Source organism: Arvicanthis niloticus, chromosome 14 (assembly GCF_011762505.2).
Source record: "Arvicanthis niloticus isolate mArvNil1 chromosome 14, mArvNil1.pat.X, whole genome shotgun sequence".
NCBI lineage: Eukaryota > Metazoa > Chordata > Mammalia > Rodentia > Muridae > Arvicanthis > Arvicanthis niloticus.
In genome coordinates, this window is record NC_047671.1 from 54,882,688 (window position 1) to 55,004,583 (window position 121,896).

The 121,896-nt window shown below is 46.1% G+C and overlaps 1 protein-coding gene and 1 long non-coding RNA gene across 24 annotated transcripts; one reads left to right on the top strand and one right to left on the bottom strand.

Annotated features, from left to right (window-relative positions):
* Positions 1 to 41,559: 41,559 nt before the first annotated feature.
* On the bottom strand, positions 41,560 to 100,108 carry Bin1 (bridging integrator 1). Of its 22 annotated transcripts, none has more exons than XM_034518128.2 (21): positions 99,760 to 100,033; positions 72,503 to 72,583; positions 65,654 to 65,708; positions 65,417 to 65,511; positions 64,915 to 65,010; positions 63,801 to 63,908; positions 63,071 to 63,163; positions 58,166 to 58,251; positions 57,947 to 58,022; positions 56,308 to 56,390; positions 54,996 to 55,040; positions 53,356 to 53,503; positions 51,945 to 52,073; positions 48,937 to 49,044; positions 48,515 to 48,538; positions 47,073 to 47,180; positions 46,173 to 46,244; positions 45,823 to 45,933; positions 45,463 to 45,564; positions 42,764 to 42,895; positions 41,560 to 41,793 (listed from the first exon to the last, which is right to left on the bottom strand). In XM_034518128.2, exons 1-20 carry the CDS (start codon positions 99,841 to 99,843, stop codon positions 42,788 to 42,790), a joined length of 1,812 nt encoding a protein of 603 aa, XP_034374019.1. In that variant the 5' UTR covers positions 99,844 to 100,033; the 3' UTR covers positions 41,560 to 41,793; positions 42,764 to 42,787. The 22 variants fall into 22 exon arrangements, with proteins under 22 accessions (XP_034374019.1, XP_034374018.1, XP_034374017.1 ...); XM_034518127.2 differs by lacking the exon at positions 41,560 to 41,793 and adding an exon at positions 42,282 to 42,659; XM_034518126.2 differs by lacking the exon at positions 41,560 to 41,793 and having other exon boundaries at positions 42,282 to 42,895.
* Positions 100,109 to 100,136: 28 nt separating this feature from the next.
* Positions 100,137 to 121,381, top strand: LOC117719812 (uncharacterized). Of its 2 annotated transcripts, none has more exons than XR_004608234.2 (3): positions 100,137 to 100,357; positions 109,960 to 110,040; positions 115,828 to 121,381. It is a non-coding gene; the product is annotated as an uncharacterized LOC117719812 (long non-coding RNA). The 2 variants fall into 2 exon arrangements; XR_013103798.1 differs by having other exon boundaries at positions 100,201 to 100,357; positions 115,831 to 121,381.
* Positions 121,382 to 121,896: the final 515 nt, after the last annotated feature.

Consider the following 121,896-nt stretch of genomic DNA (forward strand, 5'->3'; position numbering starts at 1 on the left):
GGGGAAATGACTGAGATAAACATAAAAGTTTGTGAGAGTCTGGAGTAGCCTGGCCTTACTGATAGCACAGAGGTCAGCTAGGCTGTTATAAAGTACATGGGACATTTCCCATGAAGATGGGTTCTGTTGACTGAGAAACAACGCTCAAGATAAAGGCCTAGGAGAGGAGAGTATGAGATAAACAATCCTAACAGTCTGAGGGACTCAGGTGAGGGCTGGTTCTACAGAGAGCACAGATCACCAGGCTATTAACTATATCTATTCCCAGATTTCCAGGTGGAAAACAGGTATACGTCTCCTCCCTTGAGAAAATGCCTCAGTAAAGCAGCTATAAACCAGATTCGACCAGATTAAAAATAGATAAAGGCAGGTTTATCATAAAGCAACTCTTGCACAGGTTCACTAATCTCACATATGGAGGTCAGTGAAGTCACACATCCAGGCTAAAGCAAGGGAGTTTTATAGAGCTTAGGAGAGGAATGATGATGTGCCAGCTAGGAGCTACGTTTGTGTCTATACATGGTCAGAAACTGAGCCCCTGGGTGCACACACTGTGGTAGGTTGCCGGAAATGGGGAGACAATGAATGATAATGATAGCCCAGAGTTTTCTCCAAGCAGGCTGGGGGAGTTTTCTTTGTGCAGGTGGGCTTGGGGAAAAGAGGAATGGGGGAAGGAGGGTTCCCAGTTTGTGTAGGGAATGAACAGGGGTTCCAGCCTAACAATGCCCCTGTGTGGTTAACATTCCTGGTTTTTCCTATTATTCATCTGTGAGCACAAGGACTTCGTGCCCTGCACAGATTCCCTTCTCAATGCATTTGCCATTTGTACACATGAAAGTTAGGGACTTTTGTATGTGGATGGTGTATCCTGAATGTGTTTATCAGGTGTAGGAATTGTCTGGTATAGTCCTTAACATATAAAATCATATCTCAAGGAGAGATGCTTTTCACTTCTTCTCTTCCAATTTATATTCCCTTCATCTCCTTTGCTTGTTTGATTGCTCTAAGTCTTCAAGTACTATGTTGAACAGGAGCAAGGGGAGTAGACATCCTTGCCTTGTTCTTTATTTCAGTGGAAATTCATTTAGAATGATGTTGGCTATGAGATTTCTACATTTTGTCTTTTTATATTGAGATATGTCCTCTGTATACCTAGTCTTCCAGAACTTTTGCCAGGAATGGGTGTTGGATTTTGTTAAAGGCCTTGTACTGGTTCACTTTGTGTCAACTTGAGAGAAGCTGAAATTATAGAGAGGAGGGAGCATCAGTTGAGAAAATGTCTCCATAAGATCTGGCTGAAAAGCACTTTCTAGATTAGTGTCAATGGGGAAGATGCTCAATGGAGAAGGCCCACCCTAAACTTACCTTAGTTAGGGTTACTATTGCTGGGATGAAACTCATGGTGAAAGCAGCTTGGGGAGAAAGTTGCTTGTCTATTTTGCTCACAGTTCTATGTAACAGCTCATCTCCAAAAGCAGTGAGGGCAGGAATTCAGGCAGGGCAGTAACCTGGAGGTAGGAGCTAATGTTGAGGCCATTTAGGAGTGCTGCTTACTGACTTGTTCTCAATACCTTGCTTAGCCTACTTTTTTATAGACCCAGGACCACCAGCCCTGGCATGGCAATGCCCACAAAAGGCTAGGCATTCCACTATTCACCACTATTTTAGAAATGCCATTCAGTCAGATCTTATAGAAGCATTTTCTCAATTGAGGTTGCCTCCTCTATAATGACTTGAGTCAGAGACAGTAGAATTTTGGACTGAATCTATATGACTCTGGGCATTTTTAGTTGGGAGATTTTTGACTATTTTATCTCATTGGGTGTTTTAGATCTATTTAAATTATATATATAATATATAAATATATATATTGCATTTATTTCTTTTAGGTTTTCAACTCCGATAGAATGTAGATTTTTTTAAAATTATATCAGTGTGACTCTGAATTTCCTCAGTGTCTGTTATAATATCTTCTTTTTCATCTGTAATTTTATTAATTTGAACTGTTCCTCTTTCCTTTGGTTAGTTTGGCTAAGTATTAACTCTTTGTTTTGTTGATGTTTTTGTAATGGTTTTTTTTTCATTTGTTTCTTTAATTTCAGCTTTAGGTCAGATTATATCTTCCTGCTGGCTCTTTTTGGAGGTTTTAGGGCCTTAGGTTGCACCATTAAGTTAATTTGAGATATCACTTTTTTATGTAGACACATAACACTATGAAATTTTCTCTTATGACTGCTTTTATTGTTTCACAGAGATTTTTGTATGTTGTGTTTTAATTTTTATTCAAGTCTAAGAATTTTTAATTTCCTTCTTATTTTCGTCCTTCCCCCAATTGTGGTCTAATGGTGTGTCTTTAGTTTCCATGAATATGTGTACTTTTTGTTGTTGTTGTTGTTGATATCCATCTTTAATGTATGCTGATCAGATAGAATGCAGGATATGATTTCAATTTTAATTGTTGAGACTTATTTTGTATACTAATAAGTGAACTATTTTGAGAAACTTTCCATGAGCTGATAAGAATGTGTTTCTATAATGTTGGGTGGGATATTCTGTAGATATCTGTTATGTTCCTTTGATTTATAGTGTCACTTAACTCCAGAGTTCATCTATTTAGTTTCTTTTCCAGATGACCTGCATATTGGTAAGAATAGGGTATTGAAATCACCGGCTGTCTGAACCAATGTTCTATTTCTGTGAAGAGACACTGGACACAGCAACTCTTATAAAGTAAAGTGGAACTTACAGTTTCAGAGGTTTAGTCCTCTGTCACGAGGATGGGAAGCATAGTAGATAGGGTGCTTCAAGCTCTGCATGCAGATTCACAGGCAACGGGAAGAGAGAAACTGTGGGCTTAGAACGGGCTTAGTGAAACCTCAAACCCAATGCTACACTTCCTCCAACAAGGCCATACCTCCTAATCTTTTCAGATGGTACCACTATCTGGTGACCAAGTATTCAAATCCATAAGCCTTTGAAGGCTAGTCTCATTTAAACCACCACTTTCCACTCCCTGACCCACATACGCTTATATACATATCATAACGCAAAATGTATTTTGTCCAACTTCAAAAGTCCCCATAGTCTGTTACAATCTCAACACTTTTTAAAAGTCCAAAGTTCAAAGTCTTTTCTGACACTTAAGGCAATCTTTTCACTGTAACCCTAAGTAAATTTAAAATAAAAAGCAAGCCACATACTTACAACACACAATGGCATAGAATATACTTCACTATTCCAAAATGGAAGAAAGGGAGCATACTGTGGAAATATTGAACCAAATCAAGACTGAAACTCATCAGGGCAAACTCCAAATTCTGAATCCCCATGCCTGATGTCAAACACTGTTCAGATCTCCAATGCCTGTCACCTTTGTTGACTGCAACACACTTCTCTTGCTTGGGTTAGTTCCATATCCTCTCAGGAGCTTTTCTTGTCAGGTATCCCATGACTCTGGCATCTCCAACATTTTGGAGTTTTCAAAGTAATTCAGGCTTGACCTTCACAGCTTCACAAAATGGTCTTTCTCAACCTCCATGCAGATACAACACACACACACACACACACACACACACCTAAGCAGGTTTTTTTAGCCATGGAGGGAGATTCCACAACCCTTTTCTTGTATCCTTGATCTAAAGCCAGAATGCTGAGGATTCCAGGTTCTGCTGCTTGCTGGGTGTGGAACATAGTTCCTTTGTTCAATTACATATGCAGCAAATTTCTATTGTTGATGATTTCCTTTGCTTAAGACTTTCTTTAATTCCTTTTATAAGTTAGAAGTTTAGCTGGGTAGAGTCTTGGCCTGAGGTTACCACTCCCTTTATTACATTTAGCATAAGATATTTCCTTAAAACTTTTAATCTTTGAGCACTGTACTTATCTCTATTACATTTTCTGGTACATTTTTTTCTTCTCAAACTGTACTTTCTGTATTTTTCTTTGCTCAGCTTGTTCCTTTTCATTATAGATCTGCATAAGAATACCCACTGATAACAACTTGACAGAGTCAATCCTAGACTGTCTTGAAATTTCCTCTGCCAATGACATTGATCAAAAACTCTTTAATTTAGCTTGAATCGTGTATTTTTGGACAAGGGTAAAAGGAGCCACATTCTTCATCAAATATGACAGTAGTCTCTAGGCCACTTATTAATCTTACTCTCCTCTGAAATCTCTCAAGCTTGGCATTATAACATACACTGCTCTTAGCAACACTGTTTCCACATACTATGAGAATGCCCCATTAAGCCCCACTTGAGGCATTCAACTGTTTTCCTTTTTTTATTTTTCTCAGTAGAATGCTATTTATTCCATCCTTGGTCAAAGATCAGAAAACAATATATTTAAAGGGAATTTTGAAACCTTACTTAGAGAATTTTTTAATTTTTTTCCCAATCTCCTTTATACCATTTTAATTACATGCAAGTATTAAGGTCAGTTCTAGGTTGAGGAACTAGCAATACAATAGATGCAAATAGTCAAGGAACAAGCAAGACACTGAACACAAATAGTCAATAAACAAGCAAGGCAATAAACAAAGTCCCATGATCACTACCATGATCACTGTTTCTAAGAGCTTATCAGAATGACCAAAATATATGAGCCTACTTCCCTGTCCTAGCCCAAAGTCATTTTCATGCCTGAAGCCTACTTCTTTGTTCTAGCCTAATATTTAGATTCCTGCCTGAAATTACTTCTTTGTTATGGCCTAAGGTCAGATTCCTGCCTGAAGCCCATTTCCTTGTCCTTGGCCAGTGTCCGATTATTGCCAATAAACCCCAAAAGATATCCACATCTCCCACTTTTTTATTTCATAAACAAGAGTGAGCCTATCTTAAGTCATTCTGATAAGAATGCCTTCCTTACTCATCGTGGAATATTTATTATCAAAAACAATGCACTTCTGTTTTAGGTTGGTAAGGCTCTGTGCAGATTCTTACCCTTCCTTGGCTTGCCAGCCTGTTAAACTAATAACTCTGCCTGGGGGTCCATTTTCAGTTTCAAGCCATGTACTTTGGCTGCCAACATGTTGATGTTGTTAAAGACAAGCTTTACATGATGGGCAGGAATAAAAGTATTCCCAGGACAAGAAGGGCTAGCATGATTAATCAAGCTATATATGCCATTCTTAAAGCTTGACCAAAATGGAAATACTGACCTTAAGCCACGAATAATTTTATCAGCAACATCAAAGCTCAGCAGAGCAGCATTCTTTAAACTCATAATCTCACTAGCAAAGTTAAAACATCCAGAGAATTATGCCAAATACCCTGCAAGTGTCTTTAAACATTTTCCTAATTATAATGACTATCATTGTAAATTTTAAAAGTAACACAAATCCATTGGTAATTGGCATGACACTCAAGATGGCTCCTTACTCTTAAACTCTGAACTTCCTTCCAATAATTTGAATAGGATAAAGAGCATCAATCTGTTGTTCCAAACACCTATCTAAATCCTCTTGTATAGTCAACACATTAGTAACATTTTTTGCTAAATGATTAACAAAAGTCACTGTCTTAACTTCTTGTGTCAAAGCAATTGCAGAAGCAGTGGTGCTAGCAATTAATGTAATTAAAGCTGTTATACCAGCAATAATCAGGCCCACTACCCTCTTGCTTCTGTTTAAAGCCTAACTCACTTCTCCCAATACTTGCAAGCTTTTTTCAGAATACTAAGGTTCTGTGATACTCAGGGCAATAAAACAAAAGCTGGTTGATAGATCCCTGTAATAGACATGCCAGGTTCAAGACACTAACCCAATTAGAAAGTGTACAGTCAATACAACTTACATTAAATACTGTAGAAGAAACAAAAGTAATTTTAACATGACAATTAAAAGAGACTTAACACATACACTAACACTAGTTTGAAATCCAGATCCTATCCCAACTTATCTCTTGCTAATATAACATCGTAAGAGAACTGCAGCTAACTTCCAAATATGTCTCTGAAAATCTCCAGAACAAGCCTTCCAAATGAAGACTGCTATTTCCAATATTGTATTGATTTCTAGACCAGTCCATGATTGAGTCCAAATAACTGATCACATTTAAGAAAAATACAAGAGTCATTATAACTTAACTTTTTAATTCGCTGTCCCACAAAGTCTAAAAACTTGAGGCAAGACAGCTTGTCTCACCTGGGATATAGGCAAGCAAAGGTGGGTCAGGAAGATATGTCCAATACAGCTTCCCAGTCACAATTGTCAGGACACTCAGCAAACTCACAAGTCAGCATCATTCTTTGTCCCAGAACCAGCATGTCTCACCAATCACTCTGGAAGCCACCATGCTCTTGTAGCATCCTGCAGAAAAAAAACACAAACATGCCCTCTTCCCCATATTAAATACATGATTGGGATCATCCCACATGCCAGTAAGTGGGTCCTTCCTTTTCACATAGGCATAAGTATGCCTAGTTGTAGGGTGCCATAGACAGCAGAAAGTTTTTTGGCATCCAAATTTTTAAAAATTAAAAAAAAAAAAAAGAACATGATTTAAATAAATCTGTGGAATATGGGGATATACATTCCCCTTTTTTTATTTTATGAAGATATTGTTTTAAAGTTTCATGGGCCTGTTCCTCAATATCTTGTCCTTGAGGATTATAAGAAATTCCAGTAATATGGGTAATAATAAATTGATGACAAAATGTCTCAAATGCTCGACTGCACTATCCAGTTCCATTATCTGTTTTAATCTGATCTAGAACAGCCAGAATAGAAAGACAATGTAAGCAATAACTAATCACATTTTTAGTTGCTTCTCCTGTTAAAGCAGTTGCAACTAGAAAGCCTGAGAGGGTGTCAATAGTCACATGTACATCTTTTAATTGTCCAAAATCAGAAATATGAGTAACATCCACTCAATATAATTGATTAGGTATGAGTCCTCGAGGATTAACACCATTATGTGGTGCAGGTAGAAGCTGAGGACATTCAGGACAAGTCTCTACAATTTGACGTGCACATTCTCTAGAAATACCAAATTGTTGTCTCAAGCTATTACTATTTTGATGATGTAAAGAATAAGATTGTTTGGCTAACTAACTGTTCCTGTGTAAGACTTATAATTAGCCTGGTATACAAATCTGCTGTGGCATTGCCCTAAGGGGTCCAAGCAATCCAGTATGAGGTCTTAAATGTCCTACCTGTAAAGTTAAGGAACAGTAAGTTCTCTTAAATTGAGTTGTATTTACATAAGTAATTGCAAAATTAGAGAATTAGCAGTATCTAAAGAAGGAACCATTTCAAGTAATTGTAAACCATGAGCTATGTATTGGCTATCAGTATACAAATTAAAAGCTTTGACTTTTCAGCATTTCTTTTTTTAATTGAATATTTTATTGATTTGCATTTCAGATGTTACCCCTTTCCTCATCCCCCCCCCAAAACCTCCTATCCCATGCCTCCTCCTCCTGCTTCTATGAGAGTGTGCCCCCAACATGCACATTCCCCCACAATGGGGCATCCAGCCTTTATGGGACCAAGGATCTTCTCTCCCACCAATGCCCAACAAGGCCATCCTCCCCTACATATACAGCTGGAGCCATGGGTCCCTCCATGTGTGTTTCCAGGCATACTGTTTAGACCCTGGGAGCTCTGGTTAGTTGGTATCATTGCTCTCCCCATGGGGCCACAAAACCCTTTAGCCCCTTCAGTCTTCTCTCTAACTCCTCCATCAGGAACCCCTTTATCAGTTCAATGGTTGGCTACAAGCATCTGTATATGTCAGACTCTGGCAGAGACTCTCAGGAGACAGCTAAATCAGGCTCCTGTCAGCATGCACTTCCTGGTATCCACAACAGTGTCTGCGTTTGGTGACTGTACATGGACTGAATCCCCATGTTGGACAGTCTCAAGATGGCCCCTCCTCAAGTCTCTGCTACACACTTTGTCTCCATATTTCCTCCTGTGGGTATTTTGTTACTCCTTCTAAGAACAACTGAAGCACCCACACTTTGGTCTTCCTTCTTCTTAAGCTTCATATAATCTGAGAGTTGTGCCTTGAGGATTTCTAGCTTTTGGGCTAATATCCACTTATTAGTGAGTGCATACCATGTGTGTTCTTTTGTGATTGGGTTACCTCATTCAGGATGATATTTTCTAGTTCCATCCATTTGACTAAGAATTTCATGAATTCATTGTTTTTAAAAGCTAAGTAGTACTCCACTGTATAAATGGACCACATTTTCTGTATCCATTCCTCTTTTGAAGGACATCTGGGTTCTTTCCAGCTTTTGGCCCACATACACATGGAAACTGAACAATGCTCTACTCAATGATGACTTGGTCAAGGAAGAAATAAAGAAATTAAGGACTTTTTAGAATTTAATGAAAATGAAGACACATCATACCAAAACTTGTGGGACTCCATGAAAGCAGTAGTAAGAGGAAAACTCATAGTTCTAAGTGCCTACAAAAAGAAACTGGAGACAGCATACACTAACAACTTGACAGCATGCCTGAAAGCATTAGAACAAAAAGAAGCAAATACACCCAAGAGTAGTAGACAGCAGGAAATAATCAAACTCAGGGATGAAATCAATCAAGTAGAAACAGAAAGAACTATACAAAATATCAACAAAACCAGGAGCTGGTTCTTTGAGAAAATCAACAAGATAGATAAACCCTTAGCCACACTAACCAACAGGCACAGAGACAGAATCCAAATAAATAAAATCAGAACTGAAGAGGGAGACATAACAGAAATTGAGAAAATTTCAAAAATCACCAGATCCTACTACAAAGGCATATACTCAACAAAATTGGAAAATCTGGATGAAATGGACAATTTTCTAGACAGATACTAGGTACCAAAATTAAATCAGAATAAGATAAACCATCTAAACAGTCCCATAACCCCTAAAGATATAGAAGCAATCATTAAAAGTCTCCCCACCAAAAAAAGTCTGAGACCAGATGGTTTTAGTGCAGAATTCTATCAGATCTTCCAGGAAGAACTAATACAAATTCTATTCAAACTATTCCACAGAATAGAAACAGAAGAAACACCACCCAATTCATTCTATGAAGCTACAATTATGCTCATATCTAAACCTCACAAAGAAAGAGAACTTCAGACCAATCTCTCTTATGAATATTGATGCAAAAATACTCAATAACATTCTCACAAACTGAATCCAAGAATACATCAAAACAATCATCCATCATAATCAAGTAGGCTTTTTCCCAGGAATGCAGGGATGGTTCAATATTTAGAAACCCATCAATGTAATCCACTAAATAAACAAACTCTAAGAAAAAAACCACATGATCATCTCACTAGATGCTGAGAAAGCATTTGACACAATTTAACATCCCTTCATGGTAAAAGTCTTGGAAAGATCAGGAATTCAAGGCCCATACCTAAACATAGTAAAAGCAATATACAGCAAGCCAGTAGCCAACATCAAAATAAATGGAGAGAAACTTGAAGCAATCCCACTAAGATCAAGGACTAGACAAGGCTGCCCACTCTCACCTTACCTATTCAATATAGTACTGGAAGTCCTAGCCAGAGCAATTAGACAACAAAAGGAGGTCAAAGGGGATACAAATTGGAAAGGAAGAAATAAAAATTTCACTATTTGCAGATGATATGATAGTATACTTAAGTGACCCCAAAACTTCTACCAGAGAACTCCTAAACCTGATAAGCAACTTCAGTAAAGTGGCTGGATATAAAATTCACTCAAACAAATCAGTAGCCTTCCTCTACTCAAAGGATAAACAGGCTGAGAAAGAAATTAGGGAAATGACACACTTCACAATAGTCACAAATAATGTAAAATATCTTGGAGTGAATCTAACCAAGCAAGTAAAAGATCTGTACACAAGAACTTCAAATCTCTGAAGAAAGAAATTGAAGCAGATCTCAGAAGATGGAAAGAACTCCCATGCTCATGGATTGGCAGGATTAATTTAGTAAAAATGGCCATCTTGCCAAAAGCAATCTATAGATTCAATGCAATACCCATCAAAATTCCAAATCAATTCTTCATAGAGATAGAAAGAGCAATTTGCAAATTCATTTCTAACAACAAAAAACCCAGGATAGCGAGAACTATTCTCAACAACAGAAGAACATCTGGGGGAATCACCATCCCTGACCTCAACCTATACTACAGGGCAATAGTAGTAAAAACTGCATGGTATTGGTACAGAGACAGGCAGGAAGATCAATGGAATAGAACTGAAGACCCAGAAATGAGCCCACACACCTATGGTCACTTGATCTTTGACAAAGGAGCTAAAACCATCCAGTGGAAAAAGGACAGCATTTTCAACAAATGGTGCTGGTTCAACTGGAGGTCAGCATGTAGAAGAATGCAAATCATTCCATTCTTATCCCCTTGTACAAAGCTCAAGTCCAAGTGGATAAAGGACCTTCACATAAAACCAGATACACTGAAACTAACAGAGGAGAAGGTGGGGAAGACCCTCGAATACCTAGGCACAGGGGAAAAGTTCCTCAACAGAACACCAATGGCTTATGCTCTAAGATCAAGAATTGACAAATAGGACCTCATAAAATTGCAAAGCTTCTGTAAGGCAAAAGGCACTATCAATAGGACAAAATGGCCACAAACAGATTGGGAAAAGATCATTACCAATCCTACATCCAATAAGGGCTAATATCCAATATATACAAAGAACTCAAGAAATTAGATTCCAGACAACCAAATAACCCTATTTAGAAAAATGGGGTACAGAGATAAACAAAGAATTCTCAACTGAGAAAATTTGAATGGTTAAAAAGCACCTTAAGAAATGCTCAACATCCTTAGTCATCAGGGAAATGCAAATCAAAACAACCTTGAGATACCATCTCACACCAGTCAAAATGGCTAAGATCAAAAACTCAGGTGATAATAGATGCTGGCGAGGATGTGGAGAAAGAGGAACACTCCTCCATTGTTGGTGGGATTGCAAGCTGGTACAACCACTCTGGAAATCAGTCTGGCAGTTCCTCAGAAAATTGGACATAGTATTCATTACCTGAGGACCCATTTATACCACTCCTGGGCATATACCCAGAAGATGCTCCAACATATAACAAGGACATATGCTTCACTATGTTCATAGCAGCCTTATTTATAATAGCCAGAAGCTGGAAAGAACTCAGATGTCCTTCAACAGAGGAATGGATACAAAAAAAAAAAAAAAAAAAAAAAAAAAGTGGTATATTTACACAGTGGCTATTACACACTCGGCTATTAAAATAATGAATTCAAGAAATTCTTAGGTAAATGGATGGAACTAGAAAATATCCTGAGTGAGGTAACCCAATCACCAAAGAACACACATGGTATTTACTCACTGATAAGTGGATATTAGCCCAAAAGCTTGAAATAGCCAAGATTCAACTCACAGACCACATAAAGCTCATGAAGAAGGAAGACCAAGTGTGGATGCCTCGGTCCTACTTAGAAGGAGTAACAAAGTACTCAAGGGAGCAAATATGGAGACAAAGTGTGGGACAGAAACTAAAGGAGGGGCCATCTGGAGACCATTCCACCTAGGTATCCATCCCATGTGCAGTCACCAAAGGTAGATGCTGATGTGGATGTCAGGAAGTGCATGCTGACAAGAGCCTGATATAGCTGTCTCCTTAGAGGTCTGCCAGAGTCTGACATATACAGAGGTGGATGCTCACAACTAACCACTTGTTGCCTCCAGCAGCAACAGTTGAACCGGGTTCACCTGCAAGAGAGGCTGAGGATGGGAGAAGGGCGGAAAGAGATGACGCTAGGACAAAGTTCTCTGATCAAGGCTCAAAGTTTAATGTAAGACCATCAAATAAAAAGGGGGAGACCCCACCCCCACAAGAAGAGTCTCTTCAGCACTTCAGCTCAGCAGTGTGGGTGAGGGGTATGCATCCTTAATCACAGGCTGAGGTGTATCAAGCAAGCTCAGCAGGCAATCTATTCAACTCAACTCCTGTGGCAGACTTCGGGTCTCCAATGCAGGCAGCTTCCCAGGTCCTTTGTTATTAGGTCTTTAGTGGTAAACAGTGTGTTCTGACCTGCTCAGCCTGACAAGCTAGCAGCTTGGGGGAAGGGTACAGTTCCCCCCTTAACTTTTTAAGATGGCAGTGCCAATAACTGGGTGGGGCACAATATTTCATCCCGTCTAGTGTCTCAAGTGGCCGGGCAACCGTGCCTGGCTTAGGTCGGCATTTATATTGCTCCTATAATTACCCATCATCCAGGAAATCATACATAGCATATTGATGTATGCCTCTGCCTTAGGTTTATAGGAGCTCAATACACTCTTACCCATCATTGACTATCCGGCCATCATTGGCACACTCTTTTAGAACCAGACCACATTCAGACCAAGGAACCTGTGGGAGTGGCCTAGCTGCAATTCTTCACCATGATGTGTAACTGCCAGGAGGAGGTGGCTGAGCTTGCTGAAGGCGATCCTTTGTGAGGGTAATCAACCTGCTTAAAATACAAGGTTCAGAGGTTAAAAGCAAAAGAATTATCCGAGCAAGTCTTGGAAGTGGAAGTATTCCAGTATCTCATTCAACTGCTAATTATCAGGGTTCAGACACAGGTCTGGCCACCAGGTGGGTGGCTTAAGAACAATTATTTGCTCTCCAGCAAGAGTGGAGACTGTTAAATCAAGTTAAATCAGCTGGCTGTTTTTGAGCCATCTTCACCATTAGAATCATAATTATTAGGCTCAAGATCCATGTCCACTTGATGGACCAATCTTTCAGGTAGCCATCGGGCTCCATTCTCTTTGTCTGAAAAAATACAGACTGAGCCACGGCCCCAAATTAAAACAGGGTCAGGACCATTCCAAGTATTAATTAATGAGTCTCTCCACAAGATCCTGGCAAATGAGCTGGAAGTAACTGGATGCCAGTGACGATCCACTGCAGACTGACCCTTAGCATCAGTTTGCAGAAAATTTAAAACAAATAAAACAAAAGCAAGGTGTGCTTTTGGTGACCTTGGGGGGGGTATAATTCCCCCTTTCTAGTTTTAACAAGCCAATTTTTTAAAGTGTGATGTGCACATTCTGAAAGAAAATTTTGAAATAGGCCCAAACTAATAAAATAGCAGGGCCCTGTGATTCCTTTTCCTAACCTAAATAGTTAAAAATGCCTGTCAGCAGGTTTGGGCCCAATTAATTAGTTACAGAAAATATAGAGTTATAGGACCAAGGACGAAGGCCTGTTGAGCCTCCCAAGGACTTGGCCAGACACATAGATAAAAAGTATACAAGGACATCCTTAGAAGAACAGAGAGATGTCCAAGTGAGTAATGGGCCATCTGGTGTTCCTCCAGACCCTTTCCCCCTCCCCTTGAGGTCTTCTCAAGGTCCAAGAAACTGCAATTAACTAGATACTATGCTAACTTAGACTGGTACAGTCTGCTGATGTAAAACAACCAATCGTGTGTACCCACGTAAAAATCTCCCAATCCCCCCACCCCTTGGCTATATAAGTCCTAATTCTTAGAGCCTCGAGGTCAGTCCCTCTATCTCCTATGTGAGATATGGAGATATGGACTGGCCCAGAGCTCTGATATAACACTGCCTCATGTGTTTACATCAAGTTGGTCTCTCGTGAGTTTTTTGGGTGGGCGCCGTCCTGAGACTTGAGTGAGAATCCCCCTTTGAGTCCTTTCAATTCAACAATTCCTTGTCCCATTGGGTTATAAGGAATTCCAGTTTTATGTTCAATGCCAAATTACTTACAAAATGATATAAAGTTGTTTCCAGTATAGGCTGGCCCCTTGTCCATTTTGAGGACTTTAGGCAATCCCATAGCATTAAAAGCTTGTAAGCAATGATCAATTGCATTTCTAGAGGCTCCTCCTGAATGTAGAGAAGCAAAAAGGAATCCTGAGCAAGTGTCAATACAGACATGTATATATTTCAATTTTCCAAATTCTGCATAATGAGTTACATCCATTTGCCAAATATGTAGGCAAAAGGCCTCTTGGATTAACCCCTAATGGGGAGCTGGAGATAAAATAAGACAGTTAGGACACTGTTTTACAATCATTTTAGCCTGCTCCTTAGTGATCTTATGTCAGAGCCTTAAAGTGTGACAAGAGAGATGAAATTTATTATGATCTCGTCTAGCCAAAGCAACAGGATCCAAAATTAAGGCTTCTCCTATTAAAGCTCTGTCAATATGATCATTGCCTGCAGCTAAAGGTCCAAGAAGGCCAGAGTGAGCTCTTATATGGCCAATATAAAAGGGGTTTTTCCTGGTAAGAAAGGGGTTTTGTAGTCAAGGAAACAAAGATCCAGCTGGAGTGTTGAATTGCAATATACCACAAGTTTCTAACAAAGGTACAGACTGAGCCACATATAGGCTATCAGTAAAAAGATTAAAAGCATCGTTTACCAGTTAAAAAACATTTAGAACTACTGTCAGTTCTGCTAGTTGAGCAGAGAGTCCAGGCGTCTCTATGACTACCTGTTGATTATTTAAGAGGTACCCTGCTCGTCCTTTAGAGGACCCATCAGTAAAGATTAAAAGAGCATTATGTAAAGGCTGCAAAGAAGTCATGTTAGGAAATATAACCTCATGTACATTTAGAAACTGTATCAATTTATCTGGAGGATAATGATTTTCTATAATGCCATTAAATCCTATTTGAGCAAGCAACCAATCTGTACTATATTGCTTTAACCAAGTATTCTGGTCTGCATTAAAAGGCTGAATAATGACATCTGGCTCTTTGCCAAAATAAGTCAATGCCTGTTTTCTTCCAAGTACAATCATATGGGCTACCGCCTCATAATACGATAGGATGTTACATTTAGGGGATATCTTTGAATGTATCCACATGAGTGGAGCCTTTTGCCACAACAATCCTGTAGGAGTATAAGTTGTATTAAAAATTAACAAATGCAAAGGCAAGAAATAATCTATGTAAGTGACAAATTGTTCCTCAATGGCTCTTTCTACTCGTGGTAATGCCAGCAATCCTTCTGGGTTTAAGGATCGAGGGGAGGTAGGATCAGCACTTCCTTTGAGGACATCAAATAAAGGTTTCAATTTCCCTGTTGTAAGCTTTAAATAGGGACAAAGCCAATTGATATCGCCTAGCAACTTTTGGAAATCATTTAGAGTTTTTAAACTGTCCCTGTGGGTAATTATTTTCTGGAGTCAAGCAGCCTGATCTGTAAGCCTGAAGCCTAAGTAATTATAAGGCTCCTGAGTTTGTACCTTTTCAGGAGCTATCTGCAATCCTTTATCAGCTAATGCCTATTGTAAATCTCTGTAACATAAAAGTAAGTCCTGAGGATCTTTCCCTCCTAAAAGAATATCATCTGTGTAATGACAGATGTACATCATTGGCCATTGCCGTCTTACAGGCTCAATGGCTTGTGTTACACATTTTTGACATAATGTAGGACTATTAGCCATGCCCTGAGGCAGAACTACCCATTGATACCTTTTCATCGGCTCCTTAAAATTAACAAAAAGAACACTGAAAGCAAATCTTTTGCAATCCCGAGGATGCAAAGGAATGGTGAAAAAACAATCCTTTAAATCTACTATTATTTTATGAAACCCTTTAGGAATAGCCACTGGAGATGGCAGCCCAGATTGTAGAGCTCCCATAGGTACCATGGTTTCATTAACCTTTCTTAAATCTTGTAACAACCGCCATTTTCCAGATTTTTTCTTTATAACAAATATTGGAGTGTTCCAAGGCGACTGAGATTCTACTATATGTTCTGCCTCTAATTGCTCCTGCACAAGCAATGAATCGGCTTCTATTTTTTCTTTAGACAATGACCACTGATCAACCCACACTGGGACATTATTAAGCCATTGAATTTTATCAGCATGGGATGCAGGCAAGACCATGGCCATTATGGAAAATACCCCAAACCTCTATTGTCAGAATGAGGCTCAGGTACTTCAAAAGTCTTAATACCTTGCTTGCCCTTCTTTTCCTAGTCCTTGGCCAGGCAAAAATCCTTGTTTTAACATTTGTTTCTTCACAATTTCACTAGGACTACACATCATAATACCCATCTGTGACAAAAGATCTCTTCCCCAGAGGGTGACAGGCAAATTCGGCATCACATAGGGCTGAATTTGTCCTGAATTGCCCTCTTCATCTCTCCAATTTAGGAGTTTAGAACTCCGTTTCGGGTTATTGGCATAACCAATTCCCTGAAGCTGAGTGAGTGTATCAGACAAAGGCCAAGCTGAAGGCCAGTCCTGTCCTCTTAGGATCGTAATGTCAGCTCCCGAATCCATGAGACCCTCAAAACTCTTTCCTTCAATTATTAACTTAAGAGTAGGTCTCTTATTAGTAATAGATTGAACCCAATACACATCAGAAGAACCAAAGCAATCCTGTCCTCTCTCATTCTTAACAAACTTGGTAGGGAGCGGATGCAATGGAACCAAGACAAGCTGAGCAATTCTTTTGTCAGCAGGCACAGTTATAACACCCTGGAGGGAAGCAGCCATGATCTTAATTTCTCCTTCATAATTGCTATCAATAACTCCTGGATAAATTTGCAATCCGTTTACAATACTGCTGCTTTGGCCCAAAAGTAATCCCCATGTCCCTGGAGGCAAAGGCCCAAAAACTCCTGTGGGAAGCATCCGGACTCCCATCTCCGGAGTCGGCACTGTATAAGTCGTGGAACTGAGGTCCAGTCCTGCACTTCCTGGAGTTGCTCTAATAAGTTCTGAAATAGATTTTCCAGGTTTGGCAACAGCTTCATGGCCCCATAAGCTGTTGGCTGTGGATTCTTGGGGGCCTAGGGCTGGCCCCAAAACTCGTTTCCCAACAAAGGACGGCCCTGATTATCTGTTTTAGATCTGTACTCACTAGCCAAAGGATAACCTTTCTTGTACCATGAACAATTTTCCATTGCGAGACCTGATTGATTGCTCACACCTTTTCTCTTGGGACAGTCGTTTTTAAAATGACCTGGATCTCCACATTTAAAACATTTTTTTTTGTTTATGGTTTTGTGCAAGCATTGCATGTACAGTAGTTCCTTGAAAAGCAGCAGCCATGGCCAGACCCTGATTATAAGAGGGTCCAATTTCAGCGCATAGACGAATATATCCATGCAAGTCTGTTTTTGTTTTATAAGGCCTGATAGCCTCATGGCAAGCTGCATTAGCGTTCTCATAAGCCAATTGTGTAACAAAAGGATTTCCTGACTGAACATCCCCGAAAATTCTACCAGCTGTCTTTTGCAGCCTGTCCACGAAGTCCTGGAATAATTCATCAGGACCCTGCTTGATGCTGGATAAACTCCCATTAACATCCCCCCTTTAGTAGGTAACTGATTCCAAGCACGGCAAGCAGCCATTGCAATCTGTGCTTACACACCTGCAGACAGCTCAACCTGATTAGCATTACATTCATATTGACCCTCTCCTAAGAGCATATTTAGGTCCCAGCTTGGATTACCCGCTTGAGCATTCATTGTGGCGGTTTTCTTACTAGTTTCATGCCATTCTAAGCTCCAAAGCAAGTAATCTCCTCCTGACAAAGTAGCCTTACACAAAGTTTACCAATATTAGGGTGTTAAATTTGATTCTACCACAGTATTCAATAAAGCTTGTGTAAAGGGTGCCGTAGGCCCGTATTGAGAAACCGAAGTTTTCAATTCTTTTATCACTTTAAACTCCAGTGCCTGATATTGTCTAGTTCTTTGGTTCTGTTGATCGACTACTTCAACTAAAGGATGTCAGATGTATCTTGCCCATTCCTACAGGCCTGATTCACAGCTCTTTCTAATGGCGATTGACATATCTCAGAATCATCGTTCCTTTTTGTACCTGACTGACACTTTAACTCCTGTAGCTCTTTAGTCAATTTCTGCAACTTAATTTCCATCTCTAATTTATATACCTTCATGTCCATCTGGGCAGCTTCTGCTGCATCAAGGACCATAGGTGGAGCAGAGGGTTCAAGGGGGGGGGGGCAATCCTCGTGATATTTGGAAGCCCTTTCCTTTAAATCGGCTTCTTCCTCTACATCTGATTCATCATCAGAATCTCCAATTTCTTCTATCTGAGCTGTAGGAGATTTATTAGGTCTACATTTCTCTGATTTAGATTTGAGAGTGCCCCTTCTTGTAGAAGGGCTCTCTGATAGGCATTCTTGGAATTCCTCAAGCTGTGCCTGGGCAGTGGCTAACGCCTCCAAGGTCTCTTTATCTATTCGATTATCAATAGCATCCTTTACAAGCTCCCAAAGGCAAAGGGTGTTAGGATCTGCCTTCGTACTTTGTAAAACCTGTCCAACTGTTTCCCAGGTTTTCTTATTCAAGGTTCCTTCCTGTGGGAACCATGGGCAGTATGAATTTATTTCTGCCAAAAATTTTTCTAACATACTATTTGAAAACCCTGATCCTCCCACCTGGAGCAATTCTTGTAAGCTTCGGGCAAATGCCTGTTTGGAATTCTCCTGACCCATAATTCGTTGTCAACTCCTAGGTAAATTCGACGCCGGGCCAACACCTATTTCCTAGACCCTATCCCTGACAAACACACTTCCTGCAAACATGGCCTTCAACAATTAACCATAACTAGCGCTAGTATCAAAATCGTTTGCTACTTACTAAGTGTGCAGGATACTCTTCTTATTATTCCGTTTTCCGTAGAGATCTACACAAGACAATGCCCCTCAGCTGGTCTCTTGTCCTCAGGTCCCTGTTCAAGGCCCCATTCTGTTGCCGCCAGCAACAACAGTTGAACCAGGTTCACCTGCAAGAGAGGCTGAGGATGGGAGACCATCAAATAAAAAGGGGGAGACCCCACCCCCACAAGAAAAGTCTCTTCAGCACTTCAGCTCAGCAGCATGGGTAAGGGGTCTGCATCCTTAATCAAGGTTTATCTAGCAATCTCAGCAGGCAATCTATTCAACTCAACTCCTGTGGCAGACTTCAGGTCTCCAATGCAGGCAGTTTCCCAGGTCCTTTGTTATTCGGTCTCTAGTGATAAACAGCTTGTTCTGCCTGCTCAGCCTGGCAAGCTGACAGCCTGGGGGAAGGGTACAACCACTGATCTGATCAAGGGGTTCCCAAAGAAGAAGTTAGAGAGAAGACTGAAGGAGCTGAAAGGGTTTGTGGCCCCATGAGGAGAGCAACAATACCAACCAACCTGAGCTCCCCAGGGTCTAAATCACCAGCCTGGGAGCACATAGGGAGGGACCCATGACTCCAGCTGTATATGTAGGGGAGGATGGCCTTGTTGGGCATAGCTGGAAGAGGAGATCTTTGGTCTCATGAAGGCTGAACACCAAGTGGGGGGCTGGGGTTCGAGTGTAGGGAGGTGGGAGTAAGGGGGTAGGTGGGGGCACATCCTCATAGAAGCAGGATGAGGGGGGATGGGATAGGAGGTTCCTGGGTGGTGGGGGAATGGGGTAAGGGGATAAAATCTGAAATGTAAATATATGACCCAGGAAGTCACTCCCGGCCCAGAACACTGGTCCCTTCCGGTCTGGGCCAGAGCACTGAGCAGATCTTGGGTGGCAGCTCTGCCCCCAACCTCCAAGAACCCAGAGGAAGCAGGGATCCCAGGCGCTCGAACTCAGGCAGTATCTTAGGTAAGCAGACAGCAGGGCCCGCCCTAAACAGGGAGTAACTGGGAACCAAAAGGACTCAGGAAGTCACTCCCGTCCCGGAACACTGGTTCCTTCCAGTCTGGGCCAGAGCACTGAGCAGATCTTGGGTGGCAGCTCTATCCCCAACCTCCAAGAACCCAGAGGAAGCAGGGATCCCAGGCACTGTAACTTGGACAGTGTCGTAGAAACTAGTTCTCAGATCTGAGGCCTGGACCAGACCTCTGCCAGGTCTGCTGTTGTGTGGACCCCGGATTCCACCTGAGACATACTGGAAGGTCCACTCAACCCAGAGCCACAGAGGAACAACTGAACTCAGAGTGTCAGACAACATATCCTGAGATATTCTAGAGGAGACACTGCACCCAGAACAGCAGATACCTAGCTGGACTGCTACCTTGGAGGCACCATATCCTGAGGCATCCTAGAGGTACCACTGTAATCAGTGCAGCTGGAAAAGATCACAGAGACATCTGGACCCCTAGGAGATCAGACACAAGCTAGATAACTGGAAAGACAGGCTTCAGTCAGCGACAGCAAGTACAGGCAGCACTAGAGTTAACCAGATGGCAAAAGGCAAGAGCAAGAACGTAAGCAACAGAAACCAAAGTTACATGGCATCATCAGAACCCAAAGCACTGGTAGACAGATAGAAACCCTTAAAGAGGAAACACAAAAATCCCTTAAGGAATTGCAAAAAAATGCAACCAAACGGGAAAAGGAATTAAACAGAACCATGCAGGATCTAAAAATGGAAGTAGAAACAATAAAGAAATCACAAAGGGACAATACCCTGGAGATAGAAAACCTAAAAAAAAGATCAGGAGTCATAGACACAAGCATCACCAACAGAATACAAGAGATGGAAGAGAGAATCTCATGTGCAGAAGATACCATGGAAAACATTGACACAACTGTCAAAGAAAATGCAAAATACAAAAAGCTCCTAACCCAAAATATACAAGAAATCCAAGATACAATGAGAAGGCCAAACCTAAGGATAATAGGTATAGATGAGGGGGAAGACACCCAACTTAAAGGACCAGTAAATATCCTCAACAAAATTATAGAGGAAAACTTCCCTAACCTAAAGAAAGAGATGTCCATAAATATACAAGAAGCCTACAGAACTCCAAATAGTTTAGACCAGAAAAGAAATACTTCCTGCCATATAATAGTCAAAACACCAAATGTACAAAACAAAGAAAAAATACTAAAAGCAGTAAGGGAAAAAGGCAAAGTAACATATAAAGGCAGACCTATAAGAATTACACCAGACTTCTCACCAGAGACCATAAAAGCCAGAAGATCCTGGACGGATATCATACAGACCCTAAAAGAACACAAATGCCAGCCCAGACTACTATACCCAGCAAAACTCTCAATCATTATTGATGGAGAACCCAAAATATTCCATAACAAATCCAAATTTACACAGTATCTCAACACAAATCCAGCACTTCAAAGAATAATTGGTGGAAAACTCCAACACAAGGAGGGAAACTACAACCTAGAAAAAGCAAGAAAGTAATCTTCCAAAAACCCCAAAAGAAGATAGTTACACAAACATATCTTCACGGATGTTAGCCCAAAAGCTTGGATTAGCGAAGACTCAACCCACAGACCACATGAAGCTCATGAAGAAGGAAGACCAAGAGGGGATGCCTCAGTTCTACTTAGAATGAGAAACAAAAATGCTCAAGGGAGCAAATAGGGAAACAAAGCATGGAACAGAAACTGAAGGAGGGGCCATCAGGAGACCATTCCACCTGGGTATTCACCCCATGTACAGCCACCTAAGCTAAACACTGTTGTGGATGGCTGGAAGTGCATAATGTGAGGAACATGATATAGCTGTCTCCTTAGAGGTCAGCCAAAGACTAACACACTCAGAGGACAATGTTCACAATTAACCACTGATATGATCAGGGGTTTTCCAATGGAGAACTTAGTGAGAGGACTGAAGGAGCAGAAAGGGTTAGTGACCCCAGGTGGAAAGCAACAATACCAAACAACCAGAGCCCCCCAGGGTCTAAACCACCAGCCTGGGAACACATAGGGAGGGACCCAAGACTCCAGAGGTATATGTAGGGGAGGATGGCCTTGTCAGACATAGGTGGGAGAGGAGTTTCTTGGTCCCATAAAAAAAATGAACACACAGTGGGGGGGGGGGAATATGAGGGCGGGGAGGGGATAGTGGGGGGGGGGGGTAGAAGCATGAGGAGGGGGATGGGATAGGAGGTTTCTGGGTGGTGGGAGGAAGTAGGGTAAGGGGATAAAATCTGAAACGTAAATACTACAACCAATTTTAACAAGCGGAAAAAAAAGTCGTCAGAACCAACATCTTTAAAAAAAAATGTCAGCCCCCTGGGGGTGGGAAATTTTTTTTTCTTGATACTAAAACTTGTTCTGAGAATTGTATATTGCAGAATACACAGCCTTGGTGTATCTACTCATCAAGCATACTGAGCAGACCTGCCCAAACCTCTGATGTCCTGGAATTCCATCTGGATTCAGTGAAGACACAGCATCAGAGGCTTATCAACTTACTCTTCCCCCAACCCCTCTTCTAAAATCTCAACGCCCTTAATCAGCTTGAAGAAGTTAAAGAAGAGTCAGCGCCCCTATTCCCTGAGCTTGGGGACTAATGTGGTTAATAATGGTCTGTCTTTCTAGGGAAAAGTAGTGGTTTTGTTGGAACAGGGGGGATTATCTAGGACTTATTGCATAGCCATAACCTATTGGTAGAAATCTGTATAATTATCAAGATGAAGTTATAATTTCTTAAATGGTACAAAATTTACTTTGATTTCAAATTTAAGGTTTTCATTGGTATGAGCCTCTTATTAATATAAAAATGAGATGAATATTGATACTCTCATGGGCATTGTGCCTGTATAACACATTTAGGAATACAAGGCCTAGACCCAGCCCTTTTTTACCTTTTTTAACTGATTTGGGACGGTTAACCTATGAGTTAAGGGACTATAGCAAATTCATGGTTTTGAGTTTATTGTTAGGGTGTTTTCCATATTTTATTTAGAAATAGCTGAGAGGAGTGAACAGACAACAGTCCAGGTTACCTTACATGGATAGTTGGTTTTCAAAACATCAGAAGTCCATAGAACTGACACTACAAATATTTATATATTAATGTTCATTTTGATTAGAGACCTGTCTGCTCCTGACAGCTTCCTGTCGTGGATTCTAAGAAGAAATTGAGCATCCTTGGAGTTACTCCAGTTGTGCGGTGACAGCCACTAGGCAAGAATTGCCTCTCTCCATCTACAGACAAATTACTGTCCAGAAAAGGACACACATGCAGAATAGTCGACTGATTATATCTGCCTAGACAAAGTAATCAGCCCTTAATGATCCTGCATCACTAAGGTCTGTCAGATGATTCTGGGCCAGAAGGCTGAAGATTTGATGCTCGAACGTTCGGTAGTATAGGGGCTTTTCAGGTGTTCAGTGGTCTTTATAAATTGGCTAAGTTTTAGAAGCTATGCTTAGTGCTTCCCATAACTTCAGTTAACTCAGTCATTCTGGATTTCTGATGGGGTTGAAGACCTATAGTCTCATAACCAATCCTGGCTATTTACTTTGAGAGAAAAGATCTGAGTAGATGGTTTTCAGCTGACATTCATTCTAAAGCCAAAAAGCCAGGATCAAAAGTAAGTGTTTTAGTTAGAAGAGATGACAGAGGTTCTGGTTAGTCAACAGAATGATGGACTGGGTATTAGGACTATCTTGTACCTCACTGGTACAATTAGGAATAAGTATGCTCTAATTGTATTTTGAGAGAAAAGTTCTACTTTAACAGGAAGAGTGATATGTAGGAGGAGCTAAGTGGGAAGGAGTACTGAGAGGAAGAGATGGAACAAGGAGAGAAGATGAAGAGGAGAAGCTAGGTGATGAGAGAGAGAAAGAGAGAGGGGGCATGGAGGCAGATGTTCACATGTCTCCACCAGTCAAAGATAGTTTTTATATCTAGGTTGGGTATTGGGTTACGCTTCTTATTGAGCATTATCAAACTTATAAATCCTTTGATTAACATTTTAAAAAATCGTATAAAAGCAAAAAGGAAAGGGGGGGCATGGGACAGGGGTGTTCTAGGGAGGGGAAATGTGGAAAGGGGATGGCATCTTAAATGTAAATACAATATAAAATAAAAAAAAACAGAAAAAAATGTAAATATAATATCCAATTTAAAAAAAAAAGAAAAGAAAATGCTGTTCTTTTTCCACTGGATGGTTTTAGCTCCTTTGTCAGAGATCACGTGACCATGGGTGTGTGGATTCATTTCTGGATCTTCAGTTCTACTCCAGTGATCTTCCTGCCTGTCTCTGTACCAATACCATGCAGGGTTTTTTGTTTTTTTGTTTTTTTATCACTATTGCTCTGTAATACAGCTTGAGGTCAGGGATGGTGATTCCCCCAGAAGTTCTTTATTGTTGAGAATAGTTCTTGATATCCTAGGGTTTTTTGTTATTCCAAATGAATTTGCAAATTGCTCTTTCTAACTCTATGAAGAATTGATTTGGAATTTTGATTGGGGATTGCATTGAATCTGTAGATTGCTTTTGGCAAGATGGCCATTTTTACTAAATTAATCCTGCCAATCCACGAGCATGGGAGTTCTTTCCATCTTCTGAGATCTGCTTCAATTTCTTTCTTCAGAGATTTGAAGTTCTTGTCATACAGGTCTTTTACTTGCTTGGTTAGATTCACTCCAAGATATGTTACATTATTTGTGACTATTGTGAAGGGTGTCATTTCCCTAATGTCTTTCTCAGCCTGTTTATCCTTTGAGTAGAGGGAAGCTACTGATTTGTTTGAGTTAATTTTATATCCAGCCACTTTGCTGAAGTTGTTTATCAGGTTTAGGAGTTCTCTGGTGGAAGTTTTGGGGTCACTTAAGTATACTATCATATAATCTGCAAATAGTGAAATTTTTATTTCTTCCTTTCCAATTTGTATCCCCTTTGACCTGTGGGGAGCCAACAGAAAGTGGCTATCATCCTTGCAGCCATCTTGAGCCATATACCCTTACAAGAGACTTGATTACATCAGCCTGCAACAGCTGAGCACACTCTGATAACATCTTGGTTTAGATACCCAGGATCTTTCCTTCAGTGTGTGAGATTAAAGGTGTGTGACTTAGGGGCATGACTTAGAAGTGAGACATAAAAGGCAAGAGGCAGACAGAAGAGTTCAGTACAACTTGGAAGAGAGAGTTAGTTATTAGACATTAGGTAGTACAACTTGGAACTAGGAATTAGGTTAGAGAGTACAACTTAGAGTACAACTTGGAGTAGTTATTAGGCATTAGGTATTAGGCACTTAGCACTTGGAAGAAGTAACTTGGAACTTGGAGGCACTAGGCACTAGAGACTAGGAACTAAGGACTAGGAACTCAAGACTTGGGACTTGAAGAGACGAAGAGAGACTGAAGAATAAACGGGATTGAATCACACTCTATCTAGTCTCCATTCCTCAAGTCCGTCCTCACTCTCTCTCTCTCTTGCTGAACCCCGACCCACTGACTGGAGCAGCTTGGGGCAGTGTGGGCTCTAACAAGTTAGTCCCCAAGGCTTTTGGCAGTACAGGTTTCAACATTAACAGAGCAGTCCAAGACATTTTGTCCCCAAACATGGGGTAGTGAAGTTCTCAACATTTCTGGCCCCCAAACCTGTGGCAGCTCAGGCCACAACATTGACCTCCTTTTGTTGTCTAACTGCTCTGGCTAGGACTTCCAGTACTATATTGAATAGGTAAGGTGAGAGTGGGCAGCCTTGTCTAGTCCCTGATCTTAGTGGGATTGCTTCAAGTTTCTCTCCATTTATTTTGATGTTGGCTACTGGCTTGCTGTATATTGCTTTTACTATGTTTAGGTAAGGGCCTTGAATTCCTGATCTTTCCAAGACTTTTACCATGAAGAGATGTTGAATTGTGTCAAATGCTTTCTCAGCATCTAGTGAGATGATCATGTAGGTTTTTTTCTTTGAGTTTGTTTGTATAGTGAATTATGTTAATGGGTTTCTGAATATTGAACCATCCCTGCATTCCTGGGGAAAAGCCTACTTGATCATGATGGATGATTGTTTTGATGTATTCTTGGATTCAGTTTGTGAGAATGTTATTGAGTATTTTTGCATCAATATTCATAAGAGAGATTGGTCTGAAGTTCTCTTTGTTGGGTCTTTGTGTGGTTTAGGTATGAGCAAAATTGTGGCTTCATAGAACAAACTGGGTAGTGTTCCTTCTGTTTCTATTTTGTAGTATAGTTTAAAGTGAATTGGTATTAGGTCTTCAAAGAAGACCTGATAGAATTCTGCACTAAAACCATCTGGTCCTGGACTTTTTTTTGGGGGGGGGAGCCTTTTAATGATTGCTTCTATATCTTTAGGGGTTATGGGACTGTTTAGATGGTTCATCTGATCCTGATTTAACTTTGGTACCTGGTATCTGTCTAGAAAAATTGTCCATTTCATCCAGATTTTTCAGTTTTGTTGAGTATAAGATTTTGTGATAAGATCTGATGATTTTTTTTTTAATTTCTTTGGTTTCTGTTGGTATGTCTCCCTTTTCAGTTCTGATTTTATTAATTTGGATACTTTCTTTGGGCTCTCTGGTTAGTCTGGCTAAGGGTTTATCTATCTTGTTGATTTTCTCAAAGAACCAGCTTCTGGTTTTGTTGATTCTTTGTATAGTTCTTTTTGTTTCTACTTGGTTGATTTCAGCCCTGAGTTTGATTATTTCCTGGCTTCTACTCCTCTTGAGTGTATTTTCTTCTTGTTGTTCTAGAGCTTTAAGGTGTGATGTCAAGCTGCTAGTGTATGCTGTCTCCAGTTTCTTTTTGTAGGCACTCAGAGCTGTGAGTTTTTCTCTTAGCACTGCTTTTATTGTGTCCCACACGCTTTGGTATGCTGTGCCTTCATTTTCACTAAATTCTAAAAAGTCTTTAATTTCTTTATTTCTTCCTTGACCAAGTTATCATTGAATAGAGTATTTTTTTCAGTTTCCATGTGTATGTGTGCTTTCCATTGTTTTTGTTGTTATTGAAGACCAGCCTTAGTCCATGGTGATCTTATATGATGCATGGGATTATTCCATTTTTCTTGTATCTGTTGAGGACTGTTTTTTGACCAATTAAATGGTCAGTTTTAGAGAAGGTACCATGAGGTGCTGACAAGAAGGTATATTCTTTTGTTTTAGGATAAAATGTTCTATAGATATCTGTTAAATCCATTTAGTTCACAACTTCTCTTAGTTTCACTGTATCTCTGTTTAGTTTGTGTTTCCATGATCTGCCCATTGCTGAGAGTGAGATATTGAAATCCCCCACTAATATTGTGTGAGGTGCAATGTGTGCTTTGAGCTTTAGTAAAGTTTCTTTTATGAATGTGAGTGCCCTTGCATTTGGAGCATAGATGTTCAGAATTTGAGAGTTCATCTTGGTAGATTTTTCCTTTAAGTAGGATGAAATGTCCTTCCTTATCTTTTTTGATAACTTTTGGTTGAAAGTTGATTGTATTTAATATTAGAATGGTTACTCCAGCTTCTTTTTTGTGACCATTTGCTTAGAAAATTGTTTTCCAGCTTTTTACTCTGAGGTAGTTTCTATCTTTGTCACTGAGGTGTGTTTCCTGTATGCAGCAAAATGCTGGGTGCTGTTTATGTATCCAGTCTGTTATGTATGTCTTTTTATTGAGGAATTGAGTTCATTGATGTTAAGAGATATTAAGGTAAAGTGATTGTTGCTTCCTGTTATTTTTGTTATTAGAGGTGGAATTATGTTTGTGTGGCTTTTGGGGGAGGGTCATTGGAATATTACTTTCTTGCTTTTTCTAGGGTATAATTTCCCTCCTTGTGTTGGAGTTTTCCCTCTATTATCCTTCATAGAGCTGGATTTGTGGAGATATTGAATAAATTTGATTTTGTCATGGAATGTCTTGGTTTCTCCATCTATGGTAATTGAGAGTTTTGCTGAATATAGTAGCCTGGGCTGAAATTTTTGTTCTCTTAGGGTCTGTATGACATCTGTCCAGGATCTTCTGGCTTTTAGAGTCTCTGGTGATAAGTCTGGTATAATTCTGATAGGTCTGCCTTTATTGTTACTTGACCTTTTTCTCTTATTGTTTTTAATATTCTTTCTTTGTTTTGTACATTTGGTGTTTTGATTATTATGTGATGGGAGGAATTTCTTTTCTGCTCCAGTCTATTTGGAGTTCTGTAGGCTTCTTGTATATTTATGGGCATCTCTTTCTTTAGGTTAGGGAAGTTTTCTTCTATAATTTTGTTGAAGATATTTACTAATCCTTTAAGTTGGGAATCTTCATTCTCTTCTATTCCTATTATCCTTAGATTTGGTCTTCTCATTGTGTCCTGGATTTCCTGGATATTTTGGGTTAGGAGCTTTTTGCATTTTGCATTTTCTTTAACTGTTGTGTCAATGTTTTCTATTGTATCTTCTACGCCCGAGATTCTCTCTTCTATCTCTTGTATTTTGTTGATGATTCTTGCATCTATGACTCCTGATCTTTTTCCTAGGTTTTCTATCTCCAGGGCAGTCTCCTTTGGTGATTTCTTTATTGTTTCTACTTCCATTTTTAGATCCTGGATGGTTTTGTTCAATTCCTTCACCTGTTTGGTTGTGTTTTCTTGTAATTCTTTAAGGGATTTTTGTGTTTTCTCTTTAGGGGCTTCTACCTGTTTATCTGTGTTCTCCTGTATTTCTTTAAGGGTGTTATTTATGTTCTTCTTAAAGTCCTCTATTATCATGAGAAGTGATTTTAAATCTGAATCTTATTTTTCCAGTGTGATGAGGATATCCAGGACTTGCTATTGTGGGACAACTTGATGATGCCAAGTAACCTTGGTATCTGTTGCTTATGTTCTTGTGTTTGCCTTTCACCATCTGATTATCTCTAGTGCTACCTGAACTCACTGTCTCTGACTGGAGCCAATCTCCCTTGTTATCTTGGTTATGTCATAACTCTTCAGAGTCTATCTGTCTCTGTGATCCTGTGATCCTGAGATGCTGGGTGTAAGATCTTCTGGGAGTCAGGCTGCCTCTGAGATCCTGAAATCCTGGTGTGACCAAGCTCCTGAGATCCTGTGATTAAATGATCCTATATTCCTGGGTGTGTTAGAGCTCCTGTGAGTCTAGCTTTCTCTGGCTGTGGTAGGATTGGGTGCAGAGCTGGAGCCCAAGGTCTGCTCAGGGCAACAACACAAACCAGAAGGAACTCATCCCACTGACCAGGCCAGGGTTCCTGGGTTCCCCGGGGGTCCCAGTTACTCTCTGTTTGGGGTGGGTGTCATGGCCTCCTCACCTACAATCCTGGACTTGTTAGAGCTCTTGGGAGTCCAACCTCCTCTGGGTGTTGTGGGATTTGGGGCAGTTCAACTGCTTTCCTAATCCAAAGTCCCAAAGTTCATATTCTGCCAACAAACAGTATGGTCAGACCTATCACAGTGATACCTCACTCCTGCTACCATCTTCTGATTTAGTAGTCTACTGCTGTGAAAAGACTCCATGACCACAGCAATCTTTATAGAAGGAAGCATTCAAAACACCACACCAGCTATGTTAGTGCAGTTTTAAGTCTAATAGTGTGTCTTTTGTGAAGTTGCCTGCTCTTATATTTAGTACATACCTACCTTTAGAATTGGACAATACTTTTGGTATATTTTTCCATTAATGAGAATTAAGTGTCCCTTCTTATCTCTCTTGATTAGGTTTGGTTTGATCTACTTTATCTGATATTAGAATATCTACATCTGATTGTTCTGTTTGCTTGGAATATCTTTTTCTATCCATTTACCTTACATGGTAACTCTCAACTGTGAAGTATGTTTCTTTGAGGCAACACAAAAATAGATCCTGTTTTCTGATACAATTTGTTAGACAAAGGTCTCTTTATTGTAAAAAATTGATACCATTAATGTTCAGAGTTATGATTGAACAATGTGTGCTAATTCCTGTCATTTCATTGCTTTTTGTGGTATTTTATTCAACCTCTTCCTTGATTCGGTGTTCAGCAACTATTTATTTGTTTCTTGTGTCTTCTTGAGTGTTTTACTATTTTTTTTCATACCTAAGTATTTTTTTTCCAGTATCTTTTGTAGTGAGGAACACAGGCAATGGGAGAAACTCAGATTTGCAAGATGACTCCATCTTGAGCCTGCTTGTCCCCAGTCTGAACTCTGGTTAATAGAAATACCATAAACAATTCCAGGAAGAAACTGCCCTGAACCTGACCAATCAGGAAATAGAGGCTAAAATTCCAGAGGTTATAGACAAATTGCTCAAGCCAGCTGAAGTCATTACTGACCAATCTCTGTTCACCAAGATACCCCTTGCCAGATAAGGTGACTGCCAGGCTGGAGACCCCAGTTTCCTCTCAACCCTTGCTAATTAAGGCAATTGCTAGGTTAAAGAACCCCATTCCCTGCTCAAACTAGTATAGAAACCCTGTCTAATTGAGGCTTGGAGCTCTCAGCATGAATCTGCTCCATCAGAGGAGCCTGAGGTTCTGAGCTTAAGCTTGAATAAAGGCTCTTTGTTTTTGCATCCAGATTTGGTTTGGGAACCCTGAAATCTGGGCACCGCAGTAGAGCTGGTTTAGTATTCATAAATTCCTTTAATCTGTTTTGTCATGGAAATGTTTCCCCTTTCAAATATGACTGATAGTTTTGCTGGGTATAGAAGTCTGGGCTGCCATATAAAACCTTCCATAACTTTTAGATTATCAGTCCAGTTCTTTCTGGCTTTCATGGTCTCCACTTAAAAATCTGTTACTCTAATAGATCTTCCTTTATACATTACTTGATCTTTCTTGCTGCTTCCAGTACCCTTTCTTGTTCTCTACATTTACTCCTTTGACTTTTATAAAACATGGCGAGCTTCTTTACTAATCCTACTTGATGGTCTGTACTCTCCTTGATTTCTTACAAGCAACTCTTCCCTTTGATTAGAGAAGTTTTCTTCTATTGTTTCATTGATAATATTTCTCTGCCTTTGACCTATATACTGTTGTTATTACCATCTTTGTTTCATTTTGTTTTTTTCTCTTTACCCAATTCTATTTCCATAACTTGAATTGTTTCTGTCATTTCATTTATTTATATTTTCACAGTCTTCATTCTAGCATCTATTTATATTCTTATTGAGTTATTTGATCATGTTTGTTATTACTCTTTTGAAATCGTCTTGTTAGTTATCTTAGTGTGTTTGCTTAGGGACAACTATAGGGTTACAAATTTTGGTAGAAACTTATTGTTTTAATTATTCACATTTGTGTATTTGGAGCTGAACAAAGACATATGGGGATACATTGTTAGTACTATTTCTTGGTATAGAAATCCTGCCTCTCTTTTGTTAAATAGGTGTTTGGAACTGTTTCCTGATACCTTAATTTGTCAGGTGGTTGACTACAGGACTTAGGATTGATTTTTGGGCTATTCAGTGTTGATGCTCAAATGGAATTTCACAAATAGTCCTGGCTTAGTTTTCTAGCTTTCAGGTTTCTAGTATAGGAGCAAACCTTCTGTAGTTACAGAAGTGGTTACTCAGAGTCAATCTCCAACAGACTGGGGGAGATGCTAGGAACTTAAGTAAGGAGTGTTTGTGGAGTTGGTGATATGAGTCTGTAATTATCTATCAAAAGAGGAGGGTCAGGGAAGAAGCAGAAGGCAAGTATGGGGCAGGTAATCTTGGGAGTAAGTGGAAGTTACTGGTGTGAATATAGTGCCTTAAATAGATGTTGATCCTCAAGTGTGTGTGTGTGTGTGTGTGTGTGTGTGTGTCTGTGTGTGTGTGTGTGTTTGTGCATGCTCTTGCACACACACTCGCACATGTGGTTGAATGTGAGAATCTAGTGTCAGCTTCTAGAAGGGACCACGTTCGTACAACTGGAATACATGTAGTTGGCAGGAATGAATGGAGTGTGTATTCCCCACCTAGGCATGTGGGAAGGGCACTTCACTGTGTGTATTAGTGGCATGGACTGAGCTCTTTACCTGATGGATGGATGTGGAAAGGGACACACACAAAAAAGTTGGGATATATGAATGGATAAATTACTGGTGTGGGTCTAATAAGCCTCCCTGGAGCTGTGAGTCTATTCTACCTTGAGTTTTTAGTCAGGGTCATTCACTGAACAGGAACTCACCAAATAGGCTAAGCTGACTGGCCAAGGAATCTTGAAATTCATTTAACTCTACCTCTCTGCCACTGTGATTGTGAGTTTGCACCACCACACCTGGCTTTTTTCACATGGGATCTGGGAATCTAACTCAGCTCCTCATGCTTTCAAAGCAAACATTTTACCAGCTGAGCCATCCTCCACATCACCCAGGTTAGCAACACCAGGTACTAGCCACCACAAAGAAATAGCCTAGATTCCTGAATGTTCTGCCTGTTTCTCTATTGCCAAGACTTACTATATGTATTTTTTGTGTGTATAGGGGTAGGCCTGTTTGTATGGGGGTTAGTATACACATACGTTCAGCAAGCACACATGCATATCCATGTGCATGAAGTTAATCTCTGGATTTCTTTCTATTCATCTTGGTTTTTTTTTTTTTTTTTTGAGATAGTCTCCCATTTTGCCTGGAACTTGTCACTTTAGGTAGGCTTGCTGGCCAACAAATCCTAGAGATCAGCAGGTTGTCACAAAAATGGGATCATAAGCACATGTCACCACGTCCAGTATTTTTTTTCACAATGGCTCTGGGGATGGAACTTGGGTCCCTGTGGTTTTTCATCAAGCATTTTACTGACTGAGCCATCTCCAAAGCCCCTGAACATGTCTTCTGGTCATACATATCACTCTAACTATGGCACAATTATTCACCACATTCTTCCCATCATTGAAGGCCTCAGGAGAGCAGCCTTTCCTGTCACCCACTGTTTATCTCACCCATGAGGAGTGACTATGGGGCTCTTGGAACATGCACAAGCCCCAGAGAGTCACTGCCAGGGAAGAAACTGGCATAAAGTTGATAACACATCCCACAGTGGAACCAATTATTAACAACTTTTCCTTCTACTGAATCTGCACAATGTCATCACTGGCCCAAAATGACCCAGTCAAGAGAAAGAATGAAGAACTCGTAAGCTGTGTGGCAACTGTTATTTCTGAGTCAACATGGAAAACAGTAATTAGAAAATCCGATTAGCAGAAATGAATGTTTGTTATTCCTGTAATTGAAAAGGACAAGGCACATTCAATTCCAGCTATGCTTAACACTGAAGTCTTTTTTTGTTTTTAATATTTAGTGTGTGTGTGTGTGTGTGTGTGTGTGTGTGTGTGTGTGTGTGTGTGGTGGAGGGGGCAGTGTGCACCTGAGTGCATGTGCCACAAAGGCCAGAAGAGAGTGGTAACATCCCCTGGATCTGGAGCTACTAGCTTGTGAGCTGCCAGACATGGACTGGGTGCTAGAATCAAACTTGCATCCTCTGTAAGAGCAGTAATCTGAGCCCTCTTCCAGCCCCACAAAGTCTTAATAAATCAGTCCCATAGAATGTTTATGTCAATGCTGCTTTTTTATGAGAACTTCAGTTTACAGGAATCATTAATTTGCTGTTCTTTTGAGGCATGTCTTGCTCCTTGCTCTTGTGATAGCTTTGGAAGCACCCAACTTCTGAGACCACTACCTAAACTGTGTGAAGAACCCTTTGTCCTACTGAGGGACCCTGGGAGTTCTCTAAAAAGTCTTTATGAGGCTGGCCATTCCTTGTGAAGCTTTTACTGGTTTGAACTGACTCAAGATGGGAAACTCACTTTGCAAGGCAGACAGTGCCAGAACCTCTGGACTAGACACACACACACACACACACACTTTCCATTGTTTACAAGCTGGATACTTCCTTCCGTTAAGTTCCTTCCTCATGATAGAAGAGATAGAGCTGAGTCCACAAAGGAGCAGAGTGCTAAGGGCCTTGGCAGCATGTTTCCAGAGACCAGCTCTATATGTCCTCTCCAGGTAAACACGAAGTCCTCACACATCAGAGCTGTGAGGAATTATATGTACTGAGGACAAAGTCAAATCTTGTTAAACAAAGAAGGGAGGGAGAGACAAAAGAGAGGAGAGAGGGGAATAGGAGAGAGGAGGAACAGGAAGAAGAGGGAGAAGAAAGGAGGAAGAAAAGAGAGGAGAGAGAAAAGGAAAGAGAGGAGAGGAAGAGAAGGGAGAGAGGAGAAAAGGAGAGGGGGTAGAGGACAGAAGAAAAATGGGGGGAGGGCATGGGAAATGGACAAAACCCATGCACAGACTTCTTAGATCTGGGATGGCTTTGAGTCAACCTTAGCTCAGTGTGAGTCTACATCTCCTTTGAAAAGAGCTGTAGAGTTTGTTTGTTTGTTTGTTTGTTTGTTTGTTTGTTCAGTCTGGGTCACTTCAATATAATGCATTTCAGATCCATCCAGTTTCCTGAAAATTCCATAGCTTAATTCCCAGCTCTCACATCCAAAAAGCTGATTGTACCTACTGAGGATGCAGGGCTCCTGAGACCTGCTGGATAGCTGACCAGCTGAATAGTCAACATCACAGTTGAGCGAGAGACTCTGTCTCAAAAAATAAAGTGGAGAGCAGCTGAAGACACTTGACATCATTCTCTGGCCTCTACATGCATGTGCATCACCAGATAGATAGATAGATAGATAGATAGATAGATAGATAGATAGAGCTAGATGAAGAAACTGAGGAGAAAGGAGAGGCAGGGGAGGGAGAAGGGAACGAGGCAATATTTAGATCCTCAAAAGTTTTCTATGGAGGAAGAATAACCCATTAGTCTAACACAGCAAGCCTCCCAAGCCAAGTAGAGCTTTCCCTAGGCCTGAAGCCCACTCACAAAAGCCATGTTCCTTTTGGACTCTCTGGTGCAGAAAAAAAAAGTAGCAACTCCTGGCTTTCCAGAGAACAGCTAGGAAAAAAAGGGGGGGCTGGATGCCAGGGAATAGTCACTAAATCCTGAAGAGCTTGGTGTGGACATAGACACGGAGAGCAAAGTATATTTGAGTGGCAGTCTCCTAAGTTAAGGCCTGATCTTTTGTTAATGGCACTGACCCCTACGTAGCCAGCACTACTCACACAGGGAAATCACAACTAAAACAGCATAAACTGGGCTCTCTGTAGAGGAATTTTAATCCAGCCCTGGCAAGGGATCATATCCAAAGATCTTCCAGGTCTGTGTGAGCCAGCTGGAATAGTTTCAAGTGAAGTTTCAAGTGAAGAAAAGCTTAGGTCCAGTACAAGCCTTTAATCCCAGCACTCAGGAGACAGAGGCATGGAGATCTGAGTTCTAGTCAGTCAGTTCTATTCAGTCGGTTGAGTTCAGTGCAGTGGAGTTCAGTTCAGTCAGCTGGGAGTCAGTGCAGTGAGTGCAGTGCAGTGTAGTTTGTTCATGAGGTCATCAGTTCAGTGCAGGTCAGCAGAGGCAGTGTATGCCAGAGAGTAAGAAAGAGCCAGAGGATTAGAACAGATTGATAGAGTTAGTTTGAGGCCAAGGAGGGCAATTCAGTGACAAACTGAAAGAAGCCAGATAAAAATCAGTCAACTTGGAGAGGAGTTTGAGCTGGAACAGCTGAGTTGAACCAGCCAGCCAGAGTTATAAAGAATAAGAAAGGGTGAGTTTATTCAGGGCTCTTTACTGAGTTCACTGTGCTGCACTCTTTTCTAGGTCTAGCTGTGGTCACAACAGCTCTTTCTTGTAATGAGACATCTCTTTCATTATCCCCAGTAAAATCCATCCCTGCAAGAAGCAATAGGGGAAAGAAAAGATTGAGAATGTTCTCAGTCAGCAGCTGTCTGGTACCCAAACACAAGTCAGAATGGATGAGAAGAAACTCTGGAAAACCTGATCTCTGGGCAACTTCCAGCTTCCTTCATGTCTGATGCCATGTGAGATGGCAGCTGGTGGCACCATGGGTGCTGTAGGACTTGAGTCTGCAGATCCTTTGGTCTATTGGTGTTAGCCTATGAACAGTGTGTAAGCTTAGGAAGTCAAACGCTTCAGCCCTTGACTGCAGCTGGTTTTGCAGCTTCCAGGTAAGCCTAGGTATCAGGATTTCTAAGAAGTCAGAGTTCTTTAGACCTTGTTTGAGGCTAGCAGGCAAGCTTCAGTATCAAGATTCCTCAGCCCTTAACACTAGGCTGTGTGACAGCCCAGAACCTGGGGTGTGTGGAACCTTTGGTCCTAAGGACTTTACCATTCTCCAGCTTCAAGTTTCTCTTCCCTTTCTCCTCAGAGCCAATCCTGAAGCATAGCTCTCTGCCTCTTTTTGTCCCCAACCCCCACCTCTGCTACCCACCTCCCTGTCCTGGCCATGCCTGAACTGTCCAGCTGCCTCTACTCAGCTGTCAGCAGGCAGCTGCCTTGGTGCTCAGTTGCTGCTGACTAGGACTGGTCTGGGCTCCCTCGCGTTCTTTTCCTTCTGTTTCCCACTCAGCTCACTAAGAAAAGTGGCAAAAGAGAAACTACCTAAGAGGGATAGATTTTTATCCCGCCTACTGTTGTAACCTCAGGGAAGATTTCCCAGGGGACTCAGGGAGCCTCCGAAGCCTGGTTGTGTAGCCTGAGAAGTGATGTTTAGATGCCTCAAGCCTTTTCTCTTAGCATCAGCCAAGGCCTCCGAAGCTTGTGTTTTCATCAGTCTTGATCACTTACTCCCAGTTGAAGTAGTACCTCAGCTAGACCACAAGGGGGTGCACGTTAGCGTTCATCAAACCTTCCAGAGCCAGAGTGCTTGCAAGGCTCAGTGGCCAGTGCTGGCACAAGGGCAGTCTGACAATCCTTTCACTCAGGTCAGCAAGTGTACTGAGAGAGTTCGATGGCTACTACTAGGAATCAAATTAAAATCTCCCTTAATATTTGTGCTTGTTTACAGGAAAATGAGCATCAGCCATGCTTAAAATCCAACTCAGTAAATCCAGCATAACACTGATTTCTTTCATATATGTTTATGTGTGCATACATGTTTCTGTGTGCGCAGGTGCACGTTCAGGTGTATGTGTGTACATGTGGATGCCAGAAGTCACCCTTGATGCTGTGCCTCGGGAGCTAACCAACTTGCTTTTCTGAGGTAAGGTTTTTCATTTTTCCATGGAGTTTGCCAATTGGAATAAACTGGCTAGCCGGCAAGCCCCAGGAATCCATCTGTCTTCACCTCCCTGGTGCTGGGAGTACAGGAGTGCCTGGCTTTTTTTTTTTTTTTTTTTTTTTTTTTTTTTTTTTTTTTTTTTTTGTATGTTTTCTAAAATCAGATCCTCATTATTGCACAGGAAGCACTGAATGGTTTCACCTAACAGTAAAAAGACTGTCAGAGTGCCCAACAGCTGCCCAAAGCCCAGAGGCAGGGGCCCCCCTTACCTATTTATTTATTTAGCACATGTATGTGCATGTGTTCATGTTCACATGTGTGTAAGCACACATATAAGGTGAATATGCATGTTTGTTGAATTGAGAATTTTTGTTGATGCTTCACCACCTTACTGACTGAAGCAGTGTGCTGGATAGTTTTATGTCAACTTGACACAGCTAAAGTCACCTGAGAGAATTAAATACCAATTAAAATACCTCTGTAAGATCAGGCTGTAGGTAAGCCTGTGTGGTACTTTATTAATCAGTGGTTGATCGGGGAGGGTTCAGCCCATTGTGGGTGAGGTCATCCTTGGTCCAGTGATCCTGGGTTCTATAATAAAGCAGGCTGAGCAAGCCATTAAGAGCAAGGCAGTAAGCAGCACTCCTCCATGGCCTCTCCACCAGCTCCTGCCTCCAAGTTGCTGTCCTGTTCAAGTTCCTGCTGTGACTTCAATGATGTACAACAATGTGAAAACGCAAGCCAAATAAATCATTTTTCTCCCTGTAGCAGGATACTTATTCTGCTACATTGTATTCACAGTGGAGCTCAGTGATTAGGCAGTAGAAGAGGAGGTGGAGCTGGGAGAGAAAGAGAGGAAGGGGAGGGGAGAAAAAGAGCAAGGGGAAGGGAGAAAGAGGAAGGGGAGGAGAAGAAGGGGGCTATCAGCCATGGAGAACCACGGATGGGTCGAAAGCTGTCCGGGTAGCAACTTCTATCAAAAGGTTAGATATTGGGTAACAACTCTAACTGTATGGGCATCTTGTTGATTCAGCATTTCTAAATATATAAACCCTTTAGATAATCATTAAGCTTTAAGAGTCTCATTTCTACCAGGTACTGCAAGGATGGCAGATGTTGTCTGGGGTTCCACCAAACTTTGTAGATGCAGTGTGGTGGATTGGCAGAGCCATCCTCCACTCTGGCATCTCATGGGTGCCAGGACCTGTGCATCTAGCTAGCCAGAGCCCAGGTCAAAGCCAAGGAGCAGAGGGAATATGGTAGCTGCCCAGAAACAAGCCGGACCAGGTGCCAAGTTCTAAATATCACCCCTACATCTCCCCAACTTGCTTTTAGGTCATGGTCTTTCATTGCAGCAATAGTAACCCTAACAAAGACAGGCAGGGTCTTAGCAAACCCAGAGCACAAGCTTGACTGGCTAGCCAGCTGCCTCAAGGGACTCCTCTTTGCCCACAGGTAGCCTGCCATGGCCACCTGGCATTACATGGGTACTGGAGACCTGAACTTTGGGACTACAGATTATGCAGCCACCCCCCAAGTAGTCATTTGTTGAGGGATTTTAATCCAGCAATATGGATCCTCTGGCTGGAATACAGACACATGCTTAGTTCACACTTTTAATCCCAAACAATGAAAGTGGAGATAGTTTGTAGAAGAAAGCATCATGTTTGAAAGTGATGAATCAGGAATTGACAGAATAGGATATGCTCAACTGTCATCACACACACACACACACACACACACACACACACACACGGACAGACGGACGGAGGGAGGGAGGGAGGGAGGGAGGGAGGGAGGGAGGGAGGGAGGGAGGAAGCTATTTAAAAAGAGAAAAGAGAGAGGCAGTGCAGAGAGGGAGGAGAGAGGAGGCAATTTTATTGGGATAGTTGAAAAGAGACAGGCTGCAAAGAGAGAACAAGTTAGACACAGGAAAAGACAGAACAAGCCAAAGAATGAGAAGGAGCCAGAAGATTAGAACATATTGCTAGAGTTAGTCTGAGGCCAAGCAGAGCAATTCTGTTGGAAGCTGAAAGAAGCTAGTTTGATGCAGTCAGCGTAGAGAGGAGTTTTGAGCCAGAACACCTGAGTTGACCAGCCAGCCAGAGGCCAGAAAGAGCTAGAAAGGTGAGCTTATTCAGCAGCAAGTCTCAGAGGCTGAAAACATTCTAGGCCTAGATAAGACTGTACGGAGGCTAGAAGCTTCCAGGACTAGGCCTAGGTTAGTAGACAGAGGCAGTAGGCTTTGGAGACCATAACTCCAGGGGAATAAAAGTTACTTTTACAGTCATTTCTACAGTGCTTGCCATGGGACTGTGTTGCTGCTTCATTGACTGCAGAGTACTATTAGGATATGCACTGAAACAGGAGACTGGACACACTGAACACCTACACACAGGAGGAAGGGTTCAAAGGATCTTGGCAGGTTTGCTGAAGATTCTAACAGACCTCAGCCACATTCCGTTTCCATCAGTTAACCACATCATGTTCATGCCGTCCAAACACAGGCTGGTTTTCCTCGGGCTGCCCATGGTCGGAAACTATGTCTACTTGTAGAACAGGAATTCTTGGTACTGCGTGGGACATGCTCACACATTAAGCCCTCCCTCTTACTGCACGGGTTTCTTAGCTCTGGGATGGTTTGGGGTCCACCTCAGCTGACTGTGGTTTTTTTTTTTTTTTTTTTTTTTTTTTTTTTTCTGTTTTCTGAGTCTGGGTTACCTTACTCAATATACCTTGCAGATCCATCCTATTTCCTGTATATTTGTTATTTTAATTTTTTACAGCTGAATGAAATCTCGCCGTGTGCATGTACAGCGTACTTCGATTATCTGTCCCTCTGTTGATGGATGTCCAAGCTGCCTCCGTTTCCTAGCCACTGTGAAGAACCACTAACCACAGATGTGCAGTTATACCCAGGAGGTATGGAAATGGGTCACACAATTGTTAATTTTTTGAGAAAGCTCCCCACTGGTGTCCATAATGGCCGCCCCAGTTCTCACGCCCACAGTCGACTAAGGCATACTGCTTCCCACACCTCCTCACTAAGCACTCGTTGTCGTTAGGTTTCGTGATCCTAACCATCCTGACTAGGGCGCAATGATGCATGAGGGTGGAGGGACGAGTGCCACAGTCTGCATTCAGAGGTCAGTTCACAGGGGCTGGTTCTCCTAGAGGATCAAACGAACTCTAGTTTTCAGGCTCTGTGGCCTTAACCACTGCGCTATCCAACCCACAGGCCCAGCGATGGAATATTAAAGAAGTTTCCATAGTCGATAAGGATATTTAATACTTTTTAAATAATACACATTGGCCATTTGTGTCTCTTTTAGGAACTGTCATTAGTACACACATATCCCCCACGCTGCCCCGCCTTTTTTTTTTTTTTTTTTTTTCTGTCAGTAGCTTGGGTTGTTTTTTTGGTTTTTTTTTTTTTTTTTTTTTTTTTTTTTTTCAGTTTTGGTTTTGCGGTTTTAGTATTTAATTTTTACAGCTCTTTATATTCCAGACATCAAGCCCCTATCTGAGGTTTAACATCAGGGACTTCCTCTCATGATATAGACTATTTATTTTGTTGATAGTTCCACTTAATCAGCAGAAACTTTTGATACTTTTTAATTTTATTTTTTGTGTGTCTGTGTGTGTATGTATATTTAAGTGCAGACAGAGGCTGGAGTTACGGGCAGTTTGAGCTCCCTTATGTGTGCTAGTAACTCAATTCAGATCTTCTGAAAGACTGTGAGGCTCTCAACCACCAAGATATCCCCCTCCAGCCTCGTAAGCAGAAACGCTTCTGTTTCAGTAGCCCTGTTTCTTGCTTCTGTGGTATCTTGAAGTATTTCCTATATTTTCCTCTAGCAGTTTCAGATTCTGGGTTTAAGTTAAGGTCTTTGGCCCACTTTTCTACAGTGGATTAACTAAGTACAAAGACTTGCCCCTATGTGGTGGCTCCATTCCACAGCCTGAGGTCCCAGACTGAATAAAGAGTCTGCAAGCTTTGCACCAGTGTCCTGACTGTGAATGTAAGATGACCAGACACTTCCTGCTTCTGCTGCCACGGCCTCCACACTGTAAGCTATTGCTGCCACACTCTCTCTGCCATGACAGGCTCCCGAACTGCAAGCTACAATAAATCCTTCTTCCTTAAGTAATTTTTATAAGGTAGTGTTGCAGAAACGAGACAATAGTACTGCTGCCTGGCTCTGAATCTCCTGATTGACAGGAACCCTGCAACACCCAGCTCCTAGGTACATGGCCACCATCAGGAAGAGTGGGACAGGCCTATAATTTCAGGACCAGAAGGCTGAGGCAGAAGGATCACAGTCAGCCTGGGCTATATAAATAGATCTTGGTTTTATTTATTTATTTATTTATTTATTTATTTATTTAAAAAAGGATGGAGTGGGGGTAGGTAGATGGGTGTAGTATAGACAAGAAGCCTTTATGACATATCTTTGAATCTTGAAGTACAGTAAAACCTAGTGCAAATACTTTTTTTTTACACTAGTTTTTAGTGAAAATGACTGAAGATCTTCCACACTGAAGACCCTCACTGCAAATCCCCATAGAGCAGAGGGACCTTGCATCCTAGGCTCAGATCTGGGCTCCAAACCCAAGTCCCCCAAGGAAAAGGACAGGGGAAAGGAAGGAGAGGAAAGCTATAGCTTTCTAAACAAGTGACTAGAAATGTTCTACAGGTGTGTCCAACCTTCTGACATCAGGGCGAGAAAGAAGTCTTCTATGAAGTTCACACCTCAGAACCATGAATTGAATTACCAAACAAGTCTGCACAAGAAATCTTACACTACTTTAAATAAGCTTTATACTTTTGTGTCAGGCCATGTTTTTAGCTATCCTGGGGTTTCAGTAGGGAACAGGCTGCAGGCTGGACACTCTGCCCTACACAGTGTTGCTCTGATATAGCTGTCTCTATTTGTCCAACCCAAATATGGCTGGGGTTGGAGCCCACAGCAAAGCAGTCCAGTCACCTGAAGCAAGGCAGGGGACTTCATGCTGAACCCAATTCCTGAAGATACCTAGTCAGCCTTCTCTGGAGGCCAGGGTGTTTCTGCAGTCCTGGGTTGATCTCCTCCATCTGTTCATGAGGCAAACAGAAGTAGCTGTGTCCAGAGGGGCCACAGGGAGAGAGCGGGGAGGGGAAATCCCACAGCTGGCTCACCTTCGGGTATATCCTGGCCCTTCCCCAGCGGGACTCAGGCTCCCCATGGGGTCTGAGGCCCACCACCCCTTGCAGCTTCTTTCCATGTCTTAGTACTTAGGGCTAGCATTCACTGAGTGCTATCCACCCATCTGCCCATCCCACAAAGTGCTGACGTGTGTTAAATAAGGTGACCTAGGACTGTACCCAGAGTGTCCACCACTTGACCTCTGACCCACCCACCACCATTGGAAACCCCAGGGAGCTCACACCATGAGTCTAGGGGGAGGTGCTATCCGTGCAGAATTCCTCAGCCCAAGTACCTCAGGGACACCAGCAATAAAGAAAAAAAAAAAAAAAAAGCCTCAGTTGGCCTAGATCTCACTCACACAATAGAAGCAAAGAAAGACACGCATTGTTCTGGGTGGTTTTGTCAGGTTTTTCTTTTTTGTTTGTTTCGCTGCATTTTGAACACTAGGGCTTATTTTCAAACAGCACACGGTTGGTCTGCAGAGCGGGACCAGGCTGGGCCAGTGTGCAGGCCCTGCCCAGGGCAGCTGCCAGAAGAGGACCCAAGCCTTGCTCGGTGGCGCGGCCAAGCGTCAGGCAAATGTGGCGGTGGCTCTGCACCCCCGGCCCGCCCTGAACATGCGGGCATCGGGAACTCAACTAGGGAGGGGACACAGCAGCTTCGGGAACACTGGAGAAGTCCACTGAACTGGGTCGGACGGCTCTTTGGAAAACCACCTCATCTTTGGGGGTACACCTCTTGGCTTAGGTTTCCGCTCCCCAATTTCCCGACACTTTTCAAGAGTTTCAAAACAAAACAAAAACAAAATGGAAGAGAGAGGAAGAAAAACAAAGAAAAGAAAAGCACACATCTTTTGGGAAAAGTTTCTTCACACACCGGAAGGATGCAGAGGCTCCTCCGTCACTGCACCCGCTCTGTGAAATTCTCAGGGAAGACACCACGGCATTTCTCCAGTTCCTTGTGCTGATTCCAGTCACTCTCCTTCACACCCATGAGCCAGCCTTCATCCTGGGGCCAACAAGAGCACGAGTAACACAGGTGTACCTCACAACACCCTCAAGGATACTAGGACCCAAGCAGACCTGGAAGGAGCAGACCTGGGAAGAGCCAGTCGGCCTGCTATTCAGAATCCTCTGTGCCTGGGCATTGCACTGGTCTAAGCCTAAACTGTGTCATCAGTCCTGGCCCATAACCATCTGCTGCTTGCAGATGCATCCTTCTTAGAATCCAGTCCCTCTAGATACAGCAATCAGCCAGCTCCTACCATACACAGCTGCCACCACTCCTTGCTGCTGCTCTACAGCTCTGAAGAGAGCCAAGTCGCTCACCTGTTCTGGGATGGGGTCCACAATGAAGCCGGGCTATAAACAGTGACAAATGATAGCTGTCACACTAACTGCTCCACTGTTCTTCCAGACAGTCCTTGGGACTTAAAATACAGCCAGAAATACAATCTGATAGAGGGTCTCATAGTCTAGTTAGATGGCAGATGATCCTGGACACACTCCCTTGTTCCAACACACCCTCTCCTCTCCTTGTCCCCGTGTCTACCCCATCACTCCCCAACTCCCTCCACCCCAGTCCCCTGCTGAAGCTTCCTTCAAAGCCCACTGCTTTGTCAACTCTAAGAAATCTGGAAGGTCTTCTGACTCCTGTGTGTCTCTCTGGACCTGGGTTTCCCAAGTTTTAACAACTTCCAAGAGGATTGATTCCAACTGTCACCCCAAGTCTTCAGACTTCTAGAAACATCTGGAAAGTCCCTTAAGTACTAACAGCTAAGAACATCTAGCCAGACCTGTTAGCATAGGCTTGCATTCCCAGCTACTCTGCAGGATGATCACAAGTCCAAGGTCAGCCTGGACTAGAGTGAGTGAGTCCAAGGTTACCTCCAGACAATTTAGTGAGATCCTGATCCAAAATTAAAAATTTAAAGGGAGGGCTGGTGGTAGAGCCCTTGCTTCAATACAATATCCAGCACTGAAAACAAAAGTGAAATGACCCTGTGGCTTGCTGCCAAGTCTAAAAACCTCAGTTCGATCCCTGGATCCGATGTGGTAGAAAGAGTGAAGACTCCTGTAAGTTGTTCTCCGACCTCCACCTGCGCCCGTGTCATATGCACGTGTACACACACACACACACAAATAAATAATGTGATAAAATTTTAAAGCCTCTGACAGATGTGTTCAGCATTTAGACAGTGTGACAGCTGCTGCGGGCACAAAGGCCATGCTTGAGAACTGCTAACCAAGTTGAAAAGATAAAAAACAAAAGCAAACAAATAAGTCCCATACTTCTAGGGACTGGGATGTGGTTGAGTTGGCAGGGGGCCAGCCTGACATGCACCAGGTTCAATCCCCAGCACCCCATGAGCCAGGCATGGTAGTGCATGTCAGTGATCCCAGAACTCCGGAGGCAAAGGCAGGAAGATCAGGATTCCAAGACCATTCTCAGCCATATGGTAAGTTCCAGGCTAGCCCTAGAAACATGAGACCTTGTCTCAAAACAAACGAACAGAATCTCATAATGTTCTAAATAAGTTTGCTGTTTTATGTTGGGTTTGCATTTGTGGCTATCCCAGGACACTTGAGGACCATGGGTTACAGAGCAGACACGCCTGTCAGAAGGTCCTGAATCCATTCCATTCCGGCCTCCAATTCTATCTTATCTTCCTGTTGACACTGACCCCCAGGGGTTTTCTGTGCAGGCCCTCACTGCTGGAGTTACAGTGACTGTCCCAAAGCTGGACTATGCCTGGCACCTCCCTGGATCTTTGTAATTTTATTCTAACATTATCTGTGCTCTTAACAGGTCTCTGCATCCTTACCAATCTATTCTCTAGATCCCCTTTCAACCCCCCCCCCCCCAGTACCCATACACAACCACCCTGATGGCTGGTGTCCAGGGTTTATGCTTCTCAAAATCTCACCCAGCTAGGAAAGACCCAACTGAAGTGGCCAGTAGATTCCTAGGACTTCAGAAGCAGCAGTAGATGGGGCTGGAGAATTCTCTGTTAGCAATGTCCTTGCCACTTAAGCATGAGGATCTGAGTTCCAAACCCCAAAACCCATGTAAAAAGTCAGATGTAGGGGAATGTATTGGAACTCAGCACTGAAGACGTAGAGACAGGCTGACCCTATCTTAAAAAGTATAAGGTAGATGGCTCCTAAGGAGCCTGGGCTCCCCATAGCTCAGCCTAGACCTACTTAGGGCAAGAGGCCACCCATACAGAGTAGAGCCAGCCCAGAAGGCCAGTGTGAGCCTAGCCTAGCGCTCTGTCACTGCAGGCAGAAACCCTGTAGAAGGAAGGCAGGCCTCAAGGCCAAGAGCATGGCAAAGACAAGAAAGAAACTCAGATGCAAAAGTTGGCAGGGCAGCTGGAAGAAAAAAGCACTACCACCCATCGGCTAAAATGAGAGGACAGGGACAGGGAAAGGAATATAAATAAGATTAAAGAAAAAGAGATGCAGGTAATTGCCAACTTAGACATGCCCTGCTCCAGTGAGCCTCTGCTGCCCCCTGCTGGCAATGCCCACCATTGCATCAGCAGCCTGGGGAATCCCGCACCCTAGGCTCACCTGCTCCTCCGGGTTCTGGAAGGGGATCACCAGCACCACATCGCCAGCTTTGAGTTGTAGCTCATCAGTGTCAGTGGCCGTATAATCATGCTGGGCTTGCACCTGTAAAAGTTGGGAGAGCATGTCAGGGGGCTATGTCCCCCATCCAGCCTGCAAAAGACTGAGGGGTGTGTGTGTGTGTGTGTGTGTGTGTGTGTGTGTGTGTGTGTGTGTGCGCGCGTGCGCGCGCACGCACGTGCTATCCACCAGCTACCGCATAAAGTAGACTTAGAGTGGGCCACAGGTCTCCTGGGCTAAGTGTCTTATCCTTAAACAAGGGTGACCCCAAGGCACCTGAGACAAAAGCTAGCCTACGCTCACCTTGAACATGAATCCTGGGGGCAGATCCAAGCGTCCAGTCCCAGCGCTGCCCTCCACGGCACCATTCACAGTTGCTGAGAAGGTCTCCACTACCACAGCCGGAAGAGAGCTCTAGGGATAGGGGATAAGTCAGCTGGATCAATGGTAGTGTGGGAAAAACCACAGGAAGGAAGGGGTTGTGTTCGTGTGTCTGGTGCCGAACTACCCTGCCCTGTGCTCTTCCAGGGAACTGTGCCCTGCACCCACATGGGTGTGGAACACAGGGAAGCTGCAGACAGGCAGAAGACAGACAGCACTGGGCAGACAGACAACAGGGAAGAAAAAACAGGGCACGGTCCCTGACGTCTTACGGAGGTCGCTTCACTGGCTGCTGTCTCCCCTGGCTCCTGGGCTCCACCCACCACCTCGGAGGCCTCTGCTGGCTGCAACATAAAATGCCAGCAAGGGATCAGAGACAGAGCAGGATGTATCCACAACACAGCACAGGAGGGCAGCGTGCAAGTGGGAGGGGGCCACAGGTATTGGCCCGGCTGGCCTAGAAATGTGTCTTACACAATCCTGGGGCATCCAGCAGGACAGGCAGGTGGAGAGAAAATACTAGCTGACACAGGGAGGGAGGCGAGTGTGTAGAGAACGGTCTGCACATTAGTAAACAGTAAACCCTACCTTTGCCTTCAAGCCCTTTCCTCTAAATACCCCACTTCGTCCTGCCCACTCTGCCAGCCCCTGACAGGCTAGCTAAAGCCTGCTGGATAGCCTGGACCCACCAAGCATGCTTAGGGTATCAGGTAGGCTCTCCAGTCCTAGATGCTACCTTCTCCACAGAACGCTGCAGTAGACCATGACAAAGACTCCACTATGGGCTAACCTCTACCAACACCCAGACTCAGCCACTTCTGAGCACTGGACACTAGTTATTCAACCTTCCTGCCCTCCAGTTTTTCAGATATAGCAAAGATAAAAGCATCTGGTCGACACAATTATGATGAAGACAAGAAAATTCTGGAAAATGTTAGGTTGTCTAAAATATCCCTCCACCACCACCACCCACGCTCTGCAGGGGTTACTTTGAGGTAAGAGAGTAGAAGATGTGACTTGAGCCATGATCACCCACCTTAGGGACCCCCTAGCGACAACATCTCAGGGCCACCAGGCCCTGTCCATACTGTGCATTTCCTCTGGCTCTTTGTCCATGCTACACCCCAGAGATGAGAAGCCGCCAGATGGGAACAGGGGGAGGGAGCACTTACTTGGGCAGGCCCTGGCTCGGCTGTCTGGCTGGGCCAGGACACAGCAAAGCTGCCCTCAGCAGAACTGGGCTCCCCGGAAGGCAGGATGCCAGCTTGACTCTCTGTGGGCTAGTGACAGGCCACCAAGATGGGGGAGGGGTAAAAAGGCCAGGTGGGAAAGGCATATTGGACAAGGGCAGGAGACAAGAGAGGGTGGTCTTCAGTGCCCAGCATTAACAAGGGATGTGGCCCGGGGTATCAGCCTGATCAGAATTTTGTGGAGTCAACTGTCTCCCATTCCTCTTGTCAGGCAGGTGTGATGTCACCACACAGCATGGCATCTACCAAAATGATGTCACCACATAGCATAACATCTACCAAAATAGCCAAAATGGTCCTGCCAGCCCCACTCCAGTCTTATTTCTCTGGTGACTGCAGAAAGACTCCGTGTGTGTGTGTGTGTGTGTGTGTGTGTGTGTGTGTGTGTGTGTGTGATGCTTGTGCACATATGTGACATGTATGTGGAGGCCAGAGGTCCGACCATCTCTTCTGCCTTTCTCAGACACTCTGTACTTCACTCTTTAGGGGGCAGCGTCTCTCATCTGAACTTGGCACTCACCTTTTCAGCTAGACTGGCTGGCCAGCAAGATCCAGAGACACCCCCCCCTCAATTTCTGCCTCTCAAACTTGTGTCACCATGCCTGGTATCTTTTATTTCCGTGTGTGTGTGTGTGTGTGTGTGTGTGTGTGTGTGTGTGTGTGTGTAAGTGTATATATACACCGCAGTGTGCAGAGGCCTGTAGAGCCCAGAAGGCATCAGATCCCCTGGAACTGACATTATAGGCAATTGTGCACCACCTGATACAAGCACTAGAGCTAAAACCCAGTCCTCTGTAAGAACAGTAAGTGCTCTTAACCACTGAGCTATCTCTCCAGCCCAATGCCTGGGATTTTTATCAACCTCAGCTAGCACTTTACAGAACGAAGCTCTTTTATAGAAACTCCCCAGAGTCCTGGCTGCTGTTGGCTCTTGTGAGATTGTGTCCTGGAACCCTGATTTTGTTATCCCCAATTGCGAGCACATTCCAATTGTGAGTCTCTGAGTCTCTCTGAGTCTCTGAGCCTCCATGTCCAGAGATCCCAGGGGTGGGTCCCCAGGCAAACAACTTTCTAATACTTCACTGTAGTCAGGACTCCTTGGCCAGACGGCCATTCAGATGACCAGCTGGCTACTTTACTAGGTAAATCAGCAAGACCAATGGAAGACCCAGCCTGGAGCTACCCCGGAGCCCCATTACTGAGGTCCTGATAACGGGATGCAGTCTCCCTGCCCCCTGTGCATATGAGCACAGATAAGCAAGTGTGCCTGTAGGAAGACTGGGTAGAGGAGTGAGTGGGGCTTCACACTAAGAGAGGCAGCCCCAGGGGTGCAGGCACTGGTGTAGAACAAATGCGTGGCTTACCTCCCAGAGGTCCCATGGGATTGACTAAGGCAGCAGTAACAGGAAAAGGACAGAGTCAGTACACAGGTTAGAGACGGGGGAGCAAGCACACCAAGGGACCCCACTCACACCCCAATCCTGCAGGCTCCAAACTTGGCTCTAAGGGCTTCAGATCCCAGCTCAGGGAGACCCACAGGGTACGTAATGAAGGGGCGGGATGCTGGAATGACCAGAGGTTGTGAGATGTTCCCTGAAGAAAAGCACCCAGCTAGCCCACATCTGTTCTACATCCAAAGGAAGTCCAGGGGGCTAAGGACTGAGATAGGGCTAGGTCACTGGGCAAAGGGCCTCACTCCCCAAAGACTTGGACCTATGTGGTTCACACAAGCACAAGGCTTGCTCTTGAGGCTGATGGGCCATGGGCATTGGTGGGCACAACCAACCTGACCAGAGGGTGTGGGTGCCTTCACAGGGCTTGCCACTGGTGGAAGGGGCTCGAAGTCCAGGTCTAGTAGACTGGCCTGCTCTGAGAAAGGCCCAGGGGCCTCAAACTTGGTGACAGCACAGCAGAGGAAGGAAGCAGTTAGTAACGGATTGGACCTATGCCTTGTGCACACAGAGGAAAACACAGACACACACACACACACACACACAAAGTACCGTCTACAACTACACAAACTAGTACAGGCCCCCACCTATGTGAAGATATCTGATCGCAACTACAACATCCAACTACTGGCCAGGTTTTGCTGTTGTTGTTGGTGGTGGTGTTTTGGTTTTTTGTTTTTGTTTTGTTTCAGCCAAGATCAGATCACTCCTGTCTCCTCTCTGCCCTTTGTCCCCACAAGCTCATCTGACCTTGCCCCTGTATATCAAGAGCAGAACAAGATGGTAGCCTGGTCTAGACATGTCAGTCTCCCAACCAAGAGACACCCCCACGCCCAGGCCAAGGGCCTGGCACCCAGCCAAGTCACCCTCTGGGACACACACCTCAACCTGTCATTCAGCTCTGGGGATGAGGAAAGACTTTGCAGCATATAATCCCCCAAGGGAGTCTTCAGTATGGGATCCCCATGTCAGGGACCCTAGGGGTACCTGCATTACAGCTACAGCCAACACCCACAGCCACCTCCAGACTCCCTTTTAGGGAACCTCACTACAGCCCCACAGTATACATGAAGCTAGTAGTCCAACAACAATATAGAGCTCCAATGTACCCCAGGCTAGCCTGTGAGGGAGACCCCTGAACAAGTCAATCGTTGCTGACTAGGATAAGAGTTCAAGGCTGGGAGGATGTTGGACAACACCAGTGCATGAGGACAAGATGACTTAAAGAAGTTGCTGTCCAGCTTTGCTTGTGGGCTTTCTCCTCAGAGCTATGGAAGACTTCATCCCAGTCTAAGCAGAAATACGGTTCAGGGTGCCCCTTCTGACCTCTGCTTGCTTTCCATGGGAGTCCAACTCTGAGAGATGGCATCCCGGGCCTGTACCCATCCCAAGGCTCCCATGAAGAAAGGCTGGAAAGTTTGGAATATGGCCTGTGGCTCTTCAGAGGAGCCTCTACAGTCCTGAGGACACTAAGGGCCAGATGCTGTACAACTGGGCCAGGTCAAGTGGACCCACTTCACAGAAAAGGGACTTCAGGTTGACTTTAGAAGCTTTCCTTCTTTCCTTCCAGTCCAACCTTGTCCAGAAGCTGGGCTAAAGATGTCACGGCCTCAGGACTTTGAAGTGCATCCTGTGCATGTGATGCAGGCACCTCTGTCATTCAGCCACCAACCTTACCCCATCCATGCTTCTTAGAAGTCACCCAAGCCCAGACAGCAATACACCCAAAGTGCTGTCAACAGTGGCCCCCAATCAGGGAGCTGCTCATCTCTCAAACCTGCCTGTGGTAAATGACTTTCCCACACAAGACCAAGAGGCTGAAGGGATGCAGACTGCACACTGCATCACACCAAGCAGCCTGCTGGCACCACGGACAACATGAGCCCACCCACCCCCCCAACTCATGCAGTACCAACCCAACCTTCTCTTCTACCCCCAAACAGACCGGTAGCCTGAAGATAGACATAAAATCCAGCAAGCAAGGCATGCAATGACATGGGGGGAGGGGAACACATGGAGCTTGGTGGGCCACTGTATGGCTCCCTCTGACACATGATCATGGAACAAGCTGTAGATCAGATCCCTCACCAGATAAATGGGTATGTCCCCTCACAGGGAGCGTTTGAAAATCAAACAAGACAGTGTAAGTAAGCAGCTAGAGCATCTCCCCTCAGCATCCACTAGCTCCCGTGGTATCCCATCTCTCACCTTAAAGACATGCTGGTCACCTGCCCAGATACCCTCCAGCCACAGGCATGCTCAGGAAGAAAGGGAAGGGTCCCAGCAACAACCTACTCTGAAGTCTATCAGCCCAGTCCCACACTGACTGCTCCTACCTGCCTCTGTACCACCGTCCCACATAGGGGTTTTGGTTCTGCTGTGCAGTCCTTCCACGGGAGCTGAAGGCCCACCCTCTTTAGGTGCCTGATGAAGTGGCCCCTGATCTCCCTGCCAGGTTGTTTCTTCCACACACCCACCCTCAGACTGGCCCACCCTTCTCTGGGAATCTGGGTTATACAAATGACCCTGGGGAAGTTAGGGTCTAGAGAGACCTGGGAAGGGCTCTGGCTAAGTCCCCTAGGGTCTAAACTAGCCATCTTCATGACAGGGATGCCTTGTATAGGGCAGGAGGCTAGGAGACTTAAGGTCATCTTGAAGCAGGGAACTGATCACCCTAGGCGGTCTGACTGTGTGTCAGCCTGCTGTGTGTTGGCCTACTCTGATCTTAACAAGATGTTCTTCCCCACAGAAGGCACGTCCTGCTCTGTCTCCATCCGAGGGTGGGCATTTCATGCACAAACAGCTTCCTGACAAGTTACGTCTCTGCATCTTGGTCATTATATTATCCAAGAGGGCTCTGCCTGATTCCTAGCATTGCCAGTGAGCCCATCTCTTGGCCCTTCTGGCCTAACTCAGCTGTCTGTAACCAAAACAATGTCTCTGTGAATCCTTCTCAGGCAAATGTCACATGTACAAGGAAACATTCCATGGCTGCCCAACCACTCCATGTTCCCCATTATGGCATCAATCACTGTGATTGATCAACACCACCAAGAAACGGGGGAAGACTTGTCACAATCATGTCCCCTTATCTAGCCATGGTGCATGCTCTGATGGGTGGGGAATGGTAATAGTGGAGATGATGATGATGATGATGATGATGATGATGATGGAAAGGAAGATGGATGGATCAAAAATGGAGGCTCCAGGCCATCTCTCCAGCCAAATTCTTGGCTCTTGAGAGAAGCTCAGAGTTTCAGGGTGGAAGATGAAAGGCCATGCATGCTCTGAGAGAAAGAGTGGTATTAGGGAAGAAGACTGGGCCGCGGTGGACACGGCTGACCTGGGAGGGGGTGGTCACGCTGATCTCAGGGACAAATGCGTCATCAAAAAGGCTGAGAATCTGCTCCTGCTTCATCTCCTTGGATGGGGTGTGTTTGGGGGGCGGAGGGACAGGTGGGCCTTTCCGGAGCTGTGGGCCAGCAAGGGGGGAGCGTGGGAGGCGTGGCAGAGTGCAGCACAAGGAGACAGAGACAAAGCCAAGGTTAAGTTAGTCACTCCTGGGCCACAACCCCACCCAGGTCACTGGGGAGAACAAATGAGTCACTGTTCCCCTAAACAGACACCAAGATGACAGGACACCCCAAGGGAAGACTTCAAGACAGGAGGTCCAAAACCACTGTGCAAAAAAGAAGGAGGAAGAGGAAGCAGATAGAAGCACAGAAGGTGAACAGAGGAAGATCAAGACCTATCTAGTCCTGACCCCCATAGCCCACTAGGGGAAAGTCTTCCCTGCCTACCTAGGAAGGAACTTTGAGTGACAGGCCGACTCCCCTAATCTCTGCCCTCCCACAGACTTTCCTTTCACCTCCTTCCCAAAAGGGACTTTTGGACTTCCCAAAAGGAGCCCAAGCTCGGGCTCAGGCTGTCCCTAGAGAAGTCGGCCTGAACTAGGTCCCTGCGATGACCACACATAAGCAGACCAGGTGAAGGACTGCCTTAATCTTGGTTTCTATCCACTTGCCCCGGGGCAGTTAAAAAGAGTCAGTGAACAGAAGTGTGCCCAGCACTGGCCTGGGATCCAGCCTCACCAATGGGAACACATTGCTCACATGTGGGCTCTCACTGACTCTCTCCGCATCCCTGGCCTAGGTGCCATGAACAGAAGCTAGAGGTCTCACTCTGTTCAACATCACTCAGCTGCCTGCTCCTGGGACCTCTGCTGCAACCCAGAGGGCTTAGTGGAAGGTCGGAGAGGACTGAGGCCATCCACCTGAGGCTCACTGAGGCCTCTCCTCACTGAGACCATACTCTTTCTGTTACTTTGATGATTCTGTGGGACCACCTGATAGGGTTCCTCCCTCAGCCCCTGCCAGAGAAAGGGTCAGGGATCCAGAGTCTGGAGAGAGACTAGACACTTAGAGTCTGAACAGTTCGAGCAACTCTCTAGGGAGAAAAGGCGCCAAGTCAAGGAAACGGGACAGAGAAACGAGGAGACATGGAAGAGGAAGTTCTGCACTTCTATGGATGGGAACTTTTACAAATACCATTGTGAAGTACACCGGGGCCACCAGGTTCAGTGTAGCCCCTGCAGACTGAGGTCAGAACTGGTCCTCCATGGAGCAGAGCCTCAGGCTCAAAACCCATTCAGGCCCAGGCAGGCAGGCAGAGATTATGGAGAAAGAGGACAGGATAACAGCAAAGAAAGTGTAAGAGAAGAAAACCAGGACACAGAGCTTAACAGCCATGCTTACCTGAGATGGGGACTTGGGGATGGTGGCCCCGGGTGAGGCCCCACTGGCTGGCTCCGGCTCATGGTTCACTCTGATCTCAGGGGTAGCAGCAGGGGAGCCATCTGGAGGAGGTGAAGGGCTCTTGTTACCTTTTTCAGGGGCACTGTCACTGTAGAAGAACAGAGGGTGATATCAGCAGAACAAAGAACCAGAAGGCATGAATCAGTCTATAAGCACCTGGTGGGTGCCATGGGGAGTTACATGTGTGTATGTGTGAACCCCATGGACCCACATGTAGAGCTGTGTGTGCATGTGTGAGTTCCATGGATCCACAAGAGGACATGTGTGTACCTGTATGTGGCCCGGGGATCCATGTGTGAAGCTGTGTGCACGTGTGAGCACAACGGCCCTATGTGTAAATCCATGTGTACACGTGTGAGCCCCACGGACCCACATGTGAAAAAAATTGTGGGCTGAAGCGTGTGCCCTATGGATACACATATTAGTATGTGTGTGTCCTATGGATCCATATATGAAACTTAAGTGTGCACGTGAGCCCTTATGAACCCCTTTATGGAACTGTGTTCATGGACAGAGTGGAAGTGTGAGGACCAGAACATGCTCCTGTGTGGTTCATAGGGAGCTTGCCTTGGAAGCAAGGGAGCACCAGCGAGAACCAATCTCCTCCCCGCCAGGGCCTCGGAGCACAAGCAAGCCGGACATCCTAGAGGCAAAGTGAGTCTCTTTCATCAGACAGCAGCCTGTTCACTCAGACTACTCCCTAGCCTGCTCTGCAGACCTCTGTACCGTCTCCCCACCTGTCCCTTCCCAACTGCGCGGATTTGACCACAACCAGGAGCCCTCACACCTTCCCATGGTTCCTAAGCTTAGTGCACGCCCTGGAGAAGCATCCCGGGGTACAGCTGCCATGGATGGACTGGTGGATCCACTGCAGAGAGGTGACAGTTGAAAGAGTGCCAAGTCCTGAGCAACAGAGTCTGCTTGGGAGCACGTGGGGTCAGGGACACGCACCGCAGCCACTGGATATGCAGGGGCAAGGGATCTGTTGGTGCCTGCGAACGGCAGTCAACAGCTATCATAGGCCTACTTAATTTAAATAAATTAACATTACCAGCTCAGCTTCCAGGATCACAGTGAACACATTTCAGCTGCTCAAGAGCTATATGAAGCAATCAGCTATGGTGTCGGCATGTGAAGCTCTACAATATCCTAGACGGACCACTAGAACTGGTATCCCATATGCCTGGTCTGGGGCAGTCTTGTTTTATGTGGGTATACTTGCCTTCCTAAAGAATACAGAGCAATGTAAAATACAGTATATATAGGGGATGTTTTAAGCAGTGTGGCTCGTGGTCTCTGCTCAGTATCCATTCCACCCATGAGCTGGCGGTCAGCAGCAGCCCGGGGCTGATTTTGGGGCGTGCAAAGAACAAGGCTACACTCGCCCTCAAACCACATTCCAGTACCTTCTACCTCCCTAGTATCCCAAGTCCTCCATGCCCTCCTGACATATGTCCCCAAGCAACAGGACACACGGGCAGGTTAGGGGTTAGTGGGCCCTTCAACAGGGCACAGTCACAAGGCACATGCGCAGTCAGGGCAGGCCCCAGAGACCCGCGGCACTGCACTCAAGGCGGTACCTGTTCTTCTTTCTGCGCAGCCGTGAGAACAGTTTAGTTTTCTTTCTGTGGGGATGGTGGGGTGTGAATGCTTCATTTGGAGGAGAAGTCAGGGGAACTAGGCCTTCCTCCACCACCTTCTCCTTCCTTCAAACAAATGGCCACCACCTGTCCTTAGTCTGCCCTTCAGCCTGTCTCTGACCTTCCCACACTAACTTCAGCCTGTACCTGTTCTCAGCCTTCCTCCCTCTGCTCCTCCCCCAGGATTTTCCGCCTACCCCCAGCCTGCCCTGATGTCTCCTGGCTTTACCTCTATCCCTTCTAGTCTCCCCTTCTAGGACCTGCCCTCAATCTTCACCTCATGTCTGTCCTGTGTCCCTGCCTGCCAACTATAGTTACGATAGATCTTGGAAGGCTACAGGAGGCCAGGGTGGGGCACACACAGGCAACCTTAGTGGAGAGTATGGTTACAAACCTGCTCATCCAGCCTGGGCCTGACAATCTTTCCTCTAAAGTGACCACAGGCTAGTCTCATTCCCTCTTCCCCTCCCCCATGCTCCCCAGAACACTTCCTCTCTGTCCATTTCACATTTCATTTTCAGAGGAGAGAAAGGAATAAGACTGTTCGTTGAAGCCCTCCAAAGTTCTGGGCAGCAGAGACTTTGCAGAGCAATAAAATGATGCTTACAGTGTTACCTACATGTAACACTCAAACTTACACAAGCACGATCAATACCACATACCCTCTCTCTGTGTCTCTCTCTCTGTCTCTCTCTATCTCTATGTCTCTCTGTCTCTATGTCTCTGTGTCACACACACACACACACACACACACACACACACACAAACAGGGGTGGGGGGGAAGGGAGGGTGAAAGGGTGCAATCCCAGACTTCAGATTGTTTTTATTTCTTCCCCTCATGATCTCTCTCAGGTGATAGGATCTCCTGGCAGCTGCCCAGGAAAGGCAACAAAGGACAAAGTACCAAGGCACTGCCACCATTCTTGAACCTTACCTTGACCAAGAGGCACAAAAGCCTGCCTGCCAGGAACCACAGCCTTGTGTCAACAATGGTGCCTGTCTCCATCTTGCCCTCTACTCTACAAAGGCTCAGGGAGCTGCGGGCTCCCTGGCTACATTCCTTTCTCCACAGAACAAGACTACAGGAGCTGTTTCCCTGATGCCAGGAGGCAGAGCCTGGAAGATTTCCAGAGGCCCGGGGCCAACCCACAAAGACCAAGAAGGACAAGGATCTCCAGAAGAAGCTGCCTCTGTGGTGCTGACCGTCAAGTCACAGGGCCCCACTGACCTCACCCTCCCTGCCTTAACCCACCTGGGCTGGGCCTTGACTGTGAAGGTGTTGCTCCCGTGTTGCTTCTCTAGGCTGACCAGGACATCATTGAGGTTCTGATTGAGCTGCAGGAGGAGGAAGAGTGAAGAGAAGCAGGCTTGGACATACACACCTTCTACAGAAATAGCTCCTCACTCCTTCCCCAGTCTCTCCCAGGAGCAACTTCCCCTGACTCCACCAATGGAAGATGATACCCGCACAATGAACCCCAGAAAACTAACCTATAGCATAGAAGCCAGGGGACATGAGCTGTGCTGCTCACAGCTGTACCTGGGGGCCATCTTTTCTCTCTTGCTATTTAAAGGGATATCCTAAATACTATACAAGAGTCAATGTTTGGGGTGAAGTAGAACATTTGTCTAACCTGTGCAAAGCCTTCGACTGAACCAAAGGCTTTACACATCAGACTAGTGCTTCACTACTGGACCACGTCCCCGCTCTTCTTGTTTATGTTAGTTTGAGACAATCTCTGGTAAGCTGCACTGGCCTCAGACTCACAGTTCTTCCCTTAGTCTTCCTACTTGCTGGATTTCAAGCATAAGGTACATCAACACTTTATTTCTTAAACCTCATTTTTCAAGATGGCAGGATTTAATGTTAATCCTGGTTATTAAGGTCATTTTGCCAAGAAGCCTCCAAACCTAACTACAACTTTCAGAAATCCCTCCAAAAGCACAAGGTAACCAAAGAAAGAGGTTGTCCCATGCAGACTGTGGGGCTCATTACTGAAAACATTTCTCTTTTTACTTTGGCCACTAGGAAGTACAGAGATAAATTTTTTCTCCTACTTATACATAATTCTGCCTTTGGTGCCTTGAACTAATTTTGCATAAAGGTTTCCTCCCCTAAAATACCTGTTTGATTTTTTTTTGATTTACATATTTCTTATTGGGGGAACGATTCTGAAAAGTTAAGTCTCTCCTTGCACCATTATTTAATGAATAATATGAATCCTAACCAGCTTGTGGGACAAGCACATTTCCCCGTCTCACCATCTTGACTGTTGTATGATTTGCCTCAACTCTTTAAGAAGGAAAAACAGGAAGAAAAGAGAGGCCTTAAACAGGAGGATTGTGGTCAAGAAAAGGCCCCAAAACCTGGAATCATCATTTACTTCCCTCTGGGTCCAAGGGACAAAGTCAGAACGGCCACCATATGGAGTGGGAGAGCTGTCACACCAGGTGTCTCCAACCGCCGTGTAACACAGCTTCCGTTCTAATACAACATAAAAGTGTGAGCTTATCACATCATCTATGCCAGATGCGGGAAGAGAAACATCCCATTTCCCTACCTTAAGAAACACAGGAGACTGTTTTTTAATTACAAAAATTCTGGTAACTTATTTATTATTTTCCTACAGATTGAGGAAAATATCCATCTCCATTTCTAACCCTGAGCTCTCAGAGTTGTCTGAGAGGATGCTCATACTCTGAGAAGGGGCTGATCACATTCCCAAAACGTGGTCCAGGGAAGAAGTACAGACTGGGCATGGCAGGCTGGGTCTGGACTGGACCACCCACAGCTGCCCCAGGTGGAAAAGTTAGCATGGTCACCAGAGTACCCAAGCCCCCCATCCCTGCCTCTGACTGACCCTCTGCACTGCCGGGTCACCCTGGCCTACCTTACTCATCTCTTTATGGAAGTTTTCCTCCAGGCCCGCGATGCTCTGGAACGTGTTGACATAGAAACCTACACGGCTGCCAGAGGGAGGGGAGGTGACATGGTGAGAACCACTTGTGACTGCATGCTGCATCCTCAGAGACACAGAGCCCTGAAGTGAGTAAGTAGACACAGGGCCAGGCTGACACAGGGACAGGCTGACCGCCCCTCCTGACTTCACCTGTTCCACAGGGATGGCAGCTCCTCCTGCAGATCCACATTCATCTCCTCAAACACCTTCTGGGCTTTGATGAGCTCCTCTTCTGCCTGGGATGGAGAGGCAGTGGGGTATGTTAGAATCTGTGTGGAACTCTACCCTGGGGAGATGAGCCAGACCTACCCCCATAGCTGGTACCCTCTTCAGCCTGGATGTGGGCCCCAGGGCCTGAGCAGGATAGAGGCTAGCCTGGATATGGATACCCACCCAGAACTTTCCATTGGAGCCCTAGTGGACACTCTGGGAATGGTATGTGTTGAGCTGCCATTATAAAAAGAGGATTTGTCTAGATGGCCAATAAGAAGGCTGAAGACAAGGGCTGGGGAGACGGTTCGGTTGATAAAGTGCTTTGAGGATAAACAGGAGGGCCTGAGTTTGATCCCCAGCAACACATAGGAGGCTGTATGTGGTGCAACACCCTAGAAATCTCAGTTCTGAAGAGGTGTTACACACAGGGAGATCCCCAGAGCTCACTGGCTAGCCAGCCAAACTACACCAATGTTCCTCAAGTCCCAAGGAGAGAGCCTGTCTCAAAATATTAATTCGGACAACTTCTTGGGGACAATCCCAGAGCTTGACTCTTAGCCTAAACATGCATAGATATACACAGTGGGGAAGGCGGAGCTTGAAATCAAACAACCTGGAGAGCTGGAGCACAGAGGCAGACCCCAGACTCAGGCAAACCCTTCCTAATTCCACTTCAACTCCCTTGAGCCAAGTGTCAGCCCTGAGATTCAGCTAGCCTGCTACTGCTTTCCATGACCCTTCCTGAAGGTTCCTGATAGCTCTCTTGGGACCAGAGCGTGCCTCACTTTGGTGTCTAGTTTCTCATTGCTTTCATGGCAAGTTTTCCCCACAAATCCCTCTCCTATGATCTGTGCCAACCAAGGACCAGTGGCAGTGGGTCAGCACCTCTACGGTGAGGCAGGGAGGACAGAACTGACTTGAGGTGCACATGCCCAGTGCCCATGGCTCTTCCTAAATTTCTTATTCTACCAAGAGGTGACACTAGACCCCAGCACCAGGCAGAGCTGTGAGTCACACAGACAGGGTTGAGACTCAATGCTGACTCAAGACCCAGGCTCCCTGGGGCATCAGGGAAGACGTGAGGCCAGCAGGCTCCCATTCTAAGGCTGGTGCTGAGAACACAGCTGGCCAGAACAACACTCAGACAAAAGCACACCTTTTTTTTTTTCCTCCAGGCCAAACTGGTCACTTCACCCAGCTTCAGGCATACCATGACCAGCCCACTGAATACCCAGCATGAGTAGACCTCAAGCTAGAGCCTTGGATGGGATAAGAGAAGGGACCTCTGTGACATCTGACCACCATGTACTCCAGGTAACACAAGACTCCTGAGGAGCCATTTTAGAGTCTAATTTAAAAACTAGGGGGGTGGGGGGGTGAAGGGAGGACAAAAAGCAATAACAAACAAAAACCTTTAAAAGCAAGGCTGGGAGGGAAAACAGCTCAGGAAACTCAGTCCCTATGCATAAGGACTTCTGTTGGACCCCCAGAACCCCACTTTAAACTTGGGGCCTGGGATCAGAGAGATGGCTTAGTAGTTAGGTTAAAGCGTGCTTCCTGCCATCCAAAGGACACAGATTCAGTTCTAGCACCTACATCAAGAAGGTCACAATCCCTTTTAATTCCAGTTTTAGGTGATCTGACTCCCTCTTCTAGCCCCTGAGGGTACCCTCCCAAAGGTGACAGACAGACAGACAGACAGACAGACAGACAGACAGACAGATACACACACACACACACACACACACACACACACACACACACACACAAAGCAGGGCCTGGTGGTGTGTGTTGTCCCAGCAAAGAGACATGTGAATCCCCTATCCCCCCAGCCAGTCAGCCCAGCCTATTTGGTGAGTGTTGGGCCAGTGAGAAAGCCTGTCTTATGTGGACAGAAACACTCAGCAAGAGAAAGCACTTGCTACAGGAACCTGACAACCTGAATTCAATCCCTGAGGCCCATGTAAAGGTAGAAGAAGAAGAAAAAAAGGCTCCACAAAGTTTTACATTTAAACTTTAAATCTAAAGTGGGTTCTGGGGCTAAAAAAGAAGTCCTTGTGCATGTGTAGTTAGGTTAAAGGGTGATTCCAGCCCATCCCGAGTTTCCCCGAGCTGTTTTCCCAGCCTTACCTTTAAAGGCTTTTGTTTGTTTCTTTTTCTGTTTTTTTTTTTTTTTAATTTGATTCCAAACTGACCTCCACATATGCATGTCCCACACACCAAATAATAATAGCAACAACAATAATAATAAAATAATAAACGTAGATGGTGCCTGTGCTGGATGGTTTTATGTCAAATTGACACACAAACTAGAGTTATCTAAAAGGAGGGAACTTCAGCTGAGAAGATCCTCTGTGAGATCAGGCTGCAGGCAAGCCCATTAGGCATTTTCTTAATGAGTGATTAATGGGTGGTTTCATCCCTGGGCTGCTCTTCCTGGATTCTATAAGAAAGCAGACTGAGCAAGCCATGAGGAGCAAGCCAGTGAGCATCCCTCCTCCACGGCATCTGTATCAGCTCCTGCCTTCAGGTTCCCGCCCTGTTTGAGCTCCTGTCCTGACTTTCTCCAAAGATGGTAATATGGAAATGTAAAGCCCAATAAACCCTTTCTCCCCAACTTGCTGTTTCATCAAAGCAATAGAAACCCTAATTAAGACAGTGCCTAAGGTCTGAGGTTGTCCTCTGGCCAACACACACATACACACACACACAAAAGCATGCACGAACACACACACACACACACACTTAAAGGTGAATTAGGAGGGTGACATAAAGACAAATGATTCCCTTTGGACAGCTCAGATCAAAGCTGGGAGTCTTTCGCACAGATAGGACCAGGGCCCCAGCAACACAGCATAGAGCAAGGGCAGGTCCACTTTAAGTTCCCCGAAGTCAGGGCTTGCGCCCTCTGATTTGTGCTTCAGATCCCCGCCTTTCAGGAAGCGCTTGAAAGGCAAGTATACCATACCACAAATACCACACCTTAGGAAGCTACTCAGAAGTGACAGAGCAGAGAAGAGCTGTGGGTAAAACAGGAGACCTCCCAGCCCCCACACCTCTCTTCATTCTAAGACAAAGAGCTGACTGGAGAGTCTGGACCTGGTTTGCAGGCAAGCCCAAGAGGCTGGGGCAAATCTGGAGAGCTCCCAGGACCAGCCAGGGCCATAGGAAAGCCAGTCAGTTCTACAAGCACAGACAGCAGAGGATACACTGCCCCTTAAAGTCAAGTCTACCCTCAGGGTGGATTAGGGTCCCAAGTCAAAGCTCGCAGCTTGCTACTGGTGACAAGGGCAGCTGCAAAGTTGCTCTAGTTTTCCAGCTAGCCATTAGAAGGGGAAGGACACGGGGGAGTGGGGGATGTTCCACGGGAAAGGTGAAACAGCCCAGCATCTGAAAAGGTGACCCTGTGGCTCAGCTCTGCTCCCTCTGCTCCCCCACAGTGAAGTAAGGGCCCTTCCAAGCACGATTCCCCAATCCACACCCATCTCAGGAGCCCTAAAGCATCAGGCAGACCCTGTCCCAGGGCCTAATGTGTCCCAGGGGCCCTTCCAACTCACTCAACATACTCCACATTGTGGGGGAAGGAACAACGCCAAACACACACCTGGCTCTAGCCCCTCCCAGCCACACAGGCATCCTCATAATTCTCCTGCTTTACTTCCCAAGGCTGAGTGGGCGTTTCTAGACCTGTAAGTCCACACCCACAGGCTCTGAATAACCAATCACCTTGATCCTTAGCCCCAAGCCTTGGCCTTCAAGAAGTTAGGCAGTGGTTCACATGAGAAATTAGGCAGCTAGCCTTGTCAGGTTGGAGCTTCTCCTTCCCCATCCTGCACATTTGATCCGTGCGGTTGCAGATGATGACATCAATCGGGAGGTGGCCCCCGGAAAAATGGGGCACTGTCCACAAGAAATCTGACCTCTTCCTGAGGCAAGTCTTGGCTACCTGCCTCATCCCCACTACAAAGGGTTTCCTGAGCCTCAAGCAAAGTTGGAAGAAAAACAAAAACAAAAAGCAAACAAACAAACAAAAAAAATGTGGTCCATTTCTCTTGATCTATCAGCCTCATCTCCAGCAGACCCCAGCCAAACTTTAGCCAGTTCAAGGTTCAGGACACCAAGAGGACTGTAGGATCCCCTGGCAGGGTAGTGGCATGGCCCACTGTTTAGTAAAAAGTCCTTTACAACCTTTGCCCTTCATGTAAGCTCCAAAGGATGACCTTTCTGGCCCCAGGTCTCCCTGATTGGTCTTAGCATCCCAGCCAGGATACAGAGGCTTCCTGGAGTCTCCTTCAGTGGCCAGGTTCTGAGTCCTCTATAACAAGGACCACCTTCATGGAGCCCAGACTGGGTTAACTACCCCAGGGCTTGAGTTAAGAGCCCCACTCAGCTAAGCCAGCTCTGGGATCCTGGGAGTAAGATTGCCATAGGGAGCAGATATGCTTCTTCAGAATAACTTTGGAGCTTCCAAACAGCTTGAGGAACTGGGCAGGAGCCCCCAGAGACAGTGGGTTGCTCAAGGGTGTTCCTGGTTCAGGATGCCAGTCATCTGAAAAGAGCACAGACCTGGGTAGGGGCCCAGGTCAGCCACAACTTCTAGACAGTTGGTCAGATGTCTCCTCTAAAATAGGAGTCCCAAAGAATCTAAAAGCCCCCACCAAACTCCACCCAGTACCACACGCCTCCAGCTCAGACTCTGGCCCTGCCTGCCTCTAAACCCCAGAAAGAAGATAAGCCCTCCCTTATCCCAGAGAAGCTTGTGGAGGCTGGGCAGAGAGACACCCAGGAGAGGATAACAGACCAGAAGGCGCCAGCACGTGCAAGGTTAGAAGCCAGTATCACCTGATTTCGGAGCAGGTTAGTTTGAGCTACAAGATGAGCCTGTAGTTTGCCTTGGCACCACTGGGGGGCGGCTTTCTCAAGCAGCGAGACAGGCTGGGGAAAGGGAGGGAGGGAAGGAAAGGTCAAGGCAAAGGAGAATGGAGAGACAAGAGGGAAGTGGGAGAAAAAAACAGAGACATAGATAATTAAACACCAAGCCCACAATCCCACGCAGAGATAGACAAACCAGCCCCCATCCAGAGGCTGGCCTGTGGCAGGCATAGCTTCTCCCTTCCCAAACCCCAAGGCTGAGAAAATAAGGGGACTCCCACCCAAGTGGGTGTGGAGAGGGGGCGTCGAACTGCACAACAGCTATGAGAACAGTAAGCAGGATAGAAGGGTTTAGCACACAGGGCTCCGCCACCCACCCATACACCACAGGACTATGTGACCGGCCCACAAGCTTGTTCCAGCAAGACGGAATCACATCGGATCCCATGACAGAATTCCGCTCAGTGCATTGAGCAAGATAGTGCCACGCCAGGGAAACCCAAGCTGGATCTATTCTCATTCTGGAAAACTGCCTCAGAGCAGGGCAAAAGGGCAGAAAGAGGCCAGCAACAGCCCCACCCTCCTGCACCCATGACAGGGTCTTCTACTATTTGGTACTGGGCTCAGCGCCATCCCTGTCCACAGCTGGGAACCTTGGACTAACCTCTTTTGGATTCCCTGACCCCGTCCCAGCCCTTACCTTGGCAATTTTGGCTTCATCCTTCTTTTTGGCGGTTTGAAGAGACTCATAGTGGTGCCGCGCGCTGTCATAGTCCACTAGCTTCCGCCCCCGCTTGGCAATGCGTGACTAGTGAGCAGAGAGAGGAGGGATCAGCGGGGCCTGATGCCGAGATCCCCAGGCTGGGCCCAGAGAAAGCAGGCAAGGGAAACACAGCAGGCCTGGAGTAGCATATCTGGGTTCAGACTCCAATCTGGCAACAGAGCCTTCTGGAGGCGGGAAGCTCACTCTGCAGGGCACTCTGTCCTCTCTGTGTCACCCACTCTCCTGGCAATAGGGATTCACCTGTCAGAACCCCTAGCCAGGACCATATGAGCCGAACCTCTTCCTCAGCCAGGCCCCAGGTCTCCTGAGACACTCTTATCAGTGACTATATATATATCCACACTTCCTATAAAGTAGAAAGTTCTCCCAAACACCCTAGGCTCCTTAGACTCATGAACATCCATGGGCACAGCACCTAGGGACCCAGAGGCATTAGTGGAAACCTTAGTATACAAGGCTCCAAACATGTATTCAGTTCCAGCAGAAGCAGCCAGGTTTCTGAACATTGGCTAATATAAACATGCCAGCACGGTTAACAGGCAACACACACCAAATGAAAACCCTACCAAACACACAGCACCAATACAGGAACCTTTGGTTTGCATGTGCTTGGGTCATACACACATCCTCACACCTAAGCCCCTGCTCAAGGTTATATCAGTAGTAATACTGGAAAGAAGATGCTCTCACCTGCCACACTGCCCAAAAGCTATGCAGGGGCTCCAGGGATGCAGCTTTGTAAGCTGTCACTCATGCTAGGGTAGGCATAACCCCAAATAACTTCAACTAGACTTGGGTAAAATTATCTCTTTGGCATATCATCAGTGCCCTATAGGAGTTAGAGCCAGCTAGTGACTGGTCACAGACAGACCAGTCCTGAATAGACAAATACCTGACCACAGATACCTGACCACAGACAGGGCAGTCACCACCCACCTGAGCCAGCCCTACATCATAGGCTTCTCCTAGATTCCAGCTCCTTTCACAAGCTCCTAGCCTGAGCAAGACAATGGGCCCAGAAGTCTCTTACCTTGATATCAGGGAACTGGCCCAGGTAGGTGTCCATGGTCAGCAAAGCCTGGTCCACCAGCTTCTGGTGGTAGTCCATCCATAGTAGGTCATTGTTCTGAGACAGAGGAACGAGAGTACTTTATAGAGCTAAGCCACACAGTTCGTGGCCCTCATCCCAGAGCCTACCACCTTAAAGCTCTATGGACTCTCAGTGCCTTGGTTTCCTGAGGTTGCAGTGTCCCTGGGATGACAGCAAGGTTTGAATAGTAAAGACATCAGGGTCAGCAAGGGAGACTGTATGACTAACACACGGGGACAGCTATATCCCCTTTCTCAAAGGCCAGTATGACGAGTACCAGAAGCATAGCCTGCAGAAGAGGAAGGCAACTTGGCCAGGTCTACATTGTGTATAAGTGCCAGAGAATCAGTGTAGCTTGCATCAGAAGTTGAGACATTGCAGGGACAGGAGCTAAAGCCAAAGGGCCCTGGGGGAAGAATCAAGGCCACCTTCCCACGCTTACCTCTGCAATCTTGTTTGCTTCATCCCTGCCAGGCCACTCAGGCTCATATACCTCCTGGAGACACTCACTCAGCTTCTTAGAGGCTTCGTGCATGGCTGTAGGGTAGAGAGAAGGTACATGGGTTCCACACGCCACCCCCCATCCAGCCATTACCACGGCAGATGTGGTCCAGCTGACCCATAGCTCCACCCACCTCAGCTCCATGGCCCCAAGTCCTTACACAAAGACGTGCCCTACCTTTAACAGAAGCCAGGTAGGTCCGAAGATCCTTCTGCAGCCGGGTACCCTCTGTCTGCCAGAAAAGCCAAGAACAAGGTCAGGTCCTGGGGACACTGGTCACCAACCCTTACCTTCTTACTACCAATCACATGACAAACAAGGCTTCCCTCTTGCCAACAGCCACCAACCTGTGTTCTCCCTAGAAGCTGGAACCTCAGAGAATAGCAGCTGTGGCCCTCTTGCCATTGTTCCTGTCATTGTCACTCCCTTCATTGGGAGCTCCACAGCTCCACGAGTCAGCCACCACTCAGTAGTGTAAGAATGGCTAGAAGACAAGACCCCTGCACGGTGATGTCACACTGTATGTATGTTGTGGGGCCGTGAAGGGGGTCTTGGTTTTTGGTAGAAGCATTAGATGGAAGTAGCCCAGAGACTCTGCAAGGGATGGGCATCTATTCTTCCGTGCTCCCAGAATCCAGGCTCCCAACGCGTGGTGTGGACCTCCCTTTGATCTGCACCATTCAGTCACATAAGATGCAGCCCCTCCCTCAGAGGTTTATGTCACCCTACACAGGTAGAGGGCACGACTACAGGCTTCAGCCTCAAAAGATTTCCATATTAATGAGTCACCTAAAGGCCAGAGGTAATTAAGTGACCCTCCTCCCCCTCTCCCTCCCTATTTAAGTCAGATTCACCCCTGGCTTAAGTGGGGGGTTGCACATCCAGACCATCTATCATCCTCCATGTCAATAAAGCTCTTGGAACCCCAGACTTTCTCATGTTAGTGCTGCCTTCACGGAGGACTTCTCTGCATTCCAGCCATGGGAGGCACTGATCAAGCCAAGAGAGTAGAACAAGCGAGCACTTCCCATGGGGCACCACCAGAGCCCTCTCTCTTTCCTCCTCTCTCTCAGTGCACAGGCGGCGCAGCACCTGCACACTCCTTGCCTCCGTTCTGCTGTGGCCTCCCAGAGCCCCAGAGCTCCCAGATTCCCAGAACTGAGACCAATCGGCCCTCAGCCGCCTCCAGGCCTGGGAGTCCCCACTCGAGAGCCCTGCGCCCCCATGGAATCAGGCTGAGTTCACTCCCCAACTGGGGGGGTGCCCCAGCGGCCTCTCACAGCCAAGTGCCTGCCCGGTCGCAGAACAAACTCAATCAAGGTTCCCACGCTCCAGTTTCATCAGAGCAGTGGGAATCACCAACCACTCACTAAGATTCAGAAACCCACGCTCGTGCGCTTGCGCGTGGCATGCAGGGTTTCAGTCCCCCCCCCCAACCCCCGCAGTATGTGTGTGTGTGCGCACGCACGTTCGTGTATGTATGTATGTATGTATGTATGTATGTATGTATGTATGTATGTGATACCATACACACAGAGTACACAAACGCAGCAGTTCGGATCTCAGATGACAGTGAATATGTGACAAATGAGCACAGAAAACATGGCCGGGTGGATTCAAGGACCATCAGTCACCTTGTTCTGCAACTTTAGGTAACAACCAGGAACTCCCACAGTGCCAAAGCAAGGACAGAGAGCTCCTGTGGGTCTTCACAGGGACTATGGTGCTGGTGGATAGAGGGTAGCAGACTCCAAGAAAAAGAAAAGCCCAGAGTTAGCAGAGAACAGAAGTATAGAGATACTGCCAAGAACGAACACCAAGGGCCTCCAGCCCAGGTGAAAAAGATGGTTGGGAAGGCTGTAGAGAAGGAGTTAGCCAACTAGAAGCTCCCCAAGGTACCAGAGTAGCAGAACCCCAGAGCCAGGAGAGAGGGTGGAACATAGGCTAGATCTCACGTCCCTGTGATAGAAGTGGACGGGGAATGCTGAGACCGGGGTACCAGGAGGGTTACAACAGGAGAGAGTCCTCAGACTACCCAAAGTGCTAAGCAGAAGGGAAGTATATATCCTGAGCCTCAAGAATACAAAACAGATAATGACCCTGCCTGGCATACCACAAGCGCTCAGGAACAGCTCAGATGAGACATCCGGCCCCAGAGCTCTGAAGTCAGGCCTCCAGAGGTGGGTTTCATACTGGAGATGAGACTGGTTGTGTCTCAGGAAGAAACCATCTTGGCCCCTCCCACTCTGCAGGACAGGGATAGAGACATGCCCATGACAGAGGCACAGGAGACCTAGAAGATGCAGCACCCTGGCCTGAAGATGATCTCTGCTCACACTGGTCTACCTCCAGGAAGGGCATTCAGGGACGGGCCATCTTCCTGGTTCAACCCAGCATGCTCCAACCTCTATTGCCTATCCCTCTTCCTCTGCTGAGACCTGCACTTCTGCCTGGTGCCCACAGCCCTGTGTACCATCTTCTCGCCATCACTAGCACCACGTGACAAGGATGCTGTGAGGTCAGCAATGCACTGAGCATCATACAAAGCCTGGGAGATTCAGGGAATAGCTCCAAGGGGAAGGAGGGCTTGGGCTAGCTGCATAACTGGTAACAATGTCTCCCAAAAGTTCCTGAACTGTACAGATTTATAAGCTCCCTCCCCAAGGTTATATAATCAGTAACAGTTGCTGGGGGGGAGGGGACTCTCCAGCCAGCCACACTGCCTGCAAGGCAGGAAACTCTAGGGGTTACAGCTTTGGTGAGTCACTACCCACACTGGGTGGGCTTCTCAGCACACAGCTGCCTTTGAGTCACCCGGGCCCACACCAGCAAACTCACTGCTTCACTACGCTAGACTTGGGTGCAATCTTTTTGTTGTTTTGTCGTCTGTACTCTGCTTCACAGCCGAGGACACCAGCAGCAGTGATTTAAGAAAAACACACAAAAGAAACCAGAGAGGGTGAAAAGATCAAAATCTCTCTCTAAAATAGTCTCAGTCCCCCTAGAGGACAGCTGTACTTCGAGAAACATTAGAGGCCCGTCCTGGAACCCTGTCAGACACCCACACCCACGGATGCACAATCCCTTTATACGAAATGCCAGAGACTACGCACATGCATCCTCCTGAGATTTGTGTGCCATCCGTCTCTACATTATTCATATTGCAAATGACATATGAAATAGCACACTACATTGCTTTTGTTTGTATAATCTTGTTTGTTGTTGTTGCTGCTGCTGCTGCTGTTTCTAGAAATATCTTCACTCCGCAGTTAGTTAAATCCACAGATCAGCATCGTGCAGAAAAGGGAGGCTGGCCACCTGGCATGTAGCCCTGGTCAGATGTAAGACTGAACAGCCAGGTTCAAGGCTCACTGGGAACAAATTAAATGAGGAAACAGAAGCCTGAAGTAGAAGTGTTCCGAGGCAGGACACAGAGACTTGCGGCTGTGCACAGTTAGAACCCCAGTACTCCGAAGCATCCCCACTTTAACGCCTTAAATCCTTCACTGTTAGAGATGAGGGCTAAAGTGTGCTCCTCAGGTAATGCTATTTAATTACCTCATGCCATAGAACCTTCCAGACCCAGCTTCTCTTCCTGTTAAGTACCCCTCATCCCAGCCATACCTTCAGCCCCACTTCCTATCTCTTCTAACGCATGTACCCAAAGCAAGAGGCTCCCCTTGGTTGGGCTATGCATTTACTCAACTTACATGCAAACTGTAGGCTGTACCAAGGCTCCTTGTGCCTCCCAGACACTGAGCTGTGAGCAGATAAACACCACTCAGTTGAGCAAGGGACTACCCAGAATTGTCTTCCTTGGCACCTAAACAGGGTGGCTGGGCAATAAGTCTCTAGAAGTTCCTGAGTTCCAGTCACAGTGCCATTAGAGTCCAGCTAGGGAAGAATGTTCTAGGCCATTGTTCAGCTGGGCCCATGAGTGTGAGTAAGGGTCTAACACAGAGCCAGAGGAGGCTGAGTCCAGCCAGCCCTAGTACCTAGTACCCCTGCTAGGCCTTCCTCTATTCAATCCCACCCTAAGCCTGCAGACTCAGACTCCCATCTCCTAGTGGTTTTAGGGGACAGTTGGCTTCAGCTCCAACTCCTGCTGCTAGGCATTCAGGGACAGGATTTTACTCTAAACAGCCAAGAGTAGGGCTTTCGCACCTCAGTGAGCCTTAGGACCCAGCAGTCTGGAGCAGCCCTCCAAGTAAGAGCTCAGCCAGCCTGGAAGCCCGTGAGAGTTTCTAGAGGGCTGAATGTGGTGTGCAGTACTGGAGGCTGAAAGCACGTAGCCTCCCTAGGATCCATGTTAGAACACATGTGAAACTATCATGGGTAACTTTGAATAAAGCAATGCCTACAAGATGTGTTAAGGAGCCAACCACAAGCCAACTCTGATATGAGCCAAGCCAAAGGCAGCTCCGAGATGCTCATGAATCAGCTGATTGCTGCAAGCCAGGATGGCCCAGATCTCACACCCACCGGAACAATACAGGAAGACTGGAACTTTGGAGGTGGCCCCAGGATTATACTGCTGTGCTCCTGAGATGGCAACTCAAGCCTCCGCACTGACCCCCACTGGCAAGGGGACTTTGAGACTGGCCACTGTGTGACTCTGGCTCCAGTTTTCCACACCTTTGCTGCACCCATAGGTGCTAACCATTGCTGTCAAAGACAATCTAGAACCTCCATCAGCACCACCCTCCCAGTCTGCCACAGCTGAAGGACCCAACGCCGGGTCAAACCTGCTCTCACTGGAGAGGAATCCCAGCAGAAGCCTGCATTTTCTGCCCAACAGTTCACCACTTGATGAGGTGTCTGTTTAAATGTGGCAACCATAATCTCTGCATTACATGGTGTTGTAAGGAACCTTTGTGCGAACAAACCAAGCATATTTGAAAGGCAAACCTGAATCTTAATTACCAAGTGCCTCACGACCTGCTCCTTGCCGTCACTCAGGACAAGGCAGAAGTCAAGGGTGACCGTGACTACCTGTGACTGGCACCAACTGGGTCAGAAGAGAGCCATGCACCTGGGTCACCCTGAGAGTAAGTAACAGCAGATGACCTCTGCTTCCTCCAGAGGACACAGAAGGAGTCTACTGCCCTGAGGCTGACACATTGTCAGCCCTATACTAACAGAGTTGTGTTCACTACGCTGAAGGCTCCAGGCAGAGCCACAGGAGAGCCACAGTGGGGTTTCCTATGCTCTGCTATGATCCCATTTATGTAGGCTGGCTGAGAACCAAGCTCACTACAGCTCCTGGATTCTCTCCTTCAAGAACAGAGAACAGTCCGCATACCCTTTCTACACCCCACCCCTAGCCCCTTGCCAAAGCATCTCTCACATACACCAGGCTGGTCCAAACCTGTATAACCTCCAAAGAACACCCCAAAACTACAGTCTCAAAACTACCCCTCACTCAGAAGAGTTCTCTGTTCCTATCACTATCTGTGCGCTCGTGGTTCAATTCCCTGTTCTGGAACACAAGAACATAGAAATCCCAGCAGGTGCCTTCCGGGCCCAGAGCCACGCCTATCAACGCCATGGGAAGAATAGGAAATACCACTCCTGCTAGCCCAGGCCACATGTACCTCAGCTCCTGTCTCTGTGCTTCACTGCCCTCCCCCTACCAGCCCAGCCTGCCTTAAAGAGACACAAGCAGCCCCACTCCAAACTCACAACACCTCAGGGCTGGGTGAACTTTGAGGAAGTGAAACAGGCCAGAGTCCAAATTTCAATCTCCCAGGCCCCTAAACTAGCCATGTGGCTTTAACTGCTCCTCACCACAGTGCTTCATCTGACAGGAAAGAAAATACCAGAAGCTGAGGGTTTAGCTCAGTGGGTAGAGTGCTTGCTACCAAGCACAAAGCTCTGGGTTCCATCCCAAGCACTACATAAACTGTGTGGTAGAGCAAGCCTGCAAGGCAGACAAGGTTATGCATTCCCCACAGTGAGTACACAGGCAATGGCAGTCTCCAAAGGGGCCTCAAAGCTGCCCACAGCCTGAAGAAAACAGAAAGAGGGGACATGCCCTGCCTCACAAGAGACAGACTCAGAGGCTGAGGCTTTTGACCAAGCTTACATTTGGCAGATGAAGAAGCTAAGGTAGAAGATGCCCCCTGTCAGGGGACATACTCACCTCCCATTACTGGCCTGAAGGACAAGTAGCCATGGTGGCTCCCACTCCTGCCCTGGGGAACCCCTTGCGTTAGATATCTCTGGCAGGCCAGGGTGCCTTGTTCTTAAGCACCCTCCTGACATGCTTTCCCATTCTCTCCATGCTGTTCACCAACCCCCTCCCACCATTTTGGCCTTCCCAGCATCCTCCGGCTTTCTCCCAGCATGCTGTCACTCCCAGATCCCAGATCCAAGCCAATGAGACCCTTCCCCTGGGTTCCAGACCAGCTACAGAGGCTTCAGTGGGCACCTTCAATGCTATCCAAGGCCCATTATAGACTAGGAGTACCGTGAAGCTGGAGTCTTACAGCCTGGGCCTACTCCACCCTCTTTCTAGCAGAGCCAACCTCACCTCCCATGCCCTGCCCCATTCTCTGTGGCCTCAGATTCTTGTGGGTCTGTCCTGAAGAAGCCATAGGCTATGGCCTAGCTGGCTCAGCCTCTCTCGTGCTGCCTTGACTTTCCCTAACACCTCAACCAGGGGATGGGGAAGGTCATTTCCATCTGGGATGTTCAGGGTCTTCCCTTCAGAAAGTCCTTCCTTGTATCTAACTGTTTCCTCCACACTGCCTACATAATTAAGCCTGAGATGTGTCCTGGTAAGGATAGCCTGAGAATGTTTCCACGCTTTTGAGCCAGACAAGTGTGATCTGAATCTACTTCCAAAGCTGGATGGCTTTGGATAGTTGACCCTACACCTCTGCGATTCACTGCTTGGTCTATATAAGGGTCCTTCACCACCTCACCAACCCACACCATTCTCCCTTCTGAGCTTTCCTGCTCCACAAATATGGTCCTCACCATCTCCTACCTGGCAAACGCTGTTCCACCTCCAGAAACACTCACCAGCTGCTTATTAAAATTCTGGACGCACTGTTCAAACTGCTCATCCTTCGTCTCATCCGCCTTCCCCAGTTTCTGCAGGACCTGCCACACAGAGAGAAAGGAGGATCATCAGTTTGAGAAGCCCAGAGGCTGGAACAAGGGTTCTCAGTCAGGAAAGGCTGGGGCGCAAAGATCGTGAGGACTGTCCCTTGTGCAATGGTCAGAATGTATGCCCACACTTCCTGTGTTGGAAGTTTTATCCTAACAAGGCATTGTGGGCAGGTAAGACCCAATGGAAGGTAACCAGGCCAAGAGGGTTTTCCAAGACATGGGTGGAGAATGGACGCCATTATCAAGGTTATTATGAGTGACTTAGTTGTGCGGTGCACCTCAATACCAACATGTGATTGGCTCCAGGACTCTGACCCAATACCAAATTCTACCAGTGCTCATTCCTTGTGTAAAATTGCATAGTTTCCCATAGTGATGTACATATTCATTTGGATAAGCATTTCTCCAACTATCTGCCAAAGACCTATATGTTAAAGACTTGATCACAAGACTTGATGCCACTGGGATGTGGTAGGACATGGGAGAGAGTTAAGTCATTGAGGACATGCCCTTGAAGAGACTACTGGGACCCTATCCCCTTCTCTTTCTCTCTTTTGCTTCTTGTCTGCTTCAAAATAAGAAACTTCTCCAACCATGTGCACTTCCCAAATATGACATACTGGCTCACACTGGGACCAAAAGCAGTGAGTGAAACCAACTGAAGATTTTAACTTCTAAACTTCTAACTTGGGCACCAAATACACCTATCCTTTTGTTCTGATTTGGGTTTATGGGTTTTTTTTTTTTTTTGGGGGGGGGACTGCCTTTTTTTAAATTGGAAAACAATTTCTTCATACAATATATTATAATCAGACTTTTCCCCCTCTCCCATCTCCTCCCAGAACCTCCCACCTTCCTACCCACTGAATGTCACATGTTCTTTCTCTGTCTTAAAAAGCAAAAAAAACCAAATAAAACCAAGAAATACATGTACATACACACAAATCAGTAATCTAAATCTACCAATAAAACAAAAAATAAAAAGTTCAAACAAAACAATATGTATACAAAAGTATACAGAAGGACCACTGTGTTTGCTTTCTGTTACCTATCTACTGCTGGGCATGGGGCCCGCCCTGAAATATAGTTAATATTCCCAGTGAGAATCCATTGGAGAAAACTAATTTTTCCTTTGCAAGTGGGTAGCAATTGCAGAGAGCTTCTTGTTAGGAGTGGGAGCCCCTGGCCACCTCCCCTTCTCAGCACCGAGACACCTTCTGGCTTAAGCCTGTGCAAGGCCTTTGCATGCTGCCACAGTGTCGAAGGGTTCATGTGTGAATCAGACTTGAAGAACGCTGTTTTGGTAGTCACCCATCACCTCTGGCTCTTACAATCTTTCTGCCTCCTGTTCCCGACATATCCCTGAGTCCTGAGCGAAAGGTTGATGCAGACTTCCCATTTAGGACTGAGTGCTCCAGAATCTCTCACTCTCTGCACACTGTTCTAGCTGTGTTAGTTCCCATCTCTGATGATGGCTGAGCAAAGCAACTGATCTGTGACTATTACAGAATGTCATCAGGAGTCACTTTATTGCTACATTCTTTTAGTAAAATAGTAGTATTTGATTCTTCCTTAGACCCATGGTTCATAAGAGAAATTTGTTGGTGTTTTTTTTTCTTCATTTGCATCTTCGGTTTAGGATCAGGATAATTATGACCTCCTAAGAAGAATTAGGCAATGTTCCTTCCATTTCTGTGTTGTGGAATAATTTGAGGAGTACCGATATTAATTCTTCTTTGGGCCGGGCTGTGGTGGCAAGTGCCTTTAATCGCAGCACTTGGGAGGCAGAGGCAGGAGGATTTCTGAGTTTGAGGCCAGCCTGGTCTACAGAGTGAGTTCCAGGACAGCCAGGGCTATACAGAGAAACCCTGTCTCGAAAAACCAAAAAAAAAAAAAAAAAAAAAAAAAATCTGATCTTGGTGGGTCATATATATCAAGGGATTTATTCATCTCCTTTAAGTTTTTCCGTTTGGTGGGGTACAGATATTTACAGTTTGTCCTTACGAGTCTCTGGATTTCTTCGGTGTCTGTTGCTTTGCTCCATCTTCTCTAATTTGTGAATCTGCTCTCTTCAGCTTTAGTTAGTTTAGCTAAGCATTTATCAATCTTACTGATGTTTCTCAAAGAACCAACTCATTTCACTGACTCTTTGTATTGATTTTATTTATTTGTCTCTATTTTATTGATCTTTATCCGTATGCACTTTGTGCTATAAACTTGCCTCTTAGAGCTGCCTTCACTGTGTCCCATAGTTTTGGAGTTTTGGTGTTGTGTTTTCATTTTCATTCAATTCTAAAATGTTTTTTTATTTCCTCCTTGATGTCTCGACTCATTTCTCACTTAGTAGAGTTGTTCAGTGTCCATACATTGGTGAGCTTTCTTCTGTTTCTATTGTTATTGATACTCAGCTTTAATCCATGGTGGTCAGATAGGATGCAGGGTGTTATTTCAATCTTCTTGCATCTGTTGAGACTTGTTTGTGTCCAAATACATGGTCAGTTTTAGACAAAGTTCCATGAGGTGCAGAGAAGGAAATTTTTTTGCTTGGGTGAAATGTTCTGTAAATATGCTAAGTCCATTTAGTGTATAATGTCTGTTAGCTCCAGTATTTCTCTGTTCAGGTTTTTTCTGGTTGACCTAAGAGTGGGATACTGATGTCATTCATTATCACTGTATGAGAGTCAATATTTGCTTTTAGCTGTAGTAGTGTTTCTTTTTGTAAAATTGCATGTCCTTGTATTTGATATATAAATGTTTAGGATTGCAATATCTTCTTGGTGGGTGTTTTGTTTGATGAGTATGTAGTATCTTTCCCTATCTCCTCTGATTAGTTTTGGTTTAAAATCTGATTTGTAAGATATTAAAATGGCTAAGTCTATTTGCTTCATAGGTTCAGTTGCTTGGAATAACTTTTTGCTTTCTTTTACCCTGAGCTAATGATAAGGTGTATTTCTCAGACACAGCAGAAAGATGGAACTTGCTTTTTAGTCCAATCTGTTAGTCTGTGTCTTAGTGGGGAATTTAGGTGGTTAATATTCAGTTACTGTATTAGCCAGGGTTCTCTAGAGTCACAAAACTTATGAAATAAGTCTACATATAAAAGGAATTTATTGGAATGACTTACAGGCTGAAGTCCAACTAACCCAACAACGGCCAGCTGTGAATGGAAAGTCCAAGAGTCTAGTCGTTGTTCAGTCCCATGAGACTGGGTGTTTCAGCTGGCCTTCTGTATAAGCTGGAATCCTGAAGAAACCAGCTCCAACAGTTGTCCTGGCAAGTAAGTGCAAGCAGAGGAAGAACAAACCCTTCCTTGTTCCATTGTCCTTATGTAGACCTCCAGCAGAAGGTATGGTCCAGACAAACAGATTGGATTAGAAAGCCAGATCCATCTTTCTACTACATCCTAGAAACATACCCCACCATTATCTCAGGGTAAAAGGATGGGAAAAAAATTATTAAAGGTGTGCATTGAGATCTAGGTCGCATGTGTGCCCTCCATTTCTGGATTGTACTTCATTCCAGGTATAGTCAAGTTGACAACCAAGAATAGCCATCATAATGACCAATAACAGTGTTTATTGATTCTGTTAGTTTGTTGTTATGGTGTGAATTTTTCTCCCTCTTTTAATAGACTATTCTGGTACTATTTAGTCCCTGTGTCTCCCTGGGTATAGTTAGCCTCTTCAGACTGAAGTTTTCCTTCTAGTGCCTTCTGTAGAAATGGATTGGTAGATAGAAATTGTTTAAATGGGTTTTATCATGAAATGTTTTTTTTTTTCTCCATCAATTAGGATCAATAGTTTTGCTGGTATAAAATTCTGGGTTAGCATTTGTGGTCTCTCAGACTTTGTAGAACATTCAGCTTGGCCATTCTAGCTTTCAGAGTCTCCACTGAGAAGTCAAGTGTTATTCTAATGGGCCTTCCTTTGAATGTTATTTCATCTTCCTCACTTGCAGCTTTTGATATCCTTTCTGCATTCTGTATGTTTAGTGTTTTGATTATTATGTGTTGTAGGAAAGTTTTTTTCTGGTCCTGCCTGTTTGGTGTTCTGTATGCTTCTTGGGTTTTGATAAGTACTTCCTTCTTTAGGTTGGGGAAATTTTCTTCTACGATTTTGTTGAAAATATTTTTCTGTGCCTCTGACCTGAGTTTCTTCTTCTTCCACTATCCCTACTACACTTACATTTGATCTTTCCATAATGTCCCAGATTTTCTGGATGTTTTGTTCCTGGGTTGTGGTGGTTGTTGTTTTTGTCTTTTGTTCTGTTTTGTTTTGTTTGACACTCAACATTTTTTTTGACTCAAGTATCCATTTTTTTCTATTTTGTCTTCAATGCCTGAGATTGTGTTTTCCCTCTCTTGTATTCTGTTGGTGAGGCTTACCTCTGAAGTTTTTGTTTGACATTCTAAATTCATTTCCTGTTTTGTTTCCGTCTTGGTTTTCTTTAGTGATTCTATTTCTACTTTCGTGTCTTTAACTGTTTTCATTAGTTCATTCAACTATCTCTTTGTGTTCAAGAGATTTATTCATAGCCTCTTTAATATCTTTAAATAGGTGTTGATATATCTAGTCTTATCTTTGTTGGGTAGGTGTTTTGTTCTTTGGTTTCTAGATCCTAGGTAAATGAGGCTTCAGGAACTGTGGTAGTGGGTGAGAGAAAGGAATGGGGTGGGCTAGGAGGAAAGGCTGGCAGGGGCTATGTGAAAGACCTAGGGAGATTTGGTCCACACCAATAGGTGAGTCCCCAGGGAGTAGAGACTTGGTGGGAGGAAGGACTCCTGCGAGTAGGCTATAGTAGAACAAAGAAGAAGCCTGGTGAGACAGGGGTGAAAGGGGGATTCTGGGTCTGTACCAAGAGATGGCATCTCCAGTTGGGATGGGAAGAGGGGCTTCTGCAAGCAGGCTGCTACAGGAAGGACTCAAAGTAAGTCTGGACAGAACACAATGGAAGACCAGAAGGATAGTGAAAATCACCTACCCATGTGCTCAGTGTGGCCACTATGGGTCCCTGGTAGCACTGAGGGTGTTTCTGGCTATCTATGGCTGACTCAAAGGAATGTAGATAGGCTAAAAGGGAAAGCTGGGAGGGTCAGAGGAAAGAGCTAACCAAGAGGTAGAATTTCCAGCAAATGGAGGTAGGGTGGGAAGAAGGGTACTTGCAAGTAGGCTATTACAGAACTAAGGGAGAGACTCATTTTCCTCTGTTTTAGGTCAATTGGCTAAAGTAGTTGTTACAATGACAACAATCTGACTAAAATATTTTTCTTCCTTCTTTCTCTTAAGTGGGTGCTGAGGATCTGAACTCAGGCCCTCAGGGTTACACAGCATGCACTTCATCAATTGTGCCCAAAGCATTTTCTTAATAAATTACCATGCCTGTATTATACCAGCAAGAAATAGATGGAGACAGTGAGCCTGGAGCACTCAGGACTCCTTACCTTCTATCCAAAGCTCTATTAACAGCCAAGAAGGGAGTCTCAGATGGACTGTCATGATGTCACCAAGAAGAAAGCTCCAGAAACAGCCTAAGAGACCAAATGCCCCTCCCCACTGATCTCACTGCACTGCTGGGAGCCCCACCCACTCAATGTGGGCTGAGTAGGAAAGGGGCCAAACAGGGTGTCCTCACATACCCAGATGATTTTGCTGCCTCAGCCAAGGCCCATGACACTGCAGGGAAGCCCAGAATAAACACAGAACCGACCACCGCAGACCGGAGAGGATAGCAAGGGCTGCTCGGCTGGCTGAAGTCACGTATCATCAGCTTCCTACTTGAGTAGACCATTAAAGTGACAGAGGTATAGCCACTGTTTCTTCTTCTATAACCCATATTCTCACACACACACACACACACACACACACACACACACACACACACCCTTCTTCCCACAGACAGAGCCCATTCATCCCTCTCATTGGAATCTCTTGTGCTGAACTCACAGACACAGAGAACTAAGGAAGCAGGGGTCCTCCATAGCTGGAGCAGCCTGAATCAGGAGAGGCTGAAGAGCACAAGACAAAAAGCTGAACTCTGAAGGATGAAAAGGGCAGAGTGACAGTGGCCACAGTGGTACCCAGGTATCCTGAGTTATAGACAGACTGGAGAGGTAGGAGAGTAGGGCAGAGAGAGAGAGCGAGAGAGAGAGAGAGAGAGAGAGAGAGAGAGAGAGAGAGAGAGATCCCAGAAGCATCAAACCAACGTGTGAGACGCTGCAGAATTGACTCAGTGGGTAAACTATTTGCCCTACAAGCCATACAGACCTGACCTTATGACACGTTTGGATGCCAGACTACTCCATGAGCTTCCAGGGATCTTCCTGTCTCTGTCCCCTATCTAACCATAGATTAGTGGCGTCACAGACATGGGCTTTATTTACATAGCTTCTAGAGATCTGAACTCAGGTCACCCCACTTGAGTAGTGAGCACTTTAGCAGTGTGCCACCTCCCTAGCCCCATCTTTCTAGTCTATTTCTATCACCATGTGTTTCTGGTTCAACTCTTTGTTGTGGAACACACTTGGAAATCCCACTGTGAGTCATGTAGATTCTAATTCACACACATGACACAAGGAAGCCCCAGACCTTCAGTCGCTTACAGTTCCACACATTCACTCTGCACGTGGCACTTAGTAAGGAACAAAGAGGAGCTTTCACATGGGACAAAGGATAAGACCCAGACTGGCCACACCTCTACGTGATGTACTTGCCAGCACAGGAGGTCACTAAACAGGCCCAGAGCTAGCAGTCCAGGAAGCCTTATCAGTGCCATTCAATGTCACCTCCTATCAGAGTTTCCTCTCCTCACATCCTCAGCCCTTGACCAGATGTGAGTGGAGCTGAAGTGTCTGTCAGCGGCTGCCTGAACACCTCAGCCATGGCTCCAGACCTTCTACAAACATCCAGCTGTACAGCCCCTCTGCAGCCTCGAAAGGAAACGTCCCACTTTCCCTGGGAAGGCTGAGATGAGCTGTTGGGCAAACGCCAGTGCCTGCTGGAGCCACCTGTGCCTCTGGGAAGGGAGGAAGTCCTCTCTAAGTCCCCTAGTGCCCGGTGTGGCCTTCCTCTTGGCCTAGAGTAAGAACAGAGGCTCTGGCGTCAGCATTCTCCTTGAGTGTGTAAGACACCCTGCCAAACCCTCCAACAACTCTACAATACCCTCTCTCTCTCTTCCTCTCTCTTCCTCATTTTCTTCCTCCCTCTTTCTCTGTGTGTGTGTATGTGTGTGTGTGTGTGTGTCTGTCTCTCTGTCTGTCTCTCTTTTTCAATCTCTCTCTCCCCCTCCCTCCCTCCCTCTCTCCTTTCCTTCCTGTGTGCTTGTGTCTCTCTCTGTCTGTATGTCTGTATATCTTTCTCTCCTTCCCTCCTTCCCTCTTTCCCTCCCTCCTCCCCTCCCTCCCTCCCTTCCTTCCTTCCTTCCTTCCTGTGTGCTTGTGTCTCTCTCTGTCTGTATGTCCCTCCCTCCCTCCCTCTGTGTCTGACTCTCTCTGTCTCTTACACACACACACACACACTCTAGTAGTAGAACATAGGCAAGTTTTCCAGAACCCAAGGTCAAATCCAGGAGCCCAGGAGGAAAGATAAAAGGAAATGGAAAGCCCAGGCCAGGCAGGAAAACCAAAAGTCCCTGCTGTCCCACCTGCTGTAGGAAGTGAGACTGAACTCCAACCACCCTCACTCCATTTCACCAACACTGGCATGCCTACTCACAGACATGAGTGCATGTACTCACCAACCTCCCTCCCAGGACCCCCCACTCCTTTGCAGAGACCCTCAAAAAAGTCCTTAGGCCTTCACCTTCCTCATCATCTCCTCCCGGCGAGTCTAAGCTGTAGCCTCAGCAAGAAACTGTCTCCGAGTGAGTTTCATCCAGTCAGTAGGGCGTCTCCCCCACCCTCCCCACTGAACTTCTTCATACAGCAGAGGCTGTGGTTGGGGACTGCAGAGACAGGATGCACACGCTAACGCCCTCACACACTCGAACTGGGGCAGACAGGAAGGCAGGCAAAAGGCCCTGCGAGAAACCAGACAGGTTTCCCCTGTGGAAAACAAAAATGAGGAAGGGACCCCACAATCAGGCCAAAAGTCTGTGCATCTGCCCAGGTACCCCTGAATTTTACACTAATTCCCTGATACTCTAGGGTACTTCTCTATGGGTCCCTCCTCACCCCTACATCCCTCTGACACAGAGCTGGGATCAGCCAAGCTAGGTGCTCTGGTTTAGAGCATAGTGTGGGCCTTCCCCTGGGTCCCCATACTCCAAACTTAGAGGGCCTCCCAGGTTAGCAGAGGCAGATTGGCCAGCTGCAAGCCCTATAGAGAAATACAGAGATATGAAAAAGATAGACCAGGGATATAAGAGTGGCCAGAGGTGGGTACCCAGGAGGAGAAGGGGTGCAGGCCACCTCCCCTCTTCTGTCCCAGAGGGCTCTCTTGTGTCAAGTCCTCAGAAGAGATAGCAATGTCAGAGGTGAGCAGCGACAGTTCCCACAGGGTCCATTCTCTATTACAAGGATCCTTAGCCTCAAAGATCCTTCCCAGCCCGTCTCTTACACAATGCTCCTCTGGCTCTGCCCTAGAGATGAGGGGTTCTCCTCTCCATCTCTGCTAGGACACTGGAGCCACCTGGGCTGGTTCTCACAAGGACAGCCACCAAACATCCAGGCTCCAGAGAGTAAAAAGGTGGAAGGTCTGAAGAGGGGATCAAGGCCCATGCTTCACACCAGCCTCCACAAGTGCCCCCAAAGTCTTGTTCTGAAAGTACAGACCTTGTAAAAAGATGAACATGTAACACAACACTCCACTGTGTGCTTTCCTCCTCCACACCTACTGGGCAACTCTTGCCATCTGCAACATTTGACCTTTTTCTTGTGTTGTTTGTTTGTTTGTTTGTTTGTTTGTTTTCAGGCAGTGTCTCATGTAGCCCAGGCTGGCCTCAAACTCACTATTTAACCAAGAGTAACTTTGAACTTCTGATCCTCCTACCTCTACCTCCCAAGTGCTAAGATTACAGCTGTGGCCAACACAACCTGTTTTATGGAATCAAACACAAGTTCAGATCCACAGCAACCACATAGAAAAGTAGAGAGTAGAACACGTCTGTGATGCCAGCACTGGGGAGGCAGGGACAGACGGATTCCTGGGGCTTGCTGGCCAGCTGGGGAGCTGCAGCAGCAAAAGCAGTGGGCCCCCAGGTTCAGTGAGTAACCCTGACTCTGAGAAAAATGTTGGTGTTAACCTACACACACACACACACACACACACACACACACACACACACACGCACAGCACACTCAAACACATACATAAACATACCTGTGGGTGCACACACATAGGTTTGCTAATCAAAGGGAGGTATCTCGGAGTTTTTAACTCTGTAATACAATATCATAACCGAAACCAACTTAGGGTGGGAAGGATTTATGTCAATTACAGTTCCACATCACAGACCATCACTGAGGAAAGTCTGGGCAAGAACTCAAAGCAGGAACTAAAGCAAAAGCCATGAAGGCATGTTGTTTATTCGCTTGCTCCTCACGGTTTGCTCAACCTACCTTTTTAAAAATAGCATCTGGGACTACTTGCTCAGGAGTAATACCATCCACAGGGAGCTGGGACCTCCCATACCAATCATCAATTAGAAAATCCTACAGGTTTGCCAATGGGCCAGTCTAGTGGGAGCACTTCCTTGTTTGAGTTTCCCTCTTTCCAAATGACCCTATCTTGTGTCAGGTTGACAGAAAAGTCATCAGCACGGGAAGCCTATGGACCAGCTGCACAACTCTTAGCCAAGAGCCTGGTGAAGAAAAGGAACTCCAGGCTTCAGCCTGTCCTGCTGAATTAGTTTAGGTGCCCCTCCTCCACCCTGAGCCTGAGAAGCACTTATAACTGTGGCCCAGCCTTCTCCATGTGCCCTGATCTTCTATGAAGAGCCTCCATGCTCACCTCTGCAGGTGGGAAGGCGAGTGACAGGAATTCATGCTTTCATTCTGCACTCACTGTGGCACGAACCTGTTCCCATGATTATTCTTTTGGACGTTCAAATGTCCCAAATGTGACCAGTGGGAGCCTCCTGACATGTCCCTCATTTATCTTCCTGACGTTCTTTACTAGCACTGCAAAATCTTCCAGGCGCCTCTTCTCCTGTCCTGCCTCCACCCAAGAATCAGCCCTTTCTTCCCATTAGGTATCACTGAACTGGGACTCCTTGCTCCCTGGTATTTAGTCTTCACTTCATGTGTCAAGCTCCTAAGTATAGCCCTCTGTGGTGGTTAATATAGTCGATTTGACAGGAGACAGAATAACCTAGGAGAAGAACCTCTGGGTGTGGCTATGAGAGAGTTTCTAGACTGGGCTGAGGTGGGAACACCCACCCTAAATATGGGTGGCACCATCCCCTAGGCTGGGATGCTGGACTTAAGAGAAAATGAGATGAACACCAGCATTCATGTCTCCTTGCTTCCTGACTGCAGATGCAATGTGACTAGCTGCCTCGGGCTCTTACTATGATGATCTGTATCTTCTCAAATTATAAGCTGAAATAAACCTCTCCTTCCTTAAACAATGAAAGAAATAATTAAACCAGAGATAAGAAAAGCAAGACAGGGTGGACCAGATGGCTTGATGGGAAAGAACCTCTTGCAGCATTTGCCTGAGGACTGGAAGTCTGATCTCCAGAACCCATGGTAGAAGGAAAGAGTACACACACACACACACACACACACACACACACACACACCAATAATTTTTTTTTAAGCAAGAAAAGGGAACCAAAGCAAAGACACTATTGGGCACATTGCTAAGCAGAACAGGGCCAGGAGTCTGTGATCTTGAAGCAGTCGTGAATCAGCGCAGCTCAGATCAGTCAATGTGGGAAGATAGACAGACCAGGACCAGCAGTCACCCAGACCATCACCTGTTGAGGTTGGGACCAAGCAGCAGTTTCTGCAGGCTTCTCTGACCAGTGCTTAGTGTGGTAGGTTCCAATAGAGATCATTTTCCTCCAACAGGGGGCTCTGGCTCAGGGATGCTCACAATCCTGTCCAGACCCTTTTCTTGGTCTAAGCTGCCATCTGAGCCACCTTCAATCTCAGCTTCCACTCTTCTGTTTTTCTGGAACAAGCAGGTTTATGGTAGCCATTTTAAGAGAGAGTAGACAGAGGCACATCAAGTAGGGTGACAGAGGACTACGGCTTCATCACCAGGTGGCCCCTGGAGGTCGCTCTTGCCTCATGAGCTGGTGACTGCTTGAGGGGAAGTGTCTCATCTCACTGAGCTCTGCCAATGTCTCCTCAGAGCCTGAGTTCAGACACTGTGATGATTCATATTGACTGTCAAATGGAAAGGATCTAGAATCACCAGCGACAAGCCTCTGAGTATGTCTAGAAGGATTTTCAAGACTGGGCTAATCAAGGTAGGAAGATCCACCCTGAATGCAGGCTGCACCATTTCATAAGCTGGGGTCCTGGGTGGACTAAACAGGACACGGAGAGCTAAGCACCAGCATCCACTCCTCTGCTTCCTGACCTCAGATGCAGTGTGGTCAGCTGCCTCATGCTATTGAAGTTCTGCCTTTCCCACAATGATGGACCACACAAACCTTCCTTCCTTCCTTCCTTCCTTCCTTCAAGTTCAGTATGTAGCAAATGCATTCTCCATCCCTTCAGAGTGGGCCCAGCAAAAGCAACTGAGCCTGTAACTGACAGCTTAGGCCTGAGGAGCCGATTCAGATAGAGCTGTTGCTGTGCCTAACCCCCCAACTCCAGGAAGAAGGGGAGCATAACCAAAGAGAGACAGGCTTGAACTGGGGCTAGCCTGTGGGAGGGCTCCAGGCTCCTGGGCCCAAGGCCTTGCACCTGCCCAGCTATGGTCTTAGTAGACAGAATCAAGTTCCCACGCAGAAGCTCAGTCTCTGAAAACACATCCAGGGTGGAGAAGACCCTGGCCAGGAACAGCCCTTGATGCGTCCTGCAGTGCAGCACCGGCTGGCCAGCCACCAGCTCTGCCTTCCATCTTCAAAGTTTACACACAAGTGTCTGTGATGCTGGTCTTGGGAAGAAGCCCTAGACAGAGTTCCATCCATAGAAGACTAGAACGTTCACCAGCCCTCAGATAGCCCCCCACCCCCGCTGGAGGGGCCCAAAGTAATGGAAACTCACAGGGTAGAGTCCACACATTTGTACCTGGGGTAGAGGGGTCTCCCCCACCCAGGGTTACCCAGAGGGATAGACCTGAGTCCTCCTCAGTTTAGCTCCTGAATCTTTAAGTCACTATCCTTGAGCCTGTTTCCTCCTCTGTAGTTCTGGGATTCCAGGTGTGTGCCACCAGCCCTGATTTGTATGATGCTAGGGAGAAAACCCAAGGGCCTGTGCACAGGTAAATTCTCTACCAGCTGAGCCACATTTCCAGCCCTCCAGCACCATTTTCTGTTCTTACTGATTTTTCAAAAGGGGAGAGTAATTGGGGAAGTGACAAAAAGCTTGTTAGCCTGACAGTCTAGCTAAATCAGTGAGCACTAAGTTCTGAAGGATGGAACTTGGGCCATCAGGTCTGTAGAGTAAACACTGTACCAACTGGGACAGTCTCCCACCCATCAAGCCTGATTTTGATTGACTTCTGTTCTATCAGGCTTTGCTACATGGGAATCTCCTTCAAAAGGGTAGGTCAGGAAATCCATTCAGGTGAGATTCCAGTGGCCAGAACACAGACAGGAAATGGTGAGAATAACCAAATATAATATGAAAAATGGCAGGGGGCGGGGGATCCAGGTTTGAACAATTAGAGAAAGGATGTCATTCCCCATGATGGTGATACATAGGTCAGTGAGGTGCCCAGAGATGCCAAGAAGTATAAGGGGGCATAAGGATCAGACCCCACCCTAGGAGACATGGCTGGTTCTATTCCTGTCATCTCTGCTTTAAGCTAATCTAGGGAGGATAGCCTTTTTCCAAGCTAGCCCATCCACCTAGTCCCCACCCTACCCAGCTCTCCACATGTACCCGCACACACTTCTGTGACTCTCTTGAGCTCGTGCTTAGCCTTCCTCAGGGATAGACAGCAACTAAGCCCACAACTCACAGACCAAGCTCCCTCCCTCCAGCAGCAGCCTTCTTGGATGTAATTCTTTGGGATCCCGTAAGAACCCCAGTCTCTTGCCCTGTGCTTCTTGGTTAGAGAGGTGAAGAGGCTGGAGATATCTCATATAGTAAACTGGTTTCCTTGTGAGCATGAGGACTCAAGTCCTAGAACCCACATAAAAACCAGGCATGGTGGAACACATGTAATCCTAGCACTGGAAGGACAGAGTCAGAGGATCCCCAGTCAGCCTCACCTATCAGGTCAATGAGAGACTCTCTCTCAAAAAACAGAAACGGACCAGTGCTTAAAGAGCTAGTTATAAATGCAAGAGGGCTGGAAATTTGGGGTCCCAGAACCCATGTATCTGTTGGGTGGGCATGACAGCTTTCTGTGACCCAAGCCTTAGAAGGCAGACACAGGGGATCCCCCACAGCAAGTTGGCTAGTAATAGAGATGAACCCTGGCTTTGACTGAGACCCTGCCTTAGAAGAATATGGTGGAAGAGAGAGAAATAACAGCTTTAGGCCCCCACGTATGTGCCACACACATAAGGATAAGACAGTACAGTCCTCAAGAATCAGCGAGAGGGAAAAACTCAAAGGACTGGTCCTGTAGGGACAGTCTCGCAGAACCAGCAACAGCCACAGTGTGGAGCCCTGACTGGCCCTAGAGCTGCACCAAAAGGCTGGCAACCAGGCACGGCCAGTGGAATGTGAACAGCACAGGGTGACCCCAGGGCCTGTCATGTTGGGTGGGGCACAGTCCCCACAGGCACACGCCCTAACCCTGGCTGTAGTCCTGTACCCACCTATCCAGATATATCCCCAGAGCCACCACTCCTTGCCCCAACACGAGTGTGGCGTTATTCTCAGCCCAGGCATGGGGGTGGATCTGCCTCTTAAGCCACCATCTCCAACCCCCTCAACACCTGCTGCCTGGCCTGTGGAAGAGCACACATGCGCCCAGTGTACCAGCTGCCTTAGCAGGCATGAGCCCTGGGTTCCGCTCCCCGCGCTACAAAACAAAAACAGAAGCACTGAAAAATCACGTCGTTCCATAAAAAAATAAACTTGTTTGTTTGTTTTGTTTTGTTTTTTAGCCCTGCATCCTCTCTGAGCAACAAGAGTGAATCATGGGGAGATGGCTCAGTCAGTAAAGTGCCTTCCTTGCAAACATGAAGACCTGAGTTCAATCCCTTCCCCCAACACTGTGGCATGGTAATACATGCCAGTTGTTCTAGCATAGGGAGCAGCGCAGAAGAGGGGGATCTATGGAGCTCGTTAATTAGCCGGCCTACTTGGATCAGAGAGCTCCAGGCCAGTGAAAACCTCTGTCTCAAAGAAACAGGGTACCTGAGAAATGACACCTGGGGTTGACTTTTGACCAATACACCCATGCACACACATGTGAACACACACAAACACACGGGGAAGAAAAAAATCATGGGAATTCATATCTCCCTTACAACTTTCCATAATTTCTTCCTATAAGGGGATAATCAGTAATGTGGGGTTGCATGTCTGTAGACCCAGCACTTGGAAGGCTCAGGCAGGAGGACCATGAGTTCAAGACCAGACTGGGCTGTATAACCAACCAGACCCCTATTGTTCCTGTCTTGGCAAAGAAAGCAGCTTAGAAAGCACAGTAGGCAAAGAGAAAACTAAAAAGAGGCCGGAGAAGCCACTGACCCCATACCTCTAGATGCAAGTCAAGGGGGGCGGGGGGAGGAAAAGGCTCTGACAGCTTGTGTGGCTTTACCATGGCTCCATACTCCAGGTCCTAAGGGGCACAGCAGCAGAGAGTGAAGAGGCTCAGAGAGGTTGAGCACTGCGTGGCTAGTACTGCAAACTGAATGCCTTGCATGACTTCTGCCTGGGGCCCTGAGCACCACTGAGCTCGACACTTTAGGGATTCACCAGCTCAGAGAAGCAGAATGAGGAGCAACCAGAGGATGGTCACTGTACTGCAGGCTTGGGCAAGTCACCCTGGTTCTGTCTCCTCTGTAGTAGACACTTCCCTCTATGATGTCAGAACTCTTGTAGAGCATTTGCCAAGAGCTGGGTCCCACCATCCAGTCTTCACTGCCTCCTGTGGTGGAAGGGCTTAGGTGTTGAGCCCAGGGAGGGTGGCATGGACTCCCAAGCAGAAGAGAGGGCAGAGGTCCCAGAACCCAAACCCAATCATCATATACCCTCTGATCAGACTGTCCCACTGGCCCCTAGCTGGCCCTGCCTGCTGCTTAAAATCAACTGTTGCTAGTGCAAGAATGAACCCCCAAGCAGAAGGCAGGAGAAAGGGTTGAGGCTGGAAATATATTGCAGCCCAGTAAATTCCACAGGCTGGCCCTTGGACAACAGTTGGTAGGGGCAGTGTGGCCTGGGGCTGGACCCTGCAAGAAGTGACTTATTTACTTCTTCTTTTCCCTGAGTCTCAGGCCCCACTATCTGGATCCCAAGCTGGTGCTGGATTTAGCATGAAGACCAAGAGCTCGGGCAGAGGCCACAGATCCATGTTGGTCTAAGGTGCCACCACACTCCTTCCAAAAGGCTGTCTCCCTGACCTACAGCGTCCTGGACTGACCAGTAGTGACACCTCAGCTCTACCATGGAGGACATTGTCCTCCACAAGTAACCTTCTGAATGTCAAAGGGATTAGAAGGAGGGTCTGCCCCTCAACAGAGGACAAAATTCAGTCTGTACTGATGAAACTGATCCTTACGTCTCCTGCCAGCCACTAATGGCTCCCAGAGTCCCCAACCTATCTTTCATGGGAGATGGTGGGTATTTCTTGACCCAGCTGTTACTACCACACCAGGGACCAGGCCAGCTTTATTCATATCCATCCCTGAACCTTGGTCACCCTTACTCATAAAAATACCCCAGTTTATTCACCCTGGCACATTTCTGGAGTCCATAGGAGATCCAGGGTCATGGAAAAATATCCCTGACACAGTGCAGGGTCCAGTTCACTTTCTCTGGAGTGGAAGTTTCCAAGGTAGCAAGTCCCTGCCTACATCCCAAACACAAGCCAGGGGCCTCAGAAATAAAGGCATCCCACACAGGGTTCTATCTAAAAACACAGAAGCTCTGTCATTTGCTCGAGGGGGGGGGGGGAGACACTTCCCCTAACCCATCCTCTAACCCCTGTATTCAAGAGAAAGACAGCACAAGCTGGCCAGAGCCAGGACTGAGGGGACGGCTCAGTAGGAGACAGAGTAAGAACCTGGGTTCCAATCCCTAACTCCAGATCTGGGCGGGTGGTGAGGGAAAATACAGCAGGAAGGCTCGGTCAGACTGACTGCCAACCTAGCTCCAAGTTCAGAGGCCTTGTTTCAAGGGAAAAACGCTGAGGATGATATGTCACGACACCCAATGTCCTCCTTCTGACCTCCATGTATGTGTTCTCCCCCGCCCCTCCCGAGGCAAAACCAACCTGGGCCCCAAATGAGACTCAAGAGGGAGGAAATCCCAGGGCTTCCCTACGCAGAAAAGGGAAGGAGGGAGACTGAATTTGGAGCTCCTGTCTGACTCCTCCACTGCAGCCTCAGTCTGGAGCCACAAACAGCACAGGAGTTCAATTCCTAGAGACCTGCCACAACCACAGGGAAAACACAGCTGCAGTGGTGGCTACCTGCAGGCCATGACGGCCTTTCCAGGATCTCTGTGAGGCAGAGCAGATTAATCCTATCAGGAGAAGGGGGACAGGGCAGGGTGGGGGATAGGTTCTCTCCTCTCCCTTTTTAGAGGAAAAGTGGACTCAGACAACAGGCAAATCCACAGGACAAATTCTCCCCACTGTCTGAAAGTTAAATCCTCTCAACTATCCCTAAAATGTTGATCAATTGTCTTCCTCCATTCCATCCTATCAGCTTCAACCACCCCCAGTCCCCCTGCCCATGGCCCCATCTAAATCAGAACCCCCATCTACCCCACCACGCAGGTCTGATGACTGGGCCGGTCCCACGGACAGTGCTATATGGAATAGACTAGCTCATGCATTCTTGGACCTAAGAAATAGGAAAAACAGTGACCCCAAAAGAAATGGGGTCCGTGAATACCTCTGGGTGTCAGGCCAGTGCCCAGGGCTCAGCAGTGAGCCCCAGATTTGCCAGAGCCCAGGCATCTTGGCTGAAGTCCCAGGGAGAGGCTGAACTTAGAAAAAGGGTCCAAAGAAAGAAGCTGCAGCTGTTAGAAGGGGGCTGAACCAGCTAAGGCCACACTGTCACCCTATCCCCCTTCCGGCCCTCAAGCCCCATAGGCAGCCATGGAAATCTCCACCTCCTCACCAGCCAACAACCTCAGAGTCCTTGTAAGACAGAATTCATTATCATCACTCCCACCCTGGGACCTGCACCTACAGCCAGGCATGGCCACAGCCTGACAGGACCCAAGAGTGAGGGACAGTCCTATGTCTTTCTAGGTCAACAGCTAAAGAGGGTAAACGGGTCCTGACATCCCTGCTCAGCAGCTCCACTTCTGCCACCCCCTCTTCAGACTCCCCTTACCCCTACACCCTCATACCCCTCCAACAGGCCTTTAAGAAGGCATAAGCAGGAGCAAACATCACAGACCCAATACAGGAGGCTGCCCACTAGCCTCTTCTAACCCAGGCCCTTAGACTTCTTAAAAATAGCTTGTTTCTACTCTGGCCAAAGTTATTCCCCCTGGGAATGAAGACCTTGCTTCCTCTCCCCAGCTATCCTGAGATTCCCCATGCCTGGACTTCGTAAGATGCCAAAACAGTGAATGTTTGGTTGAGCACAAGCTGGGGAGACAGAATGTTTCCGGAAACACCTGGGAAAGAAAGCTAAAGGGCCAGGAGCACAGATCAACCAGTGAGGTGTTTGCCACGGGAGCAAAGGAACCTGAATTTGATCCTCAAAACCCACATACAAGAGTCGGGATGCAGTGGAACACACTGGCAACCCCAGTTCTGGGAGGCACAGACTGGCGACTCCCTGGGGCTCACTAGGGAGCCTGCATGGCTTAGTTGACTAGTTCCAAACCATGGGAGACCCAATCTCAAAAAAAAAAAAAAAAAAAAAACCAAGGTGAGAGGAAGCCAAGAAGAGGGGCCAGTGGTTAAAGGCAATAGCCACAGAGAGATAGATGATACATAGATAGATAGATGATAGATAGATAGATAGATAGATAGATAGACAGACAGACAGACAGGCTGGTGTAGTAATGTATATTTGTAATCCCAGCACGACCTCACGCAAGCACACATGCAAGCACGAGCTAGCCCTAATCTGAGGCAAAGCCACAGTTATCTCCCCAACCTGAACCCCATTTATCTTTTCTCAGCCTTAGGCCTTATCCTCCCAACTGCATCAATTTTCCATCTCAAACAGGCCTTGAAAATTCTCCTTCTGTGACTGCCCGAAACCTGCCACTTTGCCCTGGAGCTCAACTCGGATCTACCTCCTCTCTGCAGCCTCCCCAGACCATCCAGGCATTGTGGGGGCACCGGGTGAGAAGTGGACAGCTCCTCCCTCTCAGCCTCCTGACCCATAATGGCCAGGTGCTCAGGGAGTGAAACCACCCCAGCCCAAGTGAGCTACATTCTCCCCAGAGTTTAACTCTGGGAGTCTGCAGGGGTTGTCCCGACATGGTGCCGGGGTGGCTGTATAATGAACAGAGCCTGTGGTAGTGTGACCTGCAGCAGCTCTGGAGCCTGGAATAGTATGAAAAAGGTCTAGGGTCTGCAGCAGCTCTGACAGGAGAATACCTTCCTAGCTAGACCCGTAGTAGCTGCTGTCTGTGTCCACCCACTCACTCCCATGATGACCTGGGGCTCAGCTTAGTGCAGGGCCCTTACGCTGCAGTGGAAAGATGATGCAGCTAGGCATCCTTCCAAAGGACACTAGAGACACAAATGCCCTTTTTCCAGAAATATCCAGAGATAGTCTGAGGCTCCCTCCAAACCCCATGTTGTGACCTGATCCATCTGTTGAGAAACTTGAGATCTGGGGCAGGGAGTAAGACAAAAACACAGGGTCTGGAAGGGAAAGGAGAAAAAAAAAAAAAAAAGCCTAAGAACCACCTCTAATGATGGAGACTTGCCAGCTGTAGCTATGAGGTCTCAGGCCTAGCAAATCACACTGTCCTAGCTCTTGGTCCATACAGCCCAGTACTTCTGTCTCTTGTAAGTTGGCTCATATAGGACATTCCTCTGCTGAGGACCAAGATCCTGCTTATCATCTGACCTAAAAGCAAGCAGTGCCCCCACCCCAACACACAGACACACACATACATACACAAGCACACATACGCACGCACACACGCACACACGCACGTGTGCTCACACAGAGCCCTGACGAGCCACAAGAACCATCTGACGAGGCAGTAGATATACAGCCACTTGCTGAGATTTGACTCCACCACATGCCTAAGCTATTTACTCATCCATTTGACCAAGAAGGAAGGGAGGCCAAGATTACCCTAACGTGGCAGAGTAGGGTGGGATAGCATCCTCTAGCCTTGTTGCTGCAGCAAGCATCCCTCCTCCCCACCATGAAATGTAGCCCCCAGGCCTGTCAGGCATCAGCACCGTCTCCTGATATTAGAAGCCATGCATCCGTTGACAGGAAGTACCCTGGCTCTCTGATTCTACAGCCCCAGATTCAACAAACTGAACATCAAAAACATTTCAAAAGACAGAATGGTGTCTGAACACACACAGATGGTTTTTCTTGCTGTTGTGTCCTGAATGATATACGGTGTGGCGTGTGTTCACATCAAACCAACCACTATACACCATCTAGAGAGAGCTACCAGCCTATAAGAAGATGTGCATGGTTAGTCTCTGTGCCAATATTACATTAATTTATGTAACACACTTGAACTTGACCACTGGAAAACCTGGACATTTGCACCCTGCGTATCCTCAAACCCATTTCCTAAGGACCTTTAGGGGTGATTTCATCCTTATAATACCTGCTGCGCGCTGAGCTGGAGATCTAGACATCACTGAGGCAGGAGACAGTAGCTTGCCCTTGAGAACAGAGACAGGATTTACTCTGCAGCCTGGGCCCAGGCCACAGGGATGGGCAGTGCCAGGACCAGAGCAGGGGCTGCACACTAAGAAAAGATTTCCTAGCTTGTATAGGGCCAACAGCATAGTTATTTCCTCCCCAGAACATTTTTTAAAACCTAGTATGTCAGTGATTTTATAAAAGGAATTTTGTAGCAATGACGGAAACTAAAGTATACAGTATATAATTTAGAATAGTGTCTCTGAACCAGAGAAGTGACTCAGTCGGCAAATGCAAACACGAGGCCCAGAGTTCAGATCCCAGGCACTCTCGTAAATCCCAGGCACAGCAGTGTGCACCAGTAACTCCGACACTGGAGAAGGGAGATCCATGGGTCTCACTGACAGCAAGCTCCAGGTTCAAGGAGACACCTTGTTCCCAAAACTAAGGTTCTCTGGTCTCCAGCATCCATTGTGAGACTGAGCTGTCACCTTCAGTCTTGCTCTGGAAACCCAGGCCTTCCACCACCTAGTCTACCACACACAATATAAACTTCCACCCCAAGTGAGATTAGGAGTACATCCTATTTAAGGGCCAAGTGTTTCAGGAGCCAAAGTCCACCTTACCTATGTATGTCTTCCCTCCTACTGACTACAGGGGAGGTGGTAGCCCATAAGTCTGGTTGGGCCACAGAGAGACTCTGAAATGTCAACCACTGAATCAAGCTTCTTTTTCTTTCTTTCCAAAATAATTTTTTTTACATCCATTTTTTGTTTGTTTGTTCATTCGTTCATTCATTCATTCATTCATTCACGTGTACTTGCATGTGCATGTGTGCATATGTCCCATGGCAGGCATGTGGAAGTCGGCCCTCTTCTTCCACCACATGGAATCCCCAGGGATCTGAGATAGGATACTGTTGGTCAGGCCTGATGACAAGTGCCCTTTTACTTTCCAAGACACCTTGCGGCTCCTCAGTTTCTTCCCTGAGACTCAGAAGACTGCAGCAATGATAGCAAGACATAGGTGATATTAGATGAAGCTTCCCTTGGGCAGGAAAAGCAGCCTTTCTCTTCTCCATTCCTCACCCCTGACCCCTTCACGGCTTAATGACATATGCAGTCAGAAGGTGGCAGCCTCTTACAGGGGGCTTCAGAGGCCTAGGCACCAGGCTTTCCCTCGAGGAATCCCCTTCTGTGGCATTTGAACAATAAGAAATTAAATTGGTCCTACTGGTGGCTCTCAGGCCTGGCCTAGCCTAGCAGCATCTGTGCAGATTTCCATTTCAACTTTCCAAGTGCCTGAGGAAGTAGGTATCATTAACCCTGTTTCAAAAGGGAAGCCTGAGGTTACAGAGATTGGCATGATTTGCCCAAGGACAGGAGCATAGTGTTGCTATGGGGAGATGATTCAGCCTGTGATCGTCCACTTCAGCGTTGCTCGGATGGGATCTTGCGAGTGGACCCCTGCAGCCCAGGTCATCTTTGACACCTTTGGTAGCATTTGTGAAGTGCCTCTCCCATGCTCCCCAAGGTCCACTCCGAACAGACACCCCCAGCCACCTGGCCCTGCACAAACACCCAAGCCAAGAAAGATATATACCTGTCTCAGCCGGTCCCTCTGTGGTGTAAAATTTTAGGATTAGTATCCTTTTCTTTGCATTTTCTAAGACCTAGAGGAAGCTTGCCAAAGAGGCAGCCTTTAGGAGAACACAACACACCAGACATCCAACAGGAAGTTTCCACAACTAGAGGCGGCCTCTCACCTGGAGACTAGAAGCTTCCCTGGCCTTCAGCCACCCACATCTGTAGTCACATATAAAGACCCAAGCTCAGGCTTGTGTCTCCGTAGATGGAACATGTTCCTCCTGTTGCCACTTGTGTGGTGACCAGATATGTCTCCAGCTAGGACATCAGCTCCACTTCCTCAGTGCTTAGCACACAGTGGGTCCTGTCCTGTGCAAATTCATCACCATTCCAACAGTGTCAAGAAACAAAAGGCCAGAGAAAGGGGCTCTGGTTAGTTCATTTGTAGGAGCTGAGTTAACTCTAAAATATCTGATTCAAAGTCCAAGCCTTCTGCCATCAAGACTGCCTTTATATATAACACTTACTCGTGTGCATGTACACCACACACAGTACACAGCATACACACACACACACACACACACACACACACACACACATACACACACACACACACAGGCTGTTATCCTAAGCCCTAACCAGCTAATGGCTCAGCAGGGATTAGCTGTCTACAGAGGCCTATCATGGACACGCCCAGGGAGAATTGAGTAGTGGGCCTTGTAGAGAAAGAGGGTTCCCAGGGAGGTTCTGTGACGTCAGTCTACCTACATAGCTGATATGTAGTAAGCATGTGCTATATAACATGCATCTGCCAAAGGTTTTCTGGTTTTCACAATCATGCCTGTGACAAGAGCTATCGTTATCTCCAGTTTATCCATAGCAGGGCAGTGTGGAGGTCTGGAAGGACTTGCCACCTAAGGTCCTGAAGCCAGTCAGGGGGACCTAGAGGCCCTGTGCTCTCAGCTACCACCCAGGGTGATATACAGGATAGAAAATCTACCTCAGGGGACAAGCTATATGAGGCACATTTCTGACACGCAGCAGCGGAGGACAGAAGCTTTCTCCGTATTGTCCCAGCCTCACAACCTGGGGAAGAATAGACCCAAGGCCACTCAGGGCAGAAGCCAGAGCAGGAAGGCCACAAGGGAACCTCAAAGGATGAACTGTGAGGATGTGGTAAGAAGTGGCTCTGCCTCTGCTGCTGGGAGACTCTCTCGGGTGCATAGATTCCCACCCCAGCATGCAACACTTAATTAAATCTGGCCTGAGTCTTTCACCTTCCCTGAGACCACACCTTCCCTCTCATGGAACTGAAATTCTCACCATCCTCACTGGCCTTTATACCTCACGCTATTCCTGTACCCTGGGCATCCAGCAGGGTCTCCCTTACCTACCATCCCCCAATAGCCTGGCTTCCACCTGCCACAGCCAGTAGAGTATTGAGGCCAGATGGGGGTGGGGGGGGGTCAGGAATACCCTATGGACATGCTTACAGCTCTCCTACACCTTCCTGAGCCCAGTGTCTCCAGAGCATCTCCCCTGACCCCACTCCCAGGTACCCAACACCCCATACAGGATGCAGGATCTTGCAGAGAATAGAATACGTTTTACGTAAAGAATTTTCAGGAAATCTGATCTAGGCTGGAAGGTTCAACAGAGCCTGTTCAAACTCAAGGAGAGAGGCCCAGTGCAGAGACTTTCAGAGAGAGGAAAAGAGATGGTCCATCCTGAGAGAGGGCCCTAGGCTCTCCAGGGTACCGGGAAACACACAGAGAGAAAGGGAATGTAGAAGATGCCTTTCATGAAGGACAACAGCTTTAGGCTGGGTCCTCAGGCTAGAGAGACGCCTGTGTAAGTAAAACCAGTGGCCCAGATGACCTCAGTTGCAAACGCTTTGTGGTTGTAGCAGGCAATCAGCACTATGCAGCTAAGGCCGATTCTGTTAAAGGGGACACACATATGCCCCCCCAGGTAGCCAAGCTACTCTTGGGGTCACTACCAGAAGCTTTATGTCCAAACCCAGCTCATCCCTAAGTCTGCTGTGCCTCCCGCATGGGAAGACCTTGGCCATGCAGAGGAACACGGTGCAGTTCACTGCCGTGTGGCAGGGTGGCATAACAGAGCAAGAAATAATGGCACAGTTTACCTCCGTGGGTCAAGGGCCTATAAATAACCACGCTGCCCCTTCCTTTACTGAGCATCTGCTCCACATGCCAGAGATGTGCTGTGTGCTGACAGTCCCTGACTTCCCACTCCCACTGGTGTTCCAAACACTCTCCTTTGCACCCCTCCAAGCATGCCCAGGGACAGCCACAGCCATCAAGGAAACATTCCCTTTTCATGTATTCCCACCACAACCCAAGACCTATGTTCAACCACTGGCCCAAAACTGTGAGAGCAAAGCCCAGCCTCCCTCATGCACTCTCCCCTGAGGACTCCTAGGCCATGGACTAGAGCCGGCAAGATTCCACACCCCCACCCCAGCTGTCCTTTTCCCCAACCACCCCATCCCCCAAGGGCCCAGCTCACCAACCTCTAATCCTCTTGTCATCTGACCCAGCCTCCACCCTAAACTGGCTTTACCCAGCCACCCTTCTGAGGCCCAAAAATGGACACAGTCATTTATAGAGGGTCAGCTAAGCCAAATGCAATGGGAAGATGACCTCATGAAGTCCGTGGGCCTAGGCTCCAGGCACACTCACTCACCGCGGGCACACAGCAGCAGTACGGGAATAAGTACCATGTGGGCCTGAACAATATGTTTCCTGCCTGAAGTAGCATGCAGGGACTCAACGTAGGACAAGGCACCTGGCATTTGTGCAACCAGAAAGTAGAAGAGAACACAACCAGCCAACTCCCAGGTCTGGGCCAGCCGGAGCTTCAAGATCAAGCACCCAAGTACCCACATTTATACATAAGCATCCACTAAACACCCACCAGAGCCAGACAGACACAAGAGGGGTACAAGCACAGATCTGCCCAGGGCAGTGAAGGAGGCAGGTGAATCAAAGGTAGCATCCCAAGGCCCACTAGGGAAGACAACAGAAAGGTGGCTCTATGACCCACACAGGACCCCATGATACCACAGGGCACACTGGCCTTTCTTGTCACTGAGTCTCCATGGCTGTCAGGGCTGAGAAGTCGGAGGGAATAGGGCCGCCTTCCTATGCACATACACTGCAAACTTTCTTTTTGATAGTTCCTGCGTGTGCATATGTGTGTAAAGGCCAGGGCTCAGGGTCTCTCGCTGATCCCAGAGCTGGGATCACAAGCTCACAACACTTCTGCTCCCGGCTTCACAGATGGGTTCTGGGGGGGTGGAGCTCAGATCCTCATCCTTGTGTGGTGAGCACTTTTCCAGCTGAGCTACCTCCCCGACTGTCTCTCTCTTTCCACCGTGGCAGATGTTATTCTTGCTCAGAAAATGCCCTTCTATGACTATAAAAATAAAAAGATTAAAAGTGCCCTGCAGCTAGTTTATTTGGCCAAGGAAGGTAGGTCCTGTGTCAAGACTGCTTGTAAGACACCGAGACTGAGGTCCCATTAGCAGTGGGCATTGAACAGGATACGGACCACCACTAGGAGATACTGAGGAGTCAGCCCAATCAGTATACCCAATCAGTATACGGGGCTTTCTGAAGCAGGGCCTATAGCAGGAGGAGGAGGATGGGAAACAGGATGCTGTCTCAAGATGCCCATCGGACTGTCTTGGCTTCCCTGGGCAAATGGTCCCTAACTAATGCCCACGGGACAGAGAGCAAACGTGTCAAAAGACAAGTGCAGGTCTATGAAGCCCAGGCTCAGCCAAGACCAGCTGTTGGCCATAGCCATGGTCCATAGCCAAACAGCTGTCAGCCAACTGCCCAAAACCTCTGAGCAGGCACTGAAAAGAGAGATGGCCACTTAGTGGCCCAGGGATGCAGGGCTATCTACAAGAAAGGAACATAGCCTATGCTTGTAGCTCCCAGAGTTTCATCAAGGAGGCTACTGCCAATAAATAAATAAATAAATAAATAAATAAATAAATAAATAAATAAATGCATCTGGGAAGAGGTGAGCACTGGCTATAGTGAGCAGCAGTAATGAAGTTGGTCTTCGTAGGGTGGGGGTAGGGAACTTGTCTCAGTTTACTCCAAATATTTCCATTCATTTCCTTTAGGAGTAGGAAGCAGGCTCCAGATACCTTAGAAGAATTACTAGGTCACTGGGAGTCAGGGTGGCTGTATCTGCCTACTGTTCCAGCCAGGTCACCCAGGTCTCCCTAGCCACCCACAGACTACAGAAAGGGTCCTAATCCGACTCTCATCTCTCTTGCTTTCCTCCTGGATTGGGGAAAGGAGCGCTGGCCAGATCAGGGGATTAACAAGAGCCTCCCCAGACACAGTAACCCTCTTCTTAGCTAGTAACCACAAGGATAAGGAGTAAGGCTCTAAGAAAGATCTACCCACCCCCCATCACGTGGCTGCATCCTTGGGGAGCTCACAGCTCTCAGCTGCAAAAGTCATTGTTTATAAACAGCCCACGACAGGCAGAAAAAGGCAAGCCTGTCCCTGTCCCCACCAGGCCCCGGCCCAGATAGAGCCATGAGGGGCTATCCCTGGCAGAAGCACAGATTGTACAATCTCAGGTTTCATAGTCGGAATTGGCAGGGGAAGTGGCGTCAGCAGCTGGCGTGATCCAATTCAATAAGCCAGGGAAGGCGCGGGGTAAAAGGCAGGCCAGCGAAGGACCCCCGCCCCCAATCCCTGCATTTCCTGCACTGTCAGGGTGTCCCAGGAAGCTCTGATCCTTTCCCCTGCAAAAACCCCAGAATACTCTCAAATAACAAGGATAGGGTTTCCTGTGGCGCCCTCCACACCCCTCTCTGGGCCACCGGATAGCCTTAAGCACCCACCACCACTCTCTCCAGCGGCTGGAACCGCCAAAGCCCTGTTAGGGCGAGGGGTGCAGAATCTGCTACCCGGCGGGCCTGGGCGGGACCTTCTAGGCCGCAGGCACCTCTTGGAAAAAGGAAAGCGACACCCCCCCGAACCCCCCGAGACTAAGGTAGAGAGAGGCGGTAGGAAAAAGAGGGCAGTGGGCGTCCGCACTAGCCAGCTGGGAAAGAAAGTATAGCCTTAGAAGTCTGGGACGCGTTCGGCCCCAGGAGCGGTGAGACAGGCTCCCTCCCCCCATACAAGCCCCGCCTGGATTGCAAGCCTGGGTCTGCAGGGCCGGGGGTCACCTCCCAGCCTCCTGACCCTTGGACTCCACGGTAGGGTGAGAGTGGACCCCGCGTCCGAGGATCAAACCGGAGCGTGGGCCTCCACTTCTCTGCAGAGGAGCTACGAAGGTACAAAACGATGGGGGGAGGGGGGTACAAGGTGGACAGCTGCGCTCTCCCATGCTGGAGCACAGGTAGAGAGAAGGGGGGCACCTTAACTGCAAGGAGACCAAACCCGGGGACTCCTTGGCGGTGATCATCCGGAAATGACCAGCTAGATCCCAGGGGTAGGGGTGAGAGGTGTGGCAGGTTTACCGTTCACTCACCTTCTCCTGCGCTCGGGTCAGCTTCTTCTGTACATTGCTGGCGATCTTCCCCGCCGTCACCCCCTTGCTCCCCATCTCTGCCATCCTGGCGCCGGCCTCGCCCGTAGCGAGCGCGGATAATGGCGCGGGGAGGCCGAGCGCGCCGCACTCCCAGCCTCCAGCCCCGGCCGCTCCACCAGCCTGAGCCCTGGCTCCACGCCGCGCACTAGAACAGCTCAGGGGACTGACGGAGACGGAGCGTGCGCGGGGAGAGCGAGTGAGCAACGCGGGGATCCAGGGAGGGAGGGAGCCAAAGGAGGAGGGAGGGGGCGGGGAGAAGGGACCAGCCGCGGGCGGGTCAGCGGCCCCCTGCCCGCCCCCTCCGGACTCGACACTGCCTTTTAAAGGGCCATTCTGGGATCTGGATCTCACTGGGCGGAGGAGGAATCCTGGAGGGCGGGCACTGGGGGCTGCGGGTCAGGGACTCCCCGGACGTGCTTGCGACTCCGCCTGGGGATGGGGACTACCTACGCTGTCCGCAATTCAGCGCCACCGCGACCCTGAGGCGTAAGTCCTCCTCCCAAGCAGATACCTTCTGCAACTCTAGGAAGATAACCAGGTAAAGGAGTTGGGTGCTTTCTAAAAATCAAAGACAACGTACGGGGATAGACTTGTGCGTGGCCCTGGAATCCCAGAGTCCCCGCGGACTGGGAAAGTGCCCTTCCCAGGGATTCCCCTCCTGCTGGCAGTCCAGCGTCCGCCTCCTCCTACACCCGAGGGCACGTCTCTCTGTCCCTTTCTCTTTGCCTAGCCCCGTGCCGACTAAGCACTCGGTTTTTCCAGTTTGGCCTTTAACTATCATCCTAACGATCACCTAACCTTAACTACATACTTAATGTGTGCCTGGCACTGAGCTGAGTGATTTGGTGAGCATTATTCCTCCCAGTCTCCAGCAATCCAATGAGGGAAGGGGCTCCAATTGAGCATTTTACAAATGAAACAACCAAGAAGCCAGCTGCATCCTAGTCTTTCCGCCAATGGGTGGGGGAGGGGAGGATTGCCTAATCCTGTAGTAGGAAAATGATTGAGGGTCATTCAGTATTCGTGAAGATAAATAAGGTTGTCCTATGACACCTTACATCACTAGAGGGGGAGGGACTTGCTATGACCTCTACAGATACCAAAATTCAGGATACTCAAGTCTTTTATGCAAAAGACTCCTGGGGAAGTAGAAACAGGCAGTTATTTGAGGCTTGCTATCTAACCAGACTGCTGTACTTGGGAAGTTCCAGACCAATCAGAGACCCTGTGTCAAAATGACAGCTCAGGTTGTACTCTGACCTTTAAGTGGACACACATACACACACATACACACATGATTATGCACATATACAAACATGGCAGAGTATTTGCATGTAACCAACACCTGTTCCCCCACATACTTTAAATCATTTCTTATGATTTATAATGTCTAATACATGCAAATATTGTATAATAGCTATATTGTTTAGATACTAAGGACAAGAAAAAAAGGAGTTCAATGCAAATATTCACTGCAGATGAAAATTTTCCCTGAACGTTGTCAGTCCTACAATGCAGAACTGCCAATAGGAAGAACCAACTGTATATTTGTGGAGTATGCTGGCATCCACATCCTCTTCCCGAAGCCATACCAGGGGGAATGGCCAGTTCCAGGCCACTTTGGTGCCCTGGAAGTTTTTCAGGAGCTGTAGGTGAAGCTGAACAGAAATAAGTGCTCCTGGGGACTTAGATGTGTCCAACATGGACGGGAACCAGGGTGTGAGACCTGTGGAACCCTCACAGTAGACAGAGGAGCAAAGGTAGCTGGGACAGGGTCCCAGGGATAGTGGGACTCAGAAAGTACACCTGCAGGCTCGCCACCATGTCCTTGTACAAATGGAGAAACTGAGACCTAAAAACAGAAAACTCAGCCAGCCTTCACAATGGCCCATCTTGATCCCTGGAGCCCTTCTGTATGTCACCTGGCTATATCTGGTTCTCCCATCCTGGACTTCTTCCTGGCCCATTAGTCTTCCTATTGTGGCAAGAAGAAGGTCTCAGCAGCTGGTCACCAACAAAATGACAAGCAAAGAACCAGCCCTCACAAGCACCAAACACTGGGAATGGAAAGTATTATTGAAATTATCAATATGTTGATATCCCTATGTTAGATCCCAGAACACATATAAAGCTTGGCGCATGGATGACTCATGCCAGGGGTTGAGAAGCACCAACAGAAGAACCCTGGAGCTTGCTGGCCAGCCAGACTGACTAAAGAAGTCAATAACCCCCAGACCAGTAAAAATAAAACGGAGCACAATTGAGGTAGATATCTAAGGTTGACCTTTGACCTCCATGGGAAACACATGTACACCACACACTTAAATGCACACACATATACACACATGGACATGCACATTAGCATTATAAACCTATGCCCCGTGTATGAACCCAGCAAACAAAATCTAAACAGCCTGGGTTTCTAAAACAGCATTCTCCTGAATATAGTTTTACCTCATGGTCTCTTTCCTAATTTCACAATTGTCTACCATCCTCCCACAGTAAGTAGTTCCCTCTCTTCCCTCCCTTTATCCCCTCTCCCTCCTCCCAAAGCTTATATATCCCTTGACCTAAAACTTATTATGTAGCTGAGAATGACCTTGAACTTCTGATCCTCCTGCCTCCACCTCCTAAACACTGGGACTACGAGTATATGCGACGATGCCCAGTTTACAATGTACTATATACAGAGCCCAGAGCATCATGCACACTGCGCAGGTACCCTACCACATCTCCAGGCCTGTCAAAGCAATTTCTTCCAACACTCCTTGAGGAAAGAAATGAGCAGAAGTCAAATTCTATTACAGTCAGCCCCTGGGAATAGAAGATTCTGCTTCACTGGGCTTCTGGTGTTTCAAAATATGACAGAAAAATACAAAGCAACAAAAATGTTCCTCATTGGGAAACAGCCAGCCATGGCAACAGAGCAGTAAAAGAAGCCTTTGGAGAATCTTTCACAATTGGAAAATAGGAGGAAAGTGGTGCCTTTGGCATAATTATAAATGAAAAGACAACCAAATATATACATGTTATCCTCAAATCTATGTAGGAATTAATTAGATCCCCAGGATCAAAGACTCAGAACAACCATACATCAAGAAAGAATGCTGAGGCTCTAGTTCCATCTCCACAACCCAAATAAAGACGCAGGCTCACTGGCCAGCCAACCTAATTGACAGTGGAGTCCAGGCCAGTAAGAGACCTTGTACCAAAATATGAGCTGGACAGCTCCTGAGGAATTCTAGCCAAGGTTAGTCTCGCATCACCCTTCCACACACACAAACTCACACCACACGCAGCAAGGGGCTGTGGGCAAAGAGTGTATGCACTGTGCAGGTTAGGGCAGCCATCCTAAGCAAATTAGCAAATTCCAGGTAAATTCTGTCTCAAAAAAAACCAAGGTAGACAGTATCTTGAGGAATGACACCCAAGGTTGTTGTCTGGTCTCCATGTGCAACCATACATATGAACACACACATACAAAAATTGTGAATGCAAAAATTACAAGAAAACTATTTTTAGAACAGTATTTGGGAAGCAACAAATATGGAGAGAAAGAGAGAGAGAGAGAGAGAGAGAGAGAGAGAGAGAGAGAGAGAGAGAGAGAAAGCACAAAGGCTCAGGAACAGTATGTGCACTGTGGACCTGGATTTAGAGGAGGCAGAGAAACAATGTATGTTTCTAATAGACTTTATGTTTCAAAACGGCTTCTTAAAGATTGATTTGTTTTAAATTGTGTACAAGCAGGCATTTGGATATGTGCATGTGATTGCAGGTGCCTACAGAGACCAGAAGCGGGTTTCAGATCCCATGGAGCCAGAGTCACAGGCAGTGTTGATCCACCCAAGAGCTAGGAACCAAACACAGGTCCTCTGGCAGAGCAGAATGTGCTTAACTGTTGGTCTTTCCAGATCCTTTTAGACCAGTTTTAAGTTTACAACAAAACTGAGCCGAAGACACAGTCATTCCCCATGTACCTGCCGCTCACACTCAGGCATGGTGTCCTGGTTTTGTTTCTGTTGCTGTGATTAAATTACCTGGATAAAAACCAGTGTCGGGAGAAGGGTCTTATTTTGTCTCGCAATCCCAAATTTCAGTCCATCACAATGGAAGCATCACAGTAGCAAATGCTTAAGGGAACTAGTCACATCAGAAGCAGAGAAAATGAAGTCTACTTGGTGCACAGCTAGCTCTGTCCACTCTCTTACAATCCAGGGCTCAACAGCAGGGAGTGGGGCCACCCACGTTCACACCGTTCACACTGAGTCTTTTCCCATCAATTAAGTCAATCAAGACAATCCCCACCGACATGCACACAGACCCACTTGATCTAGACACTCTCTCGCTGAGATTCTCTTCACAGGTGATTCTAGGTTGTGTCAGGTTGACAACACTAACCATGACACGTAGCCTTCCCCTCCATCAGCATCTGCATCAGAGTGGCCCTTCGTTACAGTTGATTAACCTGATAATCTCATTTCTCTACTAGGTTCACTCTTGGTGATGTACATTTCATGGGTTTGGACAAGTGTATAGTAACGTGTTTACCATTATAGCATCATGCATACCATACATGGGGCAGTTCACTGTCTCCTGTGTTCCAGCTATTCACCCCCCTCATCCCCAGCTCCCATCAACACATGACCTGTTCATATTCCACACTGGTGCGCCACTTCCAGAATGCCATGGAGTTGGAACTGCACAGTACATTACCCTTATAGGTTGGTGTCTTTCACTTAGTAATATGTATTTGAGATTCCTCCTTCACTTCCGTCACATAGGTAGCGATATGGATCAGTGGTTAAAGCACTTGTCACGCTAGACTGAGGGCAAAAGTGTGGATCACAGAACCCACATAAATGCTGGGCAGGTGTGGCAATCTGCCTGTAATTCCAGTCTTAAAATGTAGAGACGGTGTCCCCCAGAGCTAGGTGGCTAGTGAGCTGTCTCAGCAAGATCTGGATTTGACTGAGTCACATGCCTCCGTGACTAAGGTGCAAAAGCAATCAGGAATGATTCCTGACATCAACTTTAGCCTTCCATATGCACTGACACTCAAAGCATGCATAGTACACAGGCATAGCAGACACAGGGCACGGGGGAGGGCAAGATTCCTGCATCTTTCCGTGGCTTAGAAACTCATGCCCTTCAGCATGAATGGCATCCCCTTGTCTGAAACATCACAGCCGTCCCTCTCACCTATTAAGTGACATCTTCTTGGCTTCTAATTTTGGATAATTGTAAATAAGCTAGCTGAAAGTAGCTGGTATTCAGGTATTTATAAATATAAGGTATAGACTCCTTTGGAGAAGTATTAAGACGTGCAATTGCTGGACCAAACAACAAGAATAAATTCAGTGTTAAAAGATTTTCCCAAGCTATTTTCTAATGTAGCTGAATCATTTTGCATTCTTACCAGCAAAGGCCAGATCCTACCACTCTATCCACAACCACACTAGCTTCTGAGTGCTGTCAGTGTTCTGGGTTTGGTTGTTCTGATGTAGCAATGTCCATTGTATAGACATGCTAAGAATGGTAAATTTTTTCTTGCAGAGAAACAGGATTTCCTCATGATTCTTTTACACTTTGGGTTGTAAATCTAGTCTTCGATGGCTGTGCTGTCTTTCCAGCCCTCCTTGAGTTTCTTTTATAATTCAGGAGCTGCAGAATATTATTTATTTGAGCACCTTTGTTAACAATTATATTATTTTTATTAAAAATAATGTCCTGCTTTATGTGTACAAGTGTTTTTGCCACTGTATACGTTGTACACCACATGCATTCCTGATGCCTAAGGAGGCCAGAGGAGTGCATCACATTCCCTAAGGATGGAATTAGAGGTGGTCATGAGCACCATGTGGGTGATTGGAATCAAACCTGGGTCATCTCACATTGTACCCAGTGCTCTTAACTGCTGCATCATCTCTTCAGCATCGATACTCCTCTGATGTCAGAATAGAACCATAGCCAGGATATAACCTTTTCAGCCTCTTTCACTTAGCAATGTGCATTTAAGAATCTTTTGTTGTGGTGTCAGGACATGCCATGCAAGTTTTTAAGGAAGGGAACCTACCCAGCTATGATGCCTATAAACTAAAACAATGAGACCACCATGGTACAAAATCCCTCAGGCTATAGTAGAGGCACAGGTACCTTTGCAGAAATGACCATCTCTCTAATTGACCTTAAAATCCAGTTAACAAGAGGGGAATTATGCCTGGTACTAGAAACCAAGTAGCCAGCTACCTGATGCTTGGTGAAGTCATAGATCTTGAGGGAGAGCCTACAACTGCCATTTACCAAACCAGAACAATTCCTACTTACATTCTAAATACCTATACCCACATGTAAATATAGTTCCCACCCCCATCTAAAAAAACGTCTCTTTGCAACAGACAGAAACGATTAAAGAAAACCACAATGGATTAAAATACAAAGAACAAGTTACCATATGGTGCCCAGCCCCATCTATAATACAACTCCTGCAAAGGTCAGGGATCGTAGGGAGAGGAAAGACTGTAAGAGTCAGAAAAGCAGGATGTTTACTGTGACAGTTCATCGCCTAGAAATATCAGAGAATCTACACCTATGAAGCCTCGCCAACATGGCTGCCTCGTCAACACAGAACTGGACAAGGATTACACCAATGGAGATGCTACCTTATATGGAAGGGGAAGTTGCTGTATGTTGCTGTGCAACAGCTAAGATAGTATGACTTAGGGGAAACGTTTCTTTTTGCACCTGATATATGCATACCTAGCTTCAAGGGACGTGTGTATGATCCAGAGAGTTTAAGGCTTTTTGGGGGGACCTGGGGTTCAGTCAATAAAGTGTTTGACACATGAGCAAGAGGACCTGACTTAGATCCCCAGCACCCTCATAAAAGTGTGCACCTGTAACTTTAGTGCTGCTGCACTTGAGTGGAAACAGAATAATCTCAATGGCTTGCTGGCCAGCCAACCTCCCTCAATTAAATGAGTTCCAGGTTCAGTGAGAGACACTATCTCAAAAATTAGATGGAGCATGATGGAGGAAGATGGAACATGATGGAGCAAGATATCCAAAGATCTAAAGTTGACCCCGCCTACAGAGAGAGAGAGACAGAGAGACAGACAGAGAGAGAGCTCGTGCAAGTGAAAGCATATCATAGAAGTGAAGACAGAAAGATAAGAAGTTCAAGGTCATCCTCATACTGAATTCTAGGCCAATCTGGGATGTATAAGACCCAATATAAAATAAATGGATAGGTAAATAAATCCAATCAGAGATCACTTGTAATTAAAAGAGACATCATATACCATTAATATATGGTCTATCCTTCTGAGAGACAACTCCAGCACATACCTAGTCCTACAGGTACCTCCAAGCTACTCTCATGTATGCCTCTACCTCAACCTCTTTGTTGGAATGTCAAACATGGGACAGATTTTAGTAGTAAGAAGAAAAGTAACTATACCCAAGAAATACACAACTCTGATTATCTCAAGCAAACAGGATGTGTTGGTTAACAACTTGACAAGATCTGGGGTCACCTAGAATGCAGCTCTCTGGATATGTCTGTGAGAGAGACTGAGCTCATTGATCTGGGAAGACCCTAAATGTGAGTGGCACCATTCCATCAGGATGGGTCCCAGACGAAACAAACTGAAGAAAACTCCCCTCCGTTTCTCTCTGCTGACTGTGGACTGTTTCTCTCTGCTGACTGTGGACTGTGACCCCTCAAGCTTCTGCCTTCATGCCTTCCCCCCCCCCCCCACTATAATGGACTATACCTTCCAACTGCGAGCAAACTAAATCCTTTCCCCCTTGGGTTGTTTTTGTCAAGTATTTTGTTGTATTAATAAGAAAAGTAAAGAATGCACTGGGTCATGTGCGTGCCTGCACACCCAGGTCAGGGAAAGATGCTTAGAGTGGGGAAAGGGGCTCGGGACAAGCCCTTCATAGTCTGTGCTGAGCACAGCTGCCCACACAGCGTTCCCTGGGTCTGTCCAGTTTCTTTGTGGCCATCCGTGCAGACCAGGGAAGACAAGTATCCTAAGAGCTCTCCAAAAGAATCTCCCTCCTTGCACCCCAGCTTCCAAACCTACTGACACAGATCTTTCGAGGGGTCTCAGCAGTGGGTCAGTTACTTGCTCACCTGCTGGCTCCAGAATAGCAAGAAAGCTTCTGACAGTATGTAAACCAGTTCTGCCCTTTTGCCACCAGAAAAAGAAGTCCTCCGAAGGGCGTGTGGTTCAGGGCAGGGGGCATAGTCGTGCCTGGGCTGAGTATGTTGCTGGATGGTTAAAGCTATGCAAGCCCAAGGAATTCAGATCCCCAGAATCCAGGTAAACCGTCCACCTGTAACTCTAGGCTTGGAAGGCAGAGACAGGGAAACCCCAGAGCAAGCAGATTACTCAGAGAAGCCTGATCAGTGAGCTCTGGGTTTGATTGAGAGAGCCTGTCTCAATGAATAAGATATAAGAAGATTGAGGAGATCAACCCCAGGCACACAATTAGATAAGGAAAACTTTTCAAGATGACAGTTTCCTCGTTTCTCCTCTGTGTTTTTGTTGACCTCTCAATCCGTAATAAACCTAAAAGATAGTGGATCGAGAAGATCACCCAACAATAGTGCTTAGTGCCACCGTGAGTGGCTCTACTATCCACATTGGTATGTGGCCCTGGGCCGATAACTACTTGCTTTTTTCAAAGAAAGCAATCCCACTGGTCTGGCCAGGCTATTGTTAGGAGTTGGAAGTAACCTAAACATTCCTGGCCCTGCACTTAGGGGACTAGTAAATGGTGATGATTACCCTCTACCCAGTCTCTTTCGTCAGTGTAGTATGTGGCCTGTATCTCAGGTAAGGCAGGAGTCTGACCTTTGCAAGCTTTACCAATGTGTAAACAGAAGTGCAGAAGAGCAAACCGCCCTTTGCCCAGCGCTCCTGCAACAAATCACTGCTGAGATCCTATAGAGGCAAGAGCCCAACCTGGGAGATGCTTCTCGGAAGTTTACTATAATTATCCTTGTATTAGCTACCAAACAAACAAAACAGGGTTTATTTAAACAAAGCACGGAGGCAAAACTCCCCCTGCCCCTTTTAAGCATTGCTAAAGTTTCAACAATCTATAAACACACATAAATACTATAGGGTATCTAAGAGGACTGTTCACTTCCTTGAATCATACTTACAGGGCACAAGGCACGGTACCCTTTAGGACAGCAGTGTCAGGGTCTATGACAAATGTATGCATTCTGGGTTGCTGTGCCAGAGCACGGGGTAAGTACCATGGTGAAAAGTGAGGCCCATATAAATGTCTCAGTCGCAGTTGGCTATGTTTAAGTTTGGTGTATTTATAACTTTAATATGAAGCTACCATTAAAAATAGCTAAATGTGCCTGGCAAAATGGCTCATCAGCTAAAGGCACCTTCCATGCAAGCCTGATGGCACAAGTTTAATTTCTGAAATAATGGAATCACCCAGTGCAGTGGTATTCTGACCTCACTACACCTGATGACAAAGCAGATGACAGTCTGACCCAGGAGAATGGCCCAGAATCCCAAGGGCTGGCTGACAGGAAGCATATGGTACAACAGAATAAGAAGAGACCCTGCCTCAAAACAAGGAGAAAGATGAAAACTGACTCTGGAGATTCCCTCTGGCTTTCACGGGCCGTAGCACATTTGAGCTCACACACACACATCATAAATAAATATTTTAAAAGTTGTTCAAGGTCATAGAAGATTGCTAAATGGAACTTGAAAGTCCTGAAAGTGTTCTTTCCCCAAGGCATATTGTGAAAATGAAGGATTAATCTACACAGATAAGCTCGCCTATGATATGCAGACCTGACTTGTATGCAGAATACATAAGGATGTACAGCAATTCCCTAATCAGAAGAAACAGCTCACTAAAAACAAGCAGGCAAATTATTCAAAGAAACCCTTCCCCAAAGAAGATTCACAACTGTCAATAAGCAAAGCATGCTGGTTAATACTGATTGTCAGCTTGACAGGATCTGGGACCACTTAAGCAAACTTCTGAACATGCATATGAGTAAGTACCTAGATTGTGTTTGTTGATATGGGCTGGGATCCTGGACTGAAGAAAATGAGGGAAAAATGACATTGATCTCTCTCTGCTTCCTGACTGCAGATTCGATGTGACCAGCTCTTCCCACTTCCCCCATGATGGGCTGTACTCTTTAGCCATGAGCTAAACTATACCCTTTCTTCCGTAAGTTACTTTTGTCAGGTATTTTGTTATGGTAATAAACAACAGCTTATGCATATAATAAGAGGCTCGTTTTCCCTCATCTTTAGGGGAAGTCAAGCTGAAACTCAGATGGGCTAACACTGTGCATGTATAGAAAGAAGTAGCTCAGATTAAAAAGACTGAAATCATCTAATGCTGCTGGGAACCTGGGTCAACTGAAATTCTGCCATAGCTGGTCTCCCCTCTCCCATGTTCCTTCTGCTTCTTCAGGACGGGTTTTTCCTTATTCTCTCATTTTTTTCTGTCTCTTCTTCTATCCAAATCCATCATGCATACCCAAAATCCAACTGTGAAGCCATTTGAGTCTTTAAGTCCCAAGTGACTGTGTGTTGGAACATACCTAGATGGGTAGAGATGGTTCCCTGACTTCATACATCACGGCTTTGCCCAGGCTGTACACAGTTGGGGCTCTGCATATATCTTTTCTAAAGACAGGTGTGCATGTACACACAGAAGCACAAGCACACAGAGACCCAGCTACTTGGCATGACATCTTCGACTTTGGCATCAGCTCGCCCAGTGTAGAGAGGTCATTTTGTATGGCTGCCTCCTCACCTATCAATTAAAAAGCCTAAGGCCTATGGCTTAGGCAGAAAATAGAGGTGGGACATTGGGAGGAAAAAAAATCTGAGAGAGAATGAGGCAGGGGAGGAGCCCAAAAAGAGATGAGAAGACAGATGCATGGACACATAGTACCTGAGCTCAGGTAACCAGCCAGGAGGCAAAATGTGGTTAAAATAAATATTTAGTTATGATCTAGTCAGAGTAGAGCCTAGCTATGTGAACAAGGTATTTGTAAGTATAATTTAAGTCTGAGTCGTATTTCTGGGAGATGGGACTGGGAGACAAAACCAGAACTTAGCTCAGCACCCAGCATGCCTTTTTTGATTCACTAACTTAGGACTGTGACTCTTTGCCATACTCCCCTAGAATGCAGTGCTTGCCTATCTTGTATACCTAGCACCCCGCCACACACTAGAAATGTGCCCTGTCCTAGTGGAAGAATGGGGCTCTCCACCTTTCTTTTAAGATTGCTGAGAATCCAGCCTCAAGGACCCCCTGGTCTCCACCCAGCCCCAGCCCCTCCTCCTACCGCCTAGGCTACAGGTGCACACATGCTCACCTTAGGGGCGAAGGAGCCTGTGTTTGAGCAGCGAGCACCTTAGTGACTGACCCACTTCCCCAGCTTTAGTCCCTGTTCTTAACCTGACAGTGAATGAGGGTGTGTGCTCTTCTCTGAGTGATGATTAAAATGCAGAGGAAATGACAGTCACACAGGGGAAACAAATCACTTCCTGTTCAGCTGCCACACTGAAAAACTAACACACTTTACACAATATTGGCTTTTCCTTGAGTAGAGGTGAATCTGTTGGAGAGCCACAGCCTTCAACTCTGCTGTTGGGGGATAGACATTGGGTCTGGATAACAGTAGCACCCAGTACTATCCTTGGGGGTGGACACAGACCAAGCGTTCAGGAAATGTGCCATGAAGAGGCTGTGGGAACCATTCACCCAAGCTCAGATATGGCCCTCAGCACTGGAAAGAAAATGGGGAGACCGTGGCCTCCCTAGAGCTCAGGTCTCATCCATGGCAAGGGTATTTGTCTAACCTTTTCTGCTTAGCCATCTTCTCACTCATGGCTGCTTTGTGCCTCCTCTCTTGTGCTTGTGTGTATGGGCATGTTTGTGTACGTGTGTGTGTGTACATGTGTGTTTGTCCATGTGTGTGTATGTACATGTGTGTATATGTGTATGTATGTGTGTGTGTGTGTGTGTATGTGTGTGTATCTTTGTGGGTATGAGTGCTGTGTGTGTCAGAGGTCAGCCACAAGTGTCTTTCTTCCAGTACTGTCTATTTTGGTTTTAGAGACAGGGTCTCTCATTGCTCTAAACTTGTCAAATAGGCTAGGCTGGCTGGATAGTCAGCCCCAGGGATGAGCCTAGCTCTGGGGTTACAAGCATGAGCCGCTGGGCCCAGAGTTTCTTTAATGTGGACTCTCAGGTGTAAATTCAGATTCTCAGGCTTGCAAGGTATGCACTTTACCACATAAGCTATCCTCCCCAACCATTTCTCCTTCTCTGTGAACATTGGTTAAAATAGGTCTGGACAGGACATACGGCTTTAAGTCATATTTAACTTACTTTTTTTTCCTGATGCTCTGTCTTTCTTCTGAAGTCAACATCTACTAATCCTGCCTGGCTACATAACTCCAGGAGCTATGGAGCTGGGGAAAGCTCTGGGGACACAGCTGGGCTTGGCCTGGCTGGACCTTGAGGACAGGCTCACTGGGATAGACAGACGCACATTCACCGAAGTGCAGGTGGCCAGCATTACTCTTGCAATGAAATCATGGGTTTTGCATTTTGCATCTTACAGAAGAGAACACAACATAATCATGGTTTTTGTTCACTCCGAGTAAACATCTGACAATGTCCAATTCAACGGGCTCTGCCCGCGGTCACAGCAATGTTGTCAGATCTGTCAGATGTATCTCATCCCACAATCCTCTGTGCCCACGAAGTGCTTGCCTCTTTTTAAGGCTTCCTTTTCTTTCTTTCTCTTTGTGTGTGTGTGTGTGTGTGTGTGTGTGTGTATGTGGTGTGTGTATGTGTGTGTATGTGGTGTGTACTTGTGGAGGCCAGAGCACTAACTTAGATGTCATTCTTCAGAGCCATATACCTTGTTTCTAAGATAAGGTCTCCCTATGGCCTAAAACTCTCCAATTTGCCTAGGGCATTCTGTAAGCCCCAAGGATAGAGCTGCCTCTACCTGCTGACATACCTCTGAGCTTGGCTGTTGTTTTGGTGTTGTTGGGATTGGTTGTTGTTTGTTTATTTTGTTTTGTTTTGTTTTGTTTTGTTTTAACATACACAGAGAAAGAAAGACAAAGACAGACAAACACACATAGAAGGGGGGGATGGGGGGACAGGAAGGGGAAGGAGGGGTTAGTTATCAACTGAGTAGCTCATATTCTGAACATGAGACAACTGTTTTCCTGGAGGTTTGATTTGTTCTGTAGCCTTGAACCTGGCATAACCACACCCTAGAAAATAGGTCTATCTTCATAAAGGTACTTGTCATCAAGCCTGACAACCTGAGTTCCATCCCCAAAGACCAACGGGGCAGAAGGAGAAAACAGTTTTTGAAAGTTGTCCTCTGGCTGTCACACACATGCCACAGCACAGACTTGTCTCCGTAACACACACAGATCAATAAAGCTAGTGATCACCTTTTGAATTAGAAAATAAATCTACACACATTGAATATACACACTTGACCATGCCAGCTTGAGAAATGCCTGATGCTGGCTGGACTGTTGCTAAGGTGATGATGCTTCATGACTCCATCACGACAGGTCGTTTTCACATTGCAGTGAGCAGTGTAGTTGCAGGGAGGTCATTTGTCACTGCACAGAATCTAACCCCCAGTGACTCTCTGACAGGAACTTTCAGTGTCCAGAATGACCCATTCGGTGACCTGATTTCTCACTGGGAGCCACAAAGAGAGATTTTCCAACTTTAATATCTTTCTACATTTCCTGTTTAAAAACAAAAACAAATGCACGATTGTGCCTCCTTCCTAGAATGAGGAAATGGTAGGACTGTCATCAGTAGTGACAGATGAGGTGGGTGTCCCCACTTCCACTTTCTTTTTAAACATTGCTGTAAATGCACTGAGATATTTTTAATTATTTTTTTTAATAAGCTTACAAACTGGCTGTTTTCTTTTTGGCATTTTCATACTTAGTTTCAGTTGCGCCTTTTTGCTGCTCCCTTGTTCCTGTTAAAGCTTTCCGCCCAGCATTCCCTCTCCTGTGTCTGTATCACCGGTGTTACATTATCACCTCCCCAGCTTCTCCCTTCCAGCCTCTTTGCTCCTCTCTTGGCCCCTTTTAGCTTCCTGGCCTCTACACATTTACATCTCACAAGTAAATACACATAGGAGACTTAGAAGCCAGGACCTGCAACCAGAGAGCATGCTGCTTCCCAGCCTGTCTTCCCAGCCTAGCTGCCTTGCTTAATATAGTTTCCAGTACCATTTATTTTCCTGCAGACATTTTGTTTGTTTATTTGTTTGTTTGTTTGTTTTCTTTGACTGACTGGTTGAATTTGCTTTGAGATTTTTGTTTGTTTGGGGGGTTTATTTTGCTTTGTCTTGCTTTTTAGATAGGTTCTCCTGACATAGCCCAGGCTATCCTAGCACCTGTTTTAGCCCAGACTGGTCTGGTGCAGTCTCAGAAGTGCACCACTACACCTAGTCTAACTTTCCTTCCTTCCTTTCTTCTTCCTTTCTTCCTTCCTTCCTTCTTCTTTCTTTTTTTCTTTTTGTCTTTGACATCTTAAGATCTATTAATTTAGTTCTTTATTTTTTTGGTACTCAAACTATCCTAGATTTAGCCAGTTCTGAGATCTGTAGAGTAGGCCAGCAGACTGAAACTCCTTTGAGATTTCTTGTCACAATCCAGCTAATGCTTTTTATTCTAGAAGACTGTAGTTTTGGCTAGCCCTGCCTTGACTGGATAGCAGGAGACTCACCCACATTACAAAGGGCTGCCTCTGTGACTGACATCAACTGACTATGTATGTCAATCATAGCTATACAACTTTCTCCTCCAGCCACATAGTTCTACTGCCATTTAACTAAGCAGTGGGTGCAACCATCCCACACATAAAGCCCACCAACACAGATGCTTCTTTTTCTCCATGAACATTTCAAGTTCATTGCTACAGACTGAATGTTTGTGCCTCTCTCCCAAATTAACATGTTGAATGAGAATGCTTTACTGAACATAAATAACAAATTAGGTCATACTTGAAGGCACAGGCTTTAATTTTGTTTGTTTGTCTTTGTTCTGCCTTCTGTCCTGCTTTGTTGGTGGTCTTCTTCTTCTTCTTCTTCTTCTTCTTCTTCTTCTTCTTCTTCTTCTTCTTCTTCTTCTCCTCCTCCTCCTCCTCCTCCTCCTCCTCCTCCTTCTCCTTCTCCTCCTCTTTCTCCTCTTCCTCCTCCTCCTCCTCTACCTCCTCCTTTCCCCTCCTTCTCCTCCTCTTTCTCCTCTTCCTCCTCCTCTTCCTCTTCCTCCTCCTCCTCTTCCTTCTCCTCCTCCTTCTTCTTCTTTATATCGATAGATGCAATATAAGAAGAAATATCTTATTCTGGCTCACAGTTCAAAGGGACAGTCCATCATAGTGATGAATTCAAGTCACCAAGAGCTAGAAGCAGCTGGTAACATAACATCACACCCACAATCAGAGAGAATGACGATGGATGCACGTGCTCAATTCACTTTCTTGTTTTCACACAGCCCAGGCTTCTAGCCCAGAGAATGGTGCTACTCACAATTAACCTCAATTAACCTAATAAATACTCCCCAGCAGAGGCCATATTCTCAGGTGATCCTAGACCTCAAGGTGACAAGTGAAACGACTCAGACTGCCGGCAGTGCTACTGCCATCCCTGTGGCCTTCCTGTGTGCTTTGGCAGAGAGTCTGAGTTGAGCAGAATGAACAAGTGGACCTGCAGACACAGCGAAAAGCTAAAGCGCAGCACATCCTGCCCCCACCCCAGGCCTGGAGCTGTCAGGGCAGGAGGACTTAAAGGACTTTAGGCTCAGTGCTGATCCCCACTTAAACAGTCTTCCTCTATGCTGACTTCTCTTAAAGCTGGGGCTTTAGCTTTAAATAGGACATGCTTTTAAGCACACATTCCAGTTCCGCTTTTTAAGTTCCCTTTTCCCCTTTTACTTTCAGCAGAACCAGAGAGGAATGATTAGAGATCTGCACAGCTCAGACAGAAGGAGAGAAAGGTGGAAACTCCACATGCTGTCTGGCCTCATATCCTCAGGCTGCCTGGGGATGATCCTGCCCTGGTACACTGGCCTTGGATGTACTGGCCCCTGGCTACCATGAAACAGCAGCAAGTACCACCTCTGAGCACATGCCCTAAATGTCTACCTATGGCCTGATAAGTCACCCTGGCTGCTCGCCCACTACCCCTGAAACTCATGCGCTAGGTCCCCAGCACCTCGGTATAATTCATCCTTGTTCTACAGTCTCTGTCTGAGCCTGGTGTGGGGAGGGACTGTTGCTTGGCCTTTGTAAGTGGAGAGCTTGCACATCTCACTGCTGCACACTGTTTGGTTAAATGAGGAAGTGGGGGTGGGGATGGCTGCTGGTTGGCTCTGTCATTCCTATCTTAACATCCCAGTACATTACCCTGTTGGTTACCCAACCCCCCCCCCCCCCGGCCTATCAATCATTTCACCTGCAAAGCCACATCCCATCCCTGCTCAGATTGCAGTGGTTCCACCCTCCAGCAACACCACCTCTTTTTTAAAACAAGAGATTCCTCAAAGCTTCAGGACTGGGGCACTTTCTCGATTGCTAACGTGCTTACTTATACAAACATGTGAACCGGAAGTTAATCCCCAACACCCATGTACAGAGCCAGTCAACTGATCCAGAAAGATGGCTCAAGGGTTAAGAACATTTATTGCTCTTCTACAGGACCCAGGTTTCGTTCCCAACACCCATGTGACAGCTCACAACCACCTATAACTCCAGTTCCAACACTCTTTTTCTGGCCTCCATGGGCACCAGGTATACAGACAAATGTGCAGGCAAAACACATATACAAATAAAGTAAATCTTAGGGAAAAAAAAAAAAAGCTGAGCATGATGATATACCTTTAATCCCAACACTGGGAAAGCAGAAACAGATTTGGAGCTTGCTGATCAGCCAGCCTAGCCTACCTGGTAAGTTCCAGGCCAAAGAGAAATCCTGTCTCAAAAAAACAAGATAGGCCAAGCATGGTGGCACACGCCTTTAATCCCAGCACTCAGGAAGCAGAGGCAAGCAGATTTGAGTTACAGGCCAGCCTGATCTACAAAGCAAATTCCAGGCAAGCCAGGGCTACATAGTAATACTCTGGCTCTGAAAACCAAACCCCAAACAAAGAAGATGTGCACCATCTGAGCTCACCTGTTCTTGTTCTCTACAATAGAGATTAATGTTGTGTGTATATTTTTTTTCTACCAGTTTTAAGGATTTGGGATAGGAAAAGGCAATTGAAAATCAATCTACCATTTTGAGCTAATTTTTTTTTTGTTTTTTTTTTTTGTTGTTGTTTTTTTGTTTTTATTAGATATTTTATTTACACTTCAGATGCCATCCCCTTTCCCCATTCCCCCCCCCTTAGAAAACCCCTATCCCATGCCCCCTTTTCCTTTTTGCATTTATACATTTTTTTAAAATAATGTTAATCATAAGCGTTATAAGTTTGGAATTGTTCAATCAGAGGTGTAACCCACTGACCGACCTAGATATAACAACTATCTTTGACTGGTGGAGATACATGAATATCTGTCTCCCTGTCTCCCCCCTTTCTCTCTTTCATCACCTAGCTTCTCCTCTCCTCCTTCTCCTCTTCTTACTCCTTTTCTTCCTCTCAGTACTCCTCCTACCTTAGCTTCTCCTACACATCACCCTTCCTGTTAAAATGAAACTTTTCTCTCAAAATACAATTAGAGCATAATTATGCCAATTTGTACCAGTGAGGTACAAGATAGTCCTAATACCCCATCCATCCTTTTGTTGACTAACCAGCACCTCTGTCATTTATCCTAACTAAAACATTTAGTTCTGAACCTGGCTTTAGGATGAATGTCAGCTGACGACCATCCACTCAAATCTTTTCTCTTATGGTAAATAGCTGTAAGTTTTCAACCCCATCAGAAATCCAGAATGACTGAGTTAACTATAATTGTGGGAAGCACAAAGCATAGCTTCTAAAACTTAGCCAATTTATAGAGACCTCTGAACACCTGAAAAGCCCCTATACTACCGAACGTTGGAGCATCAAATCTTCAGCCTTCTGGCCCAGAATCATCTGACAGACCTTGGTGATGCAGGATTATTAAGGACTGATTACTCTGTCTAGGCAGATATAATCAGTCGACTATTCTGCATGTGTGTCCTTTTCTGGACAGTAATTTGTCTGTAGATGGAGAGAGGCAATTCTTGCCTAGTGGCTGTTACCACACAACTGGAGTAACTCCAAGGATGTTGAGCTAATTTTTAAAGAGATTGTTTGAATGCTCATAGCAACCCTATGAACTAAATATTAATAATCACTTTCATTTTACCAATGAGAAAACAAGATAACAGCTAAAGGTGTATAGTGTGTTTAAGATGTCATGGTTGGAAAAAGAAAACCCATGAGTATGCTGGTGTATGCCTTTTTAATTACAATACTTGGGAAACAGGCAGGTGGATCTCTATGAGTCTGAAGCCAGCCTGGTCAACATAGGGAGTTCAGGACATAGCTTGGACTGTGTAGAAAAACTCTGCCTGATAGAGAGAGAGAGAGAGAGAGAGAGAGAGAGAGAGAGAGAGAGAGAAGGAAGAAGAAGAAGAAGAAGAAGAAGGAGGAGGAGGAGGAGGAGGAGGAGGAGGAGGAGGAGGAGGAGGAGGAGGAAGGGAAGGAAGGAAGGAAGGAAGGAAGGAAGGAAGGAAGGAAGGAAGGAAGAGAACAGAACAGATATCATGGCTGACAAAGAACAATATTGCATTGCTACTAAGTACAGAAACCTGAGCCACTTCCCACACTGGTGGGTGAAGCACAGCTTCATCTAACTCTGTAAGTCCCTGCAAACTCTGGATCCTCTGGCCCAGGACACGATGAGGACTATGACTGTATGTCATGTTTCCAAAGCCCTTCCAACACTACCACTCCATTTCTGTTCATTCATTCATTCACTCATCCATCAATTCATTCATTCACCTGCACATGACGTTCTACACTGAGAATAGTTCATCCATTCGTTCACCTGCTCATGACATCATACACTGAGAATAGCCTATGTTGCAGACTCTGTAAGGGCAAACAGGACCAGGTGCCAATCCTTGTGTACCTCTCTGCTGAGAAGTGGTCCCTCATCTTTCAGATGGAGATGCTGAGAACGGAAGGGAAAAGACTTCCCAAGATCACATAGTGAGAGGGGCTGGAGGGACAGCATGGCGGATGAAGAGTTTGCCAATCCCCAGAACTCACATTTTAAGTGGGGAGAGAGAATTGGGTGCATTGGTGCACACTCAAAACCCCAGAGTTGAGGAGATAGGGACACAGAGATCCCTGGGGTTTCTGCCCAGTCAGCTCAAAAAGCTAAGGTAAATGGTGCCTGGGGAATGACCTGCAATGTGTCCTCTGGCACAGACTCTCCCCCCTCCCCCATGTAAAATCTCAGGAATCACTACAGGACTGACAGAGTCTCCTCTTTTTTACAAACTTATACCTAATTCTCCCTGCCTATTGAGAATAAATTATATGTGAATATTGTTGAAAAAACTAGATTACACACTCCATATGTTTCTCTCAACAGTATTTGTAGGCCTTAGAACATCTGTTTTATATTTCAAAAGTTTAAATCATTTATTTTACATGTTATTTCTCCTTGGGATATATTGAAAGCTGAGCGTGTGACACGCCCCAGTTTCTCCGACTTTGACGCTCATGCAGGATCATCCTGAATCTGAATCCAGCTGCACAGCATATATAATTTCCTTTCCATACAGATGAAATATGTCTTTTGTGACTTTTTTCACTAAATTATTCATATAGAAATTCTTAATGAATTTCACTAGGTGGTGGTGGCACATACCTTTAATCCCAGGACTTGGGAGGCAGAAAGCAGATCTCTGAGTTTGAGACAAGCCTAGTCTACAGAGCAAGACCCAGTGAAGCCAAGGCTAAACAGAAACCCTGTCTCCAAAAACCAAACCAACAACAAAGCAAAATTTGAAAGAAAAAAGAAAAGAAAAAGAAAGTTTATGAATTTCAACTACATTTATGAAAGTTAACATATTAATAAACAGAAAGTAAATGGAACACACATGAGAGACTTGCTGGGTTTTGCAAGTAGACCCAGATCTAAGTATTTCCTACAGAGTAGAAACAATGTGAGAGGCTGGAGAGCTGGCTCAGTGGTTAAGAATGCATGCCATTCTTGCAGAGGACCTCATGAAGACCCGAGGTGACTCACAACCACCTGTAACTCCAAAGCCAGAGGGTTAGATGCCTCTGGCTTCCGAGGGCACCAGCACTCACACACACACACACACACACACACACACACACACACACCCCAAATTACAAATAAAAACAAGTCTTTAAAATCTACAGGGATGTGTACCTGATGTGCAACTGCCCTGGGTTCAATCCCTACCAGCAAAAGTCAAGCAAAACCCAACGCATGGCTTATGAAATAGTAGTATGCCCCCACTTTGGCTTAAGCACCTTTGCATATGCATATTGATAAGGGTCTCATTGTATTTCTCAAGCTGCTTTGAACATATTATATAGCCCAGAGAGGTCTCAACTTCACAATCAGCCTCCACAGTACTGGGATTCAGGTGTCCACTCCTGGTCAACAGCTCAGATTGTTGACATATGTATATATGCCTTTTTTTTCCCAATTATGTTGTATAAGTATTTCCATGTCAGTAAATACCACATTATTCTTCAATTTTTAACATGTATTTGTTCATTTATGTATTGTGTTTGCACAACAACTAACAAGAGCAAGTACTCTCCTTCTACCATGTGTGCCCCAGGCATCGGGTGGTGGCCGGTACTTTTACTTTTGCTGAGTCATCTCATCTGTCCACAACATCATTTTTAATTGTTGTATACGGCCCCATTGAGGGCCTTACATTGTACTATATTGCCTAATCAATACCTTATTTCTGAAAATCAAAATTGATTTCCAACTTTCGCAACTGCACATCAACCTTTAAATTAGTACGCTTATATTGTACAATAGTCTTCAGATAAACACTTTGGCCAACATGAGCTTGGCCACCCTGCATGATTTGGAGTAGACTTTAAGTCTTTGTGTCCTAACCTACAAAATGAAATAAATCCTGTGCTGTATGTTGCATGCGGACTTGCCGTTATCTAATGGAATAGTGGGCTGATTCGTCTAGTTTGGCACAAACATAGACATATCTGAGAAGATAAGAGTGACGTGGGAAGGCCCAGCCCACTATGGGCAGGTGTTTCTGGGTTGTATAGAAAAAGGGCTGAGTTACTCCACAGGGAGAAGCCAGTAAGCATTGTCCTCCAAAGCCTCCATTTCGGTTCCTGCTTCAAGATCCTGTTTTTGTTTCCCTTAATGGACTGTGACCCAGGATATGCAAGTCAAATGTCTCCCCTACCACACATGATTTGCCTTTGGTTGAGATCTTTATCACAACAATAGAAAGCAAACTGAGATCCTATATTTATTTCCACTGCGGCATGGAAATCCTGAATAAATTAAATTAAAAAGAAGAAAGGTGTGTTTGAGTCCATACTTTCAGTCTCCGGTCAGTTGGTGCCATTGACTCAGGACTGCGGTGTGGCAGAGCACTCGCCACACAGGCGTGTGATGGAGCACTCGCCACACAGGTGGAGGCATGTGATGGAGCACTCACCCCATGCAGATGTGGCCAAGAAACGCAAAAAAGAGAAGAGAGTAGCCCGGCATCCAACATATACCCGAAACTGCCTGAGTAACTCCCCACTAGGTCCCAACTCTCAAAGGTTCCACCACTCCCCAGTAGTGCCAATCTGAGGGCTAGCCTCTATTACCTAGGACTTTGGGAGACATTTTATCTCCAAGCTGTCAGATAACTGCTGGATGATGGTGAACCTATCAAGGAGTGCCCAGGTATGTTTAATATTGATTGTCATTTTGTCGCTTAGGAGACAGTTCTCTGGGTCTGTCAGTGAAGAAGTTTCTAGACTGAGTTGAAGTGGATAGATCCTCCCTAAAGGTGAT

Coding starts and splice junctions, on each gene's coding strand:
- Bin1 (XM_034518128.2), bottom strand. CDS start 99,843: ATGGCAGAGATGGGGAGCAAGGGGGTGACGGCGGGGAAGATCGCCAGC. Junction 65,011..65,416: donor AAGCAAACAAGATTGCAGAG/GTAAGCGTGGGA, acceptor CCTCTGTCTCAG/AACAATGACCTACTATGGAT. Junction 42,896..45,462: donor TCCAGAACCCGGAGGAGCAG/GTGAGCCTAGGG, acceptor TGTTGGCCCCAG/GATGAAGGCTGGCTCATGGG.